The sequence below is a fragment of the Bos taurus genome, chromosome 23 (genome assembly GCF_002263795.3).
Source record: "Bos taurus isolate L1 Dominette 01449 registration number 42190680 breed Hereford chromosome 23, ARS-UCD2.0, whole genome shotgun sequence".
Classification (NCBI taxonomy): domain Eukaryota; kingdom Metazoa; phylum Chordata; class Mammalia; order Artiodactyla; family Bovidae; genus Bos; species Bos taurus.
In genome coordinates, this window is record NC_037350.1 from 17820905 (window position 1) to 17964579 (window position 143675).

A 143675-nucleotide genomic window follows, 5' to 3' on the forward strand; every position below is an offset into this window, starting at 1 on the left:
CAAAAGCCATGTGGTTTGGCCAAAAAAAAAAAAAAATTAAAAAAAAAAAAAAGAACTTCCTTGGTGGTCCAGTGGTTAAGAATCTGTCTGCCAATGCAGGGGACATGGGTTGCATTCCTGGTCCGGAAATATCCCAGCTACTGAAGCCCACACTCCCTGTTGAGCCTGTGCTCAACAACAGAAGCCACTGCAATGAGAAGCCTGCACGAGAGTAGCAGAGAGTAGCCCCCAATCGTCACAACTAGAGAAAGCCTGTGCACGATAATGAAGAGCCAGTGCAGCCGTAAATCAATAAACATCATAAAAATAAGTAAATATGAGTGGCTCACTGTGCCCAGATCATGCTAGCCCTCTTCACACGTGATTAGTACACAAACCAGAATGAGGAGACTTGAAAGTGCCAGATGGATCAGACACTCAGCTGTTGCATTCTGTCTCCCAGAATCATGAGAAACAAATGTCTTCGAAGCATCTTTGATGAGCAGAACAAGGTAACAAGGGGAGTGTGTGGCTGACATCACTGACTTAGGGTGGCAGATGCATGCCTGCAAACCCAACTGGAATGTTCACCTTGGCCAGGCTTAGCATATACTCTCCCCTGGACAGGGCTGAAGACACACTCTTGCGTTCTTGATCCTTGGTCTTCTCCTTTGCAGACCCCATGCTTCTAGAGTCCATGTGTCTTCTGCTGACAGATCTTTTCTTCATATGACACAATGAATTAGGTTGTGACATCTTGAGTCAGTTTTCCCATGGCTGTTTTCCATGACTTCCTATTTTTTAAAAAAAATTATTTATTTTTGGCTGTGCTGGGTTTTTGTTGCTGCACAGGCTTTTCTCAAGTTGCAGCAAGCAGGGGTTACTCTCTAGTTTGGTGCTGAGGCTTCTCATTGAAGTGGCTTCTCTTGTTGCAGAGCATCGGATATAGGGCACTCGGGCTTCAGTAGTTGTGGGTCCCAGGCCCTAGAGTACAGGCTCAGAAGTTGTTGCACAGGGGCTTAGTTGCTCTGCGGCATGTGGGATCTTCCCTGACCAGGGATCAAGCCCGTGTCTCCTGCACTGGCAGACAGATTCTTCACCACTGAGCTACCAGGGAAGCCCTTCCATGACTTCTTAGCCACACCTTTGCATGCCACCTGTAGCAAGAGTCAGAGGTACATAAAATGACCTGTGCTTGGGGGCAGGAGGTGCTAAGAAAGTAGAAAAGGTGATGGTAGAGGTAAACAGCCAGTTAAGCACTCAGACTTTAATTCAGACCCTTTTCAGGGTTTCTGGTTTCTGTGGGTCTGTTTGGGTTTTAATCCTGGGAGTTTTCCACGTCTCCCGTTTGCCCTTCCCAGCTGGACTTCTGATAGCTCAGGGCGTGGCATTTTTCTGTGCACTCTGTCCTACGGTGCATCCTTAAGTGAAAGCAAGACCTCTGATGTTGAGTCTTATGGGCTCTTTGCTCACCGTCTCAGCTGCAGCCCCTAGCAGAGCAGTCTTCGCCTGATTGGCGTGTAGAAAAGAGTACAACATCACTATCTTGGCTTACTGAAGTATAGTAAGTGTTTGTCAAAACTCATGTCAAAACATTTCACGGTGAACAGAAACAGACTCACAGACACAGAGAACACACTTGTGGTTGCATAGAGGGAGGGGGTTAAGGGAGGGGTGGATTGGGGAGGTTGGAATTAGCAGACGCCAACTACTGTATAGAGAATGGATAAACTACATGGCCTTACTGTATAGCACAGGGAACTATATTCAGCATCCTGTGATGAATCGTGATGGAAAAGAATATGAAAAAGAATATAAGTATGTACAACTGAATCACGTTGCTGTAGAGCAGGAGTTAGCACAACATTGTAAATCGATTTAACTGTGCTTCAGTTAAAAAGTGTATGGTTTATAATAAAAAAAACGAAAGCAATTTGAATCTAGTTGATATGAATACTGAACTGTTGGGGTAAAGTGTTATGATATCTGCAACTGACGGTGAAATGCATCAGAAATAGGATGAGGGAAGTCCCTGGTGGTCCAGTGGTTAGGACTCCATGCTTTCACTGCTAAGGACATGGGTTCAATTGCTGGTCGGGGAAATAAGACCCAGTAAACTGTGAAGCCTGGCAAAAAATAAAAAAAGAATGAATTTAGAGGCATTTATTTTAGACAGTGGGGAAAAGGACTCAAAAGTTGCAGGTCATGTGTAACAGAACACCATCACTGAGATATTGATTTTTTAAAAAGCAGTATTTATTACAGGCTTCTCAGGTGATGCTAGTGGTAAAGAACCTGCCTGCCAATGCAGGAGACATAGAGATGTAGGTTTCATCCCTAGGTCGGGAAGATCCCCTGGAGGAGGACATGGCAACCTACTCCAGTATTCTTGCCTGGAGAATCCCATGGACAGAGGAGCCTGGTGGGCTGCAGTTCATGGGGTCGCAAAGAGGTGGACACAATTGAAGTGACTCAGCAGCAGCAGCAGCAGTATTTAATACACATTTCTCTAATTTTAGAAGAAGAGCATGTACATTGCAAAGCAGCTGAAGATTAAGCAGTTTCATTTAAGCGTGGTTATGAATGATAGGGTTGTGTCATGGGCCTGAGATGCCTTGGTGCTCTGTGCAGAGGGAAGAGCAGGTAAGTCATACAGGGAGCATATCAAGGAGCCCAGTCCTGTGACTCGGCAGTGTGCTTGACTAGCCAACAGTGCTTACTGAAGGGAGTGTCTAGGGAGCTTTCCTAAGGGCTGCTCAATTAAGAATCCATTCTCAAGCCAGTCATCTTATGATGGGCACTTGGATTGCTTCCATGTCTTGGCTATTCTAAATATTGCTGCTATGAACATTGGGATGCATGTATCTTTTTGAGTTAGAGTTTTGATCTTTTAGAAGATGTGGTATAGGGACTTCCCTGGTGGTCCAGCAGTTAAGACTCCTCGCTCCTGATGCAGCGGACCTTGGTTCAATCCTTGGTCAGGGAACTAGATCCCACGTGTTGCAACTAAGAGTTCTCAGGCTGCAACTAAAAAAAAATCAAACATGCTGCAAGGAAGATGGAAGATCCCATGCAACACAGCTAAGACCCAGCACAATCAAGAAATAAGGTGTGGTATGTGTACATGAAATGTTATCCATACAAATAATGAAAAATTGCCATTTGCAGTAACATAGGTAGTCCTTGGTGGCACCCCACTCCAGTACTCTTGCCTGGAAAATCCCATGGATGGAGGAGCCTGGTGGGCTGCAGTCCATGGGGTCGCTGAGGGTCGGACACGACTGAGCGACTTCACTTTCACTTTTCACTTTCATGCATTGGAGAAGGAGATGGCAACCCACTCCAGTGTTCTTGCCTGGAGAATCCCAGGGACGGGGGAGCCTGGTGGGCTGCCGTCTATGGGGTCACAGAGTCGGACACGACTGAAGTGACTTAGCAGCAGCAGAGCAGGTAGTCCTTGAGAATATTATACTTAGTGAAGTTAAGTCAGACAAAGAAGGACAAATAATATGTGATATCGCTTCTGTGGAATCTAAAATATAATACAAATGACTGTAATTTACATACAAAAATAATAATACAAAACAGACACAGACTCACAGAGAAAGCAAACTTAGATAATTACCTTTATAGTTACCAAATGAGAAAGTGGGGGAGGGATTAATAGGAGTATGGGCTTAAAAAAGCTATTATACATAAAATAGATAAACAATAAAGATTTACTGTATAGCACAGGAACTGTATTCAATGTCTTATAATAACCTATAATGGAAAATAATCTAAAAAATACGTGTATAACTGAATCACTTTGCTGTACGCCTGAAACTAGCACAATATTGTAAATCAACTGTACTTTGATTTTTAAAAAAAAAGAATCCATTCTCCTATCAGAGTTGACCAAGGCCAGGGGCTCGTGTGTAGTGTTTTTTCCTTCCTGGAGAGAACCTGGAATAAAGAAATTCTGTATGAAATGCTATGAAAAGATCTCCAAAATTGAAAAGAATAGTGTGAGTGTATGCTGTTGCTGTGTACAACAGACGGGAAAGAAACACACATCTGTATTTGCTTGTAGCACTCAGAAAGGGATACAAAAGGAAGAACAGTAGTTTTGCCGGAGCAGGTGAGGTGGGCCCGTTCCAGTCATGGGTACAGTGGGAAGGAGGCTTTCCTTGTCTACTTTTAAAATGTATTTATTTTTTTACTTTTGCATGTGCTGAGTCTTTGTCTCTGCACTCGGGCTTTCTCTAGTTGCAACAAGCCCTGTCCAGGGGGGGAGTATATGCTAAGCCTGGCCAAGGTGAACATTCCAGTTGGATTTGCAGGCATGCATCTGCCACCCTAAGTCAGTGATGTCAGCCACACACTCCCCTTGTTACCTTGTTCTGCTCATCAAAGACGCTTCGAAGACATTTGTTTCTCATGATTCTGGGAGACAGAATGCAACAGCTGAGTGTCTGATCCATCTGGCACTTTCAAGTCTCCTCATTCTGGTTTGTGTACTAATCACATGTGAAGAGGGCTAGCATGATCTGGGCACCGCGGGCCACTCATATTTACTTATTTTTGCGGTGGCTTCTCTTGTTGAGGAGCACAGGCTCTAGAGTGTGGGCTTAGTAGTCGTGGCCCACGGGCTTAGTTGCCCCGTCACATGTGGAATCTTTTTGGACCAGGATCGAACCCATGTCCCCTGCATTAGCAGGCCGATTCTTAACCGCTGGGCCCCCAGGAAAGCCCCTCTTTGTATACTTTTTCAGAGTTCTGATTTGGCAAGCTGTGTGTGCTTAGTTGCACATCGTGTCCGACTCTTTGAGACCCCACGGACTGCAGCCCGCCAGGCTCCTCTGTCCATGGGGATTCTCCAGACAAGAATACTGGAGTGGATTGCCATGCCGTCCTCCAGGGGATCTTCCCAACCTAGGGACTGAACCCAGGTCTCCCACATTGCAAGCGGATTCCTTCCCCATCTGAGCCACCAGGGAAGCCCAAGAATACTGGAGTGGGTAGCCTATCCCGACCCAGGAATCAAACTGGGGTCTCCCACTTTGCAGGTGGATTCTTTACCAGCTGAGCTATCTTTTTATGGTGTTTGCAAGTGGTGTAAGTGCATTTCTTACTGAAAAATTAATAACTAAAATGCAAAATAAGAAGCTATAAGATAATATGAGACAATTCAGTCCAGTTCCTTGGAACACATCAAAACAGGAAATTTTAAGGCATTGGCATTCCCTGATTAATCAGAATTTCAAAGACTAGCACTATGCTGTGACAGTTAGAACTCTGTGTCTTAAAAATGCACATGTGTTTTATCACGCACATGACTCTGCCATCAAGGTGCTTTATTCTGATACTACTTTTACTTCTCTTTGCTTTTTAAATTTTATTAAAAATTTTTATTTTGGCTGCCAACTCACAGCTTGCAGGATCTCATTGCCCTGATCGGGGATTGAACCCTGGGCCACAGCAGTGAAAGCACTGAGTCCTAAGCACTAGACTGCCAGAAAACACCTCTCTTTGCTTTGTTTTGTGTTTTATGTGTATTCTAAGGGCTTCCCAGGTGGCGGTAGTGGTAAAGAACCTGCTGGCCAATGCCGGAGACGTAAGAGATGTGGGCTTGATCCCTGGGTCGGGAGGATCCTCTGGAGTAGGAAATGGCAACCCACTGCAGTATTCCTGCCTGGAGAATCCCATGGAGAGAGAAGCCTGGCAGGCTACAGTCCATGGGGTCTCAAAGAGTCGGACACGACTGGAGTGACTTAGCATGCACGGACGCGTGCACATGTATTCTACAGTTAAGTTTGTCATCTTATCTTTCCCCTTTCACAAAGGTATTTGGGTAGACCCTGCCTATGTGTGGGATCTGGGGATGCAAAAGTACGTTGTCTTCAAGAACACATCCTAAAAGACTGGCATCCGTAATGGCTGCGGCTCCTGGCTGCAACGCCACTCATTCACCAGAGCGTCTCAGTGCCCTGTGGCTTCCTTGCTTCTTGTCGTTCAGGCTTTTAGGGACAGAGTTGGTCACTCTGGCTTTGGTCTAGAGACATATGATGAGAAGCCCTTTATGCAATAAGTGTTTAATAAATTAGAACACAGGTTTCCATTATCCCTTCCTGAAATGGGGCCAGCCACTGTCTGTCTGTAAGGATGTCCGCAGAATGAAAAAGTAAACACAGAATCGGGAATCTTATCGTTAATGCAATTTGCCTTTGCTCTTGGCTTCCTGTGCTCGTCTTTGAGACGCCATTAAAAATGCATGCAGGATGTGAGTGAGATAAAACATATCAAAATTCAAGTTGATTCCAGTTCACCATGACACTCCATTTCTCTGGCCCTCTGGCTTCCAGCGGCTTTAGCCCAGATCCTGGGGATGAGGGACGAGAGCCTCTGAGCAGTGAAAGGTACTGCCCTAAAGCTCATAAAGCTTACTTCAAAGGAGAGTTGGGAATTCCCTGGTGGTTTGGGGATTCCCTGGTGGTCTAGTGGTTATTAGGACTTGATGCATTCACTTCAGGGGCCTGCAAGCCAAGCGGCACGACCCAAAAAGAAATAAAAGCAAAAACACCACCACCACCAACAAAGAAACCAAACGAGTGTCTTTGCCACTCGACCTGTGGAATCAGTAACTTACTTCATATTAATAATGATAGCTGTCCCTTCTTGGGCATATGCTGTATACCAGGTAAGCTACTTGATATATAAAAACTTATTTAGTCCTCATAACAGCCCAGTGAAGTAAGTTACTATTGTTATTCCCATTTTACAGATGAAAAAACTGAGAGAGGTTAGGTGACTTGCTTGAGATCACAATGTGAATGGTAGGTCAGGAATCCAAACCCACACGACTGGGCTCCAAGGCCCATCTTACTAACCACGTCTGCTCACCTCCCATCTGATGTGTGTGTATGTGTTTAGCACATATAATTCTAAACAGTTGCGGTGGTTGGTTTTCTAACTCTTAGCAGATCAAGAATTAGGGCCACTAGAAGCATGTGTATAATATTGGGAGACAGACTAGGGACCTAGTAGGGTCTGAGGAACCAGTCACCTCCAGCAGTCTGGTCTTTGCTAACGAGTCTTTCTTGCACATTTCAGCTGTCATTTCAGGAACCACAAAGCACAATAGAGGAGCATGATTCCATTTACCAAGATGGTTGTGGCAGACACCGTCCCTAACATTCAATTTCCCCTTCTCTTAGAAATGGAATCCCCAGGTTTTCTATGGACCACACCACTGGGTCTCGTACTGCGAGGCTTGGCTGTTGTAGCCCTTGGACTAGGAGCAGAAGTGGGATGTACCAGATCAGCAAGCTCTGCCATTTTGCTGCTCTTCTCATGGGCTGGGATACAGTCTCAGGGGACAGGGAATCACCTAGCGGTTACAGCAAAGGATGTAAAGAGTTTGGATCCCCGACCCTATGGAGTCACCGAGGGCATCCTGGACTATTCATTCCTGCATTGTCACATCGGAGAGAAACCAGCTTTCTTGTTGAAGCTCTTAGTGCAGGCAAACTCCCAGCTGATGAATACACCCAGGACATCAAGGAGAGGTTACATTATGTTTGCTGTATTTTGTTAATAAAGCAAGGAAATATTCAGAGCATTTTAGAAATAATTCGATAACAAGTTTTGAGGCCTAATGGGAGCAACTTTAATTATTTGGAAACATCCCCAGAAACTTTCGAAATGCTGGCAGAAAAAAGAACACACTCCTCTTGGTTGATGTGATAAAGAGAGGATGTAAATTCAGTTCAGTTCCACAAATATTTATGGAAAAGCTACTTCATGCCAGGCAAGGCTGATGGCGCCCTTGTCCTCAGGGAGCTGACAGTTGGGCTTGGGGATCAGGGGGCTCGGGAACACGGACTGATGAGTAAGTGGATATAAAAGTGATCAAGCTGATGGGCACACACCCTGCCCTGACTTGAGCATCAGGGAAGGCTCTTAGGAGGAGCAATCAGAAGGTTTGCTGGCTGCTGTTCCAGCTCTTGGCAGGGTTAAGTTTTCCTTAAAGAGACAAGTACTTGTGTCTTATGGAGGTTGGACCTGAAAAGCTTGTTCAAAACTTCTCTGCCTTGAGAGATGTGAGCCAAGAAACTGACACCTTGAGTTTCCCCCTTTCATCTTTTCTTCTTGTTCCAAGCTCCTCGCATCTTTGGGAGAGACTCCAGATAACCTTGGGTGGTCATGGTGCCCTCTTGGGATGTGGGTTAGAAAATACTCCCTAGGATATACTTTCCAGGAATCAGAGAGTTTCAGCTGAATGCCTTTTCTTTCATCTTTATTTTTTTCAAATTTTATTTCTAAAAGAGCAAAGACATCCCTTTGCTGGCAAAGATCCGTAAAGTCAAAGCTATGGTCTTTCCAGGAGTCAAGTAGAGATGTGGGAGTTGGACCATAAAGAAGGCTGAGCACTGAAGAATTGATGCTTTCAAACTGTGGTGCTGGAGAAGACTCTTGAGAATCCCTTGGACTGCAAGGAGATCAAACCAGTGAATCCTAAAGGAAACCAACCCTGAATATTCATTGGAAGAACTGATGCTGATGCTGAAGCTCCAATACTTTGGCCACCTGATGGGAACAGCTAACTCATTGGAAAAGACCCTAATGCTGGGAAAGATTGAAGGCAAAAGAGAAGAGGGTGGCAGAGGATGAGATGGTTGGAATTGTATCACCAATTCAATGGACATGTACTTGGGCAAACTCTGGGAGACAGAGAGGGACAGGGAGGCCTGATGTGCTGCAGTCCATGGGATCGCAAAGAGTCAGAGATGACTTAGCTACTAAACAACAACATTTGTTTATTTTTGGCTGTGCTGGGTCTTCATTGCTGCGAGGGCTTTTCTCTAGTTCCGGTGAGTGGGGGCCACACTCTCGTTGCGATCCATGGTCTTCTTAATGCAATGGCCTCTCGTTGCAGAGCACGGGCTCTAAAGCATGTGGGCTTTAGCAGTTGCAGCACCTGGGCTCAGTGGTTGCAGCTCCCAGACTTAGTCATTCTGCAGTACGTGGATCTTCCCAGACCAGGGATCGAACCTGTGTCTCCTGCATTGGCAGGCGGTTTCTTCACCACTGAGCCACCAGGGAAGTCCTATTTTTAATGTTTTACTAAAAATTGTATATGGGAGTATAGTCGATTAACATTATTGTGTTACTTTCAGGTGTGCAGCACAGTGATTCAGCTATACCTATACAAGTATCTGTTCTTTCTCAAATTCTTTTCTTTCATCTGCAAATAGTGGTAAAAGCAGAAGTAGCCAGGAGCCTGAGAAGTTGAAACAGTGCCCACAGGAAGCAGGGTCAGCGCCCTGCCCCTCTCTTTCTCTCTCTATCTCTTCCTCATCCTCAGTGACAGGCTGATGGATGATGGGCTAATTATCGAAGTCTGGCTGTCAGTTCTGTGGATGGTGATGTTACCCTTACCCTAGCAAGGGACTGTGAGGATGATAAATTGGAGGTATTAGATGGCACTTGGCAGACAGAGAGAGTCAGTAATTAAAGACTTTGGAGCAGTCTTGCAGAAATATTGATGCCTGACAGACAGCTGATGCTTTCTTTTCCCCAGAGAGTAGAACTGCAGAAAACAGTCCAGATTATGGTAGTTGGGGTGACTAGTAGAACACAGAGGAGAAGCAAGGAAAGGTCGAGCAGGGCGGTCACAAGAACTTTCCCCGAATGGTGGTTTGAAGCTGGCTTCCTCGGAGTCTCACTCCAAACATTTTCCTTACCTCTTCAGTCCCCAAAGTTAAGACCTGGCTTTAATTTTAGCTGATTTTAGTCAAAGCCAAAATCCAGAAGTTTATGCTTATAGAGTTAAAAACATTGTCTTTAATTTTGTTAAGGAAAATTATTTTCTTTCACACACGTGCATACACATACAGAGACATTTATAAATGTATATACACACATATGTACACACACACACACACATATATACATGTGCTGTGCTGTACTTAGTCTCTTACTCGTGTCCGACTCTTTTCAACCCCATGTACTATAGCCCACCAGGCTCCCCTGTCCATGGGATTCTCCAGGCAAGGATACTGAAGTGGGTTGCCATGCCCTCCTCCAGGGGATCTTCCCAACCCAGGGATCGAACCCAGGTATCCTGCATTGCAGCCAGATTCTTTACCGTCTGAGCCACCAGGGAAGCCCAATATATATACATATCAGTATTTTATTTGATTTTTAACAAAGATTGATTGCATTTGTTTTTTATGCAAAACTTTGTGACCAGATTAAAAAAAATACTAACGATGGAATAAATAAAATACCAAAACAAAAATCTCTTGAATTTTGCTAAAATTTTGAATTTCAGTTATAAATGAGAAGGCTCTGATTTATCCTGGATGAGTTAACACTGTCCTCTTTGAAATAATAAATAAATATGTTAAGTAGTAACTATTTGTCATGCTGTACTAAGTACCTGAATTTTAATCTAATCTCTCCCTAAAATAAAGGTATAAAATTGCTTCCTGAGGTTAATAGGGAATGAAATCCACAGCATAGCCTAGCAGGTGCCATGTCCTGAGCTCTGCCTCGCCCTCCTTCACGCTCTTTTGTTTTACTTGATTTGATTGTCTTTGCAGCACTTCTTCTTTTTTTTTTTTTTTTTAAACTTTATTTTATATGAGGCGTCTCTGGTGGCTCAGGTGGTAAAAAATCTGCTTGCATTGCAGGATACCCTAGTTTGATCCCTGGGACAGGAAGATCCCCTGGAGAAGGGAATGACTACCCACTCAGTATTCTTGCCTGGAGAGTACCATGGACAGAGGAGCCTGGTAGGCTGCAGTCCACGGGGTTGCACAGACTCGACTGAGAGACTAACAGTACTATAGCCAGTTAACAATGTTCTGATGGTTTCAGGTGAACATCGAAGGGACTCAGCCCTACATATGCATGGGTCCATTCTCCCCCGAATTACCCTCCCATCCAGGCTGCCACTGAGCAGAGTTTCCTGTGTTATACTGTAGGTCCTTGTTGGTTATCCATTTTAAATACAGCAGTGCCTACAGGCAACTGTAAGTTCGCACAGCACTTATTTCTGTCTCTCATTTCGTAGTTATTTCTTTGTTGTTTAAAAAGGTCATTGAAGGGAATTCCTTTGCAATCCAGTGGTTAGGAGTTGACACCTCCATTGCTGTGGTGTGGGTTCAATTCCTGGTCGGGGATCCAAGATCCCATGAGCTGTGCAGTGCAGCCTTTGAAGATATAGACTCTAAACTAGTGGTTACCAGTGAGGAGGTAGAAGAGGGGCAATATGGGGGTGGGGGAGTAGAAGGTACAAAAGGGTATAAGATAGGCTCAAGGATGCATTGTGCAACGTGGAGAATATAGCCAGTATTTTGTAGTAACTGTAAATTAACCTTTACAAATTGTGTCGACAATTAAAAAAAATTTTTAAGTCATTGAAATACAACATAGGTGTAGAAAAGTCCACTTAGGTGAATTGCTAGGTAGATTTTTCTGGTGGTCACCCACTTTAAAAACATGTTTATTGTAAAATATACGTAACATTTGTTATTTTAGCCATTCTTAAGTATAGTATATGATTCACTCGCATTAAGTTCAGTTACATTGTTGTGCAACCATCACCCCTGTCTGTCTCCAGAACTTTTCCATCATCCCAAACTGAAACTCTGTACCCATTAAAGAACAACGTCCTGTCCCCCACTCCAGCCCTGGTGACCACCGTTCTTCGTTCTGTCTCTATAAACTCGGCCACTCCAGGGACCTCCTGTATGGCTGTGGACTTTCAATATGAAGTGGACTGGCTGTGGTCCCGAGACCAGACACCACGTGTCACCCATTTCTTTTTATGCAGGGTAAGTTTATTAATGTCCACCTGTGTGATGGCAGTCCCCAGCTAGCCATGGTGCCTTGAAGACTGTTCTCATGGATTTTTCTCTTATTTTCTGTCATCTCCATGAGAAACTGCTAGGCAACTAATGTCTCAGTGTCAGACCACAGCCTCCAGTGTGAGTAATAGGAGCTGCCAAGTTCACAGTTAACTTCCCGTGCCCGTCACAGTAATAAGTGGGTTGCTTCCCCCTAAGTGCATTCGGTTAAGTGCTCAGCGGTGATGCAAACGCCATCTTTTAGAATAAATCTAAGCCCTGTTTGAAGGATGCTGCTTCCAATCATGATGATTTCTGAACGTTTCTTCCTCTGCTCTGAAAGACTCTTTTGAATCTGAGGGCTTTGTATCCAACAGTGTCTGTTTAAAATCAAAATGTGTTAAGTAGGCAGTCCTGCCTCTTTCTGACCTGACCCCTTCCCTGAATCTGAGTCCTGTCTAGATGAGGAAGGAACATCTGGAAGTCATCAAGGCCTGTTTCATCCAGGAGAAAGGCACATCTAATTTAGAATATTTCTGGAAAATGAAAAAGCCGAATAGGAATTTGAAAAGATTGGAGTGTGCTGGAAGGACATGTCCATGCCTTACTCTAGAGCGTGAACATCACAAGGCCGTTTGGTGTGGAGGAAGCAGGGAGTCCTGCAGCCAAGGCCTTACTCTTGCCAAAGCCCCATTTCATGAACCAGTGAGCAGTGCAGGCATCAGAAAAATGGACTACGGTTTGTTATAGGAGCTGGAGATGACTGAAGAGGAAGATATTGTGTACGGTAACGAGGACAAATAGCCTCCTACCCCCATGGATGTTTTGGAGGAACGGTTGATGCACATGAAACTCATTGGATGAAATGATTGTTCTCAGTTCACCAGGCTCTCCCTGTACTTGGATTACACATCCACACCCTGTACCATAGGACTCTGTATTATCCCCCACTGGATGTGGATGGAGTACACGTCCTCAATTCAATGATTTTGAGTTTCCCCACATAATTTGCTTTGGCCAAGAGAATATGGGTGGAAGGGGCGGTGTGCTAATTCATACCCCCTCTCGTGCTTATGCCATTTCATACGAGAAGAACATGTCTTGTGTGGACTTCCCTGGTGGTCCAGTGGCTCGGACTCCAAGCTCCCAATGCAGGGGACCTGGGTTCAATCCCTAGTCAGGGAACTAGTTCCCACAAGCCACCACTAAGAGTTCGACTGCTGCAGCTGAAGATTCTGCACGCCATAATGAAGATCTCGCATGCTGCAACCATGACCCAGTATAGCCAAATAAATAAGTTAAAAATAAATACTAAAAAAACAAGAACATTATTTGGGGAGCTATGGGCTCCAGGAGAGTGAGACAAAACCTGAGGAATGAAGCTGAATCTCAGGGACACCCTGGAGCCAATCTGACCTGCAGCCTGAAGTAGATTGATGTTAGCTTACCTCTAGACTCATGAGTGATAAGAATATACGCTTGTCGTAGGTCACTGAGTTTGGGGGAAGTTTGTTACAGAACAGTACTGTGGCAATAGCTGACTCATACAAAGACCAAAATGTGGAAGCAGAGAGAAAAAGGGCAAGTGAAGTAGGTGGCTGACATATGAGTAAGGAAGGAAGTGGTGGTGGGGTCTGAGGAGAGAGCAGGTAGGGAAAGGCCCCTGAGAAGAAGAATGAGTGGACAAGAGGTAAAGGCATGCGGCAGCTGCAGTGCCCTCGGGTGCTGGGATACAGGCGGTGGGACAGCAGGAGTGCATGCACGCACGTGTGCACACACGCACACGCACATCCCCTGTGCCTCTGATGAGCACTGCACCTTTTTGCTGTCTTTGCTCATTGTTGCCAATGTCTGAGAGGTTTCCAGGGAGTACTGGTTTGATTCCTAACCTGTCTAGACTTCCAGTCTGGGGCTCTACCTTGGCTTATGGTCACATTGTGTCAATGGAGCAATAAATGAATCTAAAAAATACCAACTAGTGAATATAAAAAAAAGAAGCAGACTCACAGATAGAGACAACAAACCGGTGGTTACCAGTGGTGAGAGACGGGGAGGTACAAGCTCTTGGGTGTAAGATAAGCTACAAGGGTGTACTGTAATCTCCGGGGAGTATAGCCAGTATTCATGTAATAACACCAAATGGAGTGTAGCCTTTAAAAACTGTATAAAAAATAAAACCAGCAAAAAAAAAAAAAAATAAAAATATGAGTGATCTAAGGACAGAACTTTCCTGAGTACGTCTTTAAAAAAAGAATTATTTATATATTTGGCTATGACAGGTCCTAGTTGAGGCACTCAGGATCTTTGATCTTCACTGTGGAATGATGTTTTAGTTTCGGCATGCAAACTCTTAGCTGTGGCATGTGAAGTCTTTAGTTTCGATATGTGAGATCGTTTCCTGACCAGGGACCAAACCCCGCACCCCTTGCATTGGGAGCTCAGAGTCTTAGCCACTGGACCACCAGGGAAGCTCTTCAACAACTTGCAAAAGTGAAAATCACATCTACTGTTTTCTCTCTTCGCCTTTCTCTAACAAAACAGGCCAGATGCTGTTCAGCTCCCCTTGCTCCAGATTTGAGTTGGCGCTTAGAGAAAGCAGTCACAGAAGGAAGTGCTCTTAACAAAAGTGCACTTATTGGCTTCTTACCCTGTGCAGGGTGTGCTAAGTGCTTTACATGTGTTTATTCATTAATCCTCTTAATCACCTTGTGAGAGCACACACAAAGAAGGACCTGGGGACTTCCTGGTGGTCCCATGGCTAAGACTTCACGATCCCAATGTAGGGGATCTGGCTTAGATCCCAGGTCAGGGAACTAGATTCCACATACTGCAGCAAAGATCCTAGATCCCACATGAGGCAACTAAGAACTGGAGCAGCCAAATAAATACATAAATACATTTTTTTTTTAGAAAGAAGGTTCACAGTAGTGAGAGCCTCAGCTCTGAATCTAGACAGACCTGGTTTAAACTCCAATTTTGCCAGTTACTAGTGGGCTTCCCAGATGGCGCTAGTGGTAACGAACCTGCCTGCCAATGTAGGAGATTTGAGACATGGATTCGATCCCTGGATCAGGAAGATCGCCTGGAGGAGGTCATGGCAACCCACGTTAATATTCTTGCCTGGAGAATCCCATGGACTGAGGAGCCTGATGGGCCACAGTCCATAGGGTCGCAGAGTCGGACGCAACTGCAGTGACTTAGCATGCACGCAGTGGGACTAGTATTTTACCCCCCTGAGTCTGTTTTTCATCATCTGTAAAATGGGGATGATTCTTATAGCACTTTGCCATTGTGAGAGTTAAGTGGGATAATGAATGTAAAGAAATGGGCACATCATAGGCGCTCAGTTGGAGAAGGGACTGGGTTTTACTCACTTTCGAATTCCTGTCCCCAGCACAGTGCCTTGCACACGGGAGGTGCTTGGAAGCTGTTTCCTGACCTGACCTGATGGGAAGTCCTTGAGGCTTTGGGAGCTGCTGGTGGTAGCAGGTTCTGAGGTACAAATGCTCCATCCCGGCCACCTTTGCCAGGCTCCCTCTGTTTACCACTGAAAGTTTTCAAAGGCAATGGTGCATCAGTAATCCACCCCACACCCATTTCCCCAGCGCCCTCTTTGTAGGAGGCTCTGTGATTTTTTTTCTCACGTCCTGGTTTACACTGCCCTCTGGTGTGTGTTTATGGGACATGCATGTCAGGTGGGTTTGTGGTGACTTTTTCTTGACATTGGAGAAAAGAGGTTCCCGTATATGCACTGTTTGCCATGCAGCTGCGGGGAGAGTTAATGATTAAGGACCCCTCCCCAATTTAGATGGAAACTCTTGAGGTTTACCAGACACGAGAAGCATTTTACCATGTCTCTGACCGCTTGACTAGCACACAATGCCATCCTTCTGGAATCAGGCTTCTTCCCTGTGTTCTGCTAAAGACCCCAGAGGAGCAGGGGTAGAGTTTATTTGATTCCCCCTCTGCTGTCTGGCTTCCTGTAATTCCCTAGGCACCTAGTTCTTGGGCTGCCCAGGTGGCACTAGTGGTAAAGAACTCGCCTGCCAATGCAGGAGATGTAAGAGATGAGGGTTCAATCCCTAGGTCAGGAAGATCCCCTGGAGGAGGGCATGGCAACCCACTCCAGTATTCTTGCCTGGAGAATCCCATGGACAGAGGAGTGTGGCGGGCCACAGTCCATAGAGTTGCAAAGAGTCAGACATGACTGAAGTGACTTAGTATGCACCCACCTAGTTCTTATCACTGCCTCACTATTTGTTCTAGAGGGTCTGGATTCAGAGCAGGCCAAGCAAAAGCCAGAACTGGCCCTCCCTAACCAGTGTCTAAACATCTGCCCGGTTTACCTCTTCCCACCAACTGCCTCGCTCTGCTGTCCCCTCTCAGAGCTGAGCCCCCAGTGAGTGACTGTAAAGTGAGGTTCTGCGGGGCAGAGGGGTTGGTGGAGCTAAGGTCTAGCTCACCTTCCTTCCACCTCGCCATGTAACCTCCCAGAAGCATTTGCCTTTTATGGTTAGGCTGGATCATGAAAATGTTGATATACAACAACTTATGACCCACAAAAACATGGATTAAAAAAAAACCTTATTTAGGCACTAGACCCTATATGTGCTAGTGATGGCCCTGGGATCCCAACCCCACGCGTTCAGGACCCCTCCTCCCTCCCCCAGCTCATGGCATGGCAGGATCCCAGACTGCAGAGCTGCAAGGAGGGCCCTACAGCCCTCGAGAAGGTTGATTTCAGGGCCCAAGATCAGCCCGCTTTCTGCATCAACCCTCTGTTTCCATGTGGGTTCCGTGGTGACCTCTTTGCCAGGCTTGGTTTGGGGGGATGCAGCCAAGAGAGAGGATAAGCCCTTTTTGCTGGATGGCCTATACACACAGACTTTTCTGGGAGCTTCAGGAGGCCTTGGGCTTCTTGATACACTGAGCGTCCAAACCCTCACCTCTACTGCTGAATCGAGGCAGTCAGGCAGCTTCTGGAGCTCCACTGCCCCCAGGAACTCCTTAGGGTGACTCCCATGCCCTGCCAGACCTCAGCCCAGGGTGAGGGGCATCTAAAACTTGCCCAGGGGATGACCGCAAAGTGGCCCAGGAGGCTTTAAAGCTGCAGAGTAAGGGAAAGTTTAGGAGTTACAGTACGCAGGGCTCATCTAGGATGAGAGTTTTGGCTGCTGTCTGTCCTGATGTCTTGAAACTTGATGGTGCAGGTTAGAGACTTGGTCTCTTTCCAGAAGGATGAAAACAGAAGAGGGAGTAGCTCAGCTCGGGCCATTTAAATCCATAATCCATTCACCCATTTATTTGTTAAACAGTGATTATTGAGTGCCTATATGTGCTAGGCACTGTGCTAAGTGCTTGGTGTATAGCAGTGAATAAAACAGACGAAAATCTCTGCCTTCCTGGCATCGCAGCATCTTAATGTTAGCTGGGCAACAATACTTTTAAATTTTTTTTCAAGGTTTCTAGAATGACTACTTTTTTGTTTTATAATCAGTAAAAATTTTATTAAAATAAAAACACAGTCTAATTTTTTTCCACTTCACCAAGGGAAAAAATGCATCAGAATTTGAACTGAGGGACTTAAACTAGAGTCAGAGAGAAGGTTTCCTTGCAAAATTGACTAGTTGCTGGTAAGAGTTAAGTAAGATAATTTAAGTTGGTATGATGGACAGAGTGGTAGATTTGGAGTGAGAAAGCTTGGAAATGAATCTCAGTTTTCTGGGTGACCTTGAGCAAGCCCTTGCTCAAACTCAGCTTTCTATTTTGAAAAATGCAGCTGGCTGCTTAAGGAAGATAACATCCACCAGGCGCCTGGCCCAGAAAATACGCTCTGAAGTGTTAGGTGATCTTGTCCAATCAATGCCAGTTATAAGACCGCATCTGCAAGCTTTGTGGAGGGCTCATCATTCACTGCCACCAGAGGCTACAGTCCTGATAATGAAAATTGCCTGGAGAAGAATCACAATTTAAAAAAAGTATTTGTTTACTTGGCTGCACCGGCTTTTAGTTGCCTCTCACAGGGTAGTTCCCTGATCAGGGATGGAACCCAGGCTCCCTGCATTGGGAGCGCGGGAGTGAGTCAGCCATTCGACCACCAGGGAAGTCCCCACAGTTCTTGAAAAAAAAGAAAAAAAATTCAGGAACACAAAGCCACTTTTCCATTGGTCCTTGCCCACATTGGTTTTGTTCCTTCAAAAGACTCCATCACGTGCGGCGGCCCAGAAGTCGGGGGAAGCCTAGAGGGCCAGGAAGCACCGCCTGGTGGGAGGCGGCGGCTCGCGTTGCTGGGCTGGTGTCCTGGCAACCCCGGAACGCGCCTCCGCGGGTGAAGCAGGTGGCCGCGGCGTCCCTCTTGCCCTTGGCTCCCGGGTCCTCGGCCTGCAGTTCGGCAGTTCGGCTGCCGGTTGAGGTTGGTGAGTTGATGTCGGCCGTATCCTCCTTGGAGGCCTCGGAGCGTAGAGCCAGGCCTCCCTTGGGGGAAGAGGTGGACCACCCAGCGGAGGAAGGGAAGGAGCATCTCGGTGGGCGGGCGAGGGCCCAGGGAGCTCGGCGGGCATCCGAACCCGGAAACGCCCAATCAGAGAAAGCGAGGGAAGCTTTGATCAAGAGGCCAGCCCTGCCCTCTAGACTTTCCGTGGCCCCTGAAGTTTCTGTTTCCTTTGATTGATGCCTTTTTTTTAAACAAAGGTCTTTTCTTTGTCTCCGGCTCGCTTTTTAATATTTAAATCAACATCTGCATAGCTGAGTCCATGGACGCTGGAAGCGGTCCTCCGGGCTCTCATCTCCGCCTCCTCTACAGCAGAGACCTGAAGAAGGTTCAAGAGAAAGGAGACTCTGACATCACCACGGGAGAGAAGAGATACAGTTGAGTTTAAAAAAATCAGGAGGGCTGACTGGGATTTGGTTGCCCAAGCCAAATACACTGAACCAGAAGGCATCTTTTGACGTTTAAAAGAAGGCTAGTTTGGGACCCGGTAATAGGGACTATTTGTATTGATACTGTCTGTATTAACCCAAGGTCTGGTAAGGCAGAGAGCAGCATCGAGGCAGGCGTTCTCATAAATGACCTCCCTGGATCTCCTAATATATCTCACGGAGAGGTATATTACAAAGAATGAAGGAGGACATAGGTTTGACCTGCCCAGTGCGTCAGTCAATAAATGATAAAGCTGGGATTTGACATGAGTCTTCCAGTCTCCAAACCCAGGCCCCCACTTCTTTTTTCTCTGTGCTAATATATCAGATTTGTGGCACTGTTCATCGTATGGGACAGCTCAGGTAGAAATTAGGAACACTTTAATGAAAGGTTTAAATTAAACAGTGGATGGGAGCTCTGTGATTGATTTTTATGGCTGAAGAGAATGTTTAGGGGTACATTTGCCTTTAGAGAACAGTGCTGTGGAGAACAGCCACAGTCTCTCAGAAAACCCCCAAGTGAGTACATGTAAGTGGGTAGCCTTCATGCCACAAAAAGAGATTGTAGAACGTTCCATCTCTGCCCATTAGAGCTTGGTCTTTGGTCTTCTGCATTCCAGGTGCATTTACAAGTGCAGGGAGAGGGTGGAGGTATGATTTACTACCTACCTACAACTGGGGCTTCCCTGGTGGGTTTGACAGTAAAGAATTTGCCCTCAATGACTGGGGTTCAATCCCTAGGTCAGGAAGATCTCCTGGAGAAGAGAATGACAACACACTCCAGTATTCTTGCCTGGAGAATCCCATGGACAGAGGAGCTTGGCGTGCTACAATCCATGGGGTCGCAAAGAGTCGGACACCACTGAGTGACTCAGACTTTCACTTTTCCTTACAAGCAGGGGCCAGTGGAGCAATAGAAATTAGAGCCACTAATAATTGCCCAAGGTGGCTAGTTCAGCAGGCAGAAAAAGGTTCTGGGACTCTAGCTTTAAGCTCCAGAATGTTCTGCAGTTTTCAGGTTGATCAGGCCTAAAGAAGGGTGCTGCTGTTTTAAGGGTGGGTCGGAGAAGGCAATGGCACCCCACTCCAGTACTCTTGCCTGGAGAATCCCAGGGACAGAGGAGCCTGGTAGGCTGTAGTCCATGGGGTCGCGAAGAGTTGGACACGACTAAGCGACTTCACTTTGACTTTTCACTTTCATGCATTGGAGAAGGAAATGGCAACCCACTCCAGTGTTCTTGCCTGGAGAATCCCAGGGACGGGGGAGCCTGGTGGGCTGCCGTCTCTGGGGTCTCACAGAGTCGGACACGACTGAAGTGACTTAGCAGCAGCAGCAAAAGGGCTTCAGGTTTCTAGGTTAGGGCTCCTGGAAGAACACCAGACCCTGAGATTGCCACGCCACATTAACCAAAGACCCATTGGCTTCCTTTTCTGCTGGAGAGGTGTATCCACTCAGGAGACCACATCTGAGCTCAGCTTCACATGGAGTCCACAGGTTTCAGTAAGGAAAGGAGCTCCATGAACCAGCAAAGGCTGAGTGCACAACTCTGGATGTGTATGCATTTTTTCCAGCAGAGAGGACCCAGGACTTTCTTTATTTCTTGGGGGGAGTCTGTGATTCAAAAAAGGGTTAAAAACCACTGTCCTAGATCTTTTGTTTGTTTGCTGAGCAGATAAACAGGGATTGGAAACCAAGTGTTTGGTTAAAGAGTATCCACAAGAAGCTAACTTGGCTTGCTGTACTATTTTCTCCCCGCCAGACAGTGCTATTGTGTAACTCAGCTGAGATGACAGCGTGTGAAAGTGCCTTGGTTATGTAAGGTGTTATTCCTGCCTAACGGAAATGGAAATAATTATTGTGAATTTCACAGATGGTACCAGAGAAACAGACTTTCTTCTGAAACAGATGTTTCCCCCCTCAATTCCTTTCTAGTCATCAGAACTTTCTCTTAGGTTGGACCATCTTTTTTTTTGTCTCGAAGTGTTTTGATTTAGGATTTTCAAGATCATGGCTCACTGGATATCTTTTGCATTTGCGTAACAATGAACATGATAATGGTGACCCTTTCAAGAAGGATGTTCCTTAACTTAGCGTGTCTCGCCTCAGGCTACAGTGCTAGATGGAGAGGTGGGGCAGGCATTGTGAGCTGGGCAAAACAGGTCACTGACTTGCTGAAAGTAACTTGATGTTACTCTACGCAGTGGAGGCATCAATATCAGAATGTTAGGGTTCGGACTTGGATTTCCAGCCCTTTTCTCCCACCTGAGGAGACGTGGAGAGGCAGCCTGGGGTCAGGCTTAAGTGTCTCCAGAGCATGTTTGAAGCTGAGTTTCTTTTAGGAATTCCCGGAACTCAGCCGAGTCTGGAGAAAGTGCCAGTTGAGCAGGCAGACCCCTCTTCCAGCCCTTGCTGGTCAGTCTGCAGAGTCTGCTGTTACGGCAGCTGCAGGCTGCTGTCTAGAATGTTGCCATCACAAAACTTCTTAAGTAAACAGGGAAATAGGCTAAATTTGTAGATGTGATTTCACTGGCTCGTTGCTTAGGGCTGCATAATATATTTACATTTTACCTCTCAAAAAAAAAAAAAAAAGAAACCCCCAAACTTGTGAGGGGGGCCCCCTCTGATACCATCCTTAGCAAACAATCCTTGCTTTGGTGAATTCGCCAGTCCCCCTAGTGGCCGAAGACAATATACAATGTGAACTATTTAGAAAAGGCAGTCCCTGTTAAAACCTATGGGCAAGTATTGTCATAAGTAAATGCTATGGTAAGGAACTCAGAACTGACGTTGAGTCTCAACCCAGAAGACATCTCTGCTCTTAATTTTATTTTTTTCTTTACATATGTGGGTCCTTTCTGCATCTTTATATATACATTTCATACCCTTTTCATAGATGTTACTGAAAGTAGGGCCTTGGAATGAAAGAGCATTTCTCATAGGTTTTGGAGGACATAAATGGCCAAATTACTCTTCAGTAAGATGGAGGTTTTTTTCAGCAGCAGTGTACAAGAATGTCATTCCTCCAAGCTGTGCCAGCCTTAGGTATTTGTAAACGGATAGCAAATAATATCTTATTTTAAGTTCAACTCTTTCACTAATGTAAGGATGAATTTTTTTCCCCAAACATATATTGCCTATATATGTGTGTTTAGTGAATTACCTAATCATGTCTTTTGCTCATTTATTTTCCTTTGGGTATAAGATTTTCATCTTATAAATTTTTAAAAACTCATGCTTTGTCATGATTATTAGCTCTTTTTTATTTATTTTTTATTTTTTTCAGTGTTACAGCTCTATTTTATTTAGAAGATAGCAGGAGAGAGTGTGTGAGAGAGAGAGAGAGAGAGAGAGACAGAAAAGAGCGCACGCACGCGGGAGAGAGAGTCCGTGAGAAAGCGCTTTGGCTCCTCCTTTTATATGTTTTTTCCTCCACCTGGGCCTGCCCTATGCAAATTGGGCTTAGCCAGGAGTGCTGTTTGTTCTGCCTGAAGTCTTCACTCTGGTCCTCGGACCTTCTTTGACCTTCCTTGTCTTCTAGTCACCGCCATTTTGGACTCCTTTTCTCTATTCTACCTACCTAACATTCCCCCCTCAAGAGATGGGAGGCCCAATTCTTTGGGAATAGGGGCGTCGAGGTCTTTCTGGCTACTTCCTGCTGAACTGGGACGGCGAGGGGTATTGGGCGTCCCCCTCTTGCTAGTCTCAATCCTCAGAGTCCTTATAGCGGTGTCCAAGGGTGTGTGATATTTTCTGTGGTCAGCTGTAGTTTTATATCTTTGTTGAACAGGCACTGCATGTTGTAGCTGGTTGACCTTAACCGGAGGTCTTCTGGAATCTGAGACTGGGCTGCGTGAGCTTTCTGCTGAGTTCGTTTCTCGCTGTCCCGGTTTCCAGCACGATGGGCCTTCCCCTGCACTGGGTTTCTTCGCCTTCCGCTTCTAGCGTGGGAGCTTCGCTGAGTTGGGCTCCTGCTGTGCTTGGCCTCTTCCGCGCGGAGGTTGTTTCAGCCAGGTTATATCCGAGTCACGGCACCATAGATGTCACGCGAGTGTATGTTCCTCGGTTCTTTGTCTCGTCACGACAAAGATTTGGAGCGACGGACATTAAAGTCCTCGGCACATCACAGCTCTTGGGTCCTAGACAAACCGTGCTACAGCTCTTAGGCAAATCAGTGTTACAGCTCTATTTTATTTAGAAGATAGCAGGAGAGTCCAAGACTTGAAGAGAAGAGAGTGGAGGAGTGCATGGGGAGGGAGGGAGGGAGGGAGAGAGAGTGAGAGAGAGAGTGAAAGAGAGAAAGAGAGAGAGAGAGCGCATGCACGAGGGAGAGAGAGTCCCTATTAGCTCTTTTTTAAATCCTGTATGTTATGAATCTATTTATAGTTTGCTATGAAAGTTTCAAGTGTGTGTGTATTCAAATCTACGCATCTTTTCTTTTGCTTGTATTTTATACCTTTCTTAGAAATAACTTCCCCACTCTAACATTATTTAAACATTCACTTGTTATTTTTTCAGATACATCTTTTAATTTTTGCATTCACATTTGTAATTCATTTGAAATTTATTTGGGGATAAGGGAGGTTTAATTTTATTTTCATTCCAAATGGTTAATTAGCTGTTCCAGAAATATTTTTTTGAATGATCCAGTCTTTCTTCACTGTGATAAAATGCCACTATTATCACATAACATTTTATTCTAGCTACATTTGCTGTTTTGTTCTGTTGATTTATCTGTCAGGGTTTGTGTCAGTTCCATCATGATTATTGTAACATTAAATTACATTTTTTGTTGTTTTGTTTTTTTGGCTGCACTGTGTAGTATGTGGGGATCTTGGTTCCCCAACCAAGAATCAAACCCACGCCCCTTGCAATGGAAGCTCAGAGTCTTAACTACTGGACTGCCAGGGAAGACCCTAAACTACATGTTATGAGTTATACTCCATTGCTCTGTAACCTCGTACAAGTTATTTGATATTTCTAGTACTCGGTTTCTTTATGGGTAAGATTACTTCTGTTTTATTTGTAATTGTGGCCTCTTTTCCATTTCTTATACTGTTTACTTACATTAAAATTTTTTTCTTGAACTCTATCTACATTTTTAATTTTTTCCATGAACCGCTAATTCTATTAATCATCTTTATTTCATTCATTTCTGCTTTTATTTTATGATTTCTTATCATTTTGAGGCATTTGTCTTTTTCCTCTTATATCTTGAATTGAAAGTTTAGGTCATTAATTTTAGAATCTTTGTTTTCTGACACTATAGCCTGTCACTTGTAAGATGGACATTTTCACAGTTTGTGTCTCTGAAGTTGGATGGGTCTTACCAGTGCCATGGGCCCACTAACCCCTGTGAAGTAATTGATATAACTTTGCTGGATGAGCACTGAATAACGCAGAGGTGTGTCTGTGGTTTGGAAGAAAATTCCAGAGGCACTTAAGAAATGCTCCGTCACCTACATTCTTGTTGCATTGAGATCAATTTTGGTGGAAAATGTGGGCATCAGAGATTGAGGTGAAAAGTGACTCAATAATCAGACTTTTGAATGTGTGTAAAGTTTAAGAATGGCTCGTGCTCAGTCGCTCAATCTTGTCCGACTCCTTTCCTCTGTCCATGGATTTTTCCAGGTAAGGATACTGGAGTGGGTTGCCACTTCCTACTCCAGGGAATCTTCCTGACCTAGGGATCAAACTCGAGTCTCTTGCGTTTCCTGTGTTGACAGGCGGTTTTTTTTACCACTAGCACCACCTGGAAAGCTCCACGAGTGCCTTTAGCCATTTAATTTTGCTTTTATTTTCCTTCTTTAAATACGCACAGGATTAAAATCTATAAGTAAGTCTAAAAGGATTCTTCAATGAATATAAAAGTCCAAAATGATAAAGCACGTGTCATAATTTAATTGGCCTCCTCTATTCTTTGTGGTCCATAAAATAATGTTTTTACAACTGATGGTGTCTTACATTCAGTAAAATACAGTGTATGCATTTAAGGCTCTAGGTTCTAGTCACTGCTTTATTTGAATCCACAAGTTTTGATATATTGTATTTATGTCATTGATCATTAAGTACCTCATGAGTCACATTATGCTTTCTTCTATTATGTGAAATGTTTGGAGATGTGGTTTGAGTTTCCAAGCTTATGGGTGTTTTTTGGCTGTCTTTTTATTATTGATTTTTAATAGTATTGTGTGTGGTCAGAGAGTGTGGTCTGTATTATGTTCTTGATACCACGTTTGTGGTTCCATATCTGGCGCTGCTGGAGACCTGTGCTCTTTCTTCACAGCTCTGCCCTCCACTGGGTTCCACTCCATCCCAATTACTTACCCCTCAAGCAAATAGTTGGCCCTTGTGTATGGAGGGCTGCCCTAGGCTGCATGACATGTTGTGCTTAGTCGCTCAGTCATGTCCGACTCTTTGCGACCCTGTGGACTGCAGCCTGCCAGGCTCCTCTGTTCGTTGGGATTCTCCCGGCAAGAATACTGGAGTGGGCTACCATGCCCTCCTCGAAGGCGTGGCTCAGGGCCTTGTGCCAAAACAGCTCTTCCCACACTTGGCTGGCTCTGAGAATCACCCGAGGTGCTTCTTAAACATACAGATTTCCGGGTTGCTGCCCCCTCCCCGTAAGTTGGCTTGGAGCCCTGGAATCTGCATGTTGAACAAGTGTCCCATGGTGATTCTCATCACTGGATGCGTGTGGAGAATCAGGAGGAGGGGCAGGATAGAATGAGTGCAGTGATGAAACTGGGCTTGAAGAGGAGGAATTTCACTGCCAAGCATGAGCCTAAGAACTACTGAGGGAGTGAGGCTTCTGCAAAATGTGGATTCCCAGGCTTCACTGACCAAGATTCCAGTTTGATGGATCTGTAATGGGATTTGGGAATCGGTATTTTTGAATTATTTCTTATTTTTTAATGTTTTATGTTGTTTTTTCTTCCACCACCCCATTTAATTTTTTTTTTTTTATTTTATATTGGCGTGTAGTTGATGAACAGTGTTGTATTAGTTTCCGGTGTACAGCAAAGTGATTCAGTTATACGCAGACACGTCTTTACTCTTTTTGAAATTCTTCTCCCATTTCAGTTATTACAGAGTATTGAGCAGAGTTCCCTGTACTTTACAGCAGGTCCTTGTTGGTTATCTATTTTAGCACCCTCTTTTTTCCATTGATTCTGGTAAGCTGTATTTTTTTTCTTTTTTGAAAAAACTTTTAATTTTATATTGCAGTAGAGCCAATTAACAATGTGATATTTCCAGGTGGACAGCAAAGGGACTCAGCCATACAAATATATGTATCTATTCTAAACTCGCCTCCCATCCCAGGCTGCCACATATCATTGAGCAGTGTTTCCTGTGCTATACAGTAGGTCCTTGTTGGTTATCCATTTTAAATATAGCAGTGTCCATCCCAAACTCCCTAATGATCCCATCCCCCATCTTGCCCTGCTGCTGCTGCTGCTAAGTCACTTCAGTCATGTCCGACTCTGTGCGACCCCAGAGACTGCAGCCTACCAGGCTCCCCCGTCCCTGGGATTTTCCAGGCAAGAACACTGGAGTGGGTTGCCATTTCCTTCTCCATAGCAACCATAAATTTGTTCTCTAAGTCTGTACGTCTGTATCTGTTTTGTAAATAAGTTCATTTGTATCATTCTTTTTTTAGATTCCACATTTTTATAAGGGATGTCTGACTTCACTCATATGACCATCTCCAGGCCCATCCATGTTGCTGCAAATGATGTTGTTTCACTTTTTCTAATGGCTTGAGTAATATTCCATTGTGTATATGTATCACATCTTCTTCATCCTGGGAATCTGTATTTTTAACAGGCCTCTCAGGTAACTCTGATGCAACAGTTCTTACCTTGAGAAACCCCAGGATGAGGGTATTGTGAAAGGACAGATTTGGTAGAATTTAAAAACTTTGTAGAGTCACAGGCAAGTCCTCTTAAGAGTCAAGTGTTTGGTAATAGAGTTGGGTCTTGACAAGTGTGGGAAGGATATGATTCACCTGATAGATGAATTTGAGAGGGAGTTGATAGGAAATGAATAAAACCTGGCTAAGGGGTAGTCCCATTGATGGATGGTGGGAATTTGCAGAGGTGCCCAGGAGATGCCACACACATGTGAATCATTAAATGGTAGGTGGAACAGCAGTCATTCTAAAAATGTACTCCAGCGTCAGAGAAGTCTGACTCTTATTTCTGAGAATTTTCTTATAGTTTTTTAAAAAGAAATTATTTACCATCTGGGAAAAAGATCAAGTGGGAGGTATTTTCATGAATGTAACCCAGTGGTGATATCTATGTGTTGCAGGTACCAAGCGCAAAGATCTTCTGGAATCTAAGGGATGCTTTGCCAGCGTAATATCACCTGGCAGAAGGGGCAGCCCCTCATCTACTGAAACAGGTCTAAGTGTCGGTGGGCCTCTCAGCCCTGGCAGAGGCTTTGTCCACCTAGAGTAAGTAAGGGTCCAGGGAAGAGCCGTAAACATTGGGGTCAATTCTAAGCAGGGGACCAACAGTCTGAGAGGGAGTGTGACATGTTTACAAGACCATGGATTCCGGAGCCAGACTGGGTTCAAATCTCACTCTGTCACTCGGTATCTGTGTGAATTTGGGCAAATTACTTCACCTCCCTGGGCCTCAGCTTTCTTATCTGCAAAAAGTGGGGGCAGGTGGTGGTAATACTTCAGGAGATTGTTGTGAGGATGAAATGAGATAATGCATATAAAGTGATTCGAAGACTCCTTGGCATAAAACACAGGCTGTGCAAGGGCTCGCTATTATGAAGGTGAAGTTAAACTATGTATTTTTGGGAATACAAATATACACACACAGGTGGTAAATCTTTTAAAAAATATTCATTTATGTCTTTTTTGGTTTTGGCTGCACTGTGTCTCAGTTGTGGCCCATGGGTGTTCGTTGTGGCGTGTGGGATCTTAGTTTCCTGACCAGGGATCAAACCTGTGTTCCCTGCGTTGGAAGGCAGGTTCTTAACCTCTGGGCCACCAAGGAAGTCCTGGTGGTAGACTCGTAAAGAACAGCAAAGAAATGGTTGCCATAACACTCAGAGTCAGGATTGTAGTTCCCTCTCTGGGAAAGGGACACAGATGGTTTCTGGGGAGTGGGAGGAAAGGGCTGGCCATGTGTTATTTCTTGTCTTGGATGTTGGCTTTATAAGTATTTGTAAAACTGCACTGTTTTATATACTTTTCCCTGTTTGATTTCTTATGATAAAAAGTCTTAAAAAGCTTTTTCTAACAGTTTTTGCTGTAATGAAAGTAATTTAGCGGTTTCCATGGTGGCTCAGTGGTGAAGAATCCTCCTATCAATGCAAGGGACATGGGTTCAATCCCTGGTCCAGGAAGATCCTACATACCAGGGAGTGACTAAACCCTCGCACTATAACTTTTGAGTCCACGTGCTCTAGAGCCCGGGAACTGCAAGTACTGAGCCCTTGAGCCTGTGCTGTGCAACAAGAGAAGTCACCTCAATGAAGAAGCCACAGCTAGAGAAAAACGTGTGTAGCAGCGAATACCCAGCACAGCCATAAATACATAATTAAATTAAAAAATAAAGTTATTTAAGTTCATTATAGGAATTTTGAAAATATAAAAAACAACCACCATGGTAATCTTATCTCTTAGAGAATTGGTGTTAACTTTTTTTATATGCATGAAAGAAAATCTATTTCTTATGCATGGAAATATGTAATTATTTTTCACAATTAAGATCATAGGGTCACTAAGAGTCGGACACGACTGAGCGACTTCACTTTCAGTTTTCACTTTCATGCATTGGAGAAGGAAATGGCAACCCACTCCAGTGTTCTTGCCTGGAGAATCCCAGGGACGGGGGAGCCTGGTGGGCTGCCATCTATGGGTCTCTCAGGGTCGGACACGACTGAACCGACTTAGCAGCAGCAGCAGCTGCAGCATGCTACTTTTTTGCAAAACCTGCTTTTTCCAACTTTGCATTTACCCACTCTTTCACAGTCACCTGTTTATCTGTCCATGTCCTCTTCCCCTTGACCCTAAGCTCCTGAGAGCAGGGACTGTTTGGATCCCCAGTGTCTAGACCAATGCTTTCCACAAAATGTACTCAGATATGTATTTGTTGAGTGAAGCAAGTAGGTAGATGGTCCTAAAGTTTTTTTGGAACATTTCCTTTATCTTGGCAATGTTTTCTATGCAGTTAATTCAGCAAACACAAATATATAAAAAGTATTTAGGAGAGACATATATCACCCAGTGTCAAAGTTATCATACATTTGGAACTGGGAGGGTGGACTCTGAGTTGTTGGCTTTTTTGCTTTATCTGCACATTATGGAAGTTCAAAGACATTAGTATGGGTATCTTTACTTAAAACTGAAGTTGGGCTATGCAAGACTGTGAGTTATGGACCCAGGGTTCTTTATGATTTTTAGGTAACATAGTCTAGAGTTAACCTGCAGATCCAGCTTGGCCCCTCTCTAGGGTGTGTGTTGTTAGTTTCTTTGAGGGCTCATTTCCTTTGCAAATGGAAATGATTCTACTGGCCCCACCTATAATAACAGGATTTTTTGTCAGGAGCAAACAAAATGATCAACATGAAGTTGGTTTGAAATGATTCCAATATCAGGGTGGCGTAATATTTTGAAAAAAGATCCTATGACTTGATAACAGATAACTCTACCTGAAAGCATTGTCCAAGGCCATCTATCAAATGCTAGACCACTAAGACCAGAAGTGATGGCTTTTTCTGTTGATGCCCACAATAGCTCATTGCAGGCATTTGTAACTACCAGGAAGTTCCGTACTAAACATAGTGCTCTGTTATTATAGCCATTTCAGTCGAGGCTTGTTTTTGATTATTTCTTTCTCTTTTCTTTATACTGATTGATTTTTTATTTCCGTTTAATGATTTTATTGAACATGCATTTTCTGGGTAGCAGTTTTATTTGAAGCATAATTCATATACCATGTAATTCACCAGTTTAATAATGCAACCATTATCACAATCCATTTTAGGACATTTTTATTGCCTCCTTAAAGAAACCTGTCACCCTCATGTCCCCTATCCCTCCAGCCCTGGATAACCATTAATTTTATCTCTATGGATTTACCTGTTCTGGATATTTCATATAAATGGAATTACCAATATTTGGTCTTTGGTGTCTGGCTTATTTTATTCAGCCTGATGTTTAGATGTATGCCAGGAGTAGAATTGCTGGCTTATATGATAATTCTATATTTAACTTTTGCACACCAAACTGCCTTTAAGCATGCATCTTTTGAATATATTTCAATCCCCTCAATTACAAATAAATAAATTATATGCTCATGGACTTTTATTGAAGAGTAGTCCTAGTTTTCATACGTGAGGGCAATTCTAGTGTAAGAGATTTAAGATCAGGTTGTAACTTCCAATTTAAGCACATCGACATTTTCATCCTTCTGCTTCCTTTCCAGCCCTGCTGCAGAGTTGGATCTGAAATCCTCCTCCTCACATTCTGATCACTCCTCTGAAACTTCACTGCCTGAAGTCCAAAAGGATAAATATCCCCAGGAATTCAGCCTGCTCAAGTTGCAGACAAGTGAGTAGGTTACAGGTCCTCCTCCATGTGCCTCCATGCCCAGGGTCTTTGCAGAAGGCTGCCATACTGTTGGGTGCCATTCGCTGAAGACCCACTAGGTGCCTGGCATTCAACATGCTTCATCTCTAATTCTCACAACTCTGTGGGGTAGCTACTGTTATATGTTTTTCAAAATTAAAATGCCTTATAAACATAAAAGTACTATAATAAAATATTAAAATAATAAAGAAGCATGTAGAATATGAAAACCCCTTCCCCAATATTTTCCAATCATCCCCCTATTCTGCTCCATAGCTGTGAAGAGTTTGATATCTATTCTTCGAGAATTTTGAACTGTAAATGTATATGTATTTGAAATATATATGTATATGTATAAACATATATATGCTTAATATATGTATGTTTGGATATATATATATATTTATGGATTGTAATATACCACCATATTTTCGCTGATAGAAAATAGTACAAAATTATTTTCAAAGTATTGTTTTCACTCAAAGTATAAGTAGATCATGGATTCTTTCTGTGTCAATACATATAGACCTGTGTGGCTGATACAGACCTACCTGTTTTACACAGACGGAAACTGAGGCTGGAGAGATTCATTCACCCACACAAGCACACATAGTTAGGAAGTGAAGGCATGGGATTACAATTCAAACACGCCTGCCTCCAAAGCCTCTGGTCGTTCACAGCCACCAAGGAGACAAGAGTTTCTTAAGCAACCCTAGAGCTGTCAGACCTTTCACCATTCAAAATCACTTGAGCAGTTTTATAGGAAAAGGGTCAGATGAAGAAACAGAGACCCTGAGAAGTCCATCAACTAGCCTAAGGTCTCAGAGCAGCCCTTCTCCTTGGTCCTAATCACATTGCATCTCTCTGTGTTTCTGCAGCCTGAGCATGTGCCACTGTTGGCTGCCAACACCATATGCCATCTGGTTAAGATGCCATGGGTGTTCTAGCCCTTCCTCTGATGGGCTTTCTATTCCTATACATTTATTAGAGTGAAGATTGGCTCACAGATGCTTGTAAAGCTGTCTCTGAGCTTCCTAACCCATACATCACTTCCAACCATAAAACTGGCTTTATTTTTGAAAGAGAGGGTAAAAAGGAAAAAGAGAAGAGCCCTCTTAGATAGCTTTCTTTCTACTTCCCTTCTTTTGTGCCTAGTCCCATAAAGGTTAACACTGCCCCTGATGTAGAATTACGGAAATACACACATTGATAACAGGTCATACAGCCAGATGGTGCCGGGGGTGGGGGTGGGGCTTCACACCATTTTGTTATCCAGCTCCACTGTGAGGCTGGGAGCAGTGCTGATGGAAGCATTTCTGATGTCTTGCAGAAGATGGGCAGCGTCCTGAGTGGACATTTTACCCAAGGTTTAGCAGCAACATCCACACCTACCATGTTGGAAAGCAGTGTTTCTTTAACGGGGTCTTCCTCGGCAATAGGAGGTCTCTATCAGAGAGGATAGTGGACAAGAGCCTTGGGAGAAAGAAATGTGGTAATGTTTTCTTCCTGAATGTTCATTGTGCAATGCCCCAGAATACTCGTGAGTTGTCATTCCAGCGGCCCAGCCTTGTGTGGCTGGGGCAGACCGAGGGGGTCACTGTGTCATCCAGGTGCAGCCAGAAAAATAGGAAAGACAAGGGGATGGTTGGCAGGCTGCACTTTTTGGCAAAGAACTCACACCATATGCTGATCCACATTTTTGTTTTTCTCTGAGTTTCATAAAATGCTAATGTGATATTTAAGTCATCAGATAAGATCTATCAGATACTTAATAATAGAAATCTCCATTGAAGTCCGAGGAAAAGAATTCATGTTTCAATTAGATGTTGCTTGTCATATGCGTTTAAATCGTGCTTTTGATTCTTTACAAGGAAAACATCCTGTAAACCTTAGCTTCAGTGTGTGTTGTTGTTTTGTAGCTGATTTAATGAAAGGTAGATGTGATGAGGAAGTGTATATATGTATCTCCTCAGCTTGTGACTTGGTGAGTTCTCTGTTCCAACTTAGCCATCATAAATTTATTGAAAGACCCTAAAGAGTTTCTGAATACCAAGGGACCATTTATGGCACACGCTTCCACAGAAGTACCTGTATAGGAGTCAGCAAGTGCTTCAGGGAAGAATAAGATGGCTGTAGTAGGAATACAGGGCTTCCCTGGTAGCTCAGGTAAAGAATCTGCATGCAATGCAGGAGACCCCAGTTCAGTTCCTGGGAAGATCCGCTGGAGAAGGGATAGGCTACCCACTCCAGTATTCTTGGCCTTCCCTGGTGGCTCAGCTGGTAAAGAATCCACCTGCAGTGCGGGAGACCTGGGTTTGATCCCTGGGTTGGGAAGAGCCCCTGGAGAAGGGAAAGGCTACGCACGCCAGTATACAAAGAGAAAGAAATAGAAACTTCTACTCAGAGCAGAGACAGGTAGTTTTGAAAACCAAGGCTTTTCCTTGGGTAGGTTAGTTGCTAAGTCATGTCAAACTCTTGTCCAACCCTATGGACTGTAGCTCTCTAGTCTCCTCTTTCCATGGATTTTTTAGGCAAGAATACTGGAGTGGGTTGCCATTTCCTCCTCCAGGGGATCTTCCTGACCCAGGGATCGAACCCATGTCTCCTGATTGACAGGTTCTTTACCACTGAGCCACCAGGGAAGCCCTTGCATGGATAGAGAATACACCAAAAGCCAGACTAGAGGAGGTGAGAAAGTAGTCACTGATATGGGGACTTTGAGGAGTCCTGTGTCCTACCCAACTCCTGAGATCAAAATCTAGTGGCTGAGGGGACATGAGTCTAGCCGGGGCTTCTGCCTCACAGGGTGGCTGGGGGAAGACCTTGAGCTTCCAGATGAAGTGGCATCTCACCGGACTGTGCACAGAGAGCAATGATAACTCTGGGCAGTGTCTGGGGAGAAAGCCCGCTGAGGGTCTCATCCACCCAGGAGATGTGGACGAATAGCAGCATTTCTGTGCCTTGTAAAGACTGTGGAGCTTAGGACAGAGAGAAAGAGAGAGAGAGAGAGAGAGAGCAAGCGAGCAAGCCAGGGGAGCTGGTTGTATGGCTGGAATGCTGGCAGGGCACCGTATGGTGTACTGTTGACCACCAAGCCAGGGGTCATATGGGAATAAATGTGTGTTTCACCTGATGCACGGCAGACAGGGATAGCTTCAGAGGATCAGACTAGATGGCCCATTTTAGTAGACAACAGAAAATAGATACCAGCTCTCAGAGAGCAGCAGGTACCTGTGTGGTTTGCAGATGGTGACCCAGGACCCAAAGCCTTCTCATAGATCCTGATGTCATGTAAGCCTGCTGTACACACTCTTGACTTCTCACTCCTGAGGTGCAGTCCTAGGGAGGAAGAGCAAGTATTTATTTAACTGGTTTAAATCTGGAACAACTGAGAAAAACAAAGAAGGGACTAAGTTTAGCTGTCTATTACTTAGGCATGCTTTTGGCCACAAGTAAGAGAAAAATCAAATTATCAGAGACTTAAATTGTAAGATATTTATTAAGTAATTAACAAGAAGCTTTGGTGTCTAAGTGACCTATATGGTCTGGTTGCCCAATGATCTCATCAAAGACAGGCTCATTTTGGGTTTTTTGATGTATTACCATTCTTCATAATGTTGGATTTTTTTTGTCTAGATGCTTGTCCCCTTATGGTTATAAGATAACTGTTGTAGTTTTAAGCATCATATTTGTATTCAAGACATAAAAAAGGAAAATCTCCTGTTGCCTTCCCCTTTTAGAAGGAAGGAAAGTTTTCCCATATGGTCCTTGGGGGACTTCCTTGTCTCACTGGCCAGAACAGGGACAACTGCAAGTATATATTAAAAGTAAATGAGGAGGACTTCCTTGGTCGCTTAGTGGTAAAGAATCCGCCTACTAATGCAGGAGACATGGGTTCCATCCCTGGCCTGGGAAGATCCCACATGCTGCGGAGCAACTTAGCGACTAAGCCCGTGTGCCACAGCTAGTGAGCTGCAGAGCCCAGGAGCTGAAACAACAGAAGCCCGAGCACTGTAACTAGAGAAAAGCCTGCACAGCCACCAAGACCCAGCACAGCCAAAAAGCAAAGTAAATGAGGGACTTTCCTCGTGTTCCCAAAGCAGGAGCCGGGGTTCAATCCCTGGTCAGGAAACTAGATCACACATTCTGCAAAAAAGAGTGAAGATTCCCAAGTGCCATGGCCAAGACCTGTCCCAGCCAAATAAATACAAACATAAAGAAAAAACTTTTAAAATAAGTAAAACATTTAAAAAGAGTCCAGTCTGTTGGGTGTGAGCGAAGAAGGAGGTTGTGTCCCCAGCTGCATGTCCCTGCTTCTAGTCCCAAGGTACTCTTGCAAGCCAGGATTATTTCCTTGGGAGAGGCATCCGGCGTTGGAGGTGCAGGTTTAAATGGCCATCCTGTGCCAGCCTCACTCCATGGGAACTCATGTGGTTGGTTTCTTGTTCCTGGGGCATTGGAAGGGGCTGGGTCGGGTGTCAGAGCCTGGGCTGAGTAAGCAGTGTTTACTCAGCATCAGTAGACTTTTTCCTGACTCCTCTTCACCATGAAGGCCACCTCCCACTGCTGCGCCACCTCATTCTTCTTTTTTTTTTTTTAATTAATTAATTTATTTTTGGCTGTGCTGGGTCTTTATTGCTGCATGAGCTTATCCCTAGTTTCAGTGAGAAGGGGCTACTCTCTAGTTGCAGTGCCCAGGCTTCTCATTCGGGTGGCTTCTCTTGTGGAGTATGGGCTCTAGGGCTTAAACAGTTGTAGCACATGGGCTCAGTAGTTGTGGCCCCCAGGCTCTAGAGCACAGAATCAATAGTTGTGGCACACGGATTTGGTTGCTCCACAGCACGTGGAATCTTCCTGGACCATAGATCGAACCTATGTCCCCTGCATTGGTAGGCAGATTTTATCCACTGCGCCACCAGGGAAACCCCTGTCCCGGTCTTTGAGACAGAAGGAGGAGCCAGGACCCTTATTAGTTGAGATCCAATCAGAGAGGCAGAGCCCCAATTAAAATGGCCTCTAATCCCTGAGGAATTCAGGGATTCAAAGTGCACTAATGCTTAGGAATGAAAAGATTTCAAGTCAGAGTTTATGCTCATGATTGCAGATAACTTTTGATTGACCATTCATTTTAAACCAAACCATCCCATCAAACCTCAGTTATTGTTCTTTCTCAGGGTAAAGTAATCATAACACCTTTTAAAAAATGTGTCAAACATAGGCTCACACTTTAAAAAAGTTTTTTAATCTGTTTTTTAAATTTATTTTTTACTTTCATTTTATTTCAGGCTCACACTTTTCATCTCCTCAAGGTGAAACAATCATAAACAGAACATTTAAGAAACCTATATGTACCTAATGATAAAACACTGAATTATCCTATTTCCATTGTCATGTCCATACTTAGAGCAAATCTGTGGACCATCTTCAGCTCTTTTTATGATTTCGTTTTTAAACACCATTCACAGTTCTTGACCCCAGGAATGGCATCCCAAAGTTAACTCCAGGAGATAATCCATATATGTATCCAGAACAGAGTAAAGGCTTCCACAAAGCAGGATCAACTCTCCCTCCAGTGAATTTTTCAATGTAAGTGTATGTTAATACTAGCATTATTTAGTGAACTTTAAAGGAATTATATTTCTCTCTGTTACATATAAATTGTATTTTGCAAGGGGTGAATCTCAACAAGACATAGTTGGTGAAAATTTCTAAAAAAGTCCACGTCTTTCCTTAGTGTATGTATATATGCATGTGTGTAACTGAGATCATACACAGGATCTTGACTACTAAAAGGTAGTTGCTAATTTTGTTCCTGTTATTATTACTACAAATATCAAGGCTTCCATTTTCATTCTGAATCACATTGTTGGATAGTAGGGTTGACTTACACTCGGAACTAAGCATTGATGAGAAAGGGAGGGTCACTAAATTAAAAGAAAAATAGTTGATGTGGTACATTAAAAATATTTTAGAAAATTAATCACGTTCTGAAGAAAACAAAACCACTAATTTGAAAACATTCATGCACCCCGATGTTTATAGCAGCATTATTTACAATAGCCAAGATATGGAAACAACCTCAGCAGATGAATAGATAAACAAGATGTGTGTGTGTGTGTGTAGATATATCTTCCCTGGTGGCTCAGATGGTAAAGCGTCTGCCTATAATGCAGGAGACCTGGGTTCAATCCTTGGGTCAGGAAGATCTCCTGGAGAAGGAAATAGCAACCCACTCCAGTACTCTTGCCTAGAAAATCTCATGGACGGAGGAGCCTGGTAGGCTGCAGTCCTTGGGGTCACTAAGAGTCGGACACGACTGAGCGACTTCACTTTGACTTTTCACTTTCATGCATTGGAGAAGGAAATGGCAACCCACTCCAGTGTTCTTGCCTGGAGAATCCCAGGGACGGTGGAGCCTGGTGGGCTGCTGTCTATGGGGTTGCACAGAGTCGGACACGACTAAAGCGACTTAGCAGCATGGCCCTTAATGGTTTTGAAGCCCATACATGGCAATTAAAACAAGAAAATAAGACATTGTATTGAACACAATGAAGTATTGATATCTTTGCCATAGAAGCCATACCAATCTGATGGTTGTCTTTTCTGATTTTCAGAGTGCCTTATGAAAAGAAATTTGATACATTTATTCCACTTGAGCCTCTTCCACAAATCCCCAAGTGAGTTATCTCAACATATTTCATATTATCCTACCTTTATGAAAATATCAATTATTTATTTTCTCCTATGGAAGAGCTCATAGACACCTGAGGCATAGGGACCTTTTGAATCCCGGCAGTTGGGTGAGGCAGTTTGAATGGAAGGTTCCTGGTTTTGAAGGTCAAGTGTCTATGGAGTCTAGCTGCTGGGCTGCTTACATCTTCAGCAGATATGATTGACAGACTGCCAGATGCCACATGTTATTATAGGCATGCACCATGAGGGGTTTTATGTGGAGAAACAGTCAGGGTCCTTGCTTTCCAAAACACAAGAGTTTGTTGGGAAAGAAAGACATATACTTGAATAAATGCAGCCAGGGAGGATGGTTAGGGTTTGAAGAGGCAGAGTAAGTTTGAAGAGGCAGAGTAAGCTAGTACTTCTGTATTTCAGGAAAGTATTATTCCTCTGATCTTTTCTTTTCTTTTTTAAAAAATATTTGTTTTTATTTATTTGGCTGTGCTGAATCTTTTAGTTACAGCACGCGGGATCTTTAGTTGCTACATGCAAACTCTTAGTTCCAGTTTGTGAAATCTAGTTCCCGGAATCCCTGGTTCAATTCCCAGGGACTGAACCTGGGATCCCCTGCATTCAGAAGGTGGAGTCCCAGTCACTGGACCACCAGGGAAGTTCTCATTCTTCTGATCTAATAGTTTAGCTCTGCTCCATTCTGAACCAAAATATTTTGATATGTAGGTTATCTTTATTTTTTGAAGAATTCTGTCGTTCCCACTGATAGTTCTCTTTTGACTAAAAAATTCCTTAATAGGGAGATTTTCTAGATAGGAGAGCTTTTTGGCTTTTATTGTGTAATTCATTCTTACTTGTATTACCTTGTGATCAGAAAATATTGTTTTTATTATTTTTATTTTATGGAACTTATCAAAGTTTTCTTGTGAGCTAATATATATTCAGTTTTGGGACTCTTTCCATTTGCATTTGAAAGTGCATTCTAGGGACTTTCTGGGTGGTCCACTGGTTAAGAATCCACCTTGCAGTGTAGGAGATGTGGGTTTGATGTCTGGTTGGGGAACTAAGATCCCGTGTAATGTGGAGCAGCTAAGCCCATGAGCTGCAACTAAGACTCAATTCAGCCAAATAAATAAATAAGTAAATATATATTAAAAAAAAGAAAGTACATTCTATTTTATCAGGATGCAAATTTAGATACATACCCAGAAGATTTATCTTATTGTTTCTTGTTTAGTCCCTATTTTTTCTTACCCATTTTTGTCCCCTTGACCGCTCATTTGGTCCACTTGGACTGAGAGTTGGTGTGTTAAAATGTCCAAATGTTAGTGTGTTTCTCTTTATTACTAGTAGCTTTTAGCATTGCAAAACTATCTTTCTTTTTTCTCATTTAATGCATTTTGTCCTGTGTTATACCGAGCCAGATATTAAGATTACAACTCTTACTTTGCTTTGTTTGCATTTGACTAATATGCTTTTGCCCATTCTTAGACTTTCAAATTACTGTGTTTTACGTCTTTCTCTCAGAAATAGAACTGGATTTTTCTCCATGAGTCAATTTGAAAAGTAGTTTCTCTAAGAGGTGATTTAGGGTCACTTGCATTTATTGATTTGACAGATTTGATTTAAATTCTGTCAGAATAGTTTGTTGCATGTGTTATGTATATTATATTTACCCTGAGTCTTTCACCATTTTATTTCAACAAAAGTTAAACAATTATTTCTTTGGATGTTTAGGAATGCTTGTGTTTTTTGTTCTATTGGTTCTTTTTTTTTTTTTTTTAACAGTCCAAGAGTATAAAATTGAATGAGATTTTGTACACACAGAGTTGATTCTTACTATTTGCACCACTTGAAGTGGAAGTGTTAATTCCTCAGTCACGTCTAACTCTTTGCAACCCCAGGGACTCTGTCCGTAGAATTCTCCAGGCAAGAATACTGGAGTTGGCCGCCACCTCCCTCTCCAGGAGATCCTCCCGACCCAGGGATCAAACCCGGGTCTCCTGCATTGCAGGCAGATTCCCCACCGCTGAACCACCAGGGAATTCGTGCCACTTAACATTCTGTCAAGCCATTGCAACACTGAATTAGTGAATCCTGAACCATTGCTCCTGGAAAAATACAGGGTTGGGTTCCTGCCAGCCTCTGGTTACATTTTGTTTACTCATTCATGTGTAACCTTGTTTTATATGTGTTTCTGTTTAGAAACACCTTATTTAGTGTTTCTGAGGATTCTGTTCTATTGGTTCTTTATGCTGATATCTTCCTATATTGCTTTTTGCCCTGATTTTTTTAGCTGGGCTTCTAGTGGGTTGGCCAAAAAGTTTGTTTGGATTTTTACACAAGATGCTATGAAAAACCTGAACAAACTTTTTGGCCAACCCAATATTATTGTGTTGTCAGCTTTAAATGATATCCCGTCTATTCCTGACTTCCCTGGTGGCTCAGACGGTAAAGCGTCTGCCTACAGTGCGGGAGACCCGGGTTCAATTCCTGGGTCAGGAAGATCTCCTGGAGAAGGGAATGGCAACCCATTCCAGTATTCATGCCCCACCCCAAAAAAGGGGCTCAAAGAAATATAAAAAGCTTTCCTCATAGCTCAGTGGGTAAAGAATCCACCTGCGATGCAGGAGACCCTGGTTCGATTCCTGGGTTGGGAAGACCAGCTGGAGAAGGGATAGGCTGCCCATTCCAGTGTTCTTGGGCTTCCCTTGTGACTCAGCTGGTGAAGAATCCACCTGCAATGTGGGAGACCTGGATTCGATCCCTGGGTTGGGAATATCCCCTGGAGAAGGAAATGGCAACCCACTCCAGTATTCTTGCCTGGAGAATCCCATGGACAGAGGAGCCTGACAGGCTATAGTCTGTGGGATTGCAAGAGTCAGACACGACATAGTGACTAAACCACCACCACCATCTATTCCCACGTGTGGTAATCCTCCTGTCTTCTTACAGGGGCTTCCTTACCTTCAGCAGGTTTATCAGGGTGTTTTCTCAATCATAATGCATTTCTCCCCCCAAGTATGAAAATTCTAGCGGCCAAAAGATGAAAGCATTCTTCATCTTCCTGCTCTGACTCATCCCAGGAGCCAAACTTCCCAAGACCTCTTGGATCACACACAGCACAGCCCAACATGTGCCCTTTCAAATCTCAACAGACCTGGGAGGATGCCAGGTGTCTGTATTAGCTGAGGTCTCAGGAGAAAGCAGAAGGCATACTTTTCTGTGATTCTGAAGACAGTTTAATGAAAGGACTGTTTACCAATGAGTGAGCAGGTTGAGGGAACTCACATGGGAGGGTGAAGCACCCAGGGACTCCCACCAGTGGGAAGCTCTTAATAACGTCTAGGTCTGAACAGCAGGAGAAGAGCTCCTGGTTCACAGGGCAGTGAGAGAATGGAGAAGGGCTGTTGTAAAGGAGCTGTGGCCGTGGACAATACAGCCACTCCAGAACTGGGGTACCTCAGGAGACAGGGTGGGAGTCAAGGAGCTCAATAAGACACAGCTCAGTCTCTGTCTTGGCACCTTCTGATCTCCTGTGGGTGCTTCCCACTAGCCAAGCCCAACTCAAAGGTGGGGGCAGGGAGGAGCCAAGGTGCTGCAGGGTACAGGGCTCAGATTCCTGGGCAAAGAGGGACACAAAAGAGACATGGGTTTGGGGAAGGGACAATGACGACAACTAATATGATGGGTTTTTAAAAAAGTATTAATTTGGCTGCATCGGATCTTAGTTGCAGCATGCAAGATCTTTTATTGCGGAGCTCAAGCTTCCCTCCAGTTATGGCACGCAGCTTCCAGAGCACACAGGCTCAGTAGTTGTGGCTCGCTAGCTTAGCTGCAAGGCATATGGGATCTTAGTTCTCTGACCTGGATTAGCCCGCGTCCCACGTATTGGAAGACAGATTCTTAACTGCCGGACCACCAGGGAAGTCCCAATACGGTGACTTTACGTTGACACCTGGTCTCCAGAATTGGAGGCCTTCTTACTTTTGGAAGATGGGGTACCTTGTCTCCTGAAGGTGTTCGCAAATTTTGCGTCAGGTGGACTGAAATGGTGTTCTCTTCCCACAGCTTGCCTTTCTGGGTGAAGGAAAAGGCCAACATGCTGAAGAGCGAGATAAGAGAAGTCGAAGAGCTTGACGACTGGCAGCCAGCGGTCTCCTTGCTGCACAGTTTGCTACCTGCTGGTGGGTCAAAGGACTTGCAAAAAATAGCATAACAGCTGGAGGCAAGCCCGGAAGAGCAGACTTTTGAGAGGCTTCACAATGGAGAGGAGAGAGGCAGAGCCTCTCCCAGAGTGGATGGTATCCTTTGCCCCGAGGTGGCCCCTGGGCAGATGTCACGGCTGTGGGTCGCTGTTAAGTGTATGCTCGAGAACTGGTAGTCTTGAGATGGAGCACAGCCTTTAACTCTGTGCCTCTATCCGCAGGTTCTTTGGACTTTCCAAGACAGTCCTGAACAGAAGGTCCAGTAAGCAGGCCCTGACTGGCCCCTGGAGAGCCTTTTCCTGTTGAGTGCTTTTGTTAGTGCAACTGTTCTAAATCAAATGCTTGACTTGGACACAAAATCACTGTGTCTTGCCTTTTTAAACGTTGTTATTATTTTTTGGCCGTGCCATGCCATTCGTGGGATCTTAGTTCCCCGACCAGGGACTGAACTCCGGCCCTCGGCAGTGAAAGCTCAGAGTTCTAACCACTGGACCACCAGGGAATTCCCTTCACTGTATTTTGAAAACTTTACTGATAGAAAAGTTTCGAGAATCGTACAACAAACATCTACATATTCTTTACTTAGAATCTACAGTAGTTAACATTTGTCCAAAGGTGTACACATTCTTTTTCTCATATTATTCCTATTGTTATTTTGCTCAGTTATCTGAAAGTAACAGGGATCACAACTCTTTACTCCTACATACCTATTATACTTTAGTATGGTCAATGGTAATTGACTTCTTAATGCTTCTCCTAAGGTCAAGGGTAATCTGGTGGTTCACAAGAACCAGCTAACTGTGCAGGGGTGACGTCTGGGAGCAGCCTCTGAGTGCAGGGCACCCAAGTCCTGGGCCAAGCCCCTGAGAAGAGCAGGGCTGCTGCCTCCATGGAATCTTTGGAGGCAGGCTCACTCCTCTCTCCCTTGACCTTCTCCCTTGACTCATCCCTTCTCCCTTTGTTCCCCTGCCTTGGCCCCTCTCACATCTTTTTGTCCTGAGACCTTTCTTCCCATTTGGGCCTGAAATGCACTCAAGGAACCCCCTGGCCCCCACATCCCTTGTAGTTAGAAGTTCTGAGGCTGATTTAGTGCATCTACTGGCCAAGTTCGAGTGGACTCTGGGGAAAGACTGAGATGTCTCATGTTCTTCCAACACCAGGGAATTCCACAGGGGTTATGGCCTGAGCCTCCCCAGGGGGTGGGGTGGCCACTACTGACTTGAGGCTCCCAAGTCTGGACTTTGTAAGAAATCCATGGAAACTAAACATTTTGTGGTGCACATGGAGAGAGCCAGCCTCATATCAAATAAGAAGCCCCAAATCCCAATGGCTTGTTTTCTGAAGAAATGTGTCTGAGTCCAGCAAATACAGAGAGGGTGTGGGAACAGCTTCTAGTGGTGATGGTGTGAGCATGGGTGTGACCATCTGGCTAGAAATGTGTTCTCTTGGCTGAGCGGAGTGTGGGCTGGAGGAAAAAGCTAAGGTTCTCTTGGAAAGAGAGGACAGAAGGAAGGCATGGGGCATAATTATACTAAAAATCACTTACTGTCTATTTGAAATTCAAATTTAACTGGGAACTCTGTATTTTTATTTGCTCTATCTGGAAACACAGAGCAGAGGTGGCACATAGGAGAGGAACTGGAGGGCTGCCTAGAAGATGAAAATGGCAAGACTCTGCGATGACTTGGATACGAGTGGGAGGAAAGTATGACAGAAGGGAAAGTGGCAACAGGTAGATGGTGGTGCTGTTGCCAGGGCAATGTGTGGTGTTCTGACCATATAGTGTCTTCACTCACCTAGAGAGAGATGCTCTCCTGATGGACACGGTCCCGTGGATGCACTACTCGGTGGGCAGTGTGCAAATTAGATTTTAGCCTCTATGTGTCCCTTATGCAATGAACCACTAACACGACCATACATGCCAGCCCTGTGCTATCTCCTAAAATAAGGAATACTGGAGAAGTATAGGTTTTCTAGAAGGAGCTCAATTTTTTTTTTTTTTTTTTGGCTCCACCATGCAGCTTGCGGGATCTTAGTTCCTGGATTGAACCCAGGCCCTCAGCAGTGAAAGCAGGGAGTCCTAACCACTGGACCACCAGGGCTTTCACAGGAGCTCAGTTTTTGGAAGTTGAATTTGAGAAACCTGTGGAAACCTGTGAATTTGAGAAACGCCCAAGTAGAACTGTTCAGGATGTAATTGGGCATATGAGTTTGGGATCTGGTATATGAGTGTGGGGAAAAAAAACAGTCTCCTGTGAGACATGTAAATCTGAAGCCTATGCCTTCTGGATGCAGGGTTAGATGTAAATTATCTGATTGGAATATTAATCCCAAACTGGGAAATGAGCTCAAAAAGACTCTTGAACCTCTGGGGACTGAGAATGAGAGTATTCTCTTTGGGAACATTTCCCCACCCCAGGGCACCCCAGAAATAACAATCATGAAGATGGGTAGCTGAGAAAAAAATTACAAGCTACAACTGATACACCACAAGGGAGTATTGGTAGGTGAAACTCAAGCCAATTTAGATTATTAACCATGGTTAACATTATGGTATGGATTACTAGCATTTGGGGTGCATGGAATTCCATTTTGTAGTAAGTGGACACCCAGGGAGGAGCTTATGGGTGGCAATCTGGTAGATGGAGGGCAGGGCTGGAGGACCTGTCTTGAAATTATATTTGCAAAGCATCAGAGTATTTCTACTTAAATTCCATGTCCTTATTTTGGGAGATGATGAAGATGATGAGGGTGGCTACCCCTAGCCTCTTGCCATGCCTTGGTGTTGTCACAGGCTTTTGACCCTAATTTTAGCCCTTTCTTACAGTTTCTTGATGGTAAAAAAGGGGATATTAGAATTTCACTGGGACATACATGCACTCAAGGGTGAGTTGGGGAACTTTTAATAGGGCTTCTCTGTCCTGGTGGGCAGGTTGTACAACACATGTCCCTAAGGGGGTACAATTTGTGTCACAGACGTGGACGATCTAATTTTCTTATCGAAAGTGTCCTGTTCTCCAAACATCAGTAGTTTGTTGACAGTTTTCCACCAGGTGTCAATTAAAGTGCCTGCAGGAAGGGGAACCTTTTTCTAGTTGGTAAAAAGCTGACATAGAGGGTAAAGGTGGTCCTGAGTGGGAAGGAGAAGGCTCTTGTGAAGTTAGATCTGAAATGGCTTTTGAGAGAGGATAGGTTCAACTCTGGATATGCTAGGAATCTGGCTTATAAATAACAGAAACCCAACTATAACTGGCTAAAGCCAAAAGGGGTAGTAATCGTTAGAAGTCAAGGGCAGGGATGCACCGCGGACTAAGGGACAGGTTGCACCCAGGAACAGCGGCCCAGCCAAGACCTACCTCTGTCTTTCTATACTCTCCTCTCTGCTTCTCTCAATGCACCTGGGACCCACTTTCCCCCCTTCTTAGTCTACATTGTACAAAACATGGTGGCAGACAACTCCAGGGTGTCACATGTTAGAGGTTCATTGGCCAGCAGCGAGACCCGGCTCTTCTAGGTTCATGTGGAAATTCCTTGGGGAGGAGACTTAACTGGCTCGGCTTTGATCAAACCAATCGGCCAATGTGTCTGTGTGAGAGAGAGACAAACTGTAACCACTGCAACTGAGTGGATATTGGGGCTGGGGTGGGCAGGAAGTAATGGTCACGCATCCTACAGAAGAGCCCTGCAAACAGAGGTCTAGAAGCAGAAAATGGTTTGTCACCACACAGCCAGCTGACAGCAGAGACAGGAGTGGACTGACATCTTACACCGCAAACAGCAAAGTCTGTGTGTTCTTCATAATCTGACACTGTGTCCTCTTAACAAAGTAGTGATTTTATTAATACAATTTCCCATTTCATGGCAAAAAAATATAATCAGAAAGTTCTGTGGCTTTTTCAGAAGAGGCAAAGGGAAAAATGAAGAAATATAAAGAGAAACACGTTAGTTAAATACTTAGGGTGTACCCCAGTCCCCTGAATATTTTCGTCCCTTCCAGGACTAGCTCCAAAGAGATGTTTTTGAATGGAGAAGGAAACCAAGTGAGTTGGAATTCCAGTCTGGCAATCCCTATCTTACTGGGTTTTTGGTCTCAACTAATTTTCCCTTCAGATTTATGAGATACGAACTGTTAACTCCACTTTTCAAATCAGAATACTGAGATTCAGTATGATTATTACTCAAGCTGATGAGGGAACCAAGATTTCAACCCCGATCAAGTTTGCCTAATCCCAGCGCCTATCAACGGTAGCTCTCTGCTATTAATATTAACCCACGTAGACTTAAGACCAATAAATGGAAAACTCTGACTGTTTCTGGGACAATCTCTGATCACTTGGGCTTGCGCTTCTCGTAGTAACAGTTGCCATTTTTGTGAGCACTTCTTTTGTATCAGATACTACGATGGATTTATTATCTCTTTTAATCTTTGGTAGTTGCTCAGTCGTGTTCCACTCTGAGACCCCATGGACTATACCCCACCAGGCTCCTCTGTCTACGGAATTCTCCAGCCAAGAATACTGGAGTGGGTGGCCATTTCCTTCTCCAGAGGATCTTTTCCTTTCAGGGATCGAACCCGGGTCTCCCGCATTGCAGGCAGATTCTTTCACCATCTGAGCCTGCAGGGAAACCCCTATTTAAATCCTTAGGACAACTCTATGAAGTTGGGACTATTATTATCTCTATTTTGCAGGTTAGGATATTTAGGCTTAAATAAGCTATTGCCTTTCCCTGAATATTTTTGAATAAATTCCTGTTCGTTAAATGCTTAATAAAGTGCTAAATTAATAAATTATCAACGCTATTTTTAGACCAGCTGAGCTTAAACCCCACAGGCGAGACGTTCCCATTCTTTGCCACACGTGACGTCACGACCAATCCCAGGACTGCATTCCCAGTCAAGAGCCTCCGCCGATATCTCGCGAAAGCCGTGGCTTCTTCCAACCTATTTTGGGCATGCGCGCGGCTTCGAGTACTTTGGCTAGAGTGGTTTGATGGTTTTCCGTCAGTCTTCCTAGAGCAGAGCTTTACCATCGAGGCACTTACTTCCTTCCAGTCACTCCAGTTCTCGCGAGACTTGCTACTCCTGCTCTTTCCCCACCCCGCCCCTGCGCTTGCGCAGAGATCTTCAAAGCAGAAGGTCGCGCTTGGAGGAAGTGGCGGCTTTGGGTCCCGTGGCCGCTGCGCCGTTACTACTTCTCGGAAGCTCCGCTCGGCCGCTTGCCGAGACACCCCGCCGCCAAGATGCCTCGAATTATGATCAAGGGGGGCGTGTGGAGGAATACCGAGGTAAGTCCCCTTTTCCCGCCGTCCGCTGCCCTCCGCCCCTCCGGCTGCGGGTGCGCACGCGCGCAGAGGTCCGGGAGGCGGAGAGGATGCCTTCGGGGTTTGCGTGGGGGTTGGTGCGGGGCCTTTACCGTGTGCCTGGTCCTCAGTTATCTGACCATCTCAAGGACAGGGACCGTGATTTAACCGCTTGATTACCTGCTGGGCACTCGTTAGGCCCTCAGTGAACATTTGTTGAACTGACGCGTCCTCCGCCGTGGTGGAACTCACAGTGGGAGGGGGACACAGGACAATCGCGATAGTCGGTCTTCTCAACCACCCGCCCCCCGCCCCCGTTCCTCATCCCAGGCACCGCGACTCTCTCTGCTATTCAAAAATGAAGAGGTGCTGTGGCCACAACTTTGTTCTTTCCTTGACTTCCTTGCAGAGGGGAAGCAGTTTGAGTGCCAGGTTGTGTCCGCGTCCCCGCGGTCATCTGTTACCACGGCGAAACTTGTCCGCCCTCCCGTCACCCAAGGCCTGTCTCTTCCGCTTCATCTTGGATAGAAGCCAGATAGGCCTACCGTAGTCTCTTTTGCTTCCAGAAATGTAGTGGATCGTGCCTTTGGCGAACCAAAGAACAGTAGAGGAGTGAAATAGAAACAAGGTTTTAGTGCAGTTTCTGTTTATAGTGCACTGAACTTGTCAGTTTCCCTAGCACACTCTGTCTTTTTACATCTTACACCTTCTTGGAATATCCTCCTCCTGCTTTGCATCTTTCTGACCTTCCTTCAAAAACAGTTTAGAAACTTCTGGAATTTTTGCCTGGTCATCCGGTAAAAAGTAGTTGCACCCTCAGTGGTCCCTGGACACCTCTTTCATCCATTTGTTATGGTTTGCTTTTTTTTTGCAAGCATCACATCCTGTGTGATGCTGGGATTGTTAACGTCTCAGAGACTCAGTTTTCTAATGGGGATGATAATACTACTTATCTCTCGGAATTAAATGAGTCACTACATTTGGAATATTTAGAACAGAGTCTGGCACATAGTAATCTTTCTGAAAGTACTAGCTGTTGTTTCTTTTCCCCAGTAGACAGCACTGCAAGTGGGCAGGATCAGATATTGCTATCTTTAGAACCCCGGACAGTGCCAAAGTTTGCTTGGGAAATTTCGCTGAATGGATCTAGCAGGTTGGATAACTGTAGTGTATACTTAGTTGAAGATGTGATTAAGTATAGCAGTACTGCAACAAAGTTACAAATTAAGTGAGTGAGAACCTTGCCTCACAGCTTGCATAGAGGGGACCAGGATGTTTCAGTTGGAGAAGAGATGACTTCTGAGGGAGAGACAGATGTACCAAATCAAGTAACAGCAGGATTCTTATGCTGTGGCCAAAGCCCTGCAGTCCTTGAGTCTCAGATGTTAGGGGTGTGGAGTGGCGGGGAGTGGCTAACATATGAGGCATATAGCTCAAGTTCATTGTGGGGAAAAAAGCCTAAAAGTAAAATGCTCTGAGTGTATGGCTCTGATATCCCTGGTGTCTTTGGTTTAGCCTGACAGGCTCCCTTGAGATTGGCGAATTCCTTATTGGAATGGGTGCCCTGGTGAAATATGAAATAGTATCTAGAGACTGGGGGAAACTAGAGGCAGAGTTGATTGGTGACTTAGGGGAGACATACTTAATTCTTAGGTTAGACCTGAGATATGGATTCTTAGGTCAGAGTGGGGCCTGTGGGACTGGAAAATGCTGTTCATAAACTGGGAAGCCTGAATTGGAAATTGGATTCACTTGAGTCTTGACTTTCTGAGGGCTGGATGTGTCCTGTTTTATCTTGTTTCCTCAAGTATTGATACACAAGACCTGATACAAGGCTGGTGTTTGGGCAGTATTTTTTGAGTGAATCAGTAAATGAATGAGCCATAATCTTTTTAAGAGACTAACATCCACACAGAGGAGAATCCTTTTAAAAATCTCTTTCAAGTAGGGTTTCTCACATTGGGCTGTACCAATTTTTGGACGGGATTGGTGGAGGGGTTGTGTGTAAGGGAGGGTAGGATGTCCTTCTAAGGGAGTTCTTAATTTCTTTCATTTTGTTGATTCTGGGTTGCTGTTTTTTTTTTTTTTTTTTTAATTTTTATTATTGTAATGAAGTTTTATACTTTCGTTTTAAATTTAGGATATATGTGCCTGTTTATATCTCTTTCTCCCTAGCACAACCCAGTTAGAGTTAATTTAAATCTTGTCTTTTCTCACTTGGAGTTTTGTGAATGAATACATTGTTTTTCTTTGAAAAATTTTAGGATGAAATTCTGAAAGCAGCGGTGATGAAATATGGGAAAAACCAGTGGTCTAGGATTGCCTCACTGCTGCATAGAAAGTCAGCAAAGCAGTGCAAAGCCAGATGGTATGTATCAGCTAATGAGTGGAAAACACAAAATGACCTTCATTATGATGAGGAAAATGTCATTTCTTTGAACATTACCAAAGGAAAGCAGGCACTGTGATGTAACAGAAAGTAGGGAGTGGGAGTTGGGAATTTCAGTGTAAGAATTAGCTGTCTTTTGCTTCCTGTGTGGTCTTAGGCAAGCCATTTTCTGTCTCCTCTCTCCTGCCATTATTGTCTTCCAGTGGTATGACTCTTGGCCCTAACTCATGGAGATGTGAGGCTCAAATGAGTTAATGTTGTTTGAGAATGCTTTGTGAAGCATGAAATAAAACTAATTTTGGGTACAGATGGACCCCAGCTTATAAAAGGATTGTATTCCAAAACTTTGTAAATTTATTGTCTTAGAACTTTCTTTCCCAAAGAAATACATGAGAAATGTTGGTTATTTTTCTAGGCAAGCTTTCAGTAGTTGAGTTTCCTCATTAATGGTTGAAACATTACATATTTGGTTCCCCAGAATATAATATACCCCAACATTACATCTGTGGTTAAAGGGCAGTGGACACATTAAGTTCTTTACATGTGTTTTTGGCATGAGTGACCTGGCCTCAGCACTGACCCATGTGGTACTAGGATCATATTTTGGATTGTATAAGGTGACCTAATTTCCTGGGCACCTGCGTAGGGGAAAGGATCAGAACATAGAGATTGGCCCACAATGAGGAAGATGGTCCTTAGCCTGTGTAAGTGGTTCTGATTTTTGCTTCTCTTAAGTGGAGCTAAGCTCCAGCTCCTACCCCCATGTTTGGTGGGTATATATATTGTTTGCAGGCTTATATATTGTTTGCAGGCTTCTCCAGCTAAGTAGACTGGATGGAAATGTTGGGTAAGGTGGGGCATTAGGAAAGATAGCTATGACAATAGTGGTTTTACTTAAACTCACCACACAAAAACATACAGTGTTGAAAAGTGTTTAGTGAGTATAAGTCAAATGCTTCAGAAATAAGCGAAGGTGTTGTGAGAAATCAAAACATGAGAAAGTACTATAAACACTGGAAGTACTATGAAAATATGAGGTAATTTTATCTTATTTGCAAATAATTTCAATACCTCTAATAAAGTGTAAGGTGAATGACAGCAGTTGATAGTTGAGAAGGAAGGCATATTATCATGTTTCAGTCAGGTTACCTTTTTAAAGCATTACTGACCTTGCATAGTTAAAATATAGTAGAATTTAGTGAAATAGGGTATTTGGAATGGAATAAGTTTAACCAAATAGGGAATAGTCTGTTGTAAATAAGAACAGCTTTTGTGATTGAACGATGAGCGTTAGCTTGCATTTTTTGAATGCCAGAAGTTAGTATGCCTAAAATGTAAATATTCATGCTGGGTGACTGATTAAGGTATGAGGTGATGTTTTTTAAATAGGTATGAGTGGCTGGATCCAAGCATTAAGAAAACAGAATGGTCCAGAGAAGAAGAGGAAAAACTCTTGCACTTGGCCAAGTTGATGCCAACTCAGTGGAGGACCATCGCTCCGATCATTGGCAGAACAGCCGCCCAGTGTTTGGAACACTATGAATTTCTTCTGTAAGTGAACCTCCAAAAATGGTACTAAAATGTGTATATCTTCTGAATGAGGCTGAATAAACTTTTAGCATTTTCTATCTTTAAACATTAGCTGAAGATCTGAATAAAGCCAGAGGAGCTAAAGCTATTGGATAGTATATTCCAGATCTCATGTGGTTGGTCAAGATTATGTCTCCAGTTATATACTTTTTAAAAAAATAATTTAAACATATTACACAAATCATACATGTTCATAGAAAATAGGGGAAAAAAATAAAAAAGCAAATAAAAATCACCCATAATTACACTGCTGAGAGTTAACCATTGGAACATGTGAATTGTTCCACTAAAAGCTTTTTTGTGTAGCTCTGCTGCATTTGTGATTTAGGAAACCTCTTTGAAACAGCTATTTCATGGTGAACGGAACCACTGAAATTAGAAATTTAAAACCATCTCTTTTAGGTGAAGCAACAGTAAGAAATGCTTTATTTTGTTATGCCTATCCATTGGGTTTTTGAAAGAAAGAGTGCTAGCACTAGGGAACCTGGTATTTCTAAGACTGAATGGTGTGGTGGTGTGGTTAAGTACTCTGGGTTCACTTCTAGGGATAAAGCTGCCCAGAGAGACAATGAAGAGGAAACAACAGATGATCCACGAAAGCTTAAGCCTGGAGAAATAGATCCAAATCCAGAAACAAAGCCAGCACGGCCTGATCCGATTGACATGGATGAGGGCAAGTGTACTTTTGTGAGGAATTTATTTCTTTGGTAACTATAGACTCCTCGGGCTTTCTTTTACCTCTGAGTTCTTTTCCAAACTTCTCTGACTTTTTAGAACTGAGGTTCTGTCTGCAGTTGTTACTCTCAGTCTCCTTCCAAATGCGTCCAGCCTTCTGTTGTAGGGTAATTGCTTTTTTTGGACGCTGTCCCTTTATCTTTAATGTTTCAGTTCACTTAGTTAAGCAGTGTGGTATTCCTGGACATTTCCTGGTGGCCAGAGGTGAACTCTTTAGGACTCCGTTGTCTTTCCTCTTCTGAGGGATGAGAAGTCTGGATTCGGGGATCCAGTGCTCCTATTAACTGCTTTTTTGACTTTGGACAAGTAGTTTGAGTTTCGTGAAAAGGCAACACTGTAGTGCCATGAGGGAGACTTAAGATGACTTTTTGAGACATTGAATCAGGAATCAGAGAAACTAGACTTTAGCTTAGTGCTATGTCTGCTAAGTATTAAGCTGTTTGGGTGAGTCATATAATCTCTCTGAACTTTGGTTCTGTTTCCTGTCAGATGTAGAGTAATAGTGTCTATCTTACTTCCCAGGGTAGTTGTGAGCGTTCAGTGAATATTTGTTGAGTTTTTAATTTAAAAACTTGAAGGTGGTGGTTCCCAAAGGCAGACTGGGGCTGGGCTGGCTGCATCACTGTCAGATGGTGAACATTAAAAAATGCAGGTACCAGGGCCTCCCCAGGAGATCTGACTCAGTAAACTGGGGAAGGGGAATGGAGGGTAGGGTAATCCTGGAATCTGAGATTTTCTTTTTTTTAAAGTTCCCTTGTGATTTCATTGGACACCTTTGTATAGGAATTGCTCCAAGGGATCAGTAATGAACTCTATTCTACTCTGGGGAACTATGGAAAATGTACTGGAGAAGAGAAATAGTTCTGAGGGAGAAAAATCAAGGAAAAATGATAATGAAGATTGTCAGTCTCCTTGAAATTAAATAATAGCTCTTATAATATTTCACGATTTGTGCTGTGCCAGATAGTTGATGATAATGAAGGACATGATAATTATAGCCATTATTCGATGAATATTTGCTGGATGCTTTACCTAGTTCATTTTGGTTAGTTCTTCTCAACATCTCTGTGAAGCAGGAATTGTTATTCCCATTTTGTAAATGGTGAGATGTTGTTATCTCAGAGTCACATAACCAGTGAGTCATGGGCATGATTTTTAACTTAGATACCTCTGACTTCAAAACCCAAGCTGTTTCCTTTATGCTGCACCATATAATGATTATATTGATGGGTTTTCTCATCTTAAGCACTAGGCTACATCTCTCACCTTGCTTCTGTTGGAGAAGAAGTTAATTTTCTCTTTATTTTTGCAGATGAATTGGAGATGCTTTCTGAAGCTAGAGCCCGCCTGGCTAACACTCAGGGAAAGAAAGCCAAGAGGAAAGCAAGAGAGAAACAGCTGGAAGAAGCAAGGTATGGTTGTTTCCATCCATAGTTGTCCAGTCAGTCTGTGCCTCCTTAGGTCCAGTGAAACTTCATCAGCCCTGTTTGGTGAATGGCAATTGGAGTTGTCTCATTCCAGTTTTGGTAATAGTGCTTAACTTCCTTATTACTTTGGAAGAGTCTTTTATATCTTTCTAACCATTTGAGAGTAGTTATAGAAAAAATACATTTAAAAAATCAGTTATTTTTAATTTTGGCTGCTCTGGGTCTTCGCTGCTGCGAGGGCTTTTCTCTAGTTGTGGTGAGCGGGGGCTACTCTAGTTGCCGCGCACAGGCTTCTCATTGCAGTGGCTTCTGTTGTGGAGCACAGGCTCTAGGGCGTGTGGGCTTCAGGAGCTGTGGCTCCCAGGCTCTAAAGCACAGGTTCAGTACTTGTGGCACATGGGCTTAGTTGCTCCGTGGCATGTGGAGTCCTGCCGGACCAGGGATCATACCTGCGTCTCCTGCATTGGCAGGCAGATTCTTTACTACTGAGCCCCCAGGGAAGCCCCAAAATACATGTTTAAAAAAAATTTTATAAGATGTGGCAGAAGTAATGCCCAGGTATAGACATACATATATGTCTTGTGGTGGTGTATTCTGTTAGCATAAGAGAGCTTCATTTGTTGTAGCCATCTTGGTGTCAGATGGCTGGCGGTCACACTGTGCTCTGTGACTTTGGCATGACTGCCGTTAGTTACTCTCGTTGATTAGTGTTGGGAAGGCACCGGCTGTGAAATAGGAAGCCCATCTGAACATGGAGGGAGTAAATGAGCCTTGAACCACGTTTTAGGCTGTCATAGGAATTTTTATTTAAAAAAATGAGTGAAATTAAATACTGCCCTCTGCTAAAGGTTTTCTCCACTTTCCTCTTCTTTTTGGTTAGATCCATTATTGACTTCATTCCTAATGGTCTAGAAGCCAAGATGAAGTGGTTAAAGGGAAAAACCTGAACTTTATGAAAGCTTATTAGATTTTGGAATTCAGGCATTGAAGTAACCTCCCCAGCCTCCATAACTGCCTTTTTGGTCCTTAAGCTGGGAACTACTTCCTGCCCTGATGACTAGCATTGTGCTCATGGTTTCCTTAGCAATGACCGTGAAGTATCAGGTCCTGGGATGAAGGATTCTTTCCTGCCAGAGGATGCTTTTTGGCATAGCTGACCAAGCACTGGCCCCGAGTAGTGATTTGTGATGGGAGTATGATTGACCTGGGACAGTAAACGGAAAATAAGAGGAGGTGCTACGTTTTCTGCCCAGTCTCAGTCACCTTTCTATTTTGCTTACCATTTAGGGATGAGTAATGTGAGTGAGGTTACAAAAAATTAATTTTCTGTTTTTGTCCGTGGTGGTCTGGGGACTAAGTTTTTTGAGCCTTTTAACCTTGTGAGTTCGACCACCATGTGAGTTGGATCACCTTGTGAATTGTCCACTGGACAACCAGCAAAAGGCACCCCCCACCCTCATCCACTCTCATGACTACTTGTTTACTCATTAGTGACTAGCAGGCAGGTGTATTGTAGGGAAGTCTGTTCTCCCCTTTCCTCCCCCAGAAATGTGAAGCCTTTGATGGTGGTCTTTGTGGGGGCAGTCTTGGGTGTGGCCATAGTCGCCTGGGGGTGAGGTGATTTTGACCAGACTTGCTTTGACAGTTTTCCCTGGGTACACCCAGCTGTTAGACTGTACTGACTGCCAGCTTATTGCTGTATTGTTTTCAGCAATGTCTTGAGGCATAAATTGCTCCACAAACTGATCCAAGTAAACTTTGGCTCCTTTGAAGGGATGGTTTCTGAGGTCAGTGTTTGATATTTGTTCTCATCCCAGGAAGGCTTCTCCCACTTTTCAAAAGGGATTGATTCTGGCAGACTATAGTAGGCCTGCAGTACAGCTGTATCTCCAAAGAATCTATCAGATATCAGTTGCCTTTTCATCACAACTTGTACTGTTTTTGAGAGTGCCCTGAGGCCTGAGCCTCTCCATTTCCTGTTGCAAATGAAAGGCAGTTTCTTTGGGGAGAGCTTGGAATTCTCTATTCTGTCCCATAGGCTCTGATGTACTTGTTCCTGCATGATGCCCACTTTAGAAGCTGGGTGCTCAGTGTCAGGGGTGGGGTGGGCAGCCGCCCCAGATCTCCTTGGCTTGCCTCCCCTGTCGTGGAACCCTCATGCCACAGGCCCAGGCAAGGACTCTTGTGGCGCCAGTATTCTCAGCAACGCTGGGCCCAAGGTAGAGCCTGTGGGCAGAAGGAAGCCTCTCCTTGTCAGTGACTGTGTCTGGACTTAGCCTCTACAGTGGTTCCCTGGAGGCAGGGAACACTTAGTGACTGAATAACAACAATTTATTAGGTATGCAGAAATGGTACTTGATTTAATTTGATTCTTTAATGTTTAAAGTACACTTTGTCATTTTCAGTTCAGTCCAGTCGCTCAGTCGTGTCCGACTCTTTGTGATCCCATGAACCACAGCACGGCAGGCCTCCCTGTCCATCACAAACTCCGGGAATCCACCTAAACCCATGTCCATTGAGTTGGTGATGCCATCCAACCATCTCATCCTGTGTCGTCCCCTTCTCCTCCTGCCCCCAATCTTTCCCAGCATCAGGGTCTTTTCAAATAAGTCAGCTCTTTGCCTCAGGTGGCCACAGTATTGGAGTTTCAGCTTCAACATCAGTCCTTCCAGTGAACACCCAGGACTGATCTCCTTTAGGATGGACTGGTTGGATCTCCTTGCAGTCCAAGGGACTCTCAAGAGTCTTCTCCAACACCACAGTTCAAAAGCCCCAATTCTTTGGCGCTCAGCTTTCTTTATAGTCTAACTCTCACATCCATACATGACCACTGGAAAAACCATAGCCTTGACTAGATGGACCTTTGTCAGCAAAGTAATGTCTCTGCTTTTTAATATGCTGTCTAGGTTGGTCATAACTTTCCTCCAAGGAGTAAGTGTCTTTTAATTTCATGGGTGCAATCACCATCTGTAGCGATTTTGGAGCCCAGAAAAAAAAAAGTCAGCCACTGTTTCCCCATCTATTTCCCATGAAGTGATGGGACTGGATGCCGTGATCTTAGTTTTCTGAATGTTGAGCTTTAAGCCAACTTTTTCATTCTCCTCTTTCACTTTCATCAAGAGGCTCTTTAGTTCTTCTTCACTTTCTGCCATAAGAGTGGTATCATCTGCATATCTGAGGTTATTAATATTTCTCCCCGCAATCTTGATTCCAGCTTGTGCTTCCTCCAGCCCAGCGTTTCTCATTATGTACTCTGCATAGAAGTTAAATAAGCAGGGTGACAATATACAGCCTTGACGTACTCCTTTTCCTATTTGGAACCAGTCCATTGTTCCATGTCCAGTTCTAACTGTTGCTTCCTGACCTGCATACAGGTTTCTCAAGAGGCAGGTCAGGTGGTCTGGTATTCCCATCTCTTTCAGAATTTTCCACAGTTTATTGTGATCCACACAGTCAGAGGCTTTGGCATAGTCAATAAAGCAGAAATAGATGTTTTTCTGAAACTCCTGCTTTTTCGATGATCCAGCGGATGTTGGCAATCTGATCTCTGGTTCTTCTGCCTTTTCTAAAACCAGCTTGAGCATCTGGAAGTTCACAGTTCATGTATTGCTGAAGCCTGGCTTGGAGAATTTTGAGCATTACTTTACTAGCGTGTGAGATGACTGCAGTTGTGCGGTAGTTTGAGCATTTGTTATTTTAGCTGTTTGCATTTTTTCCTTAGTGAACTGTCTTTCCTTCTGCTTTATTCCCTTGAGATGCATTTTAAAAAAACTTGCCTGGATTCTTTATATCTAACCATTCCTAATACTAATTGCAAATTTTTTTCCTACTATTTACCTTTTGATACTGTTTTATGATTTTAAAAATGGTGCTACAGAGATATAAAATTTAAAATTCAAAGCTGTTGATTTTTTTCTTTGCCCATCATTTCATTGATATTAAGTGAGTATATTCCCATCCAGAGATTAGATACATATTTACTTATAGTTCCTTCTGGTTTTTCTCTTTGCTCTAGTATATATGTGTACCTTTAAATCAAAACTGGAGTTGATTTTGGTGCATGGTGTGAGGTGAGGATTTAAGTAAATATTTCTTCCCCAAATGACTGGACAGCTTTCTTAGCTCTGTTGGATGAGCCATCCCTTCCCCATGGTGTATGATTTTCAAGGTGATCTTTTGTTCTTGTGCTTCAGGCGTCTTGCTGCCCTCCAAAAGAGAAGAGAACTTCGAGCAGCCGGCATAGAAATTCAGAAGAAAAGAAAAAAGAAAAGAGGAGTTGATTATAATGCTGAAATTCCATTTGAAAAAAAGCCTGCTCTTGGTTTCTATGATACTTCTGAGGAAAACTACCAGACTCTCGATGCTGATTTCAGAAAGTTAAGACAACAGGATCTTGATGGGGAGCTGAGATCGTAAGTTGTCTTTCTGGTTTTTTTTTCCTTTCTGGTTTTATAAATGGAAAAGTATAGTAGGAATTTTATGGAGGGCCAGATATTATCCTTGTCAGAGCCAGATTTTTCTTAGTCAGCACAATGTGGCTTACATAATGCTTTTACTTATTTAATGGCTTCACCTTTCTGAGAAAACCAGTGACCCTCGCTGTAATGTTTTTAGCACAGAATACTGTTTGCATTTCTTGAAATGTCAGCATTTGGCTGTTAGTGAACTGTCTATTCACTGAGTCACAGACTTAACATTTGGAAACAGGTTAGTTATTTCACTAATGGCCTGAAGGATTATGTCAAAAATCTGGTCTGCTTTTTTTTTTCCTTAGTGAAAATTTTATCTTGTTTTTCTTAAAATGAAATTAAAAGGAAGTAATGACCATTACCAGTTCATTCTTAAATCTTTTCATCTAATGGGGATCAGTGTGTATTTTTATCAGATGCCTTAGGATGCAAAGGCTTTTGCTTATTTATAGGGATTTTTAGAGTTTCTTTAAATCTTATACCTGAATGTTGTGGAAAAAACCTTTTATGCTTATCAAAGATTTTTAGTTTTCCACTCCCCCAGTGGCCTTCTATATTTCTGTTGACATGAATTGTTAGTAAACAACAGATGTCAGCCAGTGTGGATCAGCATTTTCTTGAATGTACTCCGTTGTATTTGTTTTTCAGATTAGAACCTTGTTTTAGGTAGCCTCTACAGATAAAAAGATTGAAGAAAAAAAAAGTCATTTGGATGGAGTACACTAGGTAGAGGAGAAGGGTGACATGCAGAGGGGAAGGAAGCATTCCTGGTCCTTTAGAAAATGACCTTGGGCCTGGCACCAGAGCCTAACAACTCTGGGATGTCATTCATGAGAACTTAACTATCCTTAAAAAAAAATGATGTCAAACAATTGAAGATTAGTTTTAAAGGAAAATTTAAAACCAGTGTTTTAATTTTGTTCCCTTCGCTTGTTTCCCTTTTTGTTTACTTTATCATTTTCCTAGTACAGACACGTATTTTTGTATGAATGTAGTCATGATATAGGAGTAGTTTTATGGTTTTCTTTTCATGTTATATGTAACATTTTGCTTCTCATCGTAGTCTTTATAGTTACATAGTTTTAATACTTAGTACTTAAATTACTTAGTGTATCTTATTTTCTTAATAATTCTATTGCTATTCTATATTCCTTTTGAACATAGTAGTTAATGTATAGGAAAAGGAAACAGCTTAATGTATATAGTTTTGTCTTTTTATTAGTACTTTTCTTAAGAAGGGATTATTTTGTTCAGAGTGTATGACTATTTATATGGCTTTTAACATTATTGCCTATAAGTAACTTTGAAAAATTTGTTCTCCACCTTGATTCATGACAGTGAAAAAGAAGGACGAGATAGGAAAAAAGACAAGCAGCATTTGAAAAGGAAAAAAGAATCTGATTTACCATCAGCTATTCTTCAAACTAGTGGTGTTTCTGAATTTACTAAAAAGAGGAGCAAACTAGTACTTCCTGCCCCTCAGGTAATCTGATGAAAGTAGGTTTTTCACTGTGTGAACTCACATGCTTTTATACATTTTTTCAGCAAATGTTGCGGGTCTCTGTGCCAGGCTTTCTTTTAGGTGCTTGGTACTCCTAAGAAATATTAGGCCTTGAACTTCTCATGTGATGGTTTAGTAATTAATTGCAGCAATTTGTCAGTAGACTGGGGCTCCAGGCCTCTTTTTTCTGTAGCTGGTAGTGGTGGTATTTGGCCTTGTGGACTTCAGGTGACTGTCTTTTAGGGAATGTTTGGTTGTGTCGTTCTTCTATTTTTGAGACAGTAACTGTGAGAATCAATGTGGGAGTTGTGGAGAAGAAAAAATTGATTCAGCTCATTGTAGGCTCTGTTCCTATGGCTGAATTGTGCTTGGTCAGAAACATGGGGATTTTGAATAAGCTTCTCTTGCATTTTGATGAGTACAGCTCTGTAGAATTGGACAGTTTAATGGAGCAGAGGGACTGGATTTAGGAGGTTTGAACAACTTTAGCCAAATGAATGCCCTGGCTACATTAATATAAAATTCTTGGGTATAAACATAAAATAGTTTTGTCAGATGCTATCATTTGTACTGGTGATATTTCTTAAATTGGAATTTTGCCTGTAACTTTTTTTTTTTTTAATAGTTCTTAGGATATTTATTTTGGTAAAATTACAAAAATAACACCTTTTGATTTTCTTAGGGATTTTTGTGGCTCAGTGGACTCTGATATTTTATTTTTAGTATGCCCCCCCAATTGATAAATGGTTTTGTACAAACACTATTAATTTATAGTCTTGATTTATTAATATATTGTTTTGAGACAATTTCAGTATGGAAATAGAAGAATACAGTTTGATACTGTATCATGTATGGAATTTCCCCCGTACTTTATATAGGGAACACTTTAAAAAACTATTAATATTATGGAAATTTTCAAACCCACAAAATAAAGAGTAGTATAGTGAACCTCTGTGTACCCAAGCAGTTCATCTTTCTAGAATGTGGACGTTTTAAGCTGTGTTATTGTCTGGTTAAATATTGCTACTATGATAACTGTTATCTTCAGATTTCAGATGCAGAACTCCAAGAAGTTGTAAAAGTAGGCCAAGCAAGTGAAATTGCACGTCAGACTGCTGAGGAATCTGGCATAACAAACTCTGCTTCCAGTACTCTCTTGTCTGAGTACAATGTCACCAACAACAGCATTGCTCTGAGAACACCACGGACGCCAGCTTCCCAGGACAGAATTCTGCAGGTAGGCTGCCATGGGGCAGAATGAGCCTTTCACTTTGCCTCCTGTCCTTGAAAGTGGTATAAAGGAGAAGACTAAATGGTTTGGTTTTGTGTCTCTTAGCATAAGCAGTTTAAAAGAGTCCTGAATGCATAGCTGCTAGAGATTTCCATGGTAGGGAAGCTAAATCTTGTCAGTAAAGCACAGCATTTAAAAATTACACATCGCCTAGCAGTCCTGGAAAAAAAAATCATACGTGTGTAGTTAGTAATTGTATTTATTTGGCTGTGCTTGGGTCCTGGTTGCAGCACACAGGATCTTTCATTGCAGCACACCGATTCTCTAGTTGTGTCCATGGGCTCCGTAGTTGGGGTGAGCAGGCTTGCTTGCTCTCTGGCCCATGGGATCCTAGTTCCCCCAACCAGGGATTAAACCTGTGTACTCTGCATTGCAAGGTGGATTCTTAACCACTGGGCCACCAGGAGAGTTCCCTGTAGTCAGTAATTTTTTTTTTTTTAGAGTGATTTTTAAAACTTCCTTGTGATTCTATACTTAGCATGGCATAGACGGCCTTCAGTACTGTTTCCTTCTCGCTCCTTAACGTATAAGGTGTACAGCTCTGAGTGTTCCTAGGGTGTTAGCATGCTAGGTAATAGACAGACCTCACAGAATACTATTGAGTCTTTCAGCACTCCTTACATCTCAGTTTTCTAAGAGTCAAATATAATCTTAAGGTCTTGATTCAGGAGTCAAACAGTCCTATAAGGCTTTGTAAGAAAACAGTGCCCCTCACTGTCTGCTTTCTAGAGTTATGAGTGACAGCTCTTTGTTTTCACCACTGTAATGCTAAGACACTTGTTTCATGATGGTTTTATTTTCAGTTTAAAGCATTTTTTTTTCCACTTAGAATTTAAACATTTGGCTCTCTCATGCCCTCTGCCTCTACTGTGCATCCACACTCTTTTCATTTTCCCGTCTTCCACTGTAGTTAATCATAATTTTTGTTAGCTCTATATTTATGGTTTACTTTATGACTCTGTGGGGCTTCCCTGGTGGCTCATATGGTAAAGAATCTGCCTGCAATGCAGGAGACTCAGATTCTGTCCCTGGGCCAGGAAGATCCCCTGGAGGAGGGCATAGCAACTCACTCCAGGATTCTTGCCTGGAGAATCCCATGGACAGAGGAGTCTGGCTGGCTACAGTCCATGGGGTTGCAGAGAGTCAGATACGACTGAGCAACTGTCACAATCACTTGTGACTATGCAAACTGCGTTCACTGCTGACCTACAAGTACCTTATGATTATTCTACTGCACAGTGTTTTGTTGTTCTTTGGATTAATACTTGTCTTACTTAGTTACTAAGATTTTTGATTACTTGGCACAAATTCATTTCTGGATCTGAACTTTATAAACTGTCAGTCTCCTGTAATCTGGTCAAATTTTAGGTATTCTTATCTTTTTCAGCACTTGAAGTCTTTCCCAGAATTTCTGAATGTTCTAGTCTGGACTGGATTACTCCTTAGATCTTGTTTATGGCTTGTTCTCTTGCTCTCCCTTCACTGTCACCCTGGAAAGTTTTCCCTTGGGTCTCCTCTTTGCTGGCTCCCATGTCTCTTGCTTTTTTGGTTGGCTCCCTAAAGTGAGGCATATCTGTCGGTAGCTTTCTGAGGAAGGTTTCGTGGGAGATGGAATTTTTAAGTCTTGAATATCTGTAAATTACTGTTTTACTCTCTTAATTTGCTTGTACAACTGGGTATAGAATTCCAGATTGAAAGGGTTTTTGTTGATAGCTTTGAAGGTGGTGTTCCAGGGGCTTCTGACTTGTGCATTTAAGGTTAATAGGAAACCTGGTTTTTTCCTTTGGAAGCTTATATGACCTCTTTTTCACATGCATATTTCTTGATGTGGGTTTATTTTTAACCACTGTACTAGGTACTTGGTGAGTTTTTTCATTCTGTAGACTCATGACCTTCAATTCTGGGAAGTTATTCTGAAAATTAGAAAAATTTCCTCCCCTTCATTGCTTTATTTCGCTATTCCTCTCTGGTTTTCTGTCTTAAGTGACTTTTTTGATTCACTGCTAGGAGATTTTCTGAATTTTACCTTCATACAGTTTTTAAATTTCTACTGTCATATTTTAAATTTCTGAGCTCTCTCTTTTTTAATTAGACGGGTATATGCATGCTAAGTCTCTTCAGTTGTGTCTGACTCTTTGCAAACCCATGGACTGTAGCCCACCAGGCTCCTCTGTCCATGGAATTTACCAGGCAGAAATACTGGAGTGGGTTGCCATTTCCTTCTCCAGGAAATCTTCTCAACCCAGGGATAGAACCCATGTCTCCTGCATTGTAGGCAGTTTCTTTACTGTCTGAGGCACCAGGGAAGCACGTGTGTGTGTGTGTGTGTGTGTGTGTGTGTGTGTATAAATATATATATATATTTTTTTAAGATGCAATTTATCCTTTTATAATGTACAGTTCAGTGGTTGGAGTATCAGTGTTGGATTGTAAGAAGAGCATGTGAGATCAGAATTACTTGGCTGTGACTCTATGGAAAATGTAGCCTGCCACAGACCCTGAATTGGGGATTAGGAGTTGTGGGTGCTGTGTTAGTAATGAGTGCAGGGTTATAGTAGAGGGTTATACTGTAAAGAGAGCATGTCAGTCCAACCTGAAAAGGTCAAGCAAGACTTCAGAAAGTAATCTGTCTTCTTGAGTTTTCTTATGAAGTAGATAGACCAGTTGGTAATATCTTAACCTCACAGTGGAAGAAACTGAGACTCAGAGAGTCTAATGAAGATTGGATCAAGAATTCGTGATAAAGCCAGACTGGGTGTTCTGATGTTTAGCTTAAGCTCACGTTGGGAAAGTTGAATTCTTAGTTCTTCATGTAAAGAGGCTTGGCATGGGAAATAGGAAAAGTTCTTGGGTAATGGTTTTCGTATGTGAGGCCACAATCACATATACATTTCTTGACATATAAAACTATTTCAAAACTTCTGACATATTAATGTCAGAAAGAATGGAAGTATTGAATTCTTCCATGGTTCAATATTCTTTTTCTCTCTTGGTTTTCATTGAGAAAATATGTAAGAATTGTGCCTGCTTTTTGTGTAGTAGGGCGATAAGAGAGGGGTTTGCTAAGCTGTCTAAACTATTAAAACATGCTTGTTTACTATCTTGTTAATCAGGAAGCGCAAAACCTCATGGCTCTGACCAATGTGGACACCCCATTAAAAGGTGGACTCAACACCCCTTTGCATGAGAGCGACTTCTCAGGTGTGACACCACAGCGGCAGGTTGTACAGACTCCAAACACAGTTCTTTCTACCCCATTCAGGTATTGTAAATAAACAACTGATTTCTGCTTTAGAAAAACCTGAATCCGAGGACTTGGACAATGTGTTTGCTTTAGAAATGTTGACAGAAAATGGAAATTAGTGTTTAACTTGCTTTTAGAGTTCCCCTCATTCATAGAAGCAAATAACATTATAGTATTTAGGAACTAGTCAAATACTACATGAACCTTCCTTCTTTTTTCAGAGTTTCTGGTGCTGTCACCCTGTTTGTGAATACTTTTAATCTGATTTAAGAAGTAGATCCATCCATTATTAATGATGATTGGTGACTTTTATAAAAATTGTAATCCCTTTTATGCATGTATTACTGTTGCTTGTTCCCCAACATTTTATCATGAAAATGTATAACATTTAAAGAGGTTGAAAGAATGGTAAAGCAAACATCCATATACTCACTACTTGATTCCATGGTTTAGGTTTTATTGTGTTTGCTTTATCATGTATCCATCCAGCCATCAGCCTATCTTACATTTAAATACATATCAAAGCAAGTTGCAGGTATTAGTACATTTCACCCTAAACACTTCTTTGTCATATAAATCATTGACTGGAGTTCAGTATTTGTTTATACTTCTTTTTTTTTTTAACTTCTTTTGTTTTAAGCTACTGTTTTTAAAGAATTTTTAAGATACAAATATTATAGAAACAACGTGTATTAAAATAGAATTTGAGCTTTTAAGATTAGAAATAGTTGGGGTTTACTATTAATTTTAAAATTTGTCCTCTTACTGGTTAAGTATGTGAAGCATTTCTGACTGTTATAGCTGTGCATGACAGCAGGATCAAGAACATTGGCAGCGAAAACCTTATGTGACATAATACTTACGCAAGGCTTGCAAGAGAGCCTAATCCCTCTTTCTCCCGTGTATGTCTTGTTTCTCAACTAGATTGTGAGCTCCTTGGGGGCAGGAATCACGTCTTATATGGTAGCACCTCACCTCACCTCTGGGAACGCTCTCTGGCAGCATCACCTGTCTGGAACACAGCCAGGATTCAGGAAGTAATCAAAAAAACAAAAGTCTTTGAACATATAAAAAGAAAATTATTTATTTTTGGCTACATTGGGTCTTCATTGATATGCGAGGGCTTTCTCTAGTTGTGGCAGTTGGGGCTTCTCTCTAATTGTGGTGCACGGGCTTCTCACTGTGGTAGCTTCTCTTGTGGTGGTGCACGGGCTCAGTGGCCCCAAGCATGTGGGATTCTCCTGGACCAGGGATGGACCAGGGATTGCACCTGTGTCCCCTGCCTTGGCAGGCAGATTCTGAACCACTGGAATACCAGAGAAGTCCGAAGCTTTGGACGTTTAAACTGTATGGTATGAAGTTTAGGGGTTTTATTTCTGAGAGTTTCTAGGACCTAACTCAGAACAATTCATATTTAGATGTGATCCTAAAAGTCTGGTGTTTGGTTTCCAAACAAACTTGAAGTATGCATACCTGTGATGAGAATGTGATGGCCAACAGCTATAGGCAGGGAGGAGACAAATGATAAGTTGAAGATACTGAACTCAATGAGAGTCGTTTGGGGTCTTAAGTGTGGTGGCCAACCTCCCTGACTACTGTGTGTTCTTAGCCACCCTGATGTGTTAAGAAAAGGTTGAAAAATGTTTTATGGACCTAGTTAATAAGGTGAAAAAATACTAGCTATCATGACTTTATTTCAAGTATTAAAATAAATACACTGCGTGTAAATGCTGAGTTAGCTGAACCAAACCTTTATTTTAACCGAGAGGTCTAACTTAAAACCAGATAGGGAGACAAAATTTTAGGAATCTTTATTTCTTTTCTTATAAAATAATTTATGTGAAAAATATTTGGAAGCACAATTCAAATAAAATTGGCACTTTCATTAACTAGAATTTCTGTCTTTCTAGGACTCCTTCTCATGGATCTGAAGGGCTGACTCCCCGGAGTGGGACGACTCCCAAACCAGTTATTAACTCCACCCCGGGTAGAACTCCTCTTCGAGACAAGTTAAACATTAATCCTGAGGATGGAATGGCAGACTACAGTGATCCCTCTTATGTGAAGCAGATGGTCTGTGTCAATTCTCTTTTAGTACTTTTTAAAAAAAAGTTAAAATCTCAAGGGTACCAAAATAAAAATTTTCCCCTTGTCAGTGCGTATTTCATATGCCTTCAGATTCTGTAACCTGCAGACACTAGAAAAGGAACATGATTTGTAGGACTTGAGAAGGGAAACCTTTTGGTCTTATTAGCCTACTTTTTCTTATTCTTATTTTTCAGTATTGATTAAGCTGATAGTAATGCTCCTTGTATCTTTTGTGATTTTTAATTTTTATTATTTACTAATTAATAGTTTAGCTTCTTGAATGGTACACTGATTTTTTTCCCTATTAAAATAAGGTATGAATTTCAAATGCCTCATAAATTAGATTTTGAACTTTGATTCCTCTGTTTGCCTCTGTACTTTTAGAAGGACAAAGTATCAGAGCCAAGTTAATTTGATGTTCATTGCTGACCTTAATGAAGTTTTTCTTCTGTATGTTTTGCAAGGTGATATAGAAAGCTAATTATAAAAGTTACACTTTTATTTTTGATCATGTTATTGCTTTTATTACATTACTACTGAGCCTTTTATTTATACCATGAAAGATCATTGTGAGATTTTAAAAAATGAATTAAAAAGACGCTTACTCCTTGGAAGGAAAGTTATGACCAACCTAGATAGCATATTCAAAAGCAGAGACATTACTTTGCCAACAAAGGTTCGTCTAGTCAAGGCTATGGTTTTTCCAGTGGTCATGTATGGATGTGAGAGTTGGACTGTGAAGAAAGCTGAGCGCCGAAGAATTGATGCTTTAACCGTGGTGTTGGGAGAAGACTCTTGAGAGTCCCTTGGACTGCAAGGAGATCCAACCAGTCCATTCTGAAGGAGATCAGCCCTGGGTGTTCATTGGAAGGACTGATGCTAAAGCTGAAACTCCAGTACTTTGGCCACCTCATGTGAAGAGTTGACTCATTGGAGAAGACTCTGATGCTGGGAGGGATTGGGGGCAGGAGGAGAAGGGGACGACAGAGGATGAGATGGCTGGATGGCATCACTGACTCGATGGACATGAGTCTGAGTGAACTCCAGGAGTTGGTGATGGACAGGGAGGCCTGGCATACTGCGATTCATGGGGTCGCAAAGAGTTGGACACGACTGAGTGACTGGACTGAACTGAACTGAATGGTGGTTTGCTTCTATTTTACAAATTAATTCTAACTTCATGTATAGATTTGGTTAGTTGAGAATTTTTTTAAATGTTTGGATTGATACCATGTAATGCTGACTCTGAATGGCTACATAGGAATTAAACAAGTGAAGAATCTAATGTGTGTAAAAGCACAGATCTGGACACTTCATGGGATTGAAAGTTGAGTAAAGATGTCCCTTGTCTTAAAGAATAGTTTATGCTCTGGAGAGATTGGCAGTACTAAACCAAATCCAAAAATAATTATAAGAACAAAATAAAGCCCTTTGAGTAAAACCAACATGCTAAGGGTGGCCAAAGAAAGGAATAAATCACATTTGCTGGGTGGGTACTAGGAACGCCTTCCTTGAAGGAGGTATGCTCGGCAGTAGGGTGGGGGGCTGTCCCATGTGGAGATCACAACATGAGTAAGCATGGAGCATGTTCTGGACGTAGCAGCTCACCTGGTCTTCCCTTCTTGCATATATGTGACGGACCAGTAGGGAATGAGACAGACAGGTGAGCTGAGGATGGACTGGGGAAGACTTTGGGTACTAGGCACTTTGAGGAAGTATGAGCTGTTTTCTTTGGCTTGCATATGACCTGTTTTGCATGAAAAAGAATCATACACACAAATTCAGCTGCCTTTTCAGATTAGGTTTTATTTATCCAAGGACAAATTTACTTTTGAATTTGTTCTTTCATTTCCCATTAAATTTCAGAAATCCTTAAAAGGAAATCCTAAAGGACTTCTTGTTTTTTTGCCCTCCAGAGGTATAATTCTCAAACCTGCTATTAGACTATCCCAGAGTAAATTCATTGACCACAAATCTAAGTTTTTATGATTGGTCTTAATGTAGGGAAGAAGTAGAGATAAAAATTAAACAAAATTTTGTCTCAACCCTTAAGTTAGGGATCATTTTTCTAGAATTAAAATTAGGCTAATTGTGTTTTAGAAACTCTTACACAATATTAGTTGAGTATTTTAATGTGTATAAATTGAGAAAGACTAATTTTTTTCTACAGGAAAGAGAATCTCGTGAACACCTACGTTTAGGATTGTTGGGTCTTCCTGCTCCTAAGAATGACTTTGAAATTGTTCTACCAGAAAATGCTGAGAAGGAACTGGAAGAGCGTGAAATAGATGATACTTACATTGAAGATGCTGCTGATGTGGATGCACGGAAGCAGGTGGGTGACGACTGTTAACATGTCCCAGGATCTCTACTTAGTGTTTTTTTCAGTATTGAAAAAAATTGCACTAAAGGAAAGTACTTAGATCAATCTTGATAGGTGTTCTTAAAATGTATAATCATACACGTTGCAGTTTAAATATCCTCTGTCAAATTCATTATGCTCCTTTAAAATATGTGTAAGTAGTCTATTAGATATTGCTTTCACTCTTGCCAAGACCAGTCTTAAAACAAGTACATCTTATTGATTGATTTGTTGGTTGGTTGATTTTTCTTCGTCAGTGTAAACTAATGGGAAGTTTCGGGTAACACAGGGAGCTCAACACGGTGCTCTGTGACAAGCTAGAGGGGTGGTATGGGCTGGGAGGTGGGGGGGCGGTTCCAGAGGGAGGGAACATATGTGTATTTATGGCTGATTCAAGTTGTATGGCAGACGCCAACACAGTATTGTAAAGCAGTTATCCTCCAATGAAAAAGAAAATTTAAAAAATGTGGATTTGGAAATTCAGAGTGCATCAGAATAAAATTAGTAACACCTTGTACTAATATAGTTTCTAGTTAATTATTTTTCGTATGTACATAACGACCAGGTGATATAAGTAGGATAGGTATCAGGTTCATTTTAGGAATGAGGAAACTCAGGTGAATTAAGTTAACTGTCCCAGGTCTTATGTCTTGAAAGTGGTAAAACGAGCTAAAACTGAGATCATGTGATCCCCTTCAGGACTTCTTGTTGCAGCCTATTTTGGGATATTTTTAGAAATTGAATCACTTCTAGGGATTGGAGTGATGGAAGTCGTGCTTTAGAGAGAAACCACATGAATGTGCTTTTTGGTGGGGGATGTATGATAATACTTTATGAATTTAGTTCTCTTCCCTATTTTGAGCTACATTTATTCTAAAAAATGGTTTAAAGTTTTCTTGTGTCAACCCACATTATTCATAATTTAAGAGTCATAAAACTGCACCCTTGCTGGCTGGGTTTTTAAATAAAAAATCAATAGCTTCTGAGGTGGAAGGGAAAGGTTGTATTGCAGGAGGGATAATTGGAAGCATCCCCTCTAAGTTTAGGACTTGGTCTTTTAGACAAGAAAAGAATGATTATCTGATTAAGGGAGCCATGCAAATCTGGAGAATGCTTCTAGTAGCTGTTGGAAGTTCTTAGTTTGTGCTGTAACATGAGAATGAATAGACTGGCTAATTTCAGTGGCGTTATATTGCCTTTCTACAAACTTACACAGATTACTACAGCTTTAGTTCTTGAACATACATGTTCTTATAGATGAAAGTGTTTTCACCTTTACTGAAATGTGTCAGATACTGTATAGCTGTAAAAATGGTTATAAAAATAATTTTTCTAGGCCATACGAGATGCAGAGCGTGTAAAGGAAATGAAACGAATGCACAAAGCTGTCCAGAAGGATCTGCCAAGACCATCAGAAGTAAGTATTAGAATTTCTGCCTTAGGAAGTTTTAAGTTTCTTTTTATGTGATTGATGTATTTTATATTATTCATAAAGTCTGTAAAACAACATTTCATCTACTTTCTGGAATATAGTAAAGCAGTTCCCAGATCCAGTCTTTTAAATGCTTCACTGGTACAAATAAGAATTTTGAAAGAAAAAAATAATTTCTTTCGAAAATGTTAAACTGCTTTAGGTATACCTTGGAGATACTGCAGCTGGGTTCCAGGCTACTGCAGTGAAATGCACGTCACTCAGTCAAGTGCGGATTGTTCTGTTTCCTTGTGTGTATAGAAGTTACATTTATACTAAACTATAGTTTTTTAAGTGTGCAGTAGTGGTATGTCTAAAAAAAGTACATACCTTAATGTACTTAATGTACATAACTTGATTAAAAGCTACTTTATAGCTAAAAAAGTGCTAATTATCGTCTAAGCTTCTGACCCTGAGTCATAATCTTTTTGCAGTAGTAGCATTAATGATCACAGCTCACCATAGCAGATAGAGTAGTAATGAAAAAAATGTTTGAAATATTGCAAGAATTGCCAGTGTGACATAGACAAAATGAGCAGATGTTGTTGAAAAAATGGTGCCAATAGATTTGCTCAATTCAGGGTTGCCACGAACTTTCAGTTTGTGAAAAAAAACACCTTGTCTGCAAATTGCAGTTACGGGAAGCACAGTAAAACAAGGTGTGCCTGTATTTAATTCATTGCTGGAAGAAGTAGTAATAGTAGTATGTTGCAGTACTATGTTTAATAATTGTACTTGTTTTAAAATTTTAGGTAAATGAAACAATTCTAAGACCGTTAAATGTAGAACCACCTCTAACAGATTTACAGAAAAGTGAAGAACTGATCAAAAAGGAAATGATCACAATGCTTCATTATGACCTTCTACATCACCCTTATGAGCCATCTGGAAATAAAAAAGGAAAAACTGTAGGATTTGGTACCAATAATGCAGAGCACATTGCCTATCTGGAACATAACCCTTATGAAAAATTCTCCAAGGAAGAGCTGAAAAAGGTATCATTGAGTATTTTTGTCTCAGGATTTAAGTATTTGTTAGATACTGTGTATCATGGACAAACATGAACATATTTTCCTATATGGATGTTCATAAACAACAGAAATATATGGTTAAGAGAGAAATTTCATGTTAAATGTTATGCAGACATCCTCCCTTCTCCCCTCCCCTCTCCACAATGTTCAATGATAGACCTTTATCAGAGAGACACTGGCTTTGATGACAGGGTGTTTTTGTCTCATGGGTGTGTGCCTCATTTATCGTTCCTACAGTTGTCATTTTCTGGGTTTAATTTTGCTGTCTCTGAATAGGGTGGGATTGCCTTTAATACTTAAACCTCACTTACCTAGAATACTATGAAAAAACAAGAATGTATTAAAATATTTACAGATTAAACCTTTCATCCATTCACAGAAAGGAAATACCGTTTATTGCATGTATTTCCCTGACATGGTTTCCCCCTGCCCTTGTGGATAAGGAAATAAAGAAATGTTTTCTGTATGATATAACGTCTGTCCTGCCTCTTCCTCCATATGCATTTTATTCTTTCTGCTTTGACAGAGCAAACAGCTGTGATTGTGCCTAGAAATCTGTACAGTGATACAGGAAAAGAGAGTTGGTGTCATGGTTGGAAGAGGAGTGGACTTTTGCTGAAGTCTTCTTTCTTTAGTCTTTCATTCTGCGGGGCAGTGAAGTACCTGTCCATTAGAATGGGCGGACTTAGGAGGAAACCAGATTCTTCTCTTTTCCCTCTTGTACTCGCCTTCTCTCTTTCCTACTTTCCCTTTTTCGTACTGTATAAGTGATACATGTCTATTATAGAATATTTAGAAAATAGAGGAAGAAGGGTTTAGATTTCTGTTTCAGTTTGCTTCTGAGTAACTGAGTTGCTGTCTTCTAGTAAGTGCTATGGAAGCTACCCTCTGTTAAGAATCAGATAATGACCTCATTGCTTGAACAGTTTCCTCTTGTTAGAGTGAAAATATGAGAAGATGGATTTGAGGAAATCAGTCTTCCTGAATTTATTGTATATATGGAAACCTGAAACAAAGATCACATTGTTACTAATAGAAGTTCTGTAAGGGACAGATTCTAATGCATGCTTTGAAAATAATTGTAAGTAGTGCTTTAGAATTTTATATGAAACCATTACAAAGTAGTTCATCCTCCTGTATTTTATGACCTGTTTGTAGTCCCCTGTGTTCTGAAAAATTTGAAGCACCTATACTTAGCAGATTCTTTAGGCACAGTTTCAGTGGAACTTAGCTGTACTTTCTCCTAATCATTGTAAGAGCTAAATTTGTCAATTTTTACCATGTACCGTTTCAGAGTTAAATACCATTTCACTGATAATAAAGAGCCCAGTTGTCATTAAGTGTGTTAAAATTGGTTTGTTTCCATTATTTCCTCTAAGAGGTATCATTTAAAAGGATCCATTCTTTATATTCTGTAGACTTGATCCCCCTCTTTTTTTTTTTGTTTAAATTTTTTCATATGCTTGTTATTTATCTTGATTTTTCTTATGTTTTGGTCTGTGTTTATTTTCTGATGTTCCTGGAATGATTGAGAGCTTTCTATAAAGCACAAAAAGTAATTGTTGGTTTTTCATGAGCCATGAAGCAAAGGGCTGGAAAGAGTTCATGTGGTATGCTGATGGAGTCTGTGTGTCTGCTGCTGGGCTGGCTCTTTGTGTCTTGCTGTATCACTTAATCCTCATAACAAACATGTTAGGTATTATCTCCCCTCTCCAGATGAGAAACGGGCTCACAGAAGTTCAGCAAGTTCAGATAGCTATTTAAATGCTAAAACTGTGATTGGACTCCGCTTGTCCAATTCCATCCTCATTCTATCATCTTAAACAGAATCTTTTCTAGTGACCAGCAATTGGTCTGTGATCTGTCATTATTTGATCTGTGCTTCCAGTTCTATTCTCTGGTAATGTCAGAGACATTCTTTCAGATGAAAAAAAAAAGGCATGTGTCAAAAAAAAAAAACCCTGCCTAATTCCCCTTCACTGCACTGGGAAGTCGGAAGTGTCGGGGTTGTTGGTGAGCGGAAGGAGCACCCCCACGCACTGGTCACCTTTGGTTTGGGTGTGAGCCTGTCTCTTCTGCTTCCTAGTGTTGTGTTTTTGAACAAATTGTTTAACCTCTCTGAGCCTTTGCTTCGTGAACTGTAATGAGGTTAATGACCTTAATGAGCTTCATGAACTTCAGTGAGGTTAATGTTGACTGCTTTGTAAGAGTGGTATGCTGTTTGGAGATAAAATAGGTAAAACTTTTCAGTCCAGTTCCTGGCACATAGTAGACGCCTGAGAAATGGTAGCTGCTGTTTTAATGAGTGAAGGCGAAGAATGTTTATATTATTGGGCGTAATACATGGATGCTTGACTCTTCAGATCAATCTGCATTGACTTCTAGGCTTCTTAATTTGTTTCACTTAGATATTTATAACCCCCTTCCAAAAAACCGTCAGTCAACCAAAGCTCATTGCTTTTGCCCAGGGAGGGAAAGACCAGTCTTTTAAAACTTTCTATTGATGGCAAGTGTCTCTAGTACTCAAGCTTACTGAAATTATTATTGTGACAGGCTCAGGATGTTCTGGTACAGGAGATGGAAGTGGTCAAACAAGGTATGAGCCACGGAGAACTCTCAAGTGAAGCTTATAACCAGGTGTGGGAAGAGTGCTACAGTCAAGTTTTGTATCTTCCCGGGCAGAGCCGCTACACCCGGGCCAACCTGGCTAGCAAAAAGGACAGAATTGAGTCGCTGGAAAAGAGGCTTGAGGTTGGTATCCTTTTAATATTCAACCTTAAATGTGTACTTTGATTGAAATGATGAATCAAACTCATACCTCTGATGAATGAAACTCATACAACTTCAGAAAAATAGATGTAATTGTTTTTGAATTTCTTGAGAAAAAACTGCACTGCACTGAAGTGTTTGATCTGCATTGGTTTTTCAGGATGGCTGGGCTTTGTGATAAAGAGAGCTCTAAGTTGACCACAGGTCAATCAGAACCTTCTACACGTGGGAGCAAGGAGCCAAAAAGTGAACACTGGTCGCTCAGAACAGTGTAGATGCGTTCTGAAATAGCAATTTTCTCTAAGGAGGGAGATCAGTGGACCAGGGAGCTGTCTTTCTGTAACCAAGAGGGCACACTTAAAAAACTTCAGTATCTTTCTGCTCACTCTCTGATTCCTGTGAGTTTGCTACAGGGAGAGCGCTGAGCTGGATTACCTAGACAGTGGCTTCCATGATTTTTCACGTCTGTGAAAACATTGAAAGGTACTCGATGGGAATTTCATAGCATGTGGTTTCTTAATATAGTCTGCATGTTTTGAATTCCAGAATCTGTGTAGGAATTTTGCCAGTGGTATGTAAATTGTGGTTCATGGACTGCTAGGCTGCCTTGTGAATTCTTAACGGTGGTCTTCAGGGGTGTCTCTGAGGCCAAGGTATCTTGGGATGGGAAGTATAAAGGGGTGCTTCAGGCAGTCACGTGCAGAAAGTGGCTTCAAGTTCCTCTTACGTGATTACCATAAGTAAAGTAGATTTGAATATATTTTATTTAGGGTTAAAATAAAAAACAGTGAAGTCATTTGGAGTGGTTGGGGCTGTGTGGAGCTAGGGAAATGAGCTGGAAAAAGCAGTAAACTTTAGTTAATTTTTAATTTTACCTTTAAGGTCACATGTCTAGGCACCTAATGGTAATGCTCGTGAACTTCTTTTCTCATTTGGTGGGAAATCAGAGTTTCTTCCTGAAGTGATTTTCATCTTGGGTAAAATTTTAACAGTCCATTGCTACTGGTTACTCTAGCTGTGTTACTGACTTCCAGCAGGGTGTGCTGTTGCTCCGTGTTTTAACTCACAAGTCAGGGAAAGTAAAAAGAACATCAGTGGTTAAATTTCAGTTATGTTTTCTGTTGTGTAGGCTTCATTTCTGATAAGTGGTAGTTAGCAGTGTAATTCTGTTCTAAGGTCAGCATCATAATTGATTGGAAAGCTATTTGGAAAGCTTCCTTGTGACCTTTGTATATAAATGCTTAGGTCTCTCCCTTGGTTTGAAAATCTCATTTGAGGTGGGCAAACTCTTTATTGCTCAAATGGTAAGGACATTTTGTGCTGTTTAAAATATAAAAAAAAGTTTTTCCCCCAAATCTCATTTACTTTGTTGAGGCACTAACTTTCATGACAGCAAATAAATGTGTCACAAAGTGAGTGGTGCCATAAAGTACAGTAATTTTTATTTCTATGTTGAATTGGTCTTGTGAGTTTTGAAGGGAAAGATACAGAGAGAACCACTGCTGTTCTCTTGGAGATTTATTTGGGTGGTTTATGAGCAACCATTAGAAACATGTGGTTCTCTTTGTTCAGTTCAGTACCAGGAACCGAAATCTTCCGTTGAACTATTTTTGCTGAAGGATTGGTGATTTTGGAAGAATATTCATAAAACAGTCTGAAGTAATTTTTCTTTTCTTGACTCCTGGATAACTTGCTTTAATGTTTACTCAGCTAGTTACTTTTAAAGAACACGTAATCAAATCCTTTAATTTAGTAAACTCTGCTTATTTCAAATGAAAGTTCATTAAATCTTTAAAAAGAAGAAAAGAGACTCAAAAACACAAATAAACAAATCCCTCCTTTTATTTGTATCCATCCCTAATTCAGAACTAGATTTGTCTTAGCTTATTTGAGTTTTTGAAGACACAGTTCTCCTGATTTGAAATACATAAATATTTTATTTCAATTGTGGTAATTCTTTCATCATTTCAGTTGATTGCTAAATTATAAACATTATTCAGAGTTTGTTGTGGGGAAGGAACTCTAGTTGTATTATATAAACTTAAGGCTGTACTGAAATTATCCGTGCACTCTTAGGTTCAGGGAGACGTGCCGTGCTGTACTGAGCACAGTTCCCGACTGCCAGTGTGCTTGAGTTCTGCTGCGTGAGCTCTGGAACAGTGAATCTAAATTAGGGCCCCATCACACCGTATCAAGCAAGATGAAATCCAGCTTTGTCGTGCTTGGTGTCTCCTAAATGGATTAAAAAAATATGCCCTGAGGTTTATTTTGGAGCTAGTCTTCAAGCCATTACTCATGATTAGTATTTGAAACTTAGAACTTAAATTAAAATCCTTAAGATTCTCATTTAAAACTAGTTAGAACCATCTCAGGTTTTATGTAGAATGTTTTGGCTGGTACAAGGAGTCCTTTAAGTAAATAGAATCAGAAGATAGTCACAGGTCAGAAGCAAGTGGGAAAGACTAACCAAGTCCACATACTTTATTGTGCTTAGGAGATAGAATTAATTTTGGAACCTTACCAGACATCTGTGTGTAAACAATGGCAGCACCTGCAAGCAGAAGTGACGGCTAATATCAGGAAAGGAAAAGTTATGAAAACACAGCATGTTGAGGCCATTTAAATATGGTGGCAAAAGGCCATGTTATTTGAATAGCTTCTGAGGGCATTATAGGTGTCTTAGGTAGGAGTGTAGCATGTTTGCCGTTCATGAGGATACTCCAATTAATAAGAAAAACTTAATTTCTGTTCAGTGTCATGTTTTTATAAAACAGAAAAAGAAGGATGGCCATTGTAGAAGAATTTTCATCAAACGGTTGAAACCGTAGGCCTTTATTTAATCACACATTCAGTGTGTTACTGAGCATCAGCTGTGACCAGCCCCTGCTCTAGGCCCTGGGGACACAGCAGGGACTCAGGCGGATGAGCTTTCTGCTCCTCCAGACTTCATTTATCTGGAAAACACTTAACGTGGAGAACCTTCTTTTCCGATGATGCCAGATAAATGAGTCATTACTGTATTTGGGAAGTGCAAATAGAATTTGGAGTGTTCTAATTTGTTTCCACTTTAAGTGGAAATAGGAAATCGTCTGAAGACATAATTATTTTGAGTGAAATAATTTCCAGTAGGTGCAAAAGTGAAATGAGAAGTCTGAATTTAGGCCTGCCATTAAATTTAATAGTATTTGAAATTGTATCTAAACTGCTGTGTTGAGGAAGTTTGGCTGAAAAGTAGATTTTGTCATGTTAGCTGTAAAAATGGAAAGGCTTTCCTTAGAGGTGGGAACTAGGTCCAGAAGTAATACTTCTCCCTGTGTTTTACTGGCACAGCCAATTTAGTCAAGAAATACCGTGTGACATTGACTTCTTGGAAATAAAGTAACTTAAAGAACACAGATAACACATTTAAAATCCTTCTCAGTGTGTTTGTAGAACTCATTTGGGGACCCCTGACTTTTTCGGATGGTTATATTTCAGCAAAATTAGCTGCACGATGGATCCTGTTTTCTCAGTGATCATCATTTATTTTTACACAAGATAAAACTTCCCTTAAAACCTAGGGTAAGGATTAAGTTGGTGTGCACTTGAGGGTGGAGGGATGGTATGTTGTTGTATCTCAGCAGGTTTACACTTGGGCTCTTGTGTGGGTGGGAGGGTATGTGTGGGGTGGTGTGTGGTGACAGGCGAGAAGTCCTCAGTTCTTGGAACATTCTCAGTTCTCAAGTTCTGCTCTCTGCCATCACCCTTAAAGGCATTAACAGATTTCTTGGTTGTTTCTAGTAGCAACTCTGGAAGCTAGACCAGAGATCTCTTGTGATAACAACAGTGTTGCTTTCGTTATTCCTCAGCGTTAAGTTGAATTTGTTTCTTGTAGTTGTTGGGTTTCATTTCCTAACTTATGCAAAAGTAAAATGCTCTTGGCATTGTATTATTGGTACTTTTCTGTTCTTGGAACTGCGTCTAGTAAGGTTTTGCCTTATTGCTTTAGCTTGCTTTTTAGGGAGGCAGTCTGATGGTTGCTAACTGATAGATGCTGGCTAATAATCACTTAATTGGACCTGCATCTCATCAATATTGAGATGGCTCACTGCTAAAACAATGCTAATGAGCAGTATAGAGATTAAAGGAGTATCACTCATGGGCTCTTGTTTGCAAACATTTCGATGGTTGAATCACATCTTTACTACTATAGGATCATGTTGACTAGGAAGTGGAGCTGCCGTTAACTTTATATTTATTTTAGGTATTCTGAAACCTGTTTTTCCAGGGGTATAAGGTTATTATCTGGGTCCCCAAGCAAGAATTTTAGTGAGGGATGCTCTTAATGTTTCTGAACCTCACTGTAACAGACTTTAACTGAGGACAGTATTGGAGACCCAAGGATAATGTGTTTATTTTGGAATTACTTAAGCTTAGTAACTTTAACAAACTTAGTGAGTTTGAGAGTAACAATTACACTTTTATAAGTCCCATACAGCTCCCTTTTGTAATGACCCGAGGAAACACTTACGGTTCCACTGATTCATCTCCTGGGGACCATCAGTTTTCCATTGGTCTCTGGCCAGTCTTTTTTAGACAGTTTCTCTTCTATGCATTTAAAAAATAACATTTGTAGGCGTTTTTTCTAAAAATAATACCAGTAGTTTGTAGAAAATTTTAAATTAAAAAAAATAGAAAAGCCTACCATTCAAGTGTAATCACATTAAACATCTTGGGATGTGTATATATAAGATTAAATATGATAGAAAAAGATTTAATATATGTACAGCCACACATATCAGTGTGTGGATAAAGGTCTTTAAAACTAAATTGGGATCACCATGTACTACTCCATTCGTTTAATAGTATATTATAAGTACCATTCAACAAAACAAAAGAAAACCCTGATCACTTGTACTCTTTTAAAGCCTGTGGCAAAAGATTAGCTTTGGTGAAGTCTCTGATAATTCTAGTTATATTCTGCCCAGCTTCTCAAAAAGTTGTTAAAATAAACTTTTTTTTTCCCCATAAAATTCTTCTGAGAGATGTTTTTCCTATAGTTTTGTAGCTTGTTAAGAATAAAAGAACTTGGAATTAAAAAATGTAAGCTGGGGAAATTGAAAGCTTTTTTCCAGTGTCAAATAAAATTCTTACAAGTAGCTACGTACAGGTTAATGCCTAAATCAGGGAAGGAGTGATGGGCAAGTTCATTAATTGAGATCTTGTTTGTGTGTGTCTGGAATGATTTTTCAGTGAACTGTCTGGTGGCATTAAGCCATCCAGCGCCGCAGCTTGAATTTCTTCAGGCAAGTTTGCATGTCACGGGCTGAGGCCGGGAGGACATCTGGCTGAGCTGCAGTGTGCCCTAGTGTTGGACTCCAAGTAGACGCAGTGGCAGAACTTCATCTCTTGGTGACTGTGTGTGTAGCCTAGGGCAAGTTACTTAACGTCTCTGAGTCTCAGATGTTTCTTACTTGTAAAATTTGGGTAGTAGTTTTTATCTCATGGAAGTGAGAGCCTGAAATAATGTAAGATGAAATAAGATAGTGTGTGCCTTACAGTTGGTAAGTTTTAGTGGATAGGAATCCTTTCCCAGGTCTCTCAGGTTCATATCATCACTCTTTTTCAGTCGCTACCTTGTGTCGGACTCTTTTGTGACCTCATGGACTGTAGCCCACAAGGCTGCTCTGTCCATGGATTTCTCAGGCAGGAACACTGGAGTGGGTTGCCATGTCCTCCAGGGGATCTTCCTGACAGGGACTGAACCCAGGTCTCCTGCATGGCAGGTGGATTCTTTACTGCTGAGCCACCAGGTAAAGTGGCTCATTATCACTCTTGGTGTTAGCTTAATTAGATTTGATAGTGTAAGGTACCAAGAAGTAACTACCTTGAGTAAGACGGTGGCTAAGTTTTTGCTGTTTAAATTTTGATGAATGTCTGAAATACGAGACATGGGTCAATTTTAGGAGAGAGATTTGAGTAATACTTAAAGGCTCAGATTTTGTTTCGTAGAAATGAATTTTACATAACTGGATTTTAACATTTCATTTGTACATTTTGGCATGTTGAGACAGTTGACATACTTTTACATTTTAATGTTTACATTATATTGATGTTTCATGGTTTGTGGTGTATAGTCTTAACAAAATAGTTATCCTTTGGAGTAGACACTGAATTTTAAAAAAACTTTTATTATGGGAATTTTTAAATACACCCTCAAGTAGACTGGAGTAATGAGTCCTAGTGTGTCGTCACCCAGCTGTGACAGCCATCAGCTCGTAGCCACTCTTATTTCATGTCATTTCCCCTTCCCCGCTGTTTGAAACAAATTCCAGACATCATATTGTAAAACAGAATTATGATGCATGAAATTCGTCAGCTTGGTCCCCCTATACATTTATATGTAGATATATATTCATTCATCTCTTCTTGAATTGAATTTTACACTTTCATTTTGGATGTAGTCAGCTTTAATTATATCCAGTGTTGTCTTACTTTAAAATGCTAATAGTTATAGTGAACTTTATGTAAAATCATTAGAAATTTTGTGCTGATACATATTTAAGCACAAACTTCCATTATAACCATATTTGGGAGGCTTGTCTGGTGACAAGTGAACAAAGCATTTAATCCTAATTCCGTTACTAAGTTTGTTAGTTGTTTTAAGAAGACTTTAAAGTATGTCTCTAAGTGCAGTTAAGGATTTGAAAAAAAACTTTTGACAACTTTTGGTAAATGAACTGTAAATGCAGTGGTTTGAAATCAGATTTTGGAAGAACTTTTGGTAAATCACCTATAGGAAGTAATATAAGCTCCCTGAACCAGTACTTTTCTGTTGAAAATAAGTTGTCCTTCAGGGCAGTTGCTAGCGCTTAGTTGTATTTTTTAAAAGGGCTTAAAATATTAATCTGGTTAAGTCAGAGCCTGGTTCTTCTTGATTCTGTGTATTTTTTAAAAAAGTTTTTATGCTCTGTTGGACTTTAATGTTGTTTCTGTATATGAGTGTGGGGTGAGGGAGCTGGGGCTGATTCAAGGTAGATGTGTTCCATGTATGCGTGTGTGGTTCATGCTTGAGATTTACTGGCTAGAAAAAGGCCAGACTTTATAGGTTAGTTTTTTTTCCCGTCCTAAAATGTATTGAGCAGTCATAGGTCGAGCATTTTATGATATGTGGATATCGTCCTTTACATTTTAATGATCAGATGGCAGATGTAAGATAAGCTGGAATTGAATATTAAAAGCTATATTCCTTTCTTTACATTTAAGGTATATTTACATATACTTTATATATTTCTTTTTTATATTTTTGTACTAACATATAGTTATTTGGGGTTTCCATGGTGGCTCAGACAGTAAAGAATCTGCATGCACTGCAGGAGACCCGGGTTCCATCTCTGGGTCAGGAAGATCCCTGGAGAAAGGAATGGCTACCCACTCCAGCATTTTTGCCTGGAGAATTCCATGGACAAAGGAGCCTGAAGGGTACAGTCCATAGGGCTGCAAACTGACGCGACTGACACTTTCATATAGTTAATTGACTAAATTTTTTTTTCTGTACTTTAATTTTTTGTATAATTTATTTCCATATTTGCTTGAAATCTTAGCACAGTATTTGAGCCAGAAGACTTTAATAAAGTTTGAGCTAAATTAAATAAAATTGTTCACATTAAATGGAAGCTTTGCAGTTTTAAAATCTTTGGTATTTTGGGAATAATAAATGACTCAACTGTGTGAGGTGAGGTAATTCCCAGATATAAGTCATGCTAAATGTGCCTTGATGACTAATTAAACACTTTCTGAGCCTAAGTGTTATGTTGTTACACCAAATTGGAAATTGAATTTCCATGGCATGCAGTGTATAGCTAATTGAATTATCTTAGCCGATGAAAATGATAATTTGTGTGACTAATTTTTTAAAAAAGCACTGCATATATTAATTTGAAATTCTTTGCTGTTAAGGTTTTTGGAATGTGTATTTGAATCCACATGTGACTGGAGTGTCTAATGTTGCTATGTTTGGAACACACTGAATTATAGTATCAGGAATTTGCTGCAACTAACTTATGGATTTAGTTCACTTATTATTGGAAATGAGGACATTTTGGTAGGCCTAGTTAAGAGAAAACAGCTGACACCTAGCTTCAGTAATGACAGTGGCTGAAACAGAATTCTCCATCCTGATTGCCTCCTGCCATCTAGGGGCTTTAAAAATACAGTAGTCTGAGACCATATAAATAAGAGTCTCTGCAGTGATAGATTTTTAAAACTCTACAGTTAACTTCTTAAATTTACATACATACATATGTCACTCAGTCATGTCTGGCTCTGCAATCGTGTGGATTATACAGTCCATGGAATTGTCCAGGTCCGAATACTGGAGTGGGTAGTCTTTCCCTTCTTTAGGGGATCTTCCCAACCCAGGGATCAAACCCAGGTCTCCCGCTTTGTAGGCTGATTCTTCACCAGCTGAGCCACCCGGGAAGCCCAAGAATACTGGAGTGGGTAGCCTATCCCTTCCCCAGGGGATCTTCCTGGCCCAGGAATTGAACTGGGGTCTCCTGCATTGTCAGCAGATTCTTAACCAGCAGAGCTATCAGGGAAGCCCCTTTTAAGTTTAGCTGGGGTTGAAGAGCATTGGCTTAAAAAGATGTACTCTAGTACCTGTTACTTGGTGTGGTGGTCCTAAAGAGGCAGACTGCTCACTTAAGAAACAGCTGTCTTTTCCTTGCTTTATTTCCAGGAAGAGATCTCTGTCATTTTTAAAATTAAAGTTGAAATTTAAAAGAGGGTTTTAAACTGTCATCCATAGTCCCTTGGTCCATTAGAGAGGAGAGCAAAATGGTTAACCTCTTAGTACCTATAATAATTGGAATCAGAGCTAACATTTGTTGACTGCTTGCTTTGTGCCAGATATTACTGGGTGGCTAACGGCTTTTCTGTACTTTATATCGTAACTTTTAGTGATAACTGCCATTTTATTGATGGAGAAGTGGAAATACAGAGGTTAAATAACCTACATCAACTCAAAACAGCTGAGTGATTCACTTCACTCCATGGCACTACTGACTTGTTCCAGTATTTCCTGACTCTTAGTAGATGTATCTTTGCTGTGGAACTCACTTTAATTTGTTATCTGTTTGAGGAAAATGGCTCTTTTATAAAGGACATTATTTATTAATGGATTTAGTCTTTAAGTGCATTGCAGAGGAATAAAAGCTTATTTTAACTTTTATAAAATGTTGAAGATAGGAATGGTTTTAAATAAGCTTTATGTTAATTAATTTTCGATCCATCTCATATTCTTAAGGGACACATAAAACATGTCCCTTCCCTGCCACCCCCTGTGCCCTGGGCTTATTTGACTTTGGCTTCAATAAAGTAACCTGGAGATGGATAGGTATGAAGTACTACTTTTCCAGTAGAAGTGTACTTTATATTTTGGGGAACATGGCATTTTTTGCTCTTCTTACATATTCTAAAAAAAAAAAAAGCATTGAGATTGACATGTTTATTTTTATATCAGACGTAATGCTTTGAAGTGAATGTTTAATGGAAAGCTATATATTTGTTTTGGTGATTATATCGTTTCTAAGTATTGAAGGAAACATCCTATGAACAATTTTCTAATCAGTGTTGTCTATTTGACAGTGTTTTCCCATGGTACCACTTCTACTTATTTACCGCCTCCCACCCTCACATTTAGTATTTCAGAAAAAAAATTGTCACACTGTCTCCCTTGTTACAGGGCACTCTCAATTATATTATTGTGAATTACAGAGTATCATTTGGGTATATGTTATCCGGAAACTACTTGGCTTTGATTGCTTTTAGAAGTCACTTGATGGAATCAGCTTGGAGGGTGGTAGGAGAGAGGAAAGAAGTTGCAAGGAGAAATGGACACAAAGAAATTTATACAGATTTAATAATTATTCCTGAGGCTTTGACCTCACAGTTACAAGTGTTGTTTGTTGGAAACAAGTGTTTGCAGATCATGGTGAAGTGAGGACATTGTTGGATGTAGAATGTACACCCAGAGAAGGCGTTATACTGATGGAATTCTGCGTCACAGCCTGCTGCCTCTCAACTTTTCCTTGTACCCTCTAAACTGAGGCTTTCTTGTAGCAGCTCTAGAATTTTGTTGAAACCTTCTGCTAAGTGTCCCTCTCCAGTTCTTTTTGAATATATATATTAAAAATTTTTTTCACCTAATTTTAGAATCATCTGAGAGGCAACCCACTTGTGCTCACTGTACATATTTAATAGGAAAATTGTTATTTCTCTTAATTTTATGGAGTCTTTTTGCTCCTCAAAAGTTAAAAACATTTTTGTTGTTGTTGCCAAATGTGATATTCTCTCCTTTATGGGTTTTATGCCAAGTTTACGATTATAACTTTATAAAAATAATCTAGTAATTTTGTACTTTTGAGGGGATTGTTTTGATCACAGCTGTGGTATATTAATTGAGTATTATTCAGTTATTTTAAATGTGCTTGATGTATAATATATAGAAGTGCATTTTTGAGATACAGATGGTGGAGATATATCGCTGCCAGCCCCCAAAACTGCCAGCCTCAGGATTAATGATACCAGGAGTTATTTTTGGAGGTAGAAATTAGTTTTCCCCATACTGTGAAATTCAAGCCTGCTTTGAGTTTGGATCATGGGTGAAGTTATTATGAATAACTTATTTGGGATTAAACTGTAAAACTGTTCAAGTGTAAGAGAAACCCTTCCTTAAGCCTAATTTTGTATTATGGTAGTTGAAGTATAAGAATAATGTACTTTTTTTTTTCCTTTTCCATTGTGGTTTATAACAGGTATTGAATATAGCTCCCTGTGCTATAGAGTATGATCTTGTTATTTGTCCATTCTATACATAATATTTTGTATCTGCTAACCCGACACTCCCAGTCCGTCCTTCTTCTACCCCCTCCCCCTTGGCAGCCACACGTCTGTTCTTTATGTCTGTGAGTCTGTTTCTCTTTCATAGGTAAGTTCATGTGTGTCATATTTTAGATTCCACCTAAAAGTGGGATCATATGAAAGCGGTATTCTTTGCTCACTGTGATAGTCTCTAGGTCCGTGCATGTTGCTGCAGATGGCATCATTTCACTCTTTAGTGGCTGAGGGGTACTGCGTCGTGTGTGTGTGTGTGTGTGTGTGTGTGTGTGTGTGTGTATAGATACAGATGTACGATATCGTCTTATCCGTTGATGTGTCAGTGGACATTTGGGTTGCTCCCATGTCTTGGTTGCTGTGCATCGTGCTGCTGTGAGCGTAAGGGTGCGTGTGTCTTTTTGAATCCGGATTCTGTCACGGATGTGTGCCCGGGAGTGGGGTTGCTAGATCGCATGGCGCCTCTGTGTTCAGCTTTTGCAGAACCTTCATCCTGTTTCCATAGCGCTGCATCAGCGTGCATTCCCACGAACAGTGTAGGAGGAGGGCTCTCTTCCTCCGCACCCTCTTCAGCATGTTATTTGTAGACATTTTAGTGATGGCCATTTTGACCAGCTGGTACCTCATTGTAGGTTTGATTTGCATTTCTTTAATATTAGTGATGATGAGTGTTTTTATGTGCCCCTCAGCCACCTGTAAGTCTGTTTTGGAGAAATGTCTGTTTGGGTCTTCTGCTCATTTTTTAATTTTTTATTTGTTTTGCTGTTAAGTTATGTGAGCCGCTTGCATATTTTGGAAATTAAGCCCTTGACAGTCACATCATTTGCAAATATTTTCTCCCAGTCCTTAGTTTGTCTTTTCATTTTGCTTATGGTTTCTTTTGCTCTATAAAGGCTTAAAAGTTTGATTTGGTCCCATTTGCTTATTTTTGCTTTTGTTTCTATTGCCTTGGGAGACTGACCTGAGAAAACATTGGTATGATTTATGTCAGAGAATGTTTTACCTGTGTTCTCTTCTAGGAGTTTTATGGTATCATGTCTTATCTTTAAGTCTTTTAAGCTATTTCGAGCTTATTTTTGTATAAGGCATGAGGGTGTTTTCTGATTTCACTCAGAAAACTTACTTGTGGCTGACTTACTTGTGGCTGTCCAACTTTCCCAGGACCGCTTGCCAAAGCGACTGTCTTTGCCTTATTGTATATTCTTGCCACCTTTGTCGAAGATTAATTGTAGGTGTATGGGTTTGTTTCTGGGCTCTCTGTTCTGTTTCATTGATCCATTTGTGTTTTTGTGCCAATACCAGTGCTGTTTTGGTTATTGTAGCTTTCTAATATTGCCGAGTCTGAGAGGGTCATGCCTCCTGCTTTGTTCTTTATCCTCAGGATTGCTTTGGCATTCTGGGTCTGGCATATATGGTTCCATATAGATTTTAGGATTCTTTGCTCCGTGTGCATGCTAAGTTGCTTCAGTCATGTCCGACTCTTTGCAACTCTATGGACTGTAGCCCTTCAAGCTCCTGGGAAGGCCAGGTGGCTTTGCTCTGGTTGTGTGAAAAATGTCATAGGTGATGAGATGGGGATCGCATCTGCTGTCCTTTTGCTTTGAGGCAGTAGATGAGCGGTCGTGCCGTTTTTGTCCTGTTATTGAGCCTGCTTTTCTCATGATACGATCTCCCCCTGGCCCCCAGATAAACAGGGGCCACATGACAACAGAAGCCAAGAGAGCCGCGAAGATGGAAAAGAAGATGAAAATTCTGCTTGGGGGTTACCAGTCTCGCGCGATGGGGCTCATGAAACAGTTGAATGACTTATGGGACCAGATTGAGCAGGCTTACTTGGAGTTACGCACTTTTGAAGAACTCAAGAAACATGAAGATTCTGCTATTCCCCGGAGGCTAGAGGTACCATTATTGCCTTGCAGCCCTACTTAGCTCTGAAGAATAATCAGGGTTTCCCTCTTTTCCTGCCTGTGGAGGCTATCGTTTGCATGTGACATTGTCTGGCTTTTTTTCAATGAAAGCCTACAATTTTTGACTTATCTAGAGTGACCTGTGTGTAGATGGATAGGCCAGGCCATTGTGGATACAGAGGCTTTTCCTTTACTAATTTTTTGTTTTCCATGTAGAAACACTATGAAATAAGTAACCCTATGATTTCCCCCCCAAAACTTAATTGCATCCCATTCATACAGCTCTCTGAGGTAATTAAACCGATGTCTTTTTGTTTTGTAATTTAGAATGCTGAGAATATAATATAGCTAGTCATCCCAAAGCATCAAATTCCTTTGGCCGGATTTGGTTTAACTTTATTTGCCAAATGTGCATGAAAGTCTATGCCCAGATAAATGGCAGCCAGGGCTTATTTAAGTGCATGGTGGATGTTCATAGGACAGTGATGGCTTATTTATTTGAGATAGCAGAGATTTTACAAATGCTGGTACATGTATGACCAAATCAAAGAGTGGCCACAGCACTGGGTTTTTTAGCAAAAGTAGTTGCTATTTTTATTTCTCTTTGGGGAATACTTAACTGTTGAGAGTGTTGACCTAACTCAGCTGTTTGTAAGATTATAAAGTACCATAAGATATTTTTAATTTTCAGTGCGCTTACCTATGAAATAATTAATGTTTTTATTTCTTCAAGTGTCTAAAAGAAGATGTTCAGCGACAGCAGGAAAGAGAAAAGGAACTTCAGCATAGATATGCTGATTTGCTGTTGGAAAAAGAGACTTTAAAGGCCAAATTCTGAAGCATATTCTCTCACAAGCTGAATTAATTGCTGGTGTTCAGACCCTGGAAGGCTGAAACTGCTGTTTATCTTCATTGACAAATTTGCCCACCATCTGTGGTTTTTTGATTGTTTATTTTAAATGATACCAATCTTATGCATTTATGTGTAAAAACTTTAACTCCACAGGACATTTTAGGGTTTAAATTATTAAGACGATCATTCTTTTAGCAGTGTCTTATTTGCAAATTTTTTTAGTTTTGACCTTTAATTTTAAAAGCCTGATTTTAAAGTGCTGCCTGTGAGTAAACTCTTGAATAAAAACAAAATATAAACAATTGAGAATGTAGCCTTTGTTTGAAGTAGATACTTTGAGTGCCCACAAAGCAGCAGATACATACTGTGTGTCATAATTAAGGAGTAACTCTTGGATAATAAAAATGGCAGTCCAGTGTCTTAATTTAAATCCATAAGAGGCAGTCCTTTTGTGGCTTTATTAGTTTTGACCATTTTTGCATAGGATGATCATTTCTCTATACACTGACAAGAAAGGTTAACTTCTTAATACCTCAGTTTTGTTTTTTCCCCCAGTATAACTATCGGCAGGTCTCTTCTCTGCCCAGCTACTTACACAGATAGGACTAGATTAGGACTCAAAAGATTTAATTTTTCTTGACTTGTTATTGTCTTGTAAATAGTTTTTTTGACAAAGGTATTTTAAAGATTAATTCCAACCATACTATCAAATTTTATTAAAGCTCAATGTTTATCTTAACAAGTCAATCACACAAGTGTAGAGTTTGGGGAGTGTGTAGAGGTAGAAAGATCTAACTAATAATTCATATGAAATCATTATTTGGCTACAAGTTCAAAATAAACCAGTGATATCTTGGACTCACCAAAAAAGTTTGCTTAATCTTAGACTGCTAGGGATTAAAGGGAGCAGATGAGGGATTCATTCATCAGATATTGTTAACTGTCTAGCCAGTGTCTGAGTCCTGGAGATAGACAGCCTTCCGGTTTTGTGGAGTTTACAGTCTATTGAGAATGACTGACAGTGAAAATGCAGGGAAGAAGAAAGCTCTTCTTACACACCAGGACTTAAATTTAAGTTTTAGAGATGACGTGTTATTAAGACAAAGTTCTTGCTCTCACAGAGGTGACGTTAATGGCAATAAGTACCAAACGGGCACGTATCAAATCATGAACTTTAGATTCAATGGAGAGAGTTAAAATAGGGTGACGGGACACAGTGACTGAGGGGCTACTCTAGGAAGACCAAATTAGCTGTATTTGGCATCTTAAAAGGAGCCATCTTTGTGAGGTTCCAGGGAAGAGCGATACCAGCAGAGTGAAGCGCCAGCACAAAGCGCCTTTGGTGTGTTTGAGGAGCAGAAAGGAAGACAGTGAGACTTGAGTGTTAACAATGGCATTTGTATGGGATACCTGGCTGGATAGGGCCACTCAGGAGGCAGTGGTAAGGAACTTGGATCTTACTCTGTGATGAGAAGCTAGGAGAAGATTCTATGCAAAGGAATGACACAATCAGGTTTATTCTGTGGGTATACGATATGTCTCACCAGGCTGGAGATAAGGAAGCTGGTTAAACACAGGAGCCTGGTGCAGTAATCCAGGCAAACAACAATAGGGACTCAAACTAGGGTGGGGCCAGTCCTGATGGAGACAGGTTGGAAGAATTTGAGCAGTAATGATTCTGTAGTCTTTATAAATATATTTGTATTTTCTTCATATCTAGTCACTTCTTTGACTTTTTTTAGTCACCTCATATTCTAGTGCTTTTTTCAAGAACTTCACATGTTTTGTTTTAGGAAATATTTTGACATCTTCTATGGATAATGATAATGTTTCTTCTAATAGTTCTAATTTTTATTGCACGTTTTGGTGGCTGAAATTTTCAATAATCATGATGATGGTGGTGGTAGACATTATATTTCTGGTTTTAATGGGTATGTCCATGGTGTTTTACCTTTAGGTTGGCTGTTTTGAGTCAGATATTATTTTCTTTAGAAAGGAAATACCCTCTTTTTAGATTTTAAAGAATTAGAAATAGCTCTGAAATTTTGTCAAATACACATTTTAGGTATCTCTTAAGATCATACAGTTGAGTTTTTTTTTTTTTCCATTTGATTTGTTGATGATGCTTTGATAGATTTTCTAACCATCTTTGAACTCCTGGACTTAGGTCAGTTAAGTAAAGAAGATTTTTTTTTTTTAAAGATTAGTTTACTTCTTAGGTGAGCTTGAGTTACATGGTTTAAAAATAACTGATCAAATAGTAGTTACTTTGTTCTCAAAATTTGAAGTAATGCACGTACTTGTACCCTAAAAAGTGACCAAGAATTGCATCATTTCGAAGCTGGCAGTTCAGCTCTGTCGGCTGCTCATGGTTTTGGCCCTTAGCAGTGCAGCCTTGTCTGTTCATAGTAAGCAGACGCGCCGGTGTCTTTCGTTACTGTCCCATAATGCCTGGGATTCTTTACCAACATCTCTGAGGGCAATGTTGGGTGGCTGTTTTAACATTCACTTTTATTGTATTCTCTTAAACATGCGATCATTTGGTGGTGGTGTTAAAACTAGTGATCAAAAGCATGTTCAAGTTTCAGTAACTTTGGCACAGAAATGAAAGTGATGAAGACCCAAAAGAAACCACCACTATGAGTGAGAGCCCTCTTTGAAATATTAGAAATAATGGTGAGATAAGAAAAAGCAGTCTCAAAGAAAAAAAATTACACTGCAGTGATTGTAGACTTACACTCGCCAACCATGCATCCTCTATCACTCGCCAACCATGCATCCTCTATCTTTACATTAGTTTCCCTGGGAAGACTAGCGTTGAAATATGCGATGTCCTTCAGAATCCATTTCTTCTAAAATGTGACTGTCCTATTGCTACTATAGAATTTGATTGGCTAATATTTTATTTAGGAAAATTGCCTTTTTACATGAGAGTTTGGGCTTTTGGGCTAGCGTCTAGGTTTTGAGTTAGGCATTTTGCTAGCTCCATAAAGTGAATAGGATACCTGTATATATTTTACTGTATATTAAGCTGTTACCTTATAGCATGAGAGTGATTTGTTTCATGAAAAATTGAAGGACTGTGCTTATAAAACTTTTGAGTTCAGACATTTTTTAGGAAATAAATTATTGATAACTCCAGTTTCTTTTGTGGCTATTAGTATGTTTTTAAAATTAAAAAAGTTTTTTGTTTTAAAATGTATTTCTTCTTTTGCATTTATTAATCTACTAAATTTAAGTATTTTATACTTTCCCAGAAAACTTTTCATTTTGTTGAAATTTAACACATTCGATACTTTTAATAGAGAATAAAAAAGTCTCTTTTCTATTAAACTTGATACTTGTAAGAAATTTATCTTTTCTTAGTTCTACCATTTTCTTTTCCTTGATTAGACTTTCTAAAGGTATCTTTTTTCTCTTAAAAAAGAAAACTGGATTTGTTTATCAATTATGACTTTGTTTTAAAATGTATTATTTTCTCATTTTGTGTTTATTATTTCCTTTGTTTGCTCTAGATTTTTTTCCCTGTAACTTTTTAAGTCTGGTACTTTTTTGTTTATATACAGTTGAATATGTTCAAAGCTTTTCCTTATCTCCAATTTCAAGTATGTTCACATCCCAGCTATAATAACATGTCTTGCTTTCTAAGTAGTTTATCTTTGTGTTTTGGTTTAATAGCTAAGAGTATTTTAAAATTTCTATGTGATTTGCCTTTTTTTTAAAAAAAAAATTTTTTTTTGCTACTTGTAGAATATTTACCTTGACAGTAAATATGGCTTATTTGGTTTCATTTTTAAAGAATTTATTGAGATTTGGGGCCTAGCATTTTTGAAGAGTGTTCTGTGGGTGTCTTGAATGAAAGTTTATTCAATTTGTGTGTGACAGAGGTGAATGTGTATCTGTTCAACTACTTTAAGTCAATTTTCATTTTCTTATTTTTTTAATAAACTACCATGGACTAATAATATTGTCTTAGAGTCTCCTATTACAGTTATTTCTCTGTTTCGTCTTGTCTAGCTTTTGCTTTGTGTATTTTGATAACTGTTACTTAGTATATAAATACCTGTGTCTGTTAGGTACAATTCATAGGGAAGACTTACTAATGTTATTCTTTGTGTCCTACTTAAGCTTTTTGTCTTGACTTTTACTTTCTTTGATATTAGAATATTTATCCTCTTTGCTTATATTTGCTTGATAAATTGTTACCTATCCTCTTATATTTAGCTTTCATATAATTTCTAGTTGTGTCTTAAACAACGTGTCTTATTGGATTTTATATTTCAACTCATTTGGAGAGTCTCTGCATTTTAATAGGAAATCTAATCCATTTGCTTTTATGTTAGTTACTGACTTGGGTGTTCTGTGATCCTATTTTGTGCTTTCTCACTGATTCCTTTAATTTCCTAAATGAGCTGTAATTTCCTGGTTTTAATTTTCTTAGCAATTTAAAAAATATATATCCTCCAAAAAAAAAGAAAAAGAATTTACATCCTCTTGTAAATTTTACTGATGATTGTGTTATCATTTAAGGTTCAGGATCATTCAGAAGAAGGAAATACCAGTAATTTGAAATACCAATAATTTGAACAGGGAACATTCAATGTGAAGAATTATTAACTACAGGTGGCTCAGTGGTGAAGAATCCACCTGCCAATGCAGGAGACGTGGGCTCAGTCCCTGGGTTGAGAATATCCCCTGGAGGAGGAAAGGGCTGTCCACTTCAGTATTTTTGCCTAGAACGTCCCATGGATGGAGAAGCCTAGCAGGCTCCAGTCCATGGGGTTGCAAAGAGTTGACATGACTGAACACAGCCTGCAGCACAGCTAATGGGATTACCCACTAAGAGAGGCTGATATCTCTAAAGAATCCCTGAATAGCAGATGTAGGGAGCAGCCATTACTGGTAGACTGAGAGAGCCCCCGAGGAAGGAACAGACTTGTGAAAGAGCCCTTTCCCTCCTCCCCCAAAGCTGAGATTCAGAAGACAGTGTGGTGTGGCTCACTGGGTAGAGAAATTTGCTTGAAGTGCCACAGTTTAAAATGGCAGGCAGGGTGTTGGGGAAACTCGCTAGGAAGTCACTTGCTGGGATGCCTGTGATGATTGGAGCGAGGCTGCCTCTTGAGTGGCTGGCTGAATTCTGGAGAGTGTGTGCCACTGGCCAAGAAGCCTCCTGCTGGCAAGAAAGCCACATGCTGACAATGATATGTTAGGAACAAGGAGGAAAAGCAGCAGAACCGGGGTGAAGCCACTTGCACTTCCAGCGCCCCTCCGGTGCCGTCTGCTGAAGGAGGAGTGTTCATAGGCCGCAACTCCAGTGTCACACTCAGTGCAAACGGGTGGATTTGGAGCTGGCTCAATAGCCCATTGTTTTTCAGGCTTTTCTACTCAAGCCTGTATTTATCTTAGCAGCTGAGTAAAGAGTGAAGCTGTTGTCTGAACCACTTTTAATTCCATTAACAACATCTTTATGTCTCTGGGGAATCTCGTGTATGTGTCCTATTTCACTATTCAGAGCTATTTTATTTCATCTTCGTGTCCCTGATGGATAATCTTTAGATTTGAATCCAAGATTTTTATCTCTGCCTGGCCCCTTGGGTTTAGGGTATTTGTTCGAAGTGTTACCTTGATTTCTTCTTCTTCCTCCTTCACTCCTGCATCCTTTTTTGTCCTCTTTACTCCACATTTGCAAACCTAAACAGCATATTAAAAAGCAGAGACATTATTTTGCCAACAAAGGTTCATCTAGTCAAAGCTATGGTTTTTCCCGTAGTCATGTATGGATGTGATAGTTGGACCGTAAAGAAAGCTGAGTGCTGAAGAATTGATGCTTTTGAACTGTGGTTGGAGAGGACTTGAGAGTCCAAGGAGATCAAACAAGTCAGTCCTAAAGGAAATCAGTCCTGAAAATTCATTACAAGGACTGATGCTGAAGCTGAAGCTCCAATACTTTGGCCACCTGATGTGAAGAACTGACTCATTGATAAAGACCCTGATCCGGGGCAGGCCTGAAGGCAGGAGGAGAACGGGACAACAGAGGATGAGTTGGTTGGATGGCATCACTGACTCGATGGACTTGAGTTTGAGCAAGCTCTGGGAGTTGGTAGTGGACAGGGAAGCCTGGTGTGCTGCAGTCCATGGTGTCACAAAGAATTGGACACGACTGAACTGAACTCTACATTTGCACCCGGAAATGAAGCCAAGAGAGGAGTTCAGACAATACTCTATCCTTAAAATTTTTGTTTTTATCGGTAATAGATGCATGTGTTTAGAATATCACATTCTGGAATGGTGGATTATTTTTTATATTTTTGAATTGTTTTACTCTCCACATAAAAATGTAGCAGCCCCAAGCCTCTGGATAACACTTTCAATATGACGAGATGACAAGCTATCCCAATGGACTCCAGACTGTGAGTGGGTGGAGTTAAACCACCAGGAGGCAAATGACCTGTTTGCTTTGTGTCTGTGCAGGGAAAATAAAAGGGAGGCAGTGGGGCATCTGACAGACCTAAGAACAGGAGAACCCCAAAGTAGCCAACCAGGTATTCAAGGAATGAATGGTGGATCAATCTGAGATTGACGGCTGAAATTGGGAGGCGTTTTGCCCACTGGGGTAGTGGGTGAGTGAGACAGTAAAAGTTTAAAGACAAATTGGCAACCTCAATGATTGATGTGTTACTATTGTTAAGATAGGCCTAAATGCCGAAGAATTGATGCTTTTAAACTGTGGTGTTGGAGAAGACTCTTGAGAGTCCCTTGGATTGCAAGGAGATCCAACCAGTCCATCCTAAAGGAAATCAGCCCTGGGTGTTCTTTGGAAGGACTGATGCTGAAGCTGAAACTCTGATACTTTGGCCACCTCATGCGAAGAGTTGACTCATTGGAAAAGACTCTGATGCTGGGAGGGATTGGGGGCAGGAGGAGAAGGGGACGACAGAGGATGAGATGGCTGGATGGCATCACCGACTCGATGGACATGAGTTTGAGTGAACTCCGGGAGTTGGTGATGGACAGGGAGGCCTGATGTGCTGCGATTCATGGGGTTGCAAAGAGTTGAACAGGACTGAGCAACTGAACTGAACTGAAATGTTTCAAAAGTCTGTTTCAAGGCAAGATTTTTTTCCTTTGGGTATGGGGGCGTACAGTAACATTATGGGGCTTCCCAGGTGGTGCTAGTGGTAAAGAACCCACCTGCCAATCCAGGAAAGACAGATTTCAAGCCCTGGGTCGGGAAGATCCTCTGGAGGAGGGCATGGCAAGCCACTCCAGTATTCTTGCCTGGAGAATGCCGTGGACAATAACTTACTATAGATGGGTATTAAAATTACCAGCCCTGGGTCTTCCCTGGTGGTTAAGACTTGCCCTTCCAGTGTAGGGGGTACAGGTTTGATTCCTGGTCGGGGAGCTAAGATTCTACATGCTTGATGGCCAAAAACCAAAACATTAAACAGAAACAATACTGCAACAAATTCACTTTAAAAAGACTTTAAAAATGGTCTGCATTAAAAAAAGTCTTTTTAAAAAATTGTAATACCAGCTCTAATATATTTGTTAACTTACCCTGTAGAGTTGTGCTGTCGAGTATGGTAGCCACTAGCCAAATGTGACTTGAGCACTTGAGATGTGCCTGGTTTAAATTGAGTTGTGCTCTAAGTAACTTACTGGATTTTGAACACTTAGTATGGAAAAAATATAAACTATCTCAACTTTTAAATATTGCTTACATGTTGAAATGCGAATATTTTTGATAGAGTGGTTTAAATAAAACATTATTAGAATTAAGTCCACCTGTTTTTACTTTTTAAAATGTGGCTAGTAGAAAATTTAAAATTACATGTGTGGCTTGCATTATATTTCTACTGCTAAGCACTGTTCTAATTCTTTTGTTATTGATTTATAATTTAATTCCATTGTGGTTTGAGAACATACTCTGAATGATTTCAATCCTTTTAGATTTATTAAAGCTTGTTTTATAGCCCACCACATGGTCTGGGTGAATGTTCCCTGTTCACTTGAAAATAATGTGTATTCTGCAGGCTGTAATGTTCTATAAATGCCAGTTAGGTCGCATTCATCGGTGGAGCTCAAGTTTCCTAAATCCTTAATTGCTTTTTTCTCTCCACTTCTTCTACAAGTTGCTGAGAGAGATATGTTGAAATCGCAACTATAATTGTGGGTTTGCGCCTCCTTTTAGTTGCGTCCGTTTTTGCCTTTTTCTGCATTCACATTTAGGATTATTATGTCTTGTTGAATTGTCTCTCTTGAATTGTCATTGTGAAATGTCCTTTATATGGGGCAGCGTTGTCCTGGAGCCTGTTTTGTCAGATACTGTGTCATTGTGTGTCTTTTCCTGTCTTTTTGCCTTTAACCTCTCTATCCTTACAGTTGGAGAAGGCAATGGCACCCCACTCCAGTACCTCTTGCTTGGAAAATTCCATGGACGGAGGAGCCTGGTAGGCTGCAGTCCATGGGGTCGCTAAGAGTCGGACATGACTGAGCGACTTCACTTTCACTTTTCACTTTCATGCATTGGAGAAGGAAATGGCAACCCACTCCAGTGTTCTTGCCTGGAGAATCCCAGGGACGGGGGAGCCTGGTGGGCTGCCGTCTATGGGGTCACACAGAGTCGGAAACAACTGAAGTGACTTAGCATAGCATCCTTACAGTTAGGGTAGTTTTCAACATGTTGGTTGTGGCAGGCATGTCTCTCAGACGTCTTGGTACTCCACAGATCACTGAGGTTCTGTTCTTTTTAAAAACTTCTTTTCTTCTCTGTTCTTCCTCTTGTATAAATCATATTGCTGTTTTTCAAGTTCACTGATTTTTTTTCTGCAGTATTTTTTTTTAATTAATATTCCTTTCCAGTTAATTTTAATTTCAGATATTTCATTTGTCTTTAGTGGTTTTATTTTGTTCTTTATGTCCTTTCTCTCACAGTATTTGTATTTTCCTTTACATTCTTTAGCATAAAGAGCATGTTTATAATAGCTTTTATTTATTTATTTTTTTATAAAGTTTTATTAAAGTATAAAGGAGATAGAGAAAGCTTCTGACATAGGCATAAGAAGGGGGCAGAAAGAGTACCCTATAATAGCTTTTAGTTTAAAAATTTTTAATATATGTGATTCTCATTGAAGTACAGTTGATTTACTATATTAGTTTCAGCTGTACAGCATAGTAAGTCAATATTTTTGTAGCTTATACTCCATTAAAAATTTATAATAGCTTTTTTGCGTGTTGGGAGATGCATCATTAATTTATTATTTTTATTTTTCATTGAAGGATAATTGATTTACAGTGTTGTGTTAATTTTTGCTGTACAGCAAAGTGACTCAGTTACACATTCTTTTTTATAATCCTTTCCATTATGGTTTATCTCAGGACACTGAATACGGTTTCCTGTCTATACAGTAGGGCCTTGTCCATCCATTCTGTATGTAATTGTTTACTATAAATAGCTTTCAAAATGTCCTTATCTACTAATTCCATCATTTGTCATTTCTGGGTCAACTTCTACTCAATGATTTTTCTCTTAGAAGGCCATTTTCCAATTCTTTGTAGGTCTAGTACCTACTACAAAGGATGGCATACATTTTGAATGTTATATTGCTGGCTTTTGCTTTCTTTATTTTGGCCTTTATTCTAGCAGATAGTTAATATACTTTCAGATCAGTTTAATCCTTTGAGGCTTGTTTTTAAAGCAGATTATGGCCCATACCTGTTTTTGTAAATAAAATTTTATTGGAACACATGAATCTACCTTTTAAAAATTATATTCACTTATTTATTTTGGCTGTGCTGGGTCTTTGTTGCTACGTGCGGGCTCTCTCTAGTCGCGGCAAGTCAGGGCTGCTGTCTAGTGGTACGTTGGCTTCTCACTGTGGTGGCTTCTCTTGCTGCAGAGCATGATCTTGAGGACACGTCAGCTCAGTCGTGGTGCACAAGTTCAGTGGCCCCACAGCCTGTGAAATCTTCCTGAACCAGGGGTCAAACCCATGTGCCCTGCATTGGCAGGAGCTGAATCTACCTTTTTGATTCATGAATAATTCTAGAGGTTCTTTCTATGTCTTGGGAGTATATCTTGTACTGATACCCTTTGAAATCAAATTCATGGAAAAGCAGTTTTCATCCTTTTCTACCAGAAATCACTTGATGTTCTGTCTCTGCCCAACCCCGCTCCCCCTGAGAATGTTCCGTTGAATGCACTCAAAGATTGTCGTGCAGTAATGACGTGGTTAAAAAGCAGAAGCTGGACCCGATTTTAAAAGCCAAGCATGTGGCTTGCCTCTAGGAGGTGTATGATGGATTATTGGAAGACTAAACATTTAGTTTTAATCTTTAATCATGCCCCCTGGAGAAGGGCATGGCAACCCACTTCAGTTGTTCTTGCCTGGAGAATTCCATGGACAGAGGAGCCTGACAGGCTACAGTCTATGGGGTCACAAAGAGTCGGACACGACTGAGTAACTAACAAACATATAATTTACTTTCTGCTTCCAGAGTAGCCGTTGCAGAGAAACTTAATATCTGACTGAGAGTAGAACTGTTGAAAATATGTGGGTGTGGACTTTCCCAGTGGTCCAGTGGCTGGGAGTCTGCCTGCCAATGCAGGGGACATAGGTTCGATCTCTGGTCCGGGAAGATCCCACATGCCATGGAGCAACTAAGCCTCCACGTCCTGAAGCCTGCGCTCCACAAGAGCAACCACTGCACTGAGAAGCCCACGAGCTCAGTGAAGAGCAGCCCCCGCTGTCTGTAACTAGAGAAGTCCGTGCACATCAACGAAGACCCGGCACAGCCAAAACGAAACACATGTATTTAAAAAACAAAACCAAAAAAATGTGGGTGATGGTTATTCAATTAGCCCGAAAGAGAACTTCAGACAGAAATGGTCAGGCTTGCTAACTGTAGTTCTGTGGTTCAAACCTTTTACCTGAGGAAGGAGAAGTGCAGAAAACCTGTCCAGGTGTAGCACTTGCTTGCTTGAGAAATCTAGACTAGAAGTTGTTAACCTCTGTAGAGGTGTTCAGTGTCTGCCCCCAAAGTTCAGAATTGATTGGTAAGATTGTGGGGGAGGAGAGTGGCAGCCATGTTTGACTCGGCTTTGGTCTGGCAGGAGTGAGCTGTTTCTCTGCTTGGTGGGTTAGGCGGAACCTCCATGGATGAACTTCCTTTGATTGCACTTTGGAGAATTGAGCTTGGAGGGGAGATGGGGATCTTAGCAGTGATGAGCCTGCAGATACAAACAGGCAGTAAACTAGAGGGCTTTGGGGACATTTAGCCTGGCAGAAGCCATCATTTTCAGAAGAGGATGGGATGGGACTAGAGAATGAGTCTAGGGGACCCATGACTTATTAGACTCTTGGGTGGACTCATTTTCCTAGTCACCTGTTTGGTTTTATTTTCCACTGTTGCCTTGATGGTTAATCAAGTATTGGGTTGACCAAAAGATTCATTCCTTTTTTCCCATAGTATCTTATGGAAAAACCCGAAAGAACTTTTGGGCCAACCCAGTATTTTGTTCTTGCCTTTAATAGGAATCAGTCCTGAAGTGACATGCGGTTATGGTTGGTTAAGGAAGTGGTGGCATACCTCTTCCAAATTCCAACTGACTCTGTCAGGGCCCATGGAGTGTGGTCTGAAATTTGAGCTGGTTGGCTCAGCATGCCAGGGCCCAAATGCCATCTACTGGTTAAATGGAGGAGTTGCTTATAACTGAGGGACCATCAAATCTGAGAAATAGAACACGTTCATTCTCAGATGTCATCATGATTTTCAAGTGCACTTGCTTCTTTGAGAATCCTTGCTTTGAACCAGCCTGTATGAGCTCTGTCCCGTCCGACTGTTTGTGACCCTGCTTGTCAGGCTCCTTTTGTCAATGGGATTCTCCAGGCAAAAATACTGGAGTGGGTTGCCATGCCCTCATTCAGGGGATCTTCAGGACCCAGGGATTGAACCTATGTCTCCTGCATTGCAGGCGGATTCTTTAACTGCTGAACTTGGAACTAGATGGATTCCAAAATAATACTAGGTCCTAACATTCCTATTGGGACTTCCCTAGTAACTCAGTAGTAAAGAATCCACCTGCAATACAGAAGACAAGGAGATGTGGGTTTGATCCCTGGGTTGGGAAGATCCCCTGGAGAAGAAAATGGCAACCCACTCCAGTATTCTTGCCTGGAGAATCCCACAGACAAGGGAGCCTGGTGGTCTATAATCCATGGGGGTCCCAAAAGAGTAGGACAAGACTTAGTGACTAAACAACAACATCCCTAGCTGATAATGAGGAAATAATAGCAACAGTTTTGCCTAATGACAAAACCACAGCAAACACGTAGAGGAAAAAACCTGAACAAAACCAGTGCTCTTTGAGCAATAGGTTCATCCACCCTGAGACTGAAATCTCCCTCGATAGACTGAGCTGCTATAGGAAGCTCCCCGAGTGTGGATGAGGAAGTGAAGATTGGCGTCTCTAACTACCTGTGATGTGGCTGTAAAGTACCACAGTGATTGTGGAACAATTTCATCAACATCAGGATATGTGTGAGGCCTTTCCCCAAGTATTTGCCTAAGAAGTCATGCCCCTTTTCCAACAGTGCTGCCACTGCTTTAAACAGTTCCTGGAACTGCTTATTGGGGTTGTTGTGAAACCTCCGTCGTTGGTTTGGAAAGACCGACTTGGAGACAGTTCACATCATGGGGCTGGAAAGGACAGAGGCAAAGGCAGAAAGATTGATGAGAAGATATTGATGGCAGGAGTCCAAGAACAGGTGACAAGGTATGAGCAGTGGAGACAGAAGAGGGTGGATTCAGAGGCTTTGAGAAGTCAGAACTGAAAAGTGTAATGCTTGGATATGGAGGCAAAAAATGGTGGTGCGTCAGTTGTCTCTGAGAGGGACAAGTTGTCTCTGATGACATGGCAAATGAATTTTCTCCAATATTTGAAGAAAAGATGAAAGGGTTGCTTCTGGTGGAGATGTCAAGTGGGCATTGGGTCTGGAGGTTAAGAAGGAGATTGTTACTGGAGACCGATCGTTACTTATGCATGGAACAAACATCATAAAATACCTATAGTAACAGCTGGTGGTTAGTAAGCACCTGTTGTGCTGTGGACAGTGCTGAACCCCTCTGTGCACTAACTTATCCTCACAAAACTGGAAAGCGTGCGTGCTCTCATCACCTGCACGTTGTAGATGGAGATAAATGGTTTGAAAGGGCAGATTGTACCAATCTTCATTCCCAGTTAAGGCTGAATTAAGCGAACGATAGTAGGGAGCAAGAAGAAATAAATGAAAACATCAATGTTATTATCGATGAAATCAGAATGCAATATGGAGGTTAGATTTGGGCTCACAGGTGCTCCCCTGACCCTCAGGCCTTAGAGCAGTGTCTCTCGTGGGCTGGTCTGAATTTGTGGAGCAGTCACATTCACCTAGACTGCTGCCTCCCACTGGTTTCTCAGGGCTCTGGTCCTAATACGTTTGGTCCTGTATGATGGCTTCTGACGACTTTGAAAAGGTCTTTTGATCTCTGGTTGCCGAAGGTGAGTTTACAAAGCAGGATTGAATTCCTCGGAGACAGGCTCCAAGCCGATCATTTCAAGAGAGACAAGCCCTTGGCAGGCAGGAGTGGGCTGGGAGTCAGGGTTCTGGCGGCCAACTGCCAGATGTTCGGAGTGGACCTCAGGAGCTTCGAGACCTAGAGGCTCCCTGTGCAAAGTGTGGTCTCTGCACCCACATCTTCAGTACCACCGGCACCCCCTCCCCCTGCTGCTAAGTGTGAACCTGCATTTTAACAGGGCTCCCCACGTGGTGGCCTGCATGCACATTAAAGTTTGGGAAGCGCTGCTGGAACTGTACCCAGGGGCTGCCTTATACATGAAGGAGAAGCTTGTTTTTCTCCTGGTTGCCCCCTGGTCTCGGGAAACGTTGATTAATATTCTCCTCCCTGCAGAGGCCTTCCTGCTCTAAAGGCTGCCAACCAGCCCTTCCTTCGATCACTCATTATATCAACAATTTGTCCGTTATTTGGGAGCTGGGAGAAAAAAACCTTCTCAAAACATGCCCTGAAGCTCATGGGGCATATGTGATAACTTACTTAAACCAACCTGATACTTATTTCATTTCCCTGCATCATCCACTCCAAAGAGTTTTTTTAAAAGTAATTTCTGAAACCTTTGGATAGGCCATTTGTTTTGCTCTAAGACTTTCTCCCCAGAGAGATCTGTGATTATAACTGGAGTGAGAGAACTCTGTTATTAGAAATAATATTTGGTCCTGGAAGCCCCTAGAGGACTTGGGTGGAAGGGGGAATGGTAGCAAGGGCAGAGGGAGTTAGGGGTGAGCATGGGGAGAACAAGGGCTCTTGCTGTATCCTTAGTTCCCAAGTTGGTACTTTGAGAAAGAGGTAGACAAATCCAAGGAAGAATGAAGGTTCAGAATGTGCTCGTTCTCCTAGAACCGTGCTGTCTGACATGGACACTTGCTACATACAGCAGTTAAAACGAACATTTTGATCAAATTTACATAAATCTAAGCAAAACTATGTGAATTTACATTCACTTGCCCTAGCTACATTTCAGGTGTTCAATAGCTACATTTCCAACATCAGGAGAGTTCTGTTGTGCCATGCTATACTTGAAAGTCATGTGGACTTGAAAGGCATGTCAGCTGCTAAGATGCAGTAATTTATTTTTAATTCACAACTGAACTGCACAGGAAGGGGCCTGAGGGTATGCATGGTTTTCCCTAAGCCTAGGTGGTTGTACCTTTTGACTCTGTGATGCTTTAAAAGATAGAAAGTAAAACAAGGGTTGGACTTCCCCAGTGGTCCAGTGATTAAGACTCTGGACCAGTGCAGGGAGCGTGGGTTCGATCCCTGATCAGGGAACTAAAATTCCACATGCTGTGCGGTGCAGCCGAAAAAAAAAGGCAAAAAAGAAAGCGAACAAAGATATCTGTGTCCATTTCCTCTTGAAGTGGCAAGAAGCTGCGGGCCATGTACTGAGTCTGGGGCCAGAAGACCCAGTATCGCTGTCTGCTCTGTGTCATACTGGACAAGTGCTAACACGACATACTGGAGAAGTGCTAACACCAGTGGTCTCTTTATGCAAGGACGGTGTCTGTCTCTGACCGGCAGTGTGCTTGTGTGTTGGAAAGGGCGACAGTGAATTCCGAATTGCATATGGGACTTGGAAGACGGAACACTTCATGACTGCTCATTTAGTTAAAGCAGCGACAAAATTAAACAACAACATCGACAGCAAAAAATGCACTCATCTCCCTGCACTTCCCATAATCTGTGTATTATTCCCTTTAGAAGAGGACTCAGGGGTGAACATGGCATCAGTGAGCTTTTTTAATGGTATCAAAATATGATGCCATAAAGTTTAGTGTTGCTAAACTTAAAAGTATTGCTTTTTAACAGGTCTGAAATAAACCCTGATGCTGGCTGTTTTGCATAACAAAACCTTAGTTTGGCAATTCAGCAAAATGATATTTTAAGACACAATGGTATTTGCATTCTTGTATAGCTCAACATTTAATGTAAGGATTTGCACATATAAAGTGTGTCTGATTTCCTGCCTAAAATTCAAAGCACCTTGTCCTGTGGTTTTTCTCTGTCACTAAGGGGAAGTTTTTTCTTGTTACTTGTTAGTCAGCAGTGTTGATTGGTTCTCCTTGTGTGTAAGTAAAACAGTGTCTAAGAAATAACCCTATGTCCGTGGGCTGGTCTTTTTAATATACATAACACAAAATTTATCATTTCAACCATTTTCAAGTGTACGGTTCAGTAGTGTTTGGTGTGTATTCATGTTGCGCAATATGCAAGATGAACTTTTAAAAAAAATCCTCACTTTACATTTTTTTTTAAGTATGTATTTTTGGCTGTTCTCGTCTTCATTGCTGCACATGGGCTCTCCCTAGTTGTGGCGAGCAGGGCCATTCTCTAGTTGCAGCGCGCAGGCTTCCCGTTGCGGTGGCTTCTCTTGCTGGGGAGCACAGGCTTTAGGGTGCCCGGGCTTCAGCAGTTGTAGCGCTCGGGTTTAGTTGCTCTGCATGTGGAATCTTTCTGGACCAGGGATCAAACCTGTGGCCCCTGCATTGGCAGGCAAATTCTTATCCGCTGTACCATCAGGAAAGTTCGATGAACTTCATTTTGCAAAACTGTAGCTCTAAAACCAATAAACAACAACTCCCCAATCCCCACTCCTCCCAGCTCCTGGACACAATGATTCCTCGATTAATCTGGCCACTTTGATGCCTCGGGTAAGTGGAATCATATGGTGTTTGCTTTTTGGTGACTGGCATATTTCACTTTACAAAATGTCTTCAAGGTTCATACATGTAGCATGTGTCAGAATTTTATTCCTTTTCCAAGGCTGAATAATATTCCACCTGGGAGTAGTTTTTGTCTAATTTTGAACTTTGTTCAGTTTCTGTTTCTGCTGTTACTTTCTAGTTCTAATGCATTGTGATTAGAGTTACCTGTACTCATTCTGCTTTTTGAAATGTATTGAGTTTTGTTTGTTTTTGTGGCCTTACCTCTGGTCATTTAAAAAATTAATGTACATTGGCTTTTAATAGCCTATCTCAATGTACTTCAAACTCAGCTGAGCTCACATTTTGTAGATGCTGTGAACACAGGTACACACTTCTGAGTGACACTGAAGTAGATGAGAAAAGGGATGCACAAGTCAGGCTCAACAGTGAAAGGTTAGGATTGCAATACGTTTAAGAGGCAGTCACAATCCAGCCCCCATCTGTGACTGCTCAGTTCCCAGTCTGACACCTGCTTAACCCCCTTAGGCCTGGGGAGGTGGATGTCACTTCTGGAGGACAGTGTCTTCCCATACCCTTCTAAGTAAGCCCTGCAAATACCGATCCATCTGAAAACCTGGATGTTTTCCCAAAGCACATACAGGAGAAAGTGGTTGTTCACTATAGTTGAGTCAGTGTGGAATTTACAGCTCTGGTTCACTTTGAAAGCTTAGAATGTGCTTATAAACCTTCATTTCCCTACATTTCCTCAAATACACGATCAGGGTACAAATGACCTTGTCCCTGAGCTGGGGAGAAGCAGAAGAGCAGCTCTGAAGCTGTCTTCCTTCTGGGAAGCTCCTGTCTTCCTAGGAGGTTTATATGACAATGCAATGGAAATCTACTACATATTGCCTAAGTGAAAGACCGGGAACAACCTAGACGTCCATCCACGGATTCTATCCATCCTGGCAACACCTGCGCCTTGGGGTACGGTGTGCCCCGCACCCAGCGTGGAGGGCCCTCCCCTGCTCACCCTGCTGCAGGCTGGTCGTCCGTCCATCTTCCTACCAGGCTCCGTCCAAACCCAGCCAGGCCGGCTCCAGCCTACCCTCCCCACTCAGCCCTCCTCTGTCACCCACGGTGCCGATGTGTGCTTGGTCTCATGTATTTTCCACCTCCTTGCCGATTTCTTCCTGTGTCTTGTTTTTGCCCCTTAGCCAGAATCTAGACTTCTTGAACCATGTCTTCCGCCCAGAATGAAGACTGCTTCCTCAATCTGTCTCTGTCTCTCTCTGTGTTTCTCTCTTCCCCTCTCATCTCTAGCTGCCTGTGGACCACAAACCCCAGCTCCCCACGCCTGGCACCCACACCGGCAGGATGAGCCTTCACTCTGGAAATGACCGCCTGATAGCCGGGTATGGGAAAGGGGAGGCATTGGGGAGGACCTTCCAGGGAACAGGATCACACCCTGTTCTCAGAATCCAAAGTTCTGGGTTTAAGTCTTGCCTCTGTTGTATTTAGGCTGTGTGACTTAGGGCAAGTTACTTGATGTCTCTGAACTTAACTTCTGTTGTGCCTGCTCTCCTGAAGGACCACAGCGAGAGTCAGGTTGGTGTGGTTGGTGAGCTGCCCAGCGCCCACACCTGCAAAGCTTTCCTGCTCCCTGGGCTCTTCACGACCTCTTGACTGGAGCTTATGGAGAAGGAACCTAGAGAGAGCCTCACATCAGATTCGGAGCTGCAGCGAGGTCTGTGGAGGGGGAGGCACTGGCTGGGAAGGCCCCGAGTGCCTGCGGACCCACCATCCCTGGTGACTTGACCTACATGTCCTTGGCATCGGCTTCTATCTGAGTCAGTGGATGTGCTGATTAGTTGTACTTGGTGAGCCAGAGGCGCAACCAAAATATGTTGCACTGTGGGATTTAAACAAATTAACAGAGCTCTGTGGTGATGAGTGTGGAAACACGTTTCGGTTTTAGTTTTCAACCATTAACACATATGCTCTGAAAGCCAGTCTGGGAAAATGTGCTTGTCGATGGCATGGAAGCTGGGTGTTGTCCCTCCTCCTTAGTGCTGATGGGGGAGACAGGAGGGTGGCAGCTGTCATCCCCTGGGGGGCAGGCAGTGGGTGGAAAGGGCTTTGGATTCATGAAGGTTTGACCTCAAAGGAGCTGCGTGACCTTGGGCAACTTACTTACCTTCTCTGAGCTTCAGTCTCTCACCTGTAAAGTGGGGGAGCTCCTTTACAGGGTCTTGTGAAGTTTAAATCAAAGTGTCTGGGACCTCACCCGGTACACAGTGGGCCTCCAGTCAGTAAAACCTGTCATTTCATACAGTCAGGCTGCTGCTGCTGCTGCTAAGTCGCTTCAGTCATGTCCGACTCTGTGCGACCCCATAGACGGCAGCCCACTAGGCTCCCCTATCCCTGGGATTCTCCAGGCAATAACACTGAAGTGGGTTGCCATTTCCTTCTCCAATGCATGAAAGTGAAAAGTGAAAGTGAAGTCGCTCAGTCGTGTCTGACTCTTAGCGACCCCATGGACTGCAGCCTACCAGGCTCCTCCATCCATGGGACTTTCCAGGCAAGAGTACTGGAGTGGGGTGCCGTTGCCTTCTCCGATACAGTCAGGAATGGGATACAAAACGAAATCACTGTTAACGCTGGGGTTTTCTGTTACAGCTGAACTTAATCCCAGCTAATGCACTTGTCTTACAAATAAATTCCCCACATTGCTTAGAAAAGGAATCCAAAGTTACAAACCCCTAACTTCCTACACATGGCCTAGCCTCTAAGCCTGTTTTGCATTTTTCTGAAATAACTACCACTCTCTCAGTGAACATTCTCAGCACTCTTTAACAGTCAGTTTTCAAAGCCCTTATAAAAAAAGCTATGTCTCTCAGTTTTGGCCAGAGGGGCAGAAGCAGAAATGTTAGACATGTTCTTAAAATGAGAGGGGGTGTCCATCACTCTTTCTGCACTGTTTATACTTACATTTATGGCGCCAAATATGTAGTTTTCTCCCTGCCAAGCCAGCCAGTTCTCTAATTCTCCAGACACCCACTGGGTGTCCTACAATTTAGCTCAGTTCTGACACTGACTGTTTGGAGTTTTTATTTGTATTCAAAAATTATACAGTGAAAGGACTTCCCTGGTGGTCCAGTGGTTAAGACTCTGCACTTCTAGTGTGAGGGGCATGGGTTCGATCCCTGGCTGGGAAACTAAGATCCCACATTGCTGTGTAGAATGGGCAAGAAAATACTAAAAAATTAAACAGTGTAACAGTGCAGATGGTGAGTTGTAATATTTATGTTTGACATATGCAAATGTTAGATCAATCAATGTTTTAATACGTAAAAAGTTTTTGTTGTTAAGTCACTGCAGTTGTGTCCGACTCTTTGCGGCCCTATGGAATGTAGCTTGCCAGGCTCCTCTGTCCAAGGGATTCTCCAGGCAAGAATACTGGAGTGGGTTGTCATTTCCTCTTCCAGAGGATCTTCCTGACCCAGGGATCAAACCCATGTCTCATGTCTCCTGCACTGGCAGGAGGGCTCTTTACCATTAGTGCCACCTGGGAAGCCTGTGATTCACTGTGGATATCAAATATGCTGAGTGAGGAGAGGTGCTCAAAATAGTTGAGAAATCAGGGGAAACTGGGCTGTCGCAGGCCAACTGGCCATCTCATTAATGAGCAAAGGTCAAAGGATGAATCTTAGGGAGCAGTTCTTCTTTTCCCAGAGGCTAGAAAAGACCAATCGTGGGATAGGGTGGAGGCGAAAGGAAACACTGGTCGGGGATAAGGACCACCAGAGGCAGGAGGAGCCTAAGGATGACCTGATACATTCTTCAAAAATGTGCATATCATTTAGTAAAAGTGCAATACTAATGTATGTGCAATTTTTCATTGGCTTTAAAAATGTATAATACAGTGAATCTTTTCGTGCCATTACTTTTTCCTTTACTGTTATTATTTTTAATATTTATTTATTTATTTGGCTGCATACGGTCTTAGCTGTGGCACCTGGGCTTCTCTAGGTGCAGCATGAGGCTTCTCTCTAGTTGTGGCACATCGGTTTTAGGGCACAAGCTGAGTAGTTGTGGTTCGTGGGCTTCGTTGCTCTGTGACATGTGGGATCTTAGTTCCCTGACCAGGGATCGAACCCGCGTCCCCCGCCTTGGAAGGTGGATTCTTACTTACTGGACCTCCAGGGAAACCCCTGTAATGTTATTTTTGGTGGCTGTGATCCTGTCTCCTAAAGCCCCTTCTCCTTGGCATGTGTCCCTCCCCAACACCACTCACAAAAATAAATTCCAGATGCCATAAGAAGTTAACTTGAAAAATAGGTCCTGAAACTATTAGAAAAAAATAGAAAATTATCTTCAAGAAGTTAGGTATGGAAGCTGCTTTTAGTTACTGCCCAACTGTCCAACCATGAAGAAAAAGAACAATTTGATGTCATTTTCAGGGTGGCCAGAGATGACACATAAAGCTGAAAAGACAAGGAACAAATTTGTAAGCTACATATAAAGCAAAGGAGGGTAACCAGACTCCAATTAAAGTAAAGAAAAAGACAAATGACTTAATAGAAAAAAGGATATGAACTGGTTACAGAAGAAGCCCTCTCACTGGCTAATACACAGGAAAGATGCCTAACCACACCAGTAATTAGGGAAATTAAAACAACTCTAGGATACCACTTTCACTCATTAGACTGAAAAGATTAGTCTAACCATATCAAGTATTGAGGATACAAAGAAAAATAATAATCTCAGACACTGATGGAGGGAGAGACTCAACAGAACGCGGTAAAATAGAAAATTGTGTATCTTGCTGCTCAAGAATTCTATGTCTACATTTATACCCAGGGGAAACTCTTCAGCTTGTGTACAGGGGAGCAACCTGAACGTCTATGAGTAGGGGAAATGCATGGGATGTGGGAAGGTCTCAAGTGGAATTACTGTGCAACAACTGAAAGAAGTTGCTGAGAAAAATGGGATGCAGAGTCATACATTTAGCAAGACAGCATTTGTGAAAATCTAACCCACTTGTTTGTTGGGTAGGACTAGGAGTTGATGCCAGAGAAGGCAATGGCACCCCACTCCAGTACTCTTGCCTGGAAAATCCCAGGGACGGAGGAGCCTGGAAGGCTGCAGTCCATGGGGTCGCTGAGGGTTGGACACGACTGAGCGACTTCACTTTCACTTTTCACTTTCATGCATTGGAGAAGGAAATGGCAACCCACTCCAGTGTTCTTGCCTGGAGAATCCCAGGGATGGGGGAGCCTGGTGGGCTGCCGTCTATGGGGTCACACAGAGTCGGACATGACTGAAGTGACTTAGCAGCAGCAGCAGCAGCAGCAGGAGTTGATACATGCACACACATACACACAGTACAAAAAAAAAAAATGCAATTCAGTTAGCAAATTTGTTATTTTCTGACCAAATTATACTTTAAAAAACAGATTCATGGATACAGAAAACAAACTAGTGGTTAGCAGAGGGGAGAGGGGTAGGGAGTAGGGTGAAGTAGATGAAGGGGATTCAAAGATACAGATTTTCCACTGTAAAATAAATAAATTGGGCTTCTCTGGTGGTTCATGTGTAAAGAATCTGCCTGCCAATGCAGGAGATGCAGGTTTCATCCCTGACCTGGGAGGATCCCGCATGCCTTGGAGCAACTAAGCCTGTGTGCCACAACCATTGAGCCTGTGTTGTAGAGCCTGGGAGCCACAACTACGGAAGCCTGCTCGCCCTAGAGCCTGTGCTCCCCAACGAGAGAAGCCACCGCAGTGAGACGCCTGAGCACCGCAACTAGAGAATAGCCTCCGCTTGCTGCAACTAGAGAAAGCCCACACAGCAAAGACCCAGCACAGCCAAAAATAAATAAATTAAAAATTTTAATAATAAAAAATACGTTGCTGACGTGTAATGTACAACATAGGGAATATAGTCAGTACTATTATAATAACGTGGTGACAGATGGCAACTAGACTTATCATGTTGATCATTTTGTAATGTATCGAATCACAATGATGTGTGCCTGAAACAGATGCATGGAAAATGAAGATGTGGTATATATACACATGGAATATTAGTCATAAAAAGAATGAAATTCTGCCAGTTGCAGCAACACTGATGGATCTAGAGAATATTATGTGTAGGGAAGTAAGTCAGAGAAAGACAAATACTGTATGATATCACGTATATGTGGAATCTGAAAAATCATACAAACAAATGTATATAGCAGAACAGAAGCAGACTCAGATACAGAAAGCACACTAGTGGTCTCCAGTTGGGGAAAGGAAAGTGGAGAGGGGCAAAATAGGGGTAGGGGATTAAGAGGTACAAACTACTATGTATAAAATAAAAAAGCAACAAGGACATTACATAGTACAGAGAATTATAGTCATTATCTTACAATAACTTTGAACAGAGAATAATCTGTAAAAATACTGAATGACTGCTCTACACTTGAAACTAATCTAATGTTGTAGATCAACTGTCCTTCAAAAAAACTGTGTATTTCCTGCTTGAGGAAATGAACAGCTAGTGCCTCGTTTCAGGTGCAGACACTGCAGTTGGACAGAGCACTTGGGCAGGGCTCCTCCCAGGATGGGTCAGACTGTACTGGGTGGACAAGGTCCCGGAGCCCATAACCCAGCATCAGGGCTGCAGCAGACCAGTAGAGGGGACGGTCTGGGAGGCGGGCAGTGGGCAGGTGCTGGGGTCCTCGAGGGAAGCGCAGGGCAGGCGTGCAGTTGGAAGGGCATGACCTTCACGTCGGCTCCCCTTCTGGACCTTGTTCATGCTGGAACTCCGATGGTACCTGTAGACACCCAGGCCGGGGGACAGGAGGCTCCTGCAGTCCTTGCACCAGAGGGGGCATTTTCTAGATGTCTGGGGGGCTCAGGTGCCCCAAAACTTGCCTGGGGGAAATCTCTTTGCCACTGGCCCTGATAAGGGAGATGCGCTGCTTTGCAGCTTGGTTTTCTGACACGTCGCCTTTGGCTCCCTCTGTCTGGCATCACCACCTCCTTTCCTCTTCCTGACAGTCTCCCGGAGACCCTCCAAGGTCATCCTTTCCTGGAGCATTTCTATTTCCAAAGGAGACAGTGGGGCAGCAGGAGAGGGCAGTGCTTTAACTCAGAGAATGCAATAAAAACCAGGCTGTAAGGGGCACCTCCGGACTGTCAGGAACTTGGAGACCGTCACTTCATTTCAGCTCTGCAACAACCCTGGAAGGTTCCCGCCCCGCCCCGCCGCCCCGCCCCCGCCCCGCCCTTCGCCAAACTAACGGATGGGGAAGTGGAGGTTTGGGGGCTTAGAAGGTGCAGTCACTGGGTCAAGGGCACAGAACTGGCGCTTCTCAGTCGGGCTGCCCTTGAAAGCACTTTGGGTAGAGCCTCAGCACCCCACCTTTCCTCAAGACGGCATCCCTTCCTCTCCCTGCCCTGCGCCTCCCTCAGGCCCCTGGCCTCCAGAGCCCACCCGGGAGCCAGCCCCCTCGCCCCTTGCCCAGGCGCCTGGGCTGCGGTGGGTGGCGGAGGAAGGGCTTGCTGGTCCCGGCTGCCCTTCTGTGGCTTGAACAGGAAAGAGACAAAGGTCCCATTTTCGGGCCGCTGTCTGTTTCCATGTCTCTAGTTGCTCAACCACCGGGAGGAAAAGCATTTGAGGTATTTCCATGGGAAATGGTAGCCAACAAAAGCGCCGTTGGGTGGTATTCTAGTTAATTGCAGGAAGGCGGGCAGCCCTCCAGGATATTACCTTTCTTGGGCTGGAAAGTGTTTCTTTGAAAAACGTTTTGGTTCAGCCGAGGCCTCCTAAGTTTTCGCAGATTTGCTTGTTCATAACTACGAAGTCACCAAGTCGGTCCTTGGCGGGGGCTGGGAGGGGCTGAGGCGGGAGGGAACCATTCCGATGACAACTCTTTGCTAAATGATGGCTGGAAAACACTGGATTCTATTTCCCAGCCGGTATAAATTCCTAACGGGGGCCATTCCCCCGAGGCCTTCCTCCCCCAGACGGAAACAGAATCTGCAACTCTGAATGAAACGTCTCTGCCCCTTCGAAGGGGAGAGGGCAGGAAATGAGGAGAGGTGATCACTCTTCTTAAACACACTTTAAAAAAAAATAATGAAAAGAAAAGCATTTGCAAAGGTGCATGAAGCCAAGCGTGTTACTCCTGACACGTTGGGTTTACATGTGCTTTTACTGTTTCAGAATGTTTCCAATTCACCGCAGCCCCAGGAAGCGAACAAGACCTCCATCAATCCTTGCCCTGAGAGAAGAGGGCTCTGCAGTTAATGACACTCAGCCCAGGTCACCCCGCTGGTGACAGAGAGCTGGCATGTTCCATCTGTCACCATTGCGTATTTGCCAGCCAACACTCTTATGCCCAGCGCTGGGCTGTTGGCAAGGACTTTGAGGTGGCCACTGTCTGGCCAAGGATAACCACACGCCTGGTTGAAGTGGAACCATCCAGAACAGTCCAACCTGAGCTCCGTTCCTCGCCCCTGGAGCTCTGAGCAGGGAGGGATGAGGGAGGTGGGAATACAGGCAGACCTCTTGAGGGAGGTGACCCTCCTTCTCCTATGTCTCTTCCATCAAGCTCACTGAATTTTTTTTTTTTTTTTTGGTATGTTTTGGCTATAAACCAAAGTGACTATAAAACAACCATTTCCCAACCAGGGATAGAATCTGTGCCCCCGCAGTGGAAGCACAAAGTCTTAACTACTGGACCACCAGGGAAGTCTCAAGCTCACTGAATTCTGTAAGCAGTTCCCCAAATGCAACACTTTACTTATTGTTGGTGATTATCTGTTTTATCTTTGGCTGCCGCTGTTGCTGTTTAGTAGCTAAGTTGTGTCTGACTCTTTGAAACTCCATGGACTGTAGCCCCTCTAGGCTCTTCTGTCTTTGGGATTTCCCAAGCAAGGATACTGGAGCAGGTTGCCATTTCCTTTCCAGAGGATCTTCCCAACCCAGGGATTGAACTTGCATCTTCTGCTTGGCAGGCAGATTCTTTACCACTGAGCCACCTGGGAAGCCCTTTATATATGGCAGTTATAAATTCAGATACAGCAACATAGGAAGTAAAAGGTCAAAATGTCATTTCCCCTACATCCTGTAATTCCAGCTCCCTCCCCCAGTAATAAACACTTGTAACACTTTATCATGTTGCTGGGTATCCTTTTGGACATTTTCACATGTGTTCAACCTGTGTGGGTCTCTTCCAGGGTGCTCCCCCAGACCCACTGCCCCCTGCCCTCATGGATGCTCTGCCTCTGCAGGGGATGGGTATGGCCACTGGGATGTTTATCTCCTGGCTGGCTCTCTCTCCCTGGCAGGTCAAACACTGGCTGCAGCCCTCGGCTGGCTGCACTGGGGGGCAGAACTCCCATCAGGAGCTTCTCCCCTTGGATTCCCGTAACTGCCTCCTCCCTCACCCTTCATCATTGGAAATGGCTGCTGCTACTGCTGCTAAGTCGCTTCACTCGTGTCCGACTCTGTGCGACCCCATAGACGGCAGCCCACCAGGTTCCCCCGTCCCTGGGATTCTCCAGGCAAGAACGCTGGAGTGGGTTGCCATTTCCTTCTCCAATGGAAATGGCTACTGGCTCCCATATGCATCATCATCCTTTACACCCCATCAGTTCAGTTCAGTTCAGTTCGGTCGCTCAGTCGTGTCCGACTCTTTGCGACCCCATGGACTGCAGTACGCCAGGCCTCCCTGTCCGTCACCAACTCCCGGAGTTTACCCAAAGTCATGTTACATCCCATAAAGAAGCTCCTTTATTATTATTTTTTTTTCGACTCTTTGCAACCCCATGGACTGTAGCCCGCCAGGCTCCTCTGTCCATGGAATTCTCTAGGCAAGAATACCAGAGTGCGTTGCCATTTCCTTCTCCACAGGATCTTCCCAACCCAGGGATCCAACCTGGGTCTCCTGGGTCTCGAACATTGCAGGCCGACTCTTTACTGTCTGAACCACCAGGGAAGCTGAGAATAAATATCCAATCGACCATGCCCCATAAAGAAACTCTTTTATTAAACACTCCTCAAATCACCCCCGTTTGGTTTTGCAGGACCTTGACTGTTATAATATATTGTTTTGTAAATCACTGCAGATGGTGATTGCAGCCATGAAATTAAAAGACGCTTACTCCTTGGAAGGAAAGTTATGACCAACCTAGATAGCGTATTGAAAAGCAGAGATATTATTTTGCCAACAAAGGTCTGTCTAGTCAAGGCTATGGTTTTTCCAGTGGTCATGTATGGATGTGAGAGTTGGACTGTGAAGAAGGCTGAGCGCCGAAGAACTGATGCTTTTGAACTGTGGTGTTGGAGAAGACTCTTGAGAGTCCCTTGGACTGCAAGGAGATCCAACCAGTCCATCCTAAAGATCAGTCCTGGGTGTTCTTTGGAAGGACTGATGCTGAAGCTGAAACTCCAATACTTTGGCCACCTCATGCGAAGAGTTGACTCACTGGAAGAGACCCTGATGCTGGGAGGGATTGGGGGCAGGAGGAGAAGGGGACGACAGAGGATGAGATGGCTGGATGGCATCACTGACTCGATGGACATGAGTTTAAGTGAACTCTGGGAGTTGGTGATGGACAGGGAGGACTGGTGTGCTGTGATTCATGGGGTCGCAAAGAGTCAGACATGACTGAGCGACTGAACTGAACTGAATCTGCATATATATGTGTATGTGTGTGTAAAAAGTAGTAGCGTAAATTTATGTAAATCTACTTGCGGAATCTCAGTTCCTTGACCAGAGACTGAACCCAGGCCATGGCAGTCAAGTGTTGAGTCCTAACTACTGGACCACCAGGAAATTCTCTAAATCTACTTTTTAAGATGAGCATAGTATTCTATAGTATCCCACTGAGTGGATATGCATTATTTATGTAGCTAGCCCTCCTACTGATGAATATTTAAAGTTGTGCTCAGTTTTTCTTTTTGATGTCTTGGCATTCCGAGTCATATCTATGACTTCTTCCAGGAGCCTAAAGCATAACATTGAACAGTGGAAATGAGCTGTGAGGTCCTGGGCTAGGCGCTTCACTGTCCTAAGCCTCAGTTTCCCCATCTGTCCAATGGGAATAGCATCCTCTATCGATCATTCATCTCAGAGGCCAGGGTGGCCTGTGATATTGCTGAGGCCTCACCTTTTAAAAAATGTTTATTTATTTTTATTTTTGGCTGTGCTGGGTCTTTGTTGCTGCCTGTGGGCTTTCTTTAGTTGCAGAGAGTGGGGGCTACTCTTCGTCATGGTGCATGGGCTTCTCATTGCGGTGGCTTCCTGTTGCGGAGCACAACGGGCTTCAGTAGTTGCAGCTCGCGGGCTCCGTAGTTGTGGCTCGCAGGCTCTAGAGCACTGGCTCAGTGGTTGTGGTACACAGGCTTAGTTGCCCCACAGCATGTGGAATCTTCCCAGACCAGGGACTGAGCCCATGTCTCCTGCACTGGCAGGCCGATTCCTATCCACTGTACCACCAGCAAAGTCCGAGGCCTCATCTTTGAACAGCTGCTGTTGGGAGGCTGGAGTGCGGGCAGTGGCCAGCTAGCCACCTGGGGAGGCAGCGGATGGCCAGTGTCCCCACCTCAACACGGCCTTGTGATTGCACACAGAAGCACCCTCCCGGCACACTCATGAACAGCCAAAATGGTAATTTCTGGAGGAAGCCCTGAGAAAAACAGCCATGAGGGCTAGAACTGAGACACAGAGAAAATGAAGATTCAGGGACAGTGCAGGTTCTTTGTCACAGGAAATGTCCTGGGAGAATGACAGGGTCTAGGGTCACTGGGAGAGCTTTGAAGAGGAAATGGGTGAATAGTGGGGAGGGTGTTTGCAGCTGCAAGGCTGTGGGAGACCCAGCCCCCTAGAGCTGGACTCCCCAGATCCGGACTCCCCAGACCGCTGGTCCTCCCTTCCCCAAGGCTGCAAGGCCGGCTCCGTGAGCATCTGTAGCCTAGTTGCCTGACCCAGGCGCCCTCACCCCAGGGGCTGTGGGCCCTGACGCTGTCCCAGGGCCGGGACTCAGGCCGGCTCGGCCTCCCCTCTGTGGCCAGTGAGGATCCAAGGGAGGCTCACTGGGGCAACAAACAGTGGCCCTCAGAAAATTCCGAGAGGGCTGCAGCAGGCAGACCCAGCCGGCAGCCACTGCGGCCCCGGCCAGCAGGTGTCACTGCTGCCCCAGCGGAGGGCTGGGCGCGCAGGCTCAAAGCCGTTCTGTGCCCGCCTCATGGGGTTTGCTTCTAAAAGGACCGGGTTAGAAACCTGTGCCCCACTGCTGGCATTCCCAGTCCCACCCCCACAATTTCTGCCTAAGCAAAGGAGGGAAACGCCCTCTCCTCTTTCCCTTGAAAGGCTGGGAAGGTGCAGGTAGAGGAGGGCTTCATGCAGACTGGTCAGCGCATGCGGCATCACTCTGGGGCTGGTCCCCAGGGCGCCTCTGCCTGCTCTGCCCTGGGAGCCGCCTGGAGGGGGAGTGGTGCCCAGAAGAAGGGGCACGGGGCACCACTCTTCTGGACTTGATAATCCAGCAGGCAGATGGATAAGGAAGGGGAGTTAGCAAGTGTAACAAAGAAAGGGCCCAGCCGAGTTCTGGTGGGCAGAGTCCATCTCCTTTACAGTCTCCAGAGGTGGTTCCCAGGGTCTGGCTCAGGTTTTCAGTCATTCCTCTGAATATTAGGAGAAAAGGACGCGGCTCACCTGAATGGGGTTATAGGGTGACCTCCTGTCCCATTTGCCCAGTACGGGAGGGGTTCCTAGGACGCAAGACTTTGACTCTAAAACCCGGAAACCCCAGGGCAGTGGGAACAACTCCATCATCCTAACTGGGTACCAGCTACTTTTCAGGCAGTATTTCTTTTACTCTACATCGGTGGTCATATTATCATCCCCACTGTACAGAAGAAGGTCAGAGAGGCCAAACAAGCTGCCCCAAGCCTCAGATGGGAAGGGAGCAACTGGTGTTTGAAGGCAGGTCCACTTGATGGGCATGTTTCTCTGCACCCCCTGCTTCCAGATGCCTCTAAGGTGGGGAGCCAAGCAGCGGCTTTCACTGGCCAGTCTGTGAGGCCCAGACGGTAGGCAGCTGTGTGTCGTGGGCACAGATAATTATGCCGTGTGCGACAGTGGTTGCCTGAGCTGGGGCGGCAGCCCAGGAGCTCCTCAAGGGCCTGGAGTTCTGGGGAGGCAGCCTGTTTGGAACCTGGCTGGAGATGGGACTTGGGTGGTTCTGGAAGGCAGGGCACAGGCAGCAGAAAAGCACACGTGGAGCCAGGCTGAGGAAGCACGTTTGGGCTGACAAGGCTCGACACCACCAGATGGAGAGAGGCCAGGCCACATCTCCGAGAAGGCCCTGGAGACTTCCTCTACCCTCCCTGGGGCCCAGACATTTATCTAGAATACCTTCTAGTACAAGAATAAAAGCCCCAAGCTCGGTGAGCTCAGGCCCTGGGTAGGGGAACCCAGGGCCTCCGGCTCCCCCTGTCTGGCTGTGCTGGCAAGGGCGGGGTGGGCAGGAAGGAGCAGACCCTGATGGAAGCTCACTGTGGTCTCCCTTTCTGGGCAGACTGGGGCGGCCTCGGCCACCTTCACAGCTCATCTTGAAATGCTATCAGATTCTGACAGAGAAGCTGCAGAAACACTCAATCTGAGCATGAAAACCCAAATGAAGTGATTTACACAGTCCTAGATAATGGCAAGCTACTCCAGTACTCTTGCCTGGAAAATCCCATGGACGGAGGAGCCTGGTAGGCTGCAGTCCATGGGGTCGCAAAGAGTCAGACATGACTGAGCGACTTCACTTTCACTTTTCACTTTCATGCATTGGAGAATGAAATGGCAACCCACTCCAGGATTCTTGCCTGGAGAATCCCAAGGATGGCAGAGCCTGGTGGGCTTCCGTCGATGGGGTCGCACAGAGTTGGACACGACTGAAGTGACTTAGCAGCAGCAGCAGATTCATTCGGTAGAACCGACTCTTGTGAGCCAGGCTGAGTGCAGGGTTCCGGACAGTGCTACACAGATAAGCCCTAGCTCTCTCGTTCTCTCGCAAGTCACTGCCCCCAGGATGAGCGACAAACTTATCAAGCCAGTTGCTCAAGGTGTCAACTCTCCACTCCTGGGATCTGCATATGTCTGCTGAACAAAGCTGCTGCTGCCTTTTCAGGCAAGAGTTAGACAAAAGCGTCTCCTCTGGGTGGGCACAGCTCTCAGCAGCACAGTTTGCAAGTGGAGGAATCTCTTTGTGCAGTGCACAAACTGTGCAACTGTACATGGCGGTCTTGCCAACAGAAGCCTGTTTGTGTCAGGGATGGAGAAGCCCTTTGGGAGAGAATTCATCAGAAAGGAGGAGAGTGCTGGGCATGAGCGGGCCTAGGAGTGAAGCTGGAAGTATCTGAGCCCTGGTGATGCTCTCTGGAAGTATCTGAGCCCTGGATCAGCTTTGCCTGGGAAGCACCCAGGAGAAGTTACTCAGGAAGATAAAGAGGAGGAAGGGCCTCCTGGACAGAGGAATAGCAAATGCACAGAGGCAAGAAAGCCCCAGGATGCCTAGGGAGTAGTGAGCAGGGTAGAGACAGTGGGGGACGAGGTGAGCAGGGGCTAGAGGTAGAAAGTAGGGGCCTGGGCTTCTGGGCTTTGTTCTGTGGTTGGAGCCTGGATGGGATGAGCCAGGTTGGAGAAAAGAGGGCAGGTGGAGAGATGGCCCTTGTCTTTGTAGCTCCCCTGATATTTATTCCCATAGCACTGACAAGCATCCCTGGAGACCTCCACCAGTGTTGTGAGCTCTGTCTTCTGCGTGTTGTGTTTGTTCCTGCTGAGCACCTTAGAAACAGAAGTTGGGAGCCTTCCTCTCAAGCAAAAAATGCTAAGTCTGAAGAAGAAAGCCCTGACCCTACGTGTGTGTCTGTTGGGACTTACAGAGTTCAGAGGGTGCGGTAGGGGTTTTGGAAGGAGACAGTCCCCATGGTTGGGGTGATCTGGCAGACTTCTCCTACCTGCCTGCTGTGTGTGTGGACCTGGGGGAGCCACATATTTTGCCCTGGGTTCTGCCACCTGCAAGAAGGCACAGCAGCTCCCACCCAGCCAGAGGACATAAACTGCTTGGATGTCATGATTATTTTTTTCTTCCTCCGGCTGGGTGGCAGCGTCTCAGGGGCCAGGTCCCACCTCTTGCCCATGTTTGCATGTGTGCCGGAGTGTGGACCAAGTTTGATTTTACAGAGCCAACAAATTTTGCTATTTTCTTTTTCTCTTCAGTTCTAGTTTCACTTTTTTTGGAAGGCTCAGCAAGGAGGCTGGAAAGGACTTCTTTGACCAATGCTGATCTGGAAAGGCTGAAGTTGTGTGGACAATGGCTAGTGGGCCAGGCTGGCCATGTCCCAGGGGCTGAGCCCCACACTGGGCTGTTCCAACAAGAACTTCAACTGAACCGAACCGTGACCCCGAATTGGAAAAACACTGCCTTGATTCACCGAACCCAAATCTGAATCCAAATATTATTATTTTTTGACTGAACTCTGAATTGAACTAATGTTTTTTTTTTTTTCTTAAATACCGACCAAGCCAGTTGGAACTAGACACAAACAAATGTGTTTTCTGAAACTATTGAACCTGAACTTCAAAATAAGCTATCTGAGGGCGAAGTGAGACTTTATTTGCTTGAGATTGTCCTGTTCACAGAAGGCTAGTAGTGCTCCCTTGATGGTAGCTTTCATTTGTCCAGTTTTGCTTCTCATCTTGAAAAATTGGGGTATAATTTACGTGTAGTGGGATGCACAGATCTTCAATGTACATTTTGATCAATTTTGACAAATGCATGTACTCAGGGAGCTCCCCTGATCCATCAAAATACAGGGCATTTGTCCCAAAGACTTCCCTCTGTCCCTTCCCAACCCATCCCCACCCTCCTCCCCCACAACCACTGTTCTCATATCTATTCCCCTTTGCTTCTTGCTTGAGGTTTCTAAACAACCCTCCTCCCCAACTCTTGAAAGAAGGAGGACAAATATGATAATACCCATTTTGTGGATGAGAGAACTGAGGATCAGAGAAACATACAAACTTCCTTGAACTCATAGAACCAGGCAGTCACCAGGTTAGAACAACCTAGCTTTCTCATCTCCCAGCCACGTGCTCAACAATAGATTTAATTCCTCTATAGGCTTCCTTAGGGAATGTACCCACCTATGGCTTCCAGGGCCCAGTGGGATTTGCTCACCCCACAAGCATGGCGGTTGCACCTATGTTTAAAGATTTGGCAAAGAGGATGTGTCTGGGTCCCAGGCCCCTGCAAGGGGGGACCCTCTCTTGGGGCCTCTGTGTGCCCCATGGTGGCAGCCTGCACCGGGGCGCCTGTCCCCTGTCTCCGGCCCGCCTGTGTGTGGCTGTCTGTTGGTGTCTCTGGCCGCCTGCGTGTAGACAAACTGCGTCTGACCCCCGCGGAGCAGTGTCTGTCTCCCTGAGCAGCCCAGCTAGAGAACATTGACCAGGTTCCCAAGCTGGTTCTCCTGGGGAAACATTTTCCAGGGCCTACAACAATGTTGCATTTGATTTGATTTCTTTCCCCCCTTTGCAGGCGATTGTGTGGTTTGGGGTGTTTTGCTCCTAGTTATAATCCAATAAAGGCCAGCTGCTGAGATTTTTCCAAGAGTGCCGCTTTCAACCGCCCTCGTTGAAAACGCTCTAATTTATTTCAGTCGCTTGTGGGAAAACCAGCCTCAGCTCAAAACAAAGGCGTCCTGTGCTGATGTAATTGCCCCCTGAGTCGCTCCTCAGGGCTCCGGGTCTGCTGGTGTTCACACAGGCGGCCCCCGAAGCAGCATCCTTTCTTAATGGCGGAAGTCATCCTGAAGGACTTCACTGTCTTCCCAACCTCTCGGGGGAACACAGGCGTCTCAGCTCCCAGGGAGGATCGGAGGCCAAGACGTTCTCCACGGCTCGTGCATTTCCTGTGGCTCACAGGGGTCAGTCCACTGGTTCGTCACCTTCAGGTGAATTCATCTAACCACTTTCTGTCTGTTTAGCAGGTTGTTGAGTCCTTCCCATTGAGGGGCTAGAAGTTGGGGTGACAAGATTGATTTAGAAAGAGGGAATTTTGGACTTCCCTGGTGGTCCAGTGGTTAAGAATCTGCCTGCCAACACAGGGGATGTTTGTTGGATCCCTGGTCCAGAAAGATCCCACATGTTGAGGAGCAACTAAACCCTGGTGCTGCAACCACTGAGCCTGTGCTCTAGGGTCCGTGGTCCGCAACAAGAGAAGCCAATGCAATGAGAAGTCTGAGCACCGAAACTAGAGAAGGCCCGCATGAAGCAACCCAGCACAGCCAAAAAGAAGTAAATAAATAAAATTAAAAGAAAAAAAAGGGCATTTGACTAAAACAGATCTTTGATAGGGCCCAGATGTGGTGGAACCTTCAGGAGGAGGTTCTGGGCACTTTGGGGAAGGAGGGAGCCGGGGGAGAGAGAGAAGCAGGGAAGAGACACCAAGGTGGGAGGAGACCTGCTGGGTCAAACCTGCTCTCAGGCATCCAAGCTGGTCTCTTCCGCCTCCCGTTCAGTCTGAGTGCCACTAGACCCCTGGCTAACGTGATTCCTGACTTAATCATCGACTTGGTATCATGGTGTCCAGGCGGCTTTCCTCTTCTGAAGCACAAGGACGTCCTGGACTGACGTCCAAAATGGCGTCCAAAATCCAAAATGGCGTCCAAAATCCAAAATGGCGGCCCTATGACCCAGCGACGTGTGAATTGTAGAGAAGATTCTGACTGAGCTACAATAGGGGTGGTGCCACCTGTTTGGCTATAATTGTGTTTCCAAATGAGGGGCTTCAGGGATGTGCTGTGGGGCTGGCTGCTTCTGAGGCCTTGGTTTTCATTTCATTTGCAAAGTGATTTCCATAGAGCCACAGAGCTCTGTTTTCTTTCCAGTCAGAGGAAGTCACATGCTGGTGAGCATTTGCCTGAGGTGCACTTCCTCGCCCTCGGGCTCCCCTCTCTGCCCAGCCATTCCTTCCTTAGAACCACCTGGAGGTAGTTGGAGTCAGGTGGCTGGAGTCTTGCACAGGTAGGAGCGGGACCTCTTCTGGCCTGGGTTGTTCAGTTCAGTTCATTGCTCAGTCATGTCCAACTCTTTGCGACCCCATGGACTGCAGCACTCCAGGCTTTCCTGTCCATCACCAACTCCTGGAGCTTGCTCAGACTCATGTCCATGGAGTAGATAATGCCATCCAACCATCTCATCCTCTGTCATCCCCTTCTCCTCTTGCCTTCAATCTTTCCCAGAATCAGGGTCTTTCCCAATGAGTCAGTTCTTTGCATTAGGTGGACAAAGTACTGAAGCTTCAGCTTCAGCATCAGTCCTTCCAATGAATATTCAGGACTGATTTCCTTTAGGATGGACTGGTTGGATCTCCTAACTGTCCATTAGTGAAGATTTAAAGCACTGGTGAGGTGTAGGCATGGAGGACACCCAAATGCTTTCTAAGTCTGGATTTCTGGGATTCACAGCCTTCAGAGATTCTTGTTCAGTCTGAGGTGGGATTCAAGTATCTTTTTTTCTTTTTGGCCTCACCACAAGGCATATGGGGCCTCCATTCCCTGACCAGGGATTGAACCTATGTCCCCTGCATTGGAAGCTGTGAGTCTTAACCTCTGGACCGCTAGGGAAGTCCCAACAAGCATATTTATTTTTATTTCAAAAAATCTTGAAGGCTGCGTGTTCATTGAGATCCTTTAGAGAATTAAGAAAGTATCAACCGTAATGGTTTCTCCCTCCCCAAATCACACGGAACATTTCTGCACAACTCTAATCTTTAGCATTATACATACATTCCTTTCTGGAACAGTAACAGTAACACACACTCACTTTGGTGTCCTTTTCCTTTTGAGCATCATGAGCATTTTCTCGTGACATTCAATATTTTTTGAAAGCATGGTTTGTACAGGCTGTACATAAAGGAATCTTTGTCTGCATGTCTGATTGCTTCCTTGAGCTGGGTTCCCGGGTGTGTGAAAAAGCTCCAGAGGAGACTTTGAAATAGTTCATTCCCTTGCGCTGGGTTCCACTTCCCCAAACCCACCCACCTCCTGCCCCTGACTAGATGGAATGCATTTGCTCATTTATCTCCTTTGTTTTAAAAACCACAAAAGTGGGACTTCCCTGGCCATCCAGTGATTGAGACTCTGCGCTGCCAGTGCAGAGGGTAAGGGTTGATCCCTGGTCAGGGAACTAAGGTTCCCGCATGCCCCATGGCACAGACAAAAAGCAAAAAAATTAAAAAAAATCACAAAAGCAGGGCATTCCCAAGGAGAATCAGTCAGACAGTTTGAAGGTGTGTGAGACAAAAACACAGCCTTCCTGTCTCCCTTTAAGGCCCCACCATTGGTTTGGGTGCATCCCTGTCTCTTCCATCTCATTCTTATTTTTAGTAAGTTCTGTGCTGGGGCAGATGAGGAGCTATTGGTGTGGGGAAAGAACAGGCTGGAATCTGAAACCCAAGGTCCTGTCCGAACTCTGTCACTCACCGGCTCTGGGAGTGTGGGCACAGTGGAAAGTCCCAGACTTCTCTTTCCTCTCAGCAGTCTAGGGATAATGACATATTCACTGCTTGCTAATCTAAAGGTTGTTCTGGGTTTAGATTAGCCAGATTTAGCAAGCAAACAAACAAAACGACATAAAACCAAACAGGATGCCTGGTTACATTTGTGTTTCAAATGAACATCCTCATGGCAGCCTCCCCCTGGGATCACAGTGCGCAAGACCCCACTTCTTTGTGTGTGCATGTGCCATGGGGATTGTGTTAAAATGGGGGAGTCCTATCTAGTCCGTCTGGGATGGGTACCTGAGATTCTGCATTTCTAACGAGCTCTCAGGTGGTGCCCATGCTATGGTTTGGACCACGCCTGAGCAGCAAGATTTCCTTAGTTAGCAGCATGAGTGTCTGGAGGCTTTTTAAGGAGAATGGGAGGAGTCAAGGGGACACAGTTGCAGTGTGTCCATCACTGACCTCCCGTCTGGTGGGCACTTTGACCATAATCACTGTAAGCATCAGACATGCCCACAGCACACCCAATGTCAGAGCTAGGAGGGCTGCCAGAGGCCAGCTGGTTCAGGACACTGAGGCTCAGAGCGGGAACCAGGGTGAGCCAGATGCCACGATGCTGCAGCCCACTCAGGCCTTTCCATGTGGGTGGGTCCAGGGAGGCTGGGGCCTGGCTGTCCCAGGAGGCCAGTGGCTGCTGAACCGCCATCCCCACCCCTGTCCGAGTTCCTTCTTCCTATGTCTTCCTGTGTCTCACCATTGTGACTGCAGAGCTTGATTTGGAGAGTGGACTGGGAAAGATGACTGAGGCCTCGGACAGCAAAGGTGCCCCTTACTGTGCAAAGAGGCCTTGGGAAAGAGATTGATATGGATTTAATGGCAAATATTCATATTGGTTTCCAAACAGATTGCTGATCAAAGATTTTATCTGGGTTCAACTGCCAGGCCTTGTCTGCTGTGGGCCTGACTATTCATTGGCTTTGGCAGCCAATGCTTCTTTGTCTTCTGCCTGGCAGCATGCAGTCTCCCAGCTGAGGGGCCACTGACTCCCTCCCTCATCCATCCAGCCATCCACCCATCCATCCACCCATCCATCGACCCGTTCATCCACCCACCCGTCCATCTATCCATCCATCCAGCAAATATCTTTTGGAATGGCCCTAGAAGTTGTAGGGGGATGCAAAGATGAAGGAATAAGGAGGGTCCTTACCCTGAAGAGGAAGAGATAGCTCAAGATGCCAGTCACGTTCACATCTTCCATTTCCTCTAGTCTTCAAAATCAGAGATTGGACTCTTGGGAGAGATGGTGGTTGAGCTGAGTGACCTGCATCCAGATGACCACTTTGTTCTCTTCCATCATTTCCTGGGAGTGGTCTGTGAGGGGAGATGTTAAAGGCATTGAGTGGATGGGTACCTGGGAGGGAGGAGTGACACAGGGGCCCTGGAAGCCACGACAGAGCTCCCATGGGGAGCTCATGTAGCGGGAGCCTCAGAGCCTAGGTGATTCAGGATCTGAGGTATGTGGGGCTGGCGGGGGAACAGCCTCTCAGCAACCTGCTAGTCCCTCCTGGGCAAGGAAAGGAGCCTGGGGCTCACACTGGGGAGATACTTGCCCAAAGTCCTGCTGCCAGTGAAGGCAGGGCTGGGGCTGGGGCCTGCTTTCCCCTGAGGGCCGCTTCCCTGCCCCATTCAAAGCCTGAGTACTGACCTCCAGCTGCGGATTGCTGTCCCTGCTGGATTCTGCCTGCTCCACTCATCTCTCCCACTGGCCTCCCACTGTCCAGCTCTCCATCTAGAGCTGAAATGCTTTTTTAAAGTTGTGGCTTTGGGGTAATAACTTTGAATTAGGCAGGTAAAAGGTCAGTCCCTTACTAAGCTGGAGCTTACTCCAGTCACTGATGGATTGTGAGGGCTCCTGAGGGCTCCGTGAAGTGCAGGTGGATGTCCAGGCAGCTGGGTGGCCTGGAGGTTCCAGATGGGTGTGTTGAGGGGAAGGGCAACTGTTTAAATGGAGTGTGAGATGTCGTGGGCATGAAAGGAGTGAAGGTCAACCTCACTCACCTCACGGGTGCCCCCCACGACCTTTGCATCTGAGCTTGATCATGTGGGCTCGTCCAGCAGCTTTGGTGGGAGCCAGTGGTGGGGAGTGGTTTTGTTGGCATCAATGCCCCACCTCCCACCCCAACCTGCGGGAGCTGGGGTGGCTGTGAGGGTTATGGCTGTGCTCCTGTGCCTCTGATTCTTGGAAGTGAGGCTTCCTGGCAAAACTTTGAGGCCTAGCTGCTGCTGCTAAGTCGCTTCAGTCATGTCCGACTCTGTGCGACCCCACAGACGGAAGCCCACCAGGCTCCTCCGTCCCTGGGATTCTCCAGGCAAGAACACTGGAGTGGGTTGCCATTTCCTTCTCCAATGCATGAAAGTGAAAAGTGAAAGTGAAGTCGTTCAGTCGTGTCCAACTCTTAGCGACCTCATGGACTGCAGCCTACCAGGCTCCTCCGTGCATGGGATTTTCCAGGCAAGAGTACTGGAGTGGGATGCCATTGCCTTCTCCGTTGAGGCCTAGAGCACTATTTAATAAAAATCAACACTCAGCAGACCCCAGCCTTTACCTGTGCCTCTGGGCCCAGGTGTCAGGAGTTGCAGAGGAGTCTGAAATATTTCTGCTTTGCCAACAGCCCTTTGGGAGCATCTCCTGGGTCCACACACACGCATGTGCTGAGGCCTTCACTTTACCTACCCTCTGATGCTCCTATTTCACAGTTGAGGCCGGGGGAGGCCAAGGAATGCATCTGCTTCCACAACCACAAGAGGCTGACAGGGATCCAGCAGATCTGCTGACCCCAGAATTCAGCTTCCTCCACTTTGAATTTGCAGGATTTAGGTTATATGTGAATTTGAGCAAGCTCCAGGAGATAGTGAAGGACAGGGAAGCCTGGTGTGCTGCAGTCCATGGGGTTGCAAAGAGTTAGAAACGACTGAGTGACTGAACAACAGCAATAAGGGTAGTCATTGGAAGAATATTTTCCTACGCTGATGGGTCTGGTTCTGTGCTGGTCTTGGCAGCTGTTGTTTGGTGTAAACTGAGATTCTCTCACTTGTCAATCACTTGGGTCAAGGAGGAAAGTGGGAGATGCAAAGTTGGGGTCTCTGGGCTCTGCCTTTGCTTCTGTCTCAGTATTTCTTTTTCACTGAACCAGCAGCCCCCAACCTTTTTGGCACCGGGGAACAATTTCAGGGAAGACAATTTTTCCATGGACTGGGGGTGAGAAAGATGGCTTTGGGATGCTTCAAGTGCATCACATTCATTGTACGCTTTATTTCTAAGTACTTATGTGGCTGTGCCAGCTCTTAGCTGGGGCACACTTGAGACCTGTGTTGCACCATGCGGGGTTTTCAGTTGCGGCTTGTAAACGCCTAGTTGCGGCATGTGGGATCTAGTTCCCCGACCAGGGTTCAAACCCAGGCCCCCTGAGTTGGGAGCGCAGAGTCTTAGCCACTGGACTGCCAGGGATGTCTTCTGGCTGCAGTTTTGAAAGGAGAGCATGGAAGCTGGGCTTCCTCAAACTAACAGCCCTGGGCCCAGAGTTCACATACGTATCCCACCAGGGTAGGCAGAGAAAGCAGACAGTGGGTACCATTCAGCCAGGAACAGACACAGTGAGGGATGCTGTGAATGGGGAAAAGACAGGAAGAGAGGCCTGGGGACAGAGAGGGAGGCAGGGAGATAGCTGAGGAGAGGAATAATGGAGGCAAAGGGAAAAAGGAGGGGGTCCCAACCCTGCCTCCATCGGGATGGAGTGTGCAGAGGGTAGCCCTGCCTTCTTGGCATCTTGGTCCCCCCAGGAGGGGGCGGTGACTCTGCCTCCAGCTTTAATCAGGTCTGCTTCAAGCCCTGAGGGGCCCCATTATTTTATTTCTCATGTTTATATTAGAAAAAAGAGAATCTCCCCTTCCCCCCTCTCCCCTCCCCATCACTGGACTCTCACCAGCATCCCTGCCCCGAGAGGAAGGACAGACGCCCCGCCCCCGTTAATCAGAGCCCGCGAGTAATGGCAGTGAGTGAGGGGCGGGAAGCTACTGTCTGATTGAACATTAGTCATGCCGCACGCTATAGTCTCTAATGAGAAAATTATTCCAAATTGCCCCAAGGGATGGTTGTGATTAAACTATTTGCCTTGACTTCCTTTGCTAAATTGAACGTGTGTGTGTGTGTGTGTGTGTGTATGTGCATGGACACACACACACACGCATGCACGCTCACAGTCATCCCCACCTAAGCTGCTCATCCAAAGCCTTGGAACATACTCTCCGTTCCAAGGGTTTGGTTCAGCCTCAGAATTCCAGACGGTTTATTCCCAACCTGTTCACAGCTTGCCTTTTCCTGCTTCATTTTGAAGTCATCTAGGCTTTGAGGAGGGAGGGGGAGGCTGTCAGCGGAGCCATAGGAAGCCCTGTCAAGCTACCCTCCCACCCTCCCACGACCTTAATTCTATATTCCCAAGGGGGCTCAGCTTCTATGGATGAATGTCTCCTGGGTGTCAGATGTCTGTCTTTTAAAAGGAGAATCGTTTTGCAGGCAACAATCTGGAGCTCTTTTCAGACCCCTCTCTGTTTTCTCGGCTCTGAAACTCCACTTTTATTTGGACCTTCTTGCCCTGCTGGGTTGGACCAAGCCGTTCATACGCTGCCCCTGTTTGTGGTTACAGGTTTTTGAAGTGTATTTCAAGAGAGAACCAAAGCATACTATAAAACAAGGATTTGTAGGAACTAAAAAGCTTTTCTGCACAAGTTACAACATAAAAAAAGAACCCAGGTATCCGTGGTCTTGATTATTAGGACGTTTTCACCCCACATCCCCCCATGCCTCTTCCTTCATTATTTATTAAAATTATTAAAAAGTATTTATTTATTTGGTGAGTTGGGTCTTAGTTTCAGCACACGGGGTCTTTCATTGCAGCATATGGGTGCACAGGCTTAGTTGCCCCAAGGTATGTGGAATCTTAGTTCCCCTGCCAGGGATTGAACCCAAGTTCCCTGCATTACAAGTCAGATTCTTAACCACTGGTCCACCAGGGAGGTCCTGCTTCTTCTTTAAATTCTGGCCAGACTTCAAGGTTTAGAACAAATGTTTCCTTCTCTGGGGCTCCTTTCTGACCATCACCTCAAACATACTTGGAAAAAAAAAGTGAAAGTGTTAGTCATTCAGTCGTGTCCCACTCTTTGCAACCCCATTGACTGTAGCCCACCAGGCTCCTCTGTTCATGGAATTCTCCAGGCAAGAGTATTGGAGTGGTTAGCCATTCCCTTCTCCAGGGGATCTTCCCCACCCAGGGATCAAAACCGGGTGTCCTGCATTGGGAGGTAGATTCTTTACCATCTGAGCCACCAATTGAATCCTATCAACTTGAGAGAAATTGATGAGAGCCCAGGATTTATGACACCACCCTTATGGCAGAAAGGGAAGAGGAACTAAAAAGTCTCTTGATGAAAGTGAAAGAGGAGAGTGAAAAAGTTGGTTTAAAGCTCAACATTCAGAAAACGAAGATCATGGCATCCGGTCCCATCACTTCATGGGAAATAGATGGGGAAACAGTGGAAACAGTGTCAGACTTTATATTTTTGGGCTCCAAAATCACTGCAGATGGTAACTGCAGCCATGAATTTAAAAGACGCTTACTCCTTGGAAGGAAAGTTATGACCAACCTAGATAGCATATTCAAAAGCAGAGACATTACTTTGCCAACAAAGGTTTGTCTAGTCAAGGCTATGGTTTTTCCTGTGGTCGTGTATGGATGTGAGAGTTGGACTGTGAAGAAGACTGAGCACTGAAGAATTGATGCTTTTGAACTGTGGTGTTGGAGAAGACTCTTGAGAGTCCCTTGGACCGCAAGGAGATCCAACCAGTCCATTCTGAAGGAGATCAGCCCTGGGATTTCTTTGGGAGGACTGATGCTAAAGCTGAAACTCCAGTACTTTGGCCACCTCATGCGAAGAGTTGACTCATTGGAAAAGACTCTGATGCTGGGAGGGATTGGGGGCAGGAGGAGAAGGGGACGACAGAGGATGAGATGGCTGGGTGGCATCACTGACTCGATGGACGTGAGGCTGGGTGAACTCCGGGAGTCGGTGATGGACAGGGAGGCCTGGCATGCTGCGATTCATGGGGTCGCAAAGAGTTGGACACGACTGAGCGACTGAACTGAACTGAACTGAAGTATGATTACACCTCCAATTGATAAGTGCCCAGAATTGGGGGTGCAGTTGTATTTAAGCATTCCCAATTCTGGGCTCTCATCGGTTTGAGTCAAGTTGGTAGGATTCAGTGAACATTCATTCAGTCTCCTATCAGTCAGCTTTTGCCAGGTTATGCTACGTTAACGAACACCCCACCACCCCAGTGGTATACAGTAATAGCTTCCATGTCAGCTGCAGGTTGGCTGTGACACTGTCTATTCCTCTGGGATCCAGGCTGAAGGAGCAGCCTCCGTGTGGGACCTGCTCTTCCCACCGTGTGGGGGGTGGGAAGAGAACGCTGGGGGCCCCCTTGTGGCTCTCACACTTTTGCTCAGATGTGGCACATACGACTCTGTCTACATCCTATTGGCCGAAGCCGGTCAGGAGCCTGATGGTCAATGGGGTGGGGAAGAATAATCCTGTTGCCAGAAAGTTCAGTCTCAGCATCTCCACTCATGTGTGTGATATGTCCTGGGTGTGTATGCAAAGTGCCTTCAGGCTCACCAGCCAGAGCCGTTGCGTGTCTTTTCTTCTCACTCTGCCTTAAGGCTCTCAACGTGTTCATTGGGGTCTTTGCAGTCACCATATCTAATAATTCTTTTTTTTTTTTTAAGGCAAACTGCATGCAGCTTAATATCTTGGCAGCATAAGATTCAACAACTCTCTCCTCTCAGCTTCTAGAACAGAGATTTCCCATGGTGCTTTCTACTCAAGTCACCTTATTTCATGTCTTTGGGTCCATCTTTACTTTTTTTTAAGAAAATATATTTCATTTAAAAATATTTATTTTATTTTTGGCTGCACTGGCTCTTCATTGCTGAGTGTGGGTTTTCTCCAGTTGTGGAGGGCAGGGCTGCTCTCCAGGGGTGGTGTGCAGGCTTCTTGCTGCAGTGGCCGTGGGTTGCGGCTTGTGGACCAGCAGTTGCAGCTCGCGGGCTCTAGAGCACAGGCTCCGTAGCAGTGGCGCGTGGGCTTAGTTGCTCCACAGCATGTGGAATCTTCCCAGACCAGGGATCGAACTGGTGTCCCCTGAATTGCAAGGAGGGTTCCCAACCCCTGGGCCACCAGGGAGGCCCTTCTATCTTTTCAATTCCTTTAAGTGTTGTGGTTCCCTTTGGGTTGGGAGTTCTCTTCCTCTGAGTTAATTTTAATTTCTCTTCTGTTCTCTATGACCATAAACTTGTTTTCTCTGCTAAACTTGGCCCCCCCCTTTTTTACAGCAGGTTTGGTATGGCCACACCTCCTTTGCAGCTTCTATCCAGGGTGGAATCTAGCTCCCCTTCTCTGAATCTGGGCTGGCCTTGGGGCTTGCTTTGATGGATAGAATGTGACAGAGTTGACTGTGAGAGTTCTGAAGCCTAGGCTTTAAGAAAAGCCAGCTGCCATGCGAGGAAGCCAGTCCAGCCTGTTGGAGGATGAGAGGAGCTGAGAACTGAGGTGCCCTGACTGAAAGCCAGTGCCCATTGCCAGGCTCACAAGTGAGGCCAGCTTGAATGTGCCAGCCCAATTGACCCTCCAGCTGAAGGCAGCCCAGCCAGTGAGCCCAGATCCAGGCAGCAAAGGAAGCATCCAGCTAACCCTCCAAATCCTGAGCAATAATGAATCTGTGCTGTTTTAAGTCACTAAGTTTTGGGATGGTTTATGAGCGATAGATAACGGAAGTATCCTATGCATCTGGAAGTGGTTAATGGCACCACCATCTCACCAGTCTACTAACCCCCAAATCTGGGAGTCACCCCTTGCTCCTCCCCCCTCCTTAGCCCCACAATCTGGTAAATCAACAAGTCTTATCAAAGTGATCTGAGGGAGGAATGGGGAGTTGTCATTCAATGGGTATTTGTTGTTCAGTCACTAAGTGTGTGTCCAGCTCTTTGCGACCTCATGGACCGAAGCACTCCAGGCTTCCCTGTTCTTCACCATCTCCCGGAGTTTGCTCAAACTCATGTCCACTGAATCAGTGATGCCATCTAACTATCTCATTGTCTGTCTCCCGCCTTTCCTCCCGCCCTCAATCTTTCCCAGCATCAGGGTCTTTTCCAATGAGTTGGCTCTTCGCATCAGGTGGCCAAAGTATTGGAATTTCAGCATCAGTCCTTCCAATGAATATTCAGGGTTGATTTCCTTTAGGATTGACTGGTTGATCAATGGGTATAGAGTTTTAGTTTTTCAAGATGACAAAGTTCTGGAGATGTGTTGTACAATAATGTGAATAGACCAACTGCACTGCACTGCACTGAACCAGTACTGAACCGCACACTAAAAACACCTAAGACGGTAAGTTTTATATGCCTATGTTACTGCTAAGTCGCTTCAGTCGTGTCCGACTCTGTGCGACCCCATAGACAGCAGTCCACCAGGCTCCCCCGTCCCTGGGATTCTCCAGGCAAGAACACTGGAGTGGGTTGCCATTTCCTTCTCCAATGCATGAAAGTGAAAAGTGAAAGGGAAGTTGCTCAGTCGTGTCCGACCCTCAGCGATCCCATGGACCGCAGCCTTCCAGGCTCCTCCATCCATGGGATTTTCCAGGCAAGAGTACTGGAGTGGGGTGCCATTGCCTTCTCTATGCCTATGTTACCACACTAAAAAAAGTGACTTAAGCGTCTCCTGATCCTGCCCCCTGCTCTCAGTCTTCACCCACCACCCTGTTTTCTTTCTGAGATGCAGCTCTGGTCCTGACACTTATTTGAAAACCCAGAATCTCTCCCACTGCTTTCAGGGGAAAATCCAAACTCCGTACCAGGAAATCAACCCTGAATATTCATTGGAAGGACTGATGCTGAAGTAGAGGTTCCAATACTTTGGCCACCTGATGCGAAGAACCAACTCATTGAAAAAGACCCTGATGCTGGGAGAGATTGAAGGCAAAAGGAGGAGGGGGTGGCAGAAGATGAGATAGTTAAATAGAATCACTGACTCAATGGACATGATTTTGAGCAAACTCTGGGAGATAGTGGAAGACAGAGGAGCCTGGTGTGCTGCAGTCCGTGGGGTTGCAAGGAGTTGGACATGACTTAGCAACTGAACAACAGCAACACCTATCCACCCTTGTATCCATCAGCTTCTGCTCTGACTAATGTTCTTCCCCTGTTTCTGTGTGTTTCAGGCCCTTTCTTGCCTCCATGTCTCCAAGCCCTTGCAAAAGAAATTCTTTTTTTTTTTGGTCATGCCTTGAGGCATGTGAGATCTTAATTCTTCTGACTGAGGATGGAACTCGTACCTCCAGCGGTGGAAGTATGGAATCTTAACCACTGGACTTGTAGGGAAGTCCCTACACAAGAAATTCTTTCCACTAGAATATCCCCACTGCTTCCTTTGTTTTCTTTGCGTTAAAAAATTTTTTTATTGGAATATAGTTGATTTACAGTGCTGTGTTAGTTCCTGCTGCACAGCAAAGTGAATTAGTTATATCTATATCCACCCTTTCTCGCTGTTTTTTATTCAACATTGGCAACATCCACTGGGTTTTCAAAGGTTCCTATTTTTTAATACAATTTAACCAATATGTTCAAACCCTTATTTTTTTCCTTCATTCCTAATAGTTGGCCTACTGATTTTAATTCTGAAAATCTAACCCGGACAATAACTGTTAGTGTTCAGTTGCTTAGTCGTGTCCCACTCCTTGCAACCCCAGGAACTGTAGCATGCCAGGCTTCCCTGTCCTTCACTATCTCCCGGAGTTTGCTCAAATTCAAGTCCACTGAGTCAGTGACACTATCTAACCATCCTCTGCCTCCCCCTTCTCCTTTTGCCAAAAATAACACCAGTGCCCAACAATCGACAGGCACTTTGGGGTTAATGGTTGGGAGTGGACGAGAGGGCAGGGCAGTGAACACCATGGTTTATTGTGACAAGCCTTTCCTATCACAGGAGATCAACACCTGAGCACATTTTGCCCTCTGCAGTGTCTACTATGTGGTGGACACTTTCTGTCAACATCTCTAATCCTTGCCACACTTCCATAAAGCAAGAGGTGTTTATTTCTATCCCTAGACGAGGAAATTGAGGAGCAGGTAGAAAAGGTATTTGAAAAAAATTGACTTTTAATAGAAGTATAACATACATATAGAGAACACATTCTATGGAGAGAGTTCTGCCTCAAAAACTGGGAGATGAGATCAGTTGACACTCATGTGCTGCCAGATATCAAGTAGCATGCTGCTGCTGCTGCTAAGTCACTGCAATCGTGTCCGACTCTGTGCGACCCCATAGACAGCAGCCCACCAGGCTCCCCTATCCCTGGGATTCTCCAGGCAGGAACACTGGAGTGGGTTGCCATTTCCTTCTCCAATACATGAAAGTGAAAAGTGAAAGTGAAGTCGCTCAGTCGTGTCTGACTCTTAGCGACCCCATGGACTGCAGCCTACCAGGCTCTTCCATCCATGGGATTTTCCAGGCAAGAGTACTAGAGTGGGGTGCCATTGCCTTCTCTGAAGTAGCATGCTACTTGTCTAAAAATAATTGAGTCACTAGATTTGGTCAAAGATATTGATAGATTAGCACAAAGTGAACACCTCTGACGACCACCACCCAGAAGATGTGGAACATCACCAGTGTCCCAGGAATGCCCCCTCGTGCCCCTTCTGGGCACTGCCCCACCCTCCTTCCCCAAGCTAATCATCATCCTGGCTTCTAACAAACAGGTGAGACAGTTTGCCTGAAGTTACATCTTGGGTGGGCTTCCCTGGTGGCTCAGCAATAAAGAACCTGCCTGCCAATGCAGGAGACAAGGGTTGGATCTCTGGGTAAGGAAGATGCCCTGGAGAAGGAAATGCCAACCCATTCCAGTATTCTTGCCTGGGAAATCCCATGGACAAAGGATCCTGGTGGACTACAGTCCATGGGGTCGCAAAGGAGTCGGACACAACTTACCGACTTAACAGCAACAATAACACATCCTGGGTAAAGGGGCTGATGCTTTCTCTACCACTGGAATATGAGCCCTTAGAAAGGGCAGTGTTTCTCTGAGGGCAGTGACAGGAGAGGTGGGGCTGACTTCATAATTTGCCTCTGTCCTGGCCCTGACTTCAATAAGGGTAGGCTGGACATCTGTGTGTCTGGGGCTATGCATTCTCAGTAAATGGAGAAAGGCCTTTCAAGGAACCAATTCTCTTTTTATCTATCCCAGCCAGGCCTTAAGGCATGTCGATGCATTCATCCACACACATGCACACACACACACCTCTCCCCATGATCCATCTACCATTTAAAGTCTGGTTCTAACTGCAAGCTTCCTAATAAATCTCCCTTCTCTCCCAGAAAGCTGTTGTGAACTCAGTGGAAGGAAAGCTTTTAAAGTGACCCTCCATTTAAGCCTGGTGTCAAAGCCTGTGTGTTTTCCTTCCTTTTCTTAACTGGAAGGTTATGTGTTTCTTAGCTACTGGTCAGACTGGATGAGACTGCCAAAAAGCTTTCAGGGAATTTCCTCACCATGTAACAAATTTATGAGTCATATGAGAAACTGGGAAATGCTTCAACCAGCTGCCTCTCATTGACTCTGAGCCTTTTTTTTTTTTTTTTCTTTTTTTACAACACCTTGGTGCTGGGGCCTTGGATGGAGCCAGCAGAAAGGTTTATTATAACTACGAAGGGCCTGACATTGCCTGGGAAGAAGCTGTCTTGGTCTCTGTTTTCATCTCCATCTCTTGTCCTCCCCAGCAGAAAGTTCTGTGAAACTGCCCAACCACTAAAAGGTCAAAAGTTGTTCCCCAAAGGACTGGCAGATGGATGGGTGGCTGGGAGGGTGGGTAAAGGCAGGTGTGGGGCTTTAGCCTCCATCTCTGCCTAGCTAACCAACGGGAACCTCAAACTCAACGTGTCTAAAGCTGAGCTCTTGTGTCCTCATCTGTATGGGCTTTCCTGGTGGATCCGTGGGTAAAGAATCTGCCTGCTAATGCAGGAGGTGAGGGTTCTATCCTTGGGTTGGGAAGATCCCCTGGAGAAGGAAATGGCAACCCACTCCAGTATTCTTGCCTGGGGAATCCCACAGACAGCAGAGTCTGGTGAGCTACAGTCCATGGGGTCGCAAAAGAGTTGGACATGACTTAGCAACTAAATAGCAACAACTCCTCACCTGTACTTCCCTCCTTGTCTTAGAAAATGCTAACGTCATCTGTGCCAGATTACATTTTCCAAAGATGATTGCAGTGATATCTACCATTCCATGTGTTCTTCTGGAGTGTGATCTTCATTAAGAAGTAGAGTTAGGGACTTCCCTGATGGCCCAGAGGTTAAGACTCTGTGCTGCCAATGCAGGAAGGGCGGGTTCGATCCCTGGCTGGGGATCACACATGCTGCCTGCCCCGCAAAAGACTAGAGTTAATTTTTCATCTGCTTGAAATGGACCAGGCCCTGTGACCCCTTTGAGTAATAGAATAGGGTGGGAGGGACACCAGTTTGGGGCATAGCCCTTAATTAGCCTTGTGCAGTTCACAACCCATGGAAGGGAGCTGCCATGTAAGAGGTGTGATTCCCCAGGGTCTACCATGCTTTGTGTGTGTGTGTGTGTGTGTGTGTATGTGTGAGAGAGAAACAGACAGACAGACAGACAGACCAAGGAGCCGTCAGCATGAGTGAAGCAGCCATCTGAGATGTGGTGCCATTTCCCAGCCTCCCAGCTGGACCGCATGGAGCGGAGACAAACCACCCAACCAGCTTTTTCTGAACTCCTGACTCACAGACCCACAAGCAGCACAAGTGGCTGTTTGGTGCCCCTGAATTTGGGGTTGTTTGTCTCATGGCAGTGGGTGGCTGAGACACCCTCTTCCCAATTGCCAGACCCAAACCTCCTCACTCATTCCTGACTTGGCTCTTTCTCTCACACTCACATCCAGTCTGTATGCACGTCCTGTTGCATCTGTCTTTAGACTGCATCCAGCGTCCGACCACTTTGCATCGCTTCCCCCGCCGGCACTCAGCCCCACCAGGACCTTCATTTCTCTCCCGGGTTACTGCAGCAGCCTCCTAGGTGCCCCCTCCCATCTGCTCTCTGCAGAGCCGCCCAGGGATCCTGAAAAGCCCAAGCTGGACCTTGTTAGACCTGGTAGCTCCTCCGCTCGGGGACCCTCCAAGGCCGCCACCCCGCTCTGGCCCCTGTACCTCTGACCTCGTTTCCTAGTTCCCTCCTTTGTTCACTCTGGCCCTGACACACTGACTTCCCTGTGGCTCCTCCACCGGCCTCAGGCCCTGCATTTCTGGCTCCTGATTGCTGGGATGCTCTTGCCCAGAGGGCTGCATGGCTTGCACGCTCACCTCCGCACCATCTGGATTCAGTCGGCACCACTGAAGCCATTCTCTTGCTGCACTCACCCCACTCCGGGCACATCCAGTCTGTGCCCCTTGCTTGCCGCTCCGGATGCCTTTTCATAACAGGCACCAGCCAAGGGGGCCACACTGTCCAGCTGTTTAGTCCTTGTCCCTCATTCACTGCAGTGTGGATTCCGTGGGGGCGGGCTTGCTCAGCTTTGTCCACAGACATGAAGAACCACGCTGCGCACACCGGAGGAGCTCAACAACCTCTTGCGGCCTCCCCTCTCTCTGAGCCTCAGACTCTGGACTCCACAATGAGGGAGATTATTGTCACTTTCAGGGGGTTGTGAAGACTAAATAATAACACTTACGTACAACACGTGGCATCGAACCTGGAGCAGAGCAGTGCTTGTTAAACCTGAGGGTCTTTCCCACACACCCACTCACTTCTAGCAACTGGCTGCTTGGAGAATCTATTCTGGAAAGTCTGGGGACAAATTGTATAGATTATACATATCAGTTATATACATAAATAGAATTATATAATGAAGAAAATAATAACATTAAAATATAATGTATTTTAAAATTAAATATGTATTTTATTCTTTATAAAAGGACATGGGTAAAATTCCAACTATTTCTAGTAAATGATCCTGGCTCTATCTAACATTTTGTCTTGCATTATAGTTTTTGTCTTTTTTTGGAGTTATTTATTTAAAATTTTATTTATTTTTACATTTTTAAACAAATTGCAGTATAGTGAATTACACTGTCATGTTAATCTCTGCTGTTCAGCAAAGTGATTCATTTATATATATATACACATTATTTTTCATATTTTTTCCATTATAGTTTATCCTAGGGTATTGAATATAGTTTTCCTGTACTACACAGTAGAACCTTGTTGTCTATCCATTCTTTATGTAACAGTTTGCATCTGCTAATCCCTAACTCTCAACACATCCCTCCTCCTATGTTTTTGGTCTTTATCCCCTTCCAGAGTGATCACTTTAATAAGTTTACAACCGAGGTGATAGAGTGCATACTATCAGATCTGTTGGTTACTGCCTGTCTCATCAGCTGGGTCTCCAATTCCTAGTTGGAGATGGAGTAAATACGACTGGCCCCCTTGGGTCAGTTGTCCGTGCCTGGTCCAGGGGTGGCGGTGAGGGTGGGAGGGCAGGGTTGCACAGCCAAACGTGCCCCCTTAGGCCATCTGCAGCTGATGTCACGGGGGAGGGGCAGGTCCGAGGGCAGGGGTCTGTCTGCATGACATTTCCTCATATTGGTCACAGACCCATGTTCTGCTGATGGAAACCTTCCCCTTGATCTCATGGTTCAGGGTCTCGGGAGCAGGTCTGTGACCCCCAGGATCAGCCCTTTCTAGCTCAGCAGACCCTCATGATGTCTCCCACCTGCCCCTCTAACCCCCTCACCCCGGGCCAGGAGGCCCTTCTCTTTAGTCAGGGCATCATCTGCATCATCGGTGGCCTTTCCCCACATTCCCACAGGAAACCAGCGGCACGCTAAGAATAGGACATGAGAGGAGGGTTTCTGTGCGGAGGTGTGGGTGTAGGGGATTGTGTTAGGACAGCCCAGCTGTTGCCACTGGGGGCCCCAAACCTCACTCTCTCCTGTGCTCTAGGCTCCTGCCTGGGGCCTCTCGTGGCTGGACCCAACCAGAGGCCAGAGGGCATGTGGGCATGGAGGTAGCCCAGGGGTGGTTCCCTGGGTCCTGGGGCAGGGGGAGGGGGCAGAGTGCATGGGATGCAGTAAAGGAAGGCCCGCAGCCCTCCTCTGCTCACTCTCCAGCTCCCTCCAAGCACACCCCTGACGGGCGCTTGGGCCAGGAGAGCTTAAATTTCCAGTATCCCTTCAAATGAAGTCTGCCTTTTGGGGCAAAGAACATATTGACCACTATTGTTGGGAATTCTTGAGTCATAACTTACGGTTAACATAGAATCTGCAAGACACAGAGTTTGGTCATTTTCCCCAAATACAGATCCTTATACTTGCTCCTCTGAAAACCCAACTGTGCACTCATCTGGTGGCTTCTTCCTGATTGTGGATGGTTGTGAATTGACATAGCGTTAGGATTTGTTTTCTAAAGACTTAATTTTTTTTTTTTTTTTGGCTGTACCATGTGGCATGTGGGATCTTAATTCCCTGACCAGGGATCGAACCCCTGCCCCCTGCATTGGAAGTGTGGAGTCTTAACCACTGGGCCACCAGGGAAGTCAGGGCTTATTTTCTGATAGTCCAGCTCTATCAGTCTACTATTAAGAAAGCAGAAGCCTGGGGAAGGGAAGCCATTTATTGTAAGGAGAAAGGCCTCTTCCTTTACTCTCTGCTACTACTGCACTGACGCTGTGCTCAGTTGCTAAGTCGTGTCCAACTCTCTGCGACCCCATGGACTATAGCCTGACAGGCTCGTCTGTGATGGGATTCTCAAGGCAAGAATACTGGAGTGGGTTGCCATTTCTCCCTCCAGGGGATCTTCCCGATCCAGGGATCGAACCCACATCTCCTGCATTGCAGGCGGAATTTTTACCGCTGAGCCACCAGGGAAGTACTGACACTTCTGCTCACCAAATGTGTGAACATTTCCTTCTCCAGTCCCTAAATCTCTGACCCAGCTGAGTGTCCCACCTTTCAGTTCAGGTCTAACATATTCTCCCTGGAGTTAGCATCCAAAGCCACAAACAAGGGCTCAGTCCCACAGCCCTGCCCTCACTTCAGACTCCAGTCGAGGTCCAGGTTGTCCCCTGTCCTTCTGACCGATTGACTATAAATCAGGGTTCCCACAGCCCCTCCCTTGGGTTCAATCATTTGCTAGAACAGCTCACTGAATTTAGGGAAACACTTATGTTTATCAGTTTATTGTATAATAGAGGATATGATAAAGGCTCTAAAAGACGAGGTTCACAGGGTGGAATACGGGAGGGGCTTGGAGCCCCCACATGCACCTTCATGGGTTCAGCAACCTGGAAGCTCTCTAAACTCTGTACTTCTGGGACTTTAATGGAAGTTTCACCACATTGATTATTAACTCAACTTCCAGCCCCCTCTCCAGTCCAGAAGATGAGAAGTGGGGCTGTAAGTTCCGACCGTCAAATGACTTGGTCTTCCTGGGTTCAGCCCCCATCCAGGAGACTGCTAACAGTCACCTCATAAGAACAAAAGATGGTCCTATGGCTCAGAAAATTACAAGGGTTTTAGGAGCTCTGTTTTGGGAGTCAGGGGCAGAGACCAATATATTTATTTTTATTACTTCACACCCGTCCAGAGCCACACAGCAGGGTTGATGGCAGAGCTGGGACACCACCGCAGCCCCGCTGACCCTGTGCCCAGGGGGCTCTCTACTCCTTTTTTGTTTCATTTTCTACTTTTTGGCCACCCTGAGTGGCATGTGGGATCTTAGTTACCTGTTCAGGGATCGAACCTGCACTCCCAGCAGTGGAAGCGCAGAGTCTTAACCGTTGAACCACTAGAGAAATCCCATCTCTCTCCTCCTCCTTGCTGCCGAGGGACTACATGACACCAGGGAGGCAGAGGGGAGCCGGGCCCATCCTTCCCTCATCCCCTCAGTCCTGTTCTTATTTTGTCTCATTTGTTCACTCCTTCACATGTTCCAGCAGTGAGTGAGTGATTTCTGCTTCAGTATTAGGACTCCATTGTGTCTTCCCTCCTTCTAGACTCCGTCTCTCCTTCTCCTTCTGTGTCCCGCTGAGGAAGGATCTAGGAGGGAGGGACAAGCTTGTAGTTCACGGCCCTGAGATTTCGGTACCACAGAGTAAGCCTATGCTGACTAACACCCAGCTCCAAATTGCCAGTCTGAGCCCCGGAGTCACTGATGCAGGAGGCCTGAGACTTTGCCTTTCTAGCTGCTGGTCCGGGGACCACACTTTGAGAATCATGACCCTGGAGAGCTTTGAATGGCCCCAGATCCTCTTGAGGGAGGCTGGGGAGATTCAGGGATGGCTGGACTGATGCTGCTTGTATTCCTCCTGTTCCCTGGGCTGGCTGTTCTGGCTGCTGCCGAGTCTCCCTCTGTGGCTCCTGAGCCTGGAGACCTTTGTCTACTTTATGGGACTTGGCGGAGCCTCAGAGGCTGAGGGTGGATGGAAAACTCCTAACATAGAGCACATCTGACTCTCGTGTTGGGGCTTTTTTTATTACTCATGGGGGAGAGAGCTCCACGTGGAAGGCCTACTCCCTGGCCTGCCGTAAAACTCAGTAATGAAGTGCAACGGTGTGGTTATGATTTCTCTGGGAGCCGCGCCCTTGCCCACCCTGCAGCTTGCTGGGGGTCTTTCTGAAAAGGGCTGGAGCTGGCGCTCGATGACCCTGGTGGGGATCTTTATGCCCTGGGGCTCCCCATTCTCTGGGCCATTAGGGCTGCCCCTGCCGGAAATGCCCTTTGAAGCTGTATCTGGTCAGGCTGACTCCTGTCCCCATGGGCCAGGTGACCAGGACGCCCACCTCAGAAGAAGAAAATGTGTCCAGGTATAGCTCCCCTTGTCTGAGTAATGGGACATCACCCTGCTGGGTGCTGAATGTGGAGACAGCTTCCATTCCCTGGTTGCCTGCCAGCTGCTTCATCCCATTCTGTCTCCACCATGAGACATGACCCCAGGAGACCCTAAAGCACAGCATGTTCTCACTGTGTGCGCTCGGTCAACATTTGTTCCTTAGGAAGGTGGGAGTCAAACCCCGGCTCTTTCCTGTGCTAAGAAGCAGGGAGTGCCCTGCCCTCTGTCACGTCTGCCTCACGGTGGCAGGCTTGTTTCTCTCAGTGCAAAGGTACCAAGAGCCAGGGCTCTAGCCTTTCAGGTTTGGGTGAGTGTGAGCAGGAGACCTAGCATGCGAGTGAAGGAGACGCCCGCTCTGTGTCCCGGTGGAGTCTTCTTTGTGGTGTGCACATAGCAATAGAACCTTCCAGAATTCCTCTTGCTGGGTGTTGGGGCCACACTCTATCTGGGATGATATTCTTTCTTTCATAAAACCAGCACAAGCAGCTTGAGGTGGTGAGGAAACTGGCCTCCAAAAAGTCACCCCGCTCTCTGAGGGCAAAGGAGGAGACTGTCCCTGTCCCTTCCTTTTGGGTTTCTCCAGATCTCTGCACTCTGAATCACACTGCAGACCACCCTCTTTTATCCTCTGGATATAATGCAGAAAAAGTCCCTTTTCTGTTTTCTTCCCATTTCAGCTGAGAGTGTTGAGACTCACCTATAGGAATTTACCAAGAGTGAGGGTGGGGTCTTCCCTGGTGGTTCATTGGCTAAGACTCCAAGCTCCCAGTGCAGCAGACCCAGGTTTGATCCCTGGTCAGGAAACTAGATCTCACATGCCACAGCTAAAAGATCCTGCATGCCACAACGAAGACCTGGCACAGCCAAATATATAAATATTTTAAAAAACCAATGATCTGTTTTGAGACATAACCCATTCAATGAGCTTCAGAAGGGCCACTTTTGGAATCAGTACCTAAAAATGAATAAACAGATTTCTAATGACTGGTTTAGTAGAATTGGAGGATTTTGTAGTTAGAGGGAATTTAGAAGTAATTTATCTCTACACTCCCATTTTACAGAGGAGGAAATTGTTTCCAGAGAGACAGAATGGCTTATTTCTGGCTAGAGGGCGAGTTTGTGATGGAATAAAGATCAAAGATCCAATCTCCTACCTCGTGGGTCTGCAGCGCTTGGGACAGGGATAGAACCCCAGATTTGGAGTCCAGACATTTGGCCCGAGGTCTCTGAATGAGTGACCCATTCCCCAGTGTCTGCCTTCTGAGCTTAATCATTGTCTAGACAAAAATGTCCTCCATCTGGGACACTGTTTACGTACAGTGTTAAATATTCTCAATGAAACCCAACGCTGTTCTTTAAAACCTTGAGTTGGTGATGCTTTATAGCCTTATTCATTTAATTAATTAATTTTGCCCCAGTAAACAGCTCTGGGGGATTTAAAGCCATATCAGATCAGATCAGATCAGATCAGTCGCTCAGTCTGTATGACTCTTTGCGACCCCATGAATCGCAGCACGCCAGGCCTCCCTGTCCATCACCAACTCCCGGAGTTCACTCAGACTCATGTCCATCGAGTCAGCAATGCCATCCAGCCATCTCATCCTCTGCCGTCCCCTTCTCCTCCTGCCCCCAATCCCTCCCAGCATCAGAGTCTTTTCCAATGAGTCAAGTCTTCGCATGAGGTGGCCAAAGTACTGGAGCTTCAGCTTTAGCATCATTCCTTCCATAATTAATTAATTTTGCCCCAGTAAACAGCTCTGGGGGATTTAAAGCCATATGACTCTATTTAATTCAGCTCCATGGAACTCTCAGATGCTCTGTCCATGGAACAGCAAACTGGGGCACCCATGGAGCACTAAGCTTGTCATTCTGTTAGTTAAGCTTTTTTGATGTTTTGGTTGCATGCTACAGACACTCCCTTTGACTAGCTTAAGCAAAGAAGAATGATAATTGTTTAGAGGGACTATGGGGTACCTCACAAGTCAAGGGAAGACTTGAACAATTAAGATCTGGAATGAAACTGGGCTGCCTTCAATGGCTCAGCAGCTGGAGTTCCTGGATCTTCTCTTTGGTAGGCTCCCATTAAGACCACCCAGCCTCAAAGATTTCTGGCCAGTGTGTGCTGATACAGGTTCAAATTTTGGGGAAGCAGATTGTCTCTGATCCACTTTGGGGCATGCATCCTTCCATGACTGTAATCAGTGGGCAGATCCTGTAATGGAGCCATGACCTTTGGGATTCGCCTTGAAATGTCTGGCTGTGCCCACCTCTGAAGGGGCATTCCAGGGAGTCACCCAAGAGGTGTCAATGGTGCTCTGTGAAATTCTGCCACATCAGCCAGGCTTGACCTTGGATAATGTACAAAGTCATTCCTACCACTTTACTACACAGGAAACCAGCATCCTTAACACCACTATTAACTCACTTGTTTTCACTTATTTTAAGCATGGAGCTTTGGGATGTTGGCCAAGACCTTTGCCTTCTTGGGATTTAGCTTCTCATCTGTCTAGTGAGGGATCATCCCTTTAAATTGTAATTTAACTTGTTGGCAGCTCAACACCCCCTTTCTCCTGTCTGGCTTTGAAGATCCCATGCTGTGCATGTGAATACACACAAATATATGTGTGTGAATATGGTCTCTAAGAAGACATCATCGACACCTTCTAAATTGCCAGAGTGTATATTCTTTTAATGTGAATGAACTAGCTCTGGGCTGAGCTGGTCGTGATGGGGGTAGGGGTCATATGGATGGACTGTTAAATTTTCCAGGCAGGAAATTCAAAGGCTGGTGAATCTCTCTTTATGATGTATAATTGTTGGTGTAATTTAGGCTCAGACCGGAATTAAGTGTTCTTCCAGGATACAAACTGTAGCAGTAAATAGGGGATGAAGAGGAGTAGATGGGTTTCAGATAGAGAAGGCGAGATGAATGAGAGTGAGACTTCGGTTCATCTCAGAGGCTCCTTAAGAGTCAATAGATATTGATACATGGGCTTAGATGAATAAAATATTTGCGAGGCTTGGAGGAACCCTCTAAACATCAACAGTTGTTTGGTTGCTAAGATGTGTCCAATTCTTTTGCGACCCCATGGACTATGTAGCCTACCAGGCTCCTCTGTCCAGAGGAATTCCCAGGCAAAAATACTGGAGTGGGTTGACATTTCCTTCTCCAGGGGATCTTCCCAACCAGGGATCAAAACCAGGTCTCTTGCTTAGTGGGTGGATTCTTTACCACTGAGCCAACTGGGAAATCCCATCAACAATTGGGCCAATGAAAATCTACCATACCTTATGATTCATCTAGGGTTGTGGGGAAGGTGATGGAAATGGAA

General features: G+C 43.8%; 2 protein-coding genes and 2 long non-coding RNA genes across 4 annotated transcripts; 2 read left to right on the forward strand and 2 right to left on the reverse strand.

Annotated features, from left to right (window-relative positions):
* The first annotated feature begins 12572 nt into the window (after positions 1 to 12572).
* SPATS1 (spermatogenesis associated serine rich 1) lies at positions 12573 to 41573 on the forward strand. The gene is made up of 11 exons (XM_024983909.2): positions 12573 to 12600; positions 16080 to 16212; positions 18015 to 18229; positions 18558 to 18680; positions 27043 to 27187; positions 30180 to 30304; positions 31653 to 31814; positions 35788 to 35908; positions 36937 to 36999; positions 41078 to 41193; positions 41436 to 41573. Exons 1-11 carry the CDS (start codon positions 12573 to 12575, stop codon positions 41462 to 41464), a joined length of 1260 nt encoding a protein of 419 aa, XP_024839677.2. The 3' UTR covers positions 41465 to 41573.
* Positions 41574 to 46346: 4773 nt separating this feature from the next.
* Positions 46347 to 86821, forward strand: CDC5L (cell division cycle 5 like). The gene is made up of 16 exons (NM_001076542.1): positions 46347 to 46500; positions 48780 to 48883; positions 50294 to 50455; positions 51040 to 51167; positions 52542 to 52641; positions 56850 to 57068; positions 58464 to 58608; positions 59675 to 59863; positions 63031 to 63179; positions 65072 to 65234; positions 67420 to 67584; positions 68948 to 69028; positions 69835 to 70077; positions 72667 to 72864; positions 85444 to 85656; positions 86398 to 86821. The coding sequence occupies exons 1-16, from the start codon at positions 46456 to 46458 to the stop codon at positions 86500 to 86502; spliced, it is 2409 nt and encodes an 802-aa protein (NP_001070010.1). The 5' UTR covers positions 46347 to 46455; the 3' UTR covers positions 86503 to 86821.
* LOC132343622 (uncharacterized) lies at positions 74801 to 78702 on the reverse strand. Its single transcript, XR_009492545.1, has 3 exons — positions 78421 to 78702; positions 77393 to 77469; positions 74801 to 75114 (listed from the first exon to the last, which is right to left on the reverse strand). It is a non-coding gene; the product is annotated as an uncharacterized lncRNA (long non-coding RNA).
* A 32605-nt stretch (positions 86822 to 119426) lies between the features above and the next one.
* Positions 119427 to 120531, reverse strand: LOC112443828 (uncharacterized). The gene is made up of 2 exons (XR_003032222.2): positions 120307 to 120531; positions 119427 to 119845 (listed from the first exon to the last, which is right to left on the reverse strand). It is a non-coding gene; the product is annotated as an uncharacterized lncRNA (long non-coding RNA).
* Positions 120532 to 143675: the final 23144 nt, after the last annotated feature.

Coding starts and splice junctions, on each gene's coding strand:
- SPATS1 (XM_024983909.2), top strand. CDS start 12,573: ATGACTGAAGAGGAAGATATTGTGTACG. Junction 18,681..27,042: donor CACGGGAGAGAAGAGATACA/GTTGAGTTTAAA, acceptor TATGTGTTGCAG/GTACCAAGCGCAAAGATCTT. Junction 35,909..36,936: donor CCTCCAGTGAATTTTTCAAT/GTAAGTGTATGT, acceptor TCTGATTTTCAG/AGTGCCTTATGAAAAGAAAT.
- CDC5L (NM_001076542.1), top strand. CDS start 46,456: ATGCCTCGAATTATGATCAAGGGGGGCGTGTGGAGGAATACCGAG. Junction 50,456..51,039: donor GAACACTATGAATTTCTTCT/GTAAGTGAACCT, acceptor GTTCACTTCTAG/GGATAAAGCTGCCCAGAGAG. Junction 57,069..58,463: donor CTTGATGGGGAGCTGAGATC/GTAAGTTGTCTT, acceptor GATTCATGACAG/TGAAAAAGAAGGACGAGATA.